We start from the raw sequence: 105,000 nt of genomic DNA, 5'->3' as shown, positions 1-105,000 counted from the left end.
GATGACCGCTAACCACGGCAAGAGTTTGAATTCTTTCAGCTCCAGAAACTCTTGATAAGAGTTTGAATTCTTGCAGCTCCAGAAACTCCTGATAAATTATTGCTTTGTACGATCTGGCATTGTCGTGTTGTTAGTCTGTAAAGTCTATGTGTCTGTTAAAGACTGGTACAACTATCGGTTACAATATCTCATGAAGATATCGCTCTGTCGTTAATAAAGATTAGATTTATTTTGCATTCCTCCAAGATCCCAGCAATGACCATAACACCTCCTGAACCATATCGATTGATTTGTCGGACACAGTTGTCACTGATTGAATATCTGCCCGTTTCGCCTGCGCAGCCATCACTTTATGACCCATTGAACCGACTCTCGTATGTGAACAAAACAGTCCTCCGTCGAGGAGCGTACCACTAATTCCGGGCCTCGCAAGGCCGGCAGATTTCAGTCGTCTTCGCATGGTTTCTGTCGAATCGTTATAATCTAGTGCAGACTGTCGTGTTGAATGCCTGTCTGTTTTGGCCGATTTCGAACTGAGTCAGTGTTTTTTCTGCTCTTTTGAGAGTTTGGCAAATTGTCGAAGAATGACAATTCAGAACAACTGACATGCCTTTTATTGACATACCTGCCATTTTCATGCCAATGGTTTGCGGTCGAATCTCAATTGAAATTTTTGTGCGATTCATTTTGTGGAGATTTGCTGTCTCACTCAATGTCAACAAAGATTGGGATTGAAAGGGTCTAATAAAAACATGTCGTCTCATCACCGTGGTTGTTATTTCGTCACAAAAGTACAGAAACCAATTGGCATTTCCAGAATATTTTTTTTTCTTCAAAGAAATAAAATGGTGGCCAAACCGATGTGACCTTAGCCACTGCTGTTAAAGTTTAACTTTTTTTTATTTATGTCATTAATTTAATTGGACGTCACCCCGACTTTTTATTTATTAATCAAGATACGTATAGTAATCCACAGATCAGAGGCTGACGTTTGTGAATCGTATTATTACTTGATCCAAATACCTAAGCGATTCGAAAGTTATTGCTATTTGAAGTCCTGTGCAATGCAAGACTTTTTGTGGTTCATTGTAAATGGCACATGGGGCAACAAAAAGACGAGAGACTGAGTGGGGGTTAAAGCCTTGGTTTAAAATCTTCCGGCCAGATTCAGGCCCCATTCTTTTCACTGAATATTTCTCAAATAATCTAATTTTTATATTTCTTGAATACAATAGACTATCTAGAATACTGATATTTCTGGGATACTCATACTCCCTCTAATCCCCATATAAAAGGAGTCACGGGAGCTAACTTCGCAAGGAATGTGGGTCAACATGACAACTTCCTGTTTCTCTCCATTTGATGCAAACCAACACACACCAAGCTGTGTGTAATGTGATGTGTGAAAGTAAAGTAAAAAGTGTGAAGAGGGCGAAAATACCGTTCGCTTGGAAACTCATGGTAAGAAGAACACTGTGAAACATTACTGTTGTGCTGAATCCATTGAGGAGGAACAGGAAAGTAGATTTCATTCTTTTTAGTGATGCATTTTGAAAAGAAAGGTATTACCAATTTACTCTTCAGATCTTGAATGACAAAGTGAGGCTGAACCGTTTTTATCGATGACCAAAGGATTCGCCACACACACAGCCACAGCCAAAGCAGTTGATAGAGGTTTAGTAAGAGGTTACAAATCTTTTTCTCGGTCAGCCCAGGGCTTGGGCCTGTTTGCCGATGGTTTACGTAAAAATCACATAAACACTTTAACAGCTTAATTTACCACTCCAGTGGTTGGAAATATTAATGATGTGTTGTTTATTTATAGGTTGATGAATGAATGTGAATGAATCTAGAGATGCAGATCTTTCAACTGACACTGACGACATTGCTGCTCCAACGGCTCAAATTCAAGCTTACCCCACTCTCAATGTGAATAAAACACTGAAGTTTACAAGGAGAAACAAGACACAAAATGGAAGACTATGACCCAGCCTGTCCTACTGAGTAAGTTATGTGTTGTTCACCACATCTCGTACCCAAATCCAAATCTGTTGTCTGTTGAGAATGGGTCCACGAATTAGTGAATACGAATCATGCCTGTTGTGTTATTATTCGCAATCGAGATGCCTACACAGTACAGAGCTGAAATATTCTTTCATATGAGTTTTATTTCAATAATATATATAATATAATAATAATAAAAAGGACATTCATAACAGAGAGAATCGCATATGAAGTGTAAGGGTTGATATGCATAGTGTTGTTATACAAGGAATAAGATGAGTTGATTCACAGGCGTCATTTATGATATGCTAGATAAATCCTGTTACTATTACTCTACCTGCTGACTCTCTCGATTTTTGCAGACAATCTCCTTGTTTTCATAATCATTTTCCTTAATTATCAGATAATTTCCCGATTTTTAATTGCATTTTATTATTCTAAACGATACTGCCATCATCATACTATATCATTATCAGCAAAAACAGCATTTGCTACATCATCATTATAACAACAGCACCACCACCGCCATCATTTATCAAATTTTCATTGATTTAAATCCTAGATTTGACAATATAAATTTTCCAGAATTTTTTCACTGAAAGGTCAAATCTGCTGATGAATTCTTCAGATATCACTATTTTTTTTAAAGGAGGGCGCTGCAGAGAATATATCTGACTTTTCTTCTTTTTTTTTTACTGGCGAGGGAGGGGGAGGGTCCAATCATATCGTTTTACCATTATAAAAAAGTAGAATGTGCTAATATAAATTCATTGGTCCTTTATCTCTGTTATCATTATGTTTTTTTAAAAAATCATTTTTCGGATGAATTCTTACAGATTATGTTTTAAATTTGAAAAAAAAAAAAAATCACAGGCTTTTTAATGTAGACTGATGGCTTAGAATAAGGACAGTTAAATCAATCTCCATCTTAATATTCTTAATTGCGCTTCCTGTGACAATCACAGGATAAGATTTATGGCTATAATTTATAAAATAATGTTTACTTGTATACTTGTATATAATGTCAACAAGTAGCACTACTAAATCTCAAACATACAACAACTGGTACAAATTACTAAACTAAAAGAGATATCACACATAAGAGAGATAGCTAGGTACAGTTTTTATCCTAGGTATAGTTATCAGTGATGGACGATATCTCTCCCCCCCCCCCCCCCCCCCCCCCCCCCCCTTAAAGTCTTAAAAAGCAGTAGACTTTCAAAATAGCATTGGATACATCGGTGACTATGCCAAAATGTTGTTGATGACGTTTGTTTTGGTTGTTTGGTGAATGCAGTTCAAAAACTCATTAAGAAAATAGTTCGTCCATAACCACTCTACTGAAAATCAGTTAATTGGAGAGGGCTAAATCATTAAGGTTTAAAAACTGAAATGTTTTTTTTTGTGTTGAAAGATTAACACTGATATGTCATTTTAAAGAGAAATGTATTTTGCACTTAGAGATATTACCATGGCAGAGAAACGTTAAAAACAGCCTGATATATATTGCCTATTAAAAATGACCATTAAAAATTCGGACTTTGCAATAATGGTGTTAAAATTAAAAGAAGCTTTCAATAAAATCTTTTTATTTTACAAATGAAATTGAAATCTAAAGACATTTTACATAAACAGAAAAATAGGCACCAACTTTTGATAACGTTTAACACACAGCATGCCTTGGGACTTAATATTAATAGTAAGGTTTTCAATACTTTGGGCAATAAACATGAAAAGCACCGATTTGGTTTGATGTTGTATTGTTTTTATGGTAATTCTTCCCAAATGTTTTTTTTTTTTTTTAATTTCAGTGTTTGTAGTATACTCGTTTTCTTTCAGCTGTCTTTTCATATGACTCCACTTATTTTCAGTGAGATTCATATATGTACTCACCGAAGGCCAATCAAGTAATATGGAATTTGCTCCATTTCAAGAAAGTGCCTTATGACAATCGCTCGGTGTGGGGGGAGCATTGTCTTCATACCTGCCAATCCTTCCGCTTTTGGCGGAATCATTCCAAATTTCACTCTTTTTTTACCACCATTGTCTCTAAAATTCAGATTTTCAAAAATGATGATAATGATAAGAATGAAAAAAAGAGGGGGGGGGGGGGGGGGGGTTAAAAAGGTGACTTTTGAAAAATGATAGCCAAGAGGGAGCTAGTGGGAAAATAAATTGTACTCCTTTCCCTCTCCCGATTCCATTACCTGACACATGTGATAATTATAGATTTACCAGCTGTACCAGAATACTCTCTGTATGTGTTTGGTGGCAAAGATATGGTAATTTTGATACAGAATTATCCATTAAGAAATTCCTATTTTTTTGTCTCATATTCATATCTTCTGGCATTCTGCTTCCATTTTTGGAATGTGAAGGATTGGCAGTTCTGTTGTCCTGCATGAATGTCGTGATTGGGTCATTGTTATTAATGAGTAGCAGGATGACATCAGCTTCCAGCACCTGGTCTTGCGGGTGGTTGGATGGGAGCATCACCCTTGAATCATATACCTATGATGTTCGCATGGGTGTACGATCCGATAGTGATGTCGTTTCTTCTTCTCTTTACTAGCCTATCCTGCTTCTTTGGTTTGTGATTGTATTTTTGACAGGGGATATTTTGTTTTCTGTAATTCTTCTGCCTGTTTGTTCTTGGTTATTTATAATTTAGCTTATGATATCTTTAGGTTATGATTTTGATTTACATTTGTACTATTTTTGTTAGATTGCTTGTTTTTTTGTTTCAGCGGTCTCTCATATAACCTCAATTGTGTTGGAAGAGACCTAAAGCAACAAACAAACAAAAAAAAACTAGCACCTGGTTGGTGTAATCATTAGCTCGCAATTGTCAATTTATCTTAACCAGGGATGTTTTTCTTCCTACTGTGCGGGTGGTCGGATGGGAGCATCACCCTTGAATCATATACCTATGATGTTTGCATGGGTGTACGATCCGATAGTGATGTCGTTTCTTCTTCTCTTTACTAGCCTATCCTGCTTCTTTGGTTTGTGATTGTATTTTTGACAGGGGATATTTTTTTTCTGTAAATCTTCTGCCTGTTTGTTCTTGGTTATTTATAATTTAGCTTATGATATCTTTAGGTTATGATTTTGATTTACATTTGTACTATTTTTGTTAGATTGCTTGTTTTTTTGTTTCAGCGGTCTCTCATATAACCTCATTTGTGTTGGAAGAGACCTAAAGCAACAAACAAACAAAAAATCTTCCTACTGTGACTGTTCCATACCATCTATTCTTTAAGGGCTAGATTCTGTCTTCCTGAAACTGAAACCATTCACTGATTGGTGGAAAACACTGTGACTGTGACCATCTGTCAACTGAGTCAATTTCAAAGGTGGCCTCAAATTGCTCGACCAATGTCCAATGGGTCCATTCTAATCTGTGTTTATGTCTGTAAGGAGAGGTTGATTGGCAGGGCTGTCAGCTTTTAAACCAGCTCGATTTAAACAAAAAAGGACAAATGGTTTGCTGACACCCTTTTCTTTAGCAGTTGGTTTGGCATTTTGAACTGACTTAGTTTTTAGTCATGACTTGTTACTGGAGGCTGTTCTGATTGAGGCAAATCTTTTGCACTATGGTTTTGAAGGGTTTTCAATTTTCTGGAATCTACGAAATATGTGATTTTCTAAATTTTCATTTGTTTACAGCTGAACATGGACGGAAGCCTGTTTTTCAGTTAATTATTTTTTCATGTTTATACGACGCAGAAGAATTCCTCTTTCAATATTGGTAATGATGATAATGATCCTATTTAAAAATGATTCAATAACCAAATTTATTAGAATTATTTTAGTTGGTTATTTAATGTTTTCACTAGTTTTCATTTTTAACTTTTGCATAAAATTTTGCATATCAGATCATATTTATGCTTTCACTGTGTGTTACATTAATGAAGCTTAATATATAATTAATTGATGGAAGGTTTTTAAAATGATAACTTATTTAACCAATAAGTGAAATACCTTTATTGAAACAATTAAAGGCGGTAATTTTGGTGATAAAATTAAGTTTCTTCTGTGCCGAAATCACCAAAGAAAATAGAGAAAAATCTACCCCATGTGGCAATAAACTTGGTTTGGTACCGGCTTTGGTTAAAGATACTGAAATATCAATATTCAAGTTTGTTTTTTTCTTTTAAATTAAGAACATAGAAGAGATAATCATAATTGGTTCATGGTACTGTGAAGAAAATCTGATCCTTTCTTTTTTTTTAGATTTCTTTATAGATTTTTTGTTCTGATAATGACGATAATTGTGGTGATGCTTAACAAACAATAGTTATAATGTTAAGCATGATGATGGTGAGATGATAATAATTGTTGCAGAAGTACATGTAATTTTTTTGTTTTTTTTTTTTTTGTATTTTGGTATTCAGTTGTCGATTGCAAACATTTTCAGTGGTTTTAAAGTTTGAGCTGAGTCTCCTCGTTTCGTTGTATTCTTTCTTCAACTTATAAAACAATTGTCTCTGAAATTTTAAAGTTTGAGATACTGGCAACTTTTCTACCTCCTCAATTTGGCCAAAGATTCAGCACCAATCATTAGTGCTTTATTTCAGCATTCTTTTTGGTGTTGATCAATAATAATGAATTAATAAGTTTCTGGATTTTTCAATTTGCTATTGTTTTGTAAACAAGGCGATCTGTAAATAATGACGTCACATAAGGTGGTGCCAAATGGTTCAGAAATATAAATAAGTTCATTGTTCGCTTATTTGAGACCTTATCCATGAGCTTTCAATTTTTTTTTAGATATAGGAATGACATGATTTTCTGAATTCTGATTTTTGAAGAATTCTTTTTGTTGGTTGTACGTTTATTAATCTTTGAGCAAATTTAATTCTTATGACACCATTAAACAGAAAATTCAAATAGCTGATATATTTAATTGGATACCTAGTGTTTAAGTGTGTTGATTGAATCATTTGTCCAAACCGTTTGTCAAATTACTTAATTGAATTATTTTGTCTTTTGGAGGTCTGACTACATGTTCTGTAGATCTGACTCAGAATAACAGTAGCAGTATTCAAAGAATGATACATGAACACTGAAAAAAAAAAGCATCCCTAAAAACAATCTGAGAAGCAAGCTTCAATGGCATATCAAATTTAGTCATGAATTGTGAAGGTTTTGGTCGTCATTGTTCTCATTGATTTAGATTCAGGCTAGACTATAAATGATTCATGACTGTTTTGTTTCAAAGCAAATATTTCTAAAGCTATGTTATACCTTCATTCTTTTATGTTTTAGACCTAAGCACAATTAGCCTTAAAAAGCATTTGGAACATTTTGTCTAGGGATACAGCTGTTGTACCAAAAGATTCAAGGTGGCAGCTCGAGGGCTAAAATTTTAATTGAATAAATATAACAATACCAATATAACTGTTTTGGTCACTAGACAAACTAATCACATTTTGAGATTGTTAAAAGGAGAAAGAGCAAGACTAAATCCTTATAATTCTACATGAGAAGGAGATAGGTCACATGAGTGCTTATCTTCCTGTGAGGGTGGGTAATGGGGAGATAAGATGATTCCAATACCTTGGTTTTGACCAAGTAATGCAATACTGTAACATTCAACTGTCCCGATTTAGCAATCTGGGGGAAAAGAAAAAGAAAGTCAGATGGTCGAGTTGGATATTTAATTGAAAGAATTGTGCCTTCAGATATCAAGTTTTAGCTGTTTCATACATACTTGCTGTTTATACACATTTATGTAACATTCCTTGAACATGATTAGTAACTGGTTATAGGCTGTGACATATATTGTAAGAATGATAACACGAAAATAACAAAATGTCTATAAGGCCCCTTTCACTGTATAAAATTGAAAATTGGTTCCATAATGCCTACTGGGGGAACAGTAGAAGCCCTTTTCAGTGCATTAAGCATGGTAAAATTCGTGGAAATGCACTGTGTAAATGTTAATTTTTATCCATTATTTGCTGTTTAATGTTGTAGTTGTGTTTACAGTCAAGATTGAATAATTCATCATCCATGCTTTTTTTTTTTTTTTTTTTCCAAATAGAGATGATTACATCATTCCGGATATAGACTTATCTCAGGTTCCTCTGCCACCACCCCCATCATCCCAGACCAATAAAAACAACCAATCAACATCGTCATCGCAACAATCAGAACCCACCTCACAGGCACAGGATGAGGAAAGCAGTCGGAGGGGAAAGAAAAAGAAGAAGAAAAAAAAGAAAGGACAAGATAGGAAAAGATCTTCCGCAGAGGATTATGATGAAGAACTAGAGGTTGGTTGATGGGTTTGGTTGTTTTCCTATAGCCAGTTTTATTGGGTTGTTGATTTTATTCAGTTTGTTCATTTTTATTTTTGTTTGTTGTATTTCTCTCTGTCTTAACATGTTCTTTTGTTCTTGTTGTTTTTTGTTTTGTTTTTTTCGGACAGGGGGGGGGGGGGGGTTTATTATTTTTTGTAGTTGTTCAATTGGCTTTTACTTAAATAATACAAAAGCAAAGTCCAGACTGCCCTGTTGAAATTATGTAACAATAGGAAATTGAATGAAAGCTTCAATGTACTAAATGAAAATAGATAATGTGAACGTTTCGGGTTTCCCCTTTCTCAATGTCTTCATTATCTGTTTTAATTTATTAAATGATAGCTTCCATTCAATTTTCTATTGTTTTTATTTCTTCGAACTTCATTCAGGCAGCAACATTTTCAATATTGAAATTATGTTAACCCCTGAAAGATTTATAAGACTCATAAAGGACACAGGATTTGTTTTAAATCAAAATTTTTCTCATTAATTATCATGTCATAATGAAGAACTAACCAGTTTCACGAAGAGACCAGTAACGTATTTTCTTAGTGAAAAATGTTGTGTTGATGATATGTTACTGTAAAATATTATCCCACATGTCAAAGGTTAAATTGTATGCTCTCTTGAGAGCCTTGCAAGCCGTATTAATTGTTAGATAGAAACAAATTTATGCAAATTGGCGATAAATTAATTGTATATATGAATCAGTCAGTCTTGAGGTGCTCGTGTTGCCTAGTACATGAACAAAAGTCACGAAAGAGAGGGATTTTTTTTTTTTATGATCACAATTACAATGTTACATCATTGGAAAGACAATGAGATTGTCTCGCAGAAGGCAATTTTATGTAAAATAACTAAAATTTTGTTACCTTCTCAGTTCCCAAACTTATGTTTTGCCCATATCTGACAATGTCTGTCATAACTGGTCTCCTTGTCCTTTAAGGGAGGTTTGGCTTTCATGGGATATGTCAAAATGATGTACTTTTTGGAGTATTTCCTACATAAAGGCAATGAATATAGAAATGTCTAGCGGGGCTAAATTTTAAGTTAAAGAATCGACTAAGATACCACAAGTGCCTTTAAGCAATGAGAAAAGACTGATGACGATTTGAATAATGAAAAACGACCTTGTTTTTGCTTGATCAATTTTTTTTTCTTACAATCGTTAAAGATGATGATGATAATAATAATATGAATAACAATAATAATAATCGAATGTGTCATCGATCAATTAGGTAGTATCTTTTTGATCAATCAAAACACAGGATTTATGACATACTCTCAAGCCTGTTCGGACGAACATAACTGGTGGTTTACAAACAATGGAATGCATTCAGTCACGTTTCTGCTTTGTTATTATTTTAGGTCCGTTGGTTATATGATTATTTCTCGCTAATTTTCTCATTCAGACTATAAAGATCTGAACAAGTGTGTATGAAACTGCACCAGTCAAAGCGAGAAAGAAAGAAAAAAACCCCAAAAATCAGTCTTCCTCGACAGGGGAATTTCTCAATTTCTGAAGTTCATTTAAGAGTTACACATAGTTTTGTATGTTGGTAAGATTGATCTGGCAGGTAGAACATGTGAGTGTTTTGTTTTAACGCATACAATCAGTACCGTAGTAATACATGTGTAGTTTGCTTATATTAGTAATCACTGCCATTGTTAACCAAATAATAATTCCGGTCTGCAGGAAACAGCTAAAGGGGCATAGTTATTTTCCCCTCCATTACAATGTTCTCCTCACCAAATATATATATATATATTATATCAGGCGATATTATATGTAGTGGAAGGGAACATAATCACGCCATTTTGGACAGTCGGAATGTTAACAAAGACAGCTTGTGCTAAACTAAGCAAACTACACAGTACTCACTAGATTTACACGCCTGTGATCAATCTACCATCACAGAAATGTATGTGTGACCTTTAACTTTTATAGAAGGCACGAAATTGACGCCACTCAGCTCTTTATTTTTAAAAAAAATTTTTAGACAGCTATTTTAATGATTAGTTCTCACTAAATTATATCAGACTATTGATGCTTTGTGTTTAGGTAAAATACTCACAACATCCGCTAACCGGATATACCATATCAACACACTAAACTGTATAACCTTGAACGTTGATGGTTGCTGTGCGCTTGGCTAAGAAACTCACAACATTGCCATCCGGAAATATAACGGACCAACACACAAAACTTTGTGTAACCTTGAACGTGTAAAGTCCAGTTAATAATCCAGTTTAGTGAGAATTACTCAGAAGCATGGATGGCAAAAAACAATAACAAAGGCCTGAGTGGCGTCAATTTCGTTCTATCTCTATAGATAGATTGAAGTTGACGTCACTAGGGTCTTTGTTATTGTTTTTTGTCCATCCACGTTTATGAATACTTCTCACTAAACTGTATGAACCAGACTATAAACGTTCATGGATACACACAGTTTTGTGTGTTGGTCCATTATACTTCCGGATGGCAGTGTTATGAGCTTCTTAGCCAAGCGCATACTATCTATAAATATTCATGGTTGCACATAGTTTTGTGTGTTGGTCCATCATACTTCCGGATGGCAATGTGGTGAGCTTCTAAGCTAAGCGCATACTATCTATTAATTGATAGAATTTAGTGAGAACTGATTAAATGGCAGTCTAAAAACAAAAACAAAGAGCTTAGTAACCTCAATGTTGTTTTTCTTTAAACGTCCATGGTTACACAAGAATTTTCTGTGTTGGTAAGTTCTATCCCGCTGACGGATGTTGTGGGAGTTTTATTTAAACGCATGGCTTCAATAGATGGAACGAAATCAAAGTCACTCAGCTCTTTGTAATTGTTTTTAGACAGCAATTTTAATTAGCAGTCATCACTAAAATGTTTCAATTAACGTTTAAGGTTATGCATATTTATTTTGTGTGTGTGTGTGTGTGTGTTGGTATCCGGCTGGAGGATGTGAGTATTTTAACTATGCGCATAACATCAATAGAATGATTAAGAAAGAAGAAAAAACAACAATCACCCAACTATCGTCTTCAAACAATAACAAAGAGCAGAGCGATTTCTACTTCATTCATTCTATTGTTTGTAAACAACCAAAATACAATGTTTAACCGAGCTTGTTTGAAATGTGTCACAAAGCCCATATTTTTGATTGGTCAAATATCTACTGGTTAATAAAGTTAAACATATATTTGTGTCTAGTTTACAATGGGCATGATCTATATTCCCTTTCCCTGTGCTCGAGGTCATTGGTCACATTGTAAAATGTGCTCAAAATGCCCTACATAGTGAAAAGTATTCATAGTTTTTTTTAAAAATATCTAACATCATTGGTCATTTTGTTCAGCTTGACACATGTGTATGTTTACAACTTTCATAAACAAAGCAGCGTGTTTACTTTTTGTTAAGAAATAACCAATCGTTGGACATCAACAATTCATGTGATTGATGGACGAAGACATGAATATAGATCGCTCCCATTGTTTAGTTTTACGACACAGGTGGCGTACATTCATTTGTGTTTTTTTTTCTCCTATTTATGTTATTACCATAAAACACACGTTCGTGTGTCAGTTTTAATAATTTGTTAAGTCATAATGTAAACAACGACAGTGATTGGTAAACATAGCGAACTACACATGTTTTACTATCGATCGCATGTGTCTTAGTAAAATACCCACTATTTTATTTACAGAAAACTATGTGTAGATTTAACCGTTTATAATATGGTCGAGAAAATCGTCCGATAACCCGATTTGGCGGTAAAAAAAAAAAAGTAACAATGATCACAGATAGGTCGATTTCATTCACGTTATTGTTTACAACTATGTCCGACCACGTGTTAAAGTGTGTCACAAATTCCATTTTTTGATTGGTCAAAGATCTACAGGTTAATTATCAATAAGCTCATTTTCACTCCCTCTCAGGTTTTATTTATTTGTTTATTGTTTCTTGGCTATTCTTTTGGGAGTCGGTTATGAAATAATCTTTTATATGTAGATTTGAATGTCCTCTTTTATTGATAGTATGCGTTTAAGTAGAATACTCACCATTTCTACCCACCAGATCAATCATATTTACACACAAGACTATAATATTATAAAACCTGAGTAGTTTTTATAGAAAGAACGAAATTGACGTCACTCAGCTCTTTATTATTGTTTTATTATTTATTAGACAGCCATTTTGTTGATTTGTTCTCACTTAAATATCTATCGGACTATAAAATGTTACACATAGCTTTGTGTGTTGGTACGTTATACCCGGTTGGTGAATGATGTGAGTATATTACCTAAACTATAGCATCAATGGTGAAAACTGGTCACCCAACGGACGGTCGAAAGTCAACAAGAGCGGAGTGACGTCATTTTCATTCGTTATAGTGTCGTTTTCTGTCCGAAGTGTCCCGGAATGTGCCGACTTGTTCTTGCAGGTCTTGATTTAGGGAATCACTAAGGTGCGGTGTCGATTGCAGTTGCAGTTTTTTCTTGGGGGGGGGGGGTAGTAGTAGTAGTAGTAGTAGTAGTAGTAGTTAGTGCATAATAGTAATAGTAGTAGTAGTTAGTGCATATTAGTAATAGTACTAGTAGTAGTAGTAGTAGTAGTAGTAGTAGTAGTAGTAGTAGTAGTAGTAGTAGTAGTAGTAGTAGTAGTAGTAGTAGTAGTAGTACATATATATAGTACGCTCTCACCTGCCAGGCGGAGTTGTCGTACCAATAAGGTCGCAGGTTCAAACCCCACCACCGCCGTGGAAAAAAAAAATTTTATTCTCTATTGTCTTCTGGCACTTTTCTACTCACTTCATATCTTGTTGTTACCAACATAAGTGCCTGCTCCACTCACTTTTCTGAATTAAAAATTCACCCCATACACCGGAGCATACTCAATGTCTCAATCGTTTCTATGTTATATGTTTGTGATGAGAATATTGGCTATTAAGCTTAACTGCTGGTCAAAATTACTTCGCGATGGTGGTGAACGAATCGGCGGTCTCAAGAAGTGGGTGAGAGAGGGATCTAGAAATGACTTTGGGTTTGAAACGAATATTTTTGTGTTCGTGGATAGCTCACACGGTAGAGCCACGCTCTCACCTGCCAGGCGGAGTTGTCGTACCAATAAGGTCGCAGGTTCAAACCCCACCACCGCCGTGAAAAAAAATTTTATTCTCTATTGTCTTCTGGCACTTTTCTACTCACTTCATATCTTGTTGTTACCAACATAAGTGCCTGCTCCACTCACTTTTCTGAATTAAAAATTCACCCCATACACCGGAGCATACTCAATGTCTCAATCGTTTCTATGTTATATGTTTGTGATGAGAATATTGGCTATTAAGCTTAACTGCTGGTCAAAATTACTTCGCGATGGTGGTGAACGAATCGGCGGTCTCAAGAAGTGGGTGAGAGAGGGATCTAGAAATGACTTTGGGTTTGAAACGAATATTTTTGTGTTCGTGGATAGCTCACACGGTAGAGCCACGCTCTCACCTGCCAGGCGGAGTTGTCGTACCAATAAGGTCGCAGGTTCAAACCCCACCACCGCCGTGGAAAAAAAAATTTTATTCTCTATTGTCTTCTGGCACTTTTCTACTCACTTCATATCTTGTTGTTACCAACATAAGTGCCTGCTCCACTCACTTTTCTGAATTAAAAATTCACCCCATACACCGGAGCATACTCAATGTCTCAATCGTTTCTATGTTATATGTTTGTGATGAGAATATTGGCTATTAAGCTTAACTGCTGGTCAAAATTACTTCGCGATGGTGGTGAACGAATCGGCGGTCTCAAGAAGTGGGTGAGAGAGGGATCTAGAAATGACTTTGGGTTTGAAACGAATATTTTTGTGTTCGTGGATAGCTCACACGGTAGAGCCACGCTCTCACCTGCCAGGCGGAGTTGTCGTACCAATAAGGTCGCAGGTTCAAACCCCACCACCGCCGTGAAAAAAATTTTTATTCTCTATTGTCTTCTACTCACTTCATATCTTGTTGTTACATATATATTAGTAATTGTAGTAGTAGTAGTAGTAGTAGTCGTAGTCGTAGTAGTAGTACATATATATTAGTAATTGTAGTAGTAGTAGCAGTAATGGTAGTTGTAATTGTTGTTGTTGTTGTGGCAGTATTATTATTATTATTATTATTATTATTATTATTATTATTATTATTATTATTATTATTATTATTATTATTATTATTAGTGGTAGTAGTAGTAGTAGTAGTAGTAGTAGTAGTAGTAGTAGTAGTAGTAGTAGTAGTAGTAGTAGTAATAGTAGTAGTAGCAGCAGCAGCAGCAATGATAAAAAAGGTGGAGGGAGAAGAAGATGAATATAATATTTTAAATAAAGTGTCATTTTCATTGTCTTGTCTAAATTCAAATCCTTTATTTTGCCTCAATGTTGTCATCAGAAACAATGAATGGACAACTTTCCACACATCATTTTGATGTTCATGTCTCAGGCCAAGTCAAGACATGCTTTTCCCACCCTTTCTTCACTCGGCGATCTCGTCCCCACCACGCACAGCGACGTAAGCGGCTGCTGCTCCTGTGCCGACTCGATTGTGTGCTGTATCGCCACTTTACATCAATACACACACACACACACACACACACACACACACACACACACACACACACACACACACAATACACGCGTTTTGCTGTGTTGGCGTTGCAGTCAGGCGCGGAGAGATACACTGCTCTTATTTGCCGCGTAACCGCTGTCTGTGCTTATCTAGCAATAGCTATTGATATCCTAGTAATATTATTTATTAATATTTGTTTTGATATTTTGTCAGTAGCAACACTTTACTTATTACTCTATACATTTGTCATCGAATATATATCAGTCTCCGGTGTTAAGTGAGAAAACTAAACTTTAATGTGAAAAGAGCATCCAAACAAAACCTTCCGCGAGTCTCTTTGGACCTCGTCTCGTCACGTTCGGAGAAATGATAAATCCTCACTTTCATAGTATTTTTTTTATTAAGCTTTAATTTATATTTAAACCACTTTGATATAATTATAAACGTTTGCCTATCGACGTCGTGGCACCGCTAAAAAAACTACCAACGTTTGGTTTGTCTGCTAATCAAATAGCACGTCATTGTGGCATACATGTGACTGTTATTGTTCCCTCTTTATTATGTCATTTAACGGGCAAATAAATTAATAATAATAATAATAATAATAATAATAATAATAATAATAATAATAATAATAATAATAATAATAATAATAATAATAATAATAATGATGCCGATAATCATTAAAATACCATGATATAATAATAATAATAATAATAATAATAATAATAATAATAATAATAATAATAATAAAAATAATAATAATGATGATAATAATGGTAAATGTTGTGCAAACTTCAGTATCTTCTTTTTTTTCTTTGAATCTTCATCATCAGATGGTAATCGGGGCATTTTTTGTAATAACTGTAATAATGATATTATTATTATTATTATTATTATTATTATTATTATTATTATTATTATTATTATTATTATTATTATTATTATTATTATTATTATTAACAATAATAATATTATTATTATGATTATCATTATTATTATTATTATTATTATTATTATTATTATTATATTATTATTATTATTATTATTATTATTATTATTATTACTGTTATTTCATTCAGTTATGGTCTAGACCCACGACTAATAAGGTCACCGAAGTTGACAACACAGAACAATACCTTTTACGATGGTTTTGATAATAATATAAAAGTGACAATTATATACAAATACGAAGCACTTCTAACCAACAGTTTAAACCGTAAAAAATGAATAAAAAAAATAAATCATTCATATTATGTAAAAAAAAAAAAATCAAGAAGGAGGTTTAAAAAGTGCCATGAACAGTAGCCATATGGTGTTGTAATTAAAGCTTTTATACTTGAAACCTAAACAAATGAACCAGGTTCGAACTTGGATGTCTCAATGCATTGTTCTTAGCATTGTTATCAGTATTCTCATATCAGGTTTTGTTAGTTTATTTGCTTATTTTAATCGTTTGGTCTGTTTTGTTACATTTAAAATTAAAAAAAACAACAACAAAAAACGTAATGCACAGTCTTTCTCACTGTTATCGGTATTCCCATTTCATTTATTTTCTCATATTGTTTTGTCCTTTTGAAATTTTTGTTTGTTTTGTCTTAAAAAATGCATAGTCCTCATCATTATTATTAGTATTGACATTCCGGTCATTTTTCATGTTCTTTTGGGGTTTTCTGTTTGTTTTGTTCCTTTTGTGTTTTTTTGTGGTTTTTTTCCTGGGTTTTTTTTTGTTTTTGTTTTTGTTTTTTTTTTTTCTCATTTTTGATTATAATGTTGCCCAAATGATACTGGACTTATAATTTAAGCACATCTCCCCCACCATAAAGATGCTAGTCTCATGGGTGGAAAATAAAACGAGGCTTGTTTGGTTTTACTTTATGTTCTGAAGAAAGTGTAGGACACATGGAATATGGCCTCGTCCATCATGTATTAACATAGGGTCTGATCCATCATGTAATTAACGTAGAGTCTGATCAATCAAGTACTTACCTAGGGTCGGGTCCACCGTGGACTTGATGTAGGGTCTGGTCCATCATGTATCATAGGTTCTGGTCCATCGTGTACTTACACAGGGTGTGGTCATGTTATAATCATAATGTCAACCCAAATTCTTTCTTTTTGTCCAGGATGGCAACAAGCAGGCATTTGATGATAATGGCGGTGCAGGTGGTGATACAGGTTACAGAGGAAAGGAAGTGGACAATATTCAAGGTGACAAGGAAGAACATGAAAAGCCTGATGCCAGTGGTTCGTTGTTTGTTTAATAGTTTTTTGTATTGTTTTGTTTTGTTTTTGAAATTTATTTTCTTGTTTATTTGTTTATTTGATAATTTATTCATTCATTTCATCATCATCAACATCATCATAATGTAATAATTAATTTATACAGCGCATAGAATCCACAAAGTGCTCAAAAGCACTACACATAGAAAGACGTTAGGTGACACAAAACGCAAATATTGTTACTACTCAAAAGGTCTGCATGAATAGGAATGTTTTCAAATGTTTCCTAAAATTACTGAGCTGGGGAGGTGTCTTTGTTTTCTTTATCTTATGTGTTCCATACTTTAGGGATCCCGATAGAGACATTTTTTTCAGCTAGAGATAGTTTACATGTGGGAACATAAATCAGTCTTTCATTTTGGATCAAAGTGGCCTAGTAGGTGCATGGAAGTCAAGGAGCCCTGAGAGATAGGATAGCGCTATATCAATTAGGCATTTGAACACCATTGTGGCAATTTTGAACTCCACTATCTCTTTGACAGAACTCCAATGTAGAGACCAAAGGATGGACCTGATGTGCTCTGTAGACTTAGAGAGGGGTTACTAATCTAACCACCCCATTTTTTGACTTTCTACATGTTATTACTTATACAACGTGGAGCATCTAGGAGCATAACATTACAGTAATCAAGTCAGCTCATCATAAGTGAATTAATTTTTAAAATTTAAGAATTAGTATCAATCAATTTTCTTATTTTGCTAAATAATGTTTCTCGGATGAAAATATGAAGATTGACAGGCTTTTGTGACATGTGTTTTGATGGAAATATCATAATCCAAATAATGACAGGCTTTTGTGCCATTTGTTTTCATGGAAATATCAGAATCCAAATAATGACAGGCTTTTGTGACATGTGTTTTCATGGAAATATCAGAATCCAAATAATGACAGGCTTTTGTGACATGTGTTTTCATGGAAATATCAGAATCCAAATAATGACAGGCTTTTGTGACATGTGTTTTCATGGAAATATCAGAATCCAAATAATGGTAGAAATATCAGAATCCAAATAATGACAGGCTTTTGTGACATGTGTTTTCATGGAAATTTCAGAATCCAAATAATGACAGGCTTTTGTGACATGTGTTTTCATGGAAATATCAGAATCCAAATAATGACAGGCTTTTGTGACATGTGTTTTCATGGAAATATCAGAATCCAAATAATGGTAGAAATATCAGAATCCAAATAATGACAGGCTTTTGTGACATGTGTTTTCATGGAAATTTCAGAATCCAAATAATGACAGGCTTTTGTGACATGTGTTTTCATGGAAATATCAGAATCCAAATAAACCCATAAATTAAGGATGGAACTAGTTTTACGGAAATTTATGCGAGCATCTTTAATGTCTAAAGATGTTACATATATTTTATGTCTATGATGATTTGTTCTTTTAGGAACATTAGGAATTCGGTATTAGAGTTTTAACCTATTAGACATCATCCAGGTTTTGATGTTTGTTCAGCATTCTTGGATGGTGGGTATTTATTGCTGGGGTGAATTCTGGGTTGTCTTTAGTGAGTGATACATAAAACTGGGTGTCATCAGTGCATAAATGATGAACGATGTTATTAAATCACTGAAAGGGGCCATGCAAATATATGTCATCTTGTATTTTCATCAATTACAGATCCTGTAAAAGTGTTGAAATTCTTAGTTGTTTTGAGTGTGCATATTTTGTACACTTTTAGTTGGATATTATAGCTAAATTTTCTTTTTTCTTGCAGATGACAAATTGGAAGCTGAAAGTCAAGAGATTGTCACTGCTAATTCAGACCAAGAACTTAGAATCACCCATCCCAAAGAAGAATCAAAGAAGGCAAAACCATCTGAAACTTCTTTAGCAAGTAAACAGCCCCAGCCTGCTGCACCTAAACTCCAATTCAAATTAAAAACAGACCCGGAGAGTGGTAAAGCAAAAGTCTCTTTTAATCTCGGCAAGTCTTTAAGAAGGGGTATCATTCCCCTGAAGACAGTGGAGAAGGAGGAAAAAGAAGAAAAAGAGGATAATGTTGAGGATGATGGTAACAGGGATAACGATAATGAAAATTCTATTGTAAAAACGGCTGGTGGTGAAGTGTTGGCCACCAGGTTCAAAGTAGCCAAAAAGTTTGAGATGTTTAGACCAGATATGTTAGTCACAAAACAGCCCCTAGTTGTTCAATTACCTACAACAACAGCAACAACTCTCTCTGCTGTAGAGAGTGTTGATGTTGCCATAGCTCCTGCCTCAAAGAGTAAGATTATCAACCCAGCTGCTGCTGCTGCCGTAGCTGCTGTTAATGCTGCCATTGCTGCTTCTGAATCTGCAGGTTCGATTACAGAAGACACTGAGGCAGACCCTGTCAAAAGAGAAGATGACACAGTTTCAGAGGAAAAGAAGGCAGATGGAAAAGAGGTATTGGATGACATTAAAGAACAGTCATGTGATAAGGTTGATAAAGACAGATGTGATGAAAAGGAAAAGATAGTGAAAGAAAAAGCTGATAACGAGGAAGATGAGAAAATGAAAGAAAGGAAGAAGAGAGATTCTGTGGAGAAAAGTAAAAGATCCACAAGAGCAAGCAGCAGAGACAGAACTGATAGCCGAAGTGGGAGGGATAGCAGGGAAGAAAAGTCGAGGAGGAGGGAAGAAAAAGAAGATGAAGACAGGAGAGATAAAGATAGACACAGCCGTTACTCTAAGAGGAGGGAAGATAGAGATTACTTGCCCTCCGACCGGCGGTCCAGAAATTTCAGGAGAAGCAGAAGCGGCAGCTGGGGAAGGGGTAAAAGTAGAAGTAAGTCTCCCGATCATAGGGATTACTCAAGGAGAGGTGAGAGAGGGACACGGAGAGACAGGAGTAGGAATTATGATAAGGATAGTGGGATTTATAATCGCAGGAGAGAGAGGGATAGAAGAGGACGGGAATCAGATATTCAAAGAGAGAGGAGTAAGTCAAAGGATAGAGATAGCACGGGAAAAGAAGCAAAGGAAAAGAGTGGAGATAAAACAAGAACTAAAGGGAGAAACAGGGAGAGGAGCAAATCGCAAGAAGAAAGAGAGGTCAGAAAAATGGATGAGAAGGATAGAAAAACAAGTAAGAAGATGGATGACAATGATAAAAATATAAGTAAATTGAGTGAAATGGATGAAGAAATTGTTAGAGAGAAGAATGAGATGGCAGATAGAGAGGTTGATAAAAAATCAAAGCTTGTTGATGAGGATTCGGAGAAAAGAAAAGAAGATACAGACGGTAGTGGAGATGGTAATGAAAGTGATTCAATGGAAAACAAAAGGAATAATAAGAAATCAGATGAAAATGATGAGTATGCTAATAATGATTCAAAGATGGACAAGGAGAAGAAGAAATCAGATGATAATGATGAGAATGATTTAGTGAACAGTGATTCAAAGAAGGAAAAAGGGAATAGAAAGAAATCACATGATAGCGATTATCCCCTCGATGTAGTGGATAAGTATGATGATAGTGATGAAAGAAAACATCATAATGAAGAAGTAAAAAGAGATATGAAACCGACTGTTTCAAAAGAAATGTCTGAAGACCATGAAGACAATAGAACGATATCAGAAAGGAAAGCGGATTCAGAAGGAAGACAGAGGAAAGGGAGGAAAGGTGATGATGACCCAGTAGAATCAGAGGTCAAAGAAAAAAATAAAGATGTCAGGGACAAAAAGGGCAAAATCAGAAGCCGTCTTCGTTCTAATTCTGAGGAGAGAGATAGGAAAGAAAAAGAAATCGTGGTGGATAGAAAGAATAGAGGAAAAGGATATTCTGATAAAGACAGCAGAGATAGATCTGCCTCACCTTCAGATGGAAATAAAGATTGGAAGAGGTCTAAAAGGGAAATTCAAGATGAAAACTTGACCTCATCCTCAAAACGTGAAAGAAGACCATCAGGAGATGAACCTAGGGATTTGGATGATAATGATAGATCACAAGGAAGAAGATGGCATCGTCAACGGTGGTCTGAGTCACCAGAAAGAATCAAGCAGGACTCTCGACAGTCAAAACCAGAAAAAGATAGAACTATAGATGACAAGAGAAGGAAAAATGAGAAACAAGATGTGGGAAATTCCTCTGTGTCACTTGGGCAAGTATTTTTAGACCTTTCAGCAATTCCTGAGAAAAGTAAATGGGAAATGGATGAGGATGAAGAGGAGAAGCCCTCTAATATTGTAGTTGAAGATATTGATGAAATCAGCGAAAGGGAAATGCCTCGCAGGTTTCCACCTCAAAGACCAATAATGAGCTCGAGAGATTTGGAAAGAGTTCAAGGATTTCAGCAAAGAACATCGTCTTCTGCGGGCAGATCAGGTCGGACAAGTCGATGGTCAGCAGCAGAGGCAGAACCGCGAGAATTTAGAGACAGGAGGTCAGTTATTGAAGAGGAAAGGAGAGCAAAGTATAAGAAAACAGAGAAAATTGATGATAAAAACAAAGACAAAGAAGACGGAAACAAAGACAAAGAAGACAGAAACAAAAGCAAAGATGACAGAAACAAAAGCAAAGATGACAAAAACAGAAACAAAGATGGAAACTCGGATGAAGATGCAAAGAATATAAGTGAGGAATCAGAAAACCTAGGAGATGATTCTGAAAAAGACAGGAAGAAGTCAAAAGAAAAATCCTCAAAGACTGAGTCAATGTTGTCTTTTCAAGATAGTGCTGCAAAACTTAAAGATGAAGATTTATCTCCAGAGTTGAGCAGACAGAATAAAAAAGCTTATGATAACCTAGACATAGAAAAGACAAAAGGATCCAATAGTTCAGAATCTGAACTTGAACATGTAGACAGTAAAGTGGAAAAATCCAGTCAGAGGAAGGTCAGTGAGCACATAAAAAGTGAAAAGGTTCCAGGGAGGAGCAGTCAAGAGGATAAGAAATCGAAATCCCCCATAAGAATGAAGACGAAAAAGAAAAAGAAAACAAAGAAAAAGTTGAAATCTAGAGTTGATACATCAGATAGTTCATCAGGGGAAGGAGAGGTTGAAACTGATTCACCCAAGGATGTCAAAGACAAACAGGTAACAGAATCTTTACTGCATGGAAAGGATAAAGAGACAACTGATTCAATACCTGTCTATGAACTGGAACGTCAGTCAAGAGATTGTTTTGAACATACTGAATCAGCGGTATCTGAAAAGAGTAGATACAAAAAGATGCATTTAAAATCTGACCAAAAGGATGAGATTGAGAACACTAACTTAAAAGATCCCATTGAGCGAGCTGATTCAAGAACATCTCAGAGAGGGAAGGAGATAAGTAGACGATCACATTCAATTGACAGAGAAAGTGTTTCCTCCAGAGATCCTACAGAAAGATCTGAGTCTAGATCATCTCAGAGAAGTAGAGATAGCAGACGACGATCGAGGTCTCATGACAGAGGAAGCAATTCTTCAAGAGACCTACTTGATCGGCCAGACTCTAGAGCATCTCAGAGAAGTTTAGATAAAAGAAACCGTTCTAGATCTCCGAAAAGAAAAGGTCTCAAGCAATCCAGGTCATACCAGCATGGTCCAAGTTATGCTCTGAGGCGTTCCTGGTCACGAGAGAGACGAGAAGGGTCCAATAGTCGTAGTAGAAGATCTAGTTCCAGATCTCCTTCCAGAAAAGATCGAAGTCGAAGGAAACGGTCAAGATCAGGATCTAATTCTTCAAGCAGCAAAGATATTAAAACAAGATCTGTTGATGATAAAAAATCGAAGTATTCCATTCATGATAAGAAAAGTAAATCTATGAGGCCTTCTAAATCACCATCACCTGGACCCTCTAGATCACAGTCATCTGGGCCGTCTAGATCGCAGTCACCTGGGCCCTCTAGATCACAGTCACCTGAAAATGTGAAGAAACATAAGAAAAAGAAGAAAAAGAAAGAAAAAGAGAAGGGCAAAGAAAGCAAGGAAATTGAGCCGTCAAAACGTGAAAAACGTTATGACGATTTTCCTAACACTGCAATGGTAGAGTTGGACGCTATTCCTGTCCCAGAAGATATTCCAATGCCATCAGACTCAGTTGATACTAGCTCAAGTAAAACTCGAAGTAAGGACAAGGAAGAAGTCACAGGAAAAGATGATTTAGAGGCAGTGGAGATGGATATATCTGATGACAGCAATGATCAAGAGGAAGAAGAAAAGTTATTCCAGAAAAAGGAGAATCTCTCAAAAGAAACTGTAAGAAGTATTTCAGCAGGATCATCAATGGATTTGCAAGCAAATCAAGGCCAAAAGTCAAAGAAGGAGGATAAGAATGTCTGTCAACAAATTAAATTCTCCATTGGAATATCAGGATCGAGTAAGAAGTTGTTGAAGCCTCTACAGTCCTCTAATTTACTGAATGACGGTGATGAAAGCGATAGTGACAAAAAAGTTAGAAGGAGACGGCTTCTTGATGGGTGTAGTGACAGCGATGACGAAGATGTACGAATTAAATCCCGTAAACATAAAGCACAAGATAATATCACAATAGCTCTTAAAGCTTCAAAAGTCAGTACAGATCTCACGACGTTGACTCGAGAGTCAGGTGATGACATGGAGGAAAATGCTACTTTAAATGAACATAAATTGGAAACAAATGATGATAGAAACTTGACCAGTGGAGAGAGCAGAGAGACCAAAATTGAGCTGAAAAGCGATGATGAAGGCAATTCTGCCAGTGAGAATAAGGATATGAAAGCTGATGTTGAGACCAAACCAAAACCTGTTGAACGTCTAAAATTTAAATACATTCCACTTTGGGAGATGGAAGGGGAGAAGCGACCAAGCCCTAAATATGAAGAAACCCCTGTTAATGCTTCACTTGGTCTTGGTATTGATTACGACAGCAACAGTTCTGATACTGAAGTTGAAAAGGGAAGTAATCCATCCCCCTCCAAGAAATCTCCGGATAAAAGATTGAAAAAGGAAAAGGAAGAATGCATAAATGAAAACCCCCACCTTGAAAAAATTGATGAAACTAATCTCAGTGAAAAAATAGGCTTGACACAAAAGCATAAGGAAACAGAAGATTGTCCAGGTTTTGTTTCAAGGTCAAAAGACTTGTCATCTGAAAAGGCAACAGACAGAGAAGATAAACCATTTTCAATAACTGCTAAAGTAACAGATATGTCTGAGGTGTATTCACCATCACACCCATCTATGGAAGATGAGGATGATATGGGTGAAACTGTTACCACTGCCACAACCACTGCCATCAATTCAGGTCAAAGTTCTGAATCAAAGTCCTCTGATAAAAATGTTTCATCAAGCACTCTTCCTTCTGCCGTCCCTGTCAGTACACCTCTGCTCCAGCATGGAGAAGGACCGTCCTTACTCTCACATATCCCATTGCCTACTATGTTGCAACCTGTTGGACAGCAAGTCTCAGTGCAAACACTACCAACGCCTAACAATTCAGCTTCCCAGATCTCAACAACAAAGTCATACTCCAGCAAGTTCCGTATTTCCAGATTCGACCAAGGGCCCTCTCCAATCCAACAATTACCTCCACCTACCCAAATTTTACCGGTGGCTCCACCACTGCAAACAACAGCAAAGCTACCACTAACGCCGCAACCAGTACCTGTACCACCACAACCAACACAAGCAGTGTCACCTCTACCCACACTAGCATCTGATGTGTTAAGTACTCCACTTCTATTACCACTGCACCAACAGTTGCAACAGCAGCATATCTCTCACACATCAGCCACTGCTGATGGTGATGAAGTGACACCTTCAGAGACTCTAGTAACACCTTTACAGGTATTTTCTACCCCTTTGGTAACATCTACGGCAACATCATCATCACCCCCACCTCAAATATCCGTGGTATCCAAATCTGACTCTAAAACAGTATCTCCTCGTGTTGATGTAACTGAATCAGTTACTGCAAAACAACCCCTATCCTCCTCAATCTTAAGACAGTCCAGAGAAGATGTTTCCTCCAAAGATGGTGACCTTTGTATTTCAACAACAAGCATGGATCATCAAAGTTCTTTTGAAAACTCACCCAAAAACCAAACAGATAAGTCTTCTGTATCAAGACCTGTCATTTCCTCTCAGACCAAGACGAGTATGGAGGATAAAATAGCTTCAGTGTCATTAATTAAACCTCCTGTCATTTTTTCATCACAAGACATTGCCTCTGATATTTTACTATCGCTTCAAGACTTATCTAGCATTCCTTTACCAGGAGAAGTGATAAAGCCATCAACATCCTTATCGTCACCATCTGTTTCATCATCATCATCAATATCATCATCATCATCACAATCAAAGAAAGGAATACCTGCTAAGATAGATAAAGGTACAAGTGATGCTGATACTACTGTGCATTTGGAAAGTGTAAAGAGTAAACCTAATGTTTCTAAAACATCCCTTAATCAGCCTCCTTCTCAAATAACACAACCTGGAGTGGATCATTCATTGGAAACATTAGTTCAGGAACCACTTCCGTCTAGTGCACTTTCCACATCTTTATCAACACCAACAAATCCTTCAAATGAAATAGATCAAAGTCGCAGTTCATCTTTACTACCACAATCGGCATCATCAACAGCATTATTGTCTTCATCACCAGCCATTCCAGATGCCACTGCCTGTCAAACAATGACATCTATAAGTACTCTTCAGTCTTCGACCTCCATTTTAGAATCTATATCATCTTCTTCATCATCAACGTCATTATCATCCTCGTCGTCGTCGTCTGGAGAAAAGAAAAAACGATTTTTACAGTCTCCACTTGCAATTGGTCTTTTACCAAAGATACAAGCTCAGTCACCTTTATCCATAGGACCTCTGCCAAAATTAGCTCCTGTATCCTCCAAAGAGCAGCAGCAATCATCAATTATATTCTCCAAATCTCTAGTTGACAAAATGAAAACAAAAAACGTGAGTTCTGGTAGTAGTTTAAGTGCAGCTGCTCCAACTCAAATTGCTTCATCAAGCACCTCTTCATCTAGAATTCATATGGTTCTGAAGAATAAGATATCCACTGTGTCAAAGACTATAGTGCCAGGGTTTGAAGATGACGGAAGTGACAGTGAAGGGGAGATGAAAGCTCCTGACAAGACTGAGTTTCAGCCTCCAACAGTTGATAGTAGTGAAAGTGATAGCACACTACCCACTTTAAGTGATAGCACACTACCCACTTCTACATCTGTGAGTGCTATTTGTAGTATTCCCTCCCTAGGTCAATTGCCAGTGAGATCAAGTACTGAAATCAACTTACCAGGGGTGTTAGCAGATTGTGAGAATATGGCAAAAGCAACAGTGGAAACTTTTCCCGTCAAAGTTATTACAAGTACTCGTGTTGGAGGGGAGATGCCGAGAGAGAATTTGAGAGATTTTGATGCTGTTAATGCCAAGAGTCAAAGGGATGAAGATGATTCGGAGAGAGTTAGCATAAGCAGTAGAAGCACTGTTAAAGAAAGAAGGAAAAGAGATGAAGAGGGGAAGGAGAGCAGTAAGAAAGATAAAACAGATGGGGAAAAGAGGAGATTGAGTCGCGCTGATGAAAGGGGTCCAGGTAGTGGTGGCAGTGGTAACCAGAGGAAGATTGCACAAACTGAGGAATTGGATTTTGATTTGAGTAAAGTTAAAAAGGAGAAGGAAGATGATTATGAAGATAGAAGTAAAAGCAAAAAGAAGATAGGAGATGGAAAAAATGATAAACGAAAGACCCCACTAGATTCTGACAAGGAGAGGGATAAACACGAGTCCAAACGAAGCAGAGATGGACAGTTTGGTGATCATCGAAAACGTAGGGCTAAGGATGATCATGATCACGATGATGGTAGTTTGGATAAAAAGCATGGAAACAGAAACAAGGATAGGAGTAGGAGCAGAAGCTATGAACGAGAACGCTCTAGAGATTGGGATTCTCGAGCTAGAGATAAGAAGAGAAGCAGAGAAAGAAGCTGGGAACATAATGAAGGTAGCCGTAAGGGAAGCAGTAGCAATAGGTCTAGTAAACGCAGTCGTCGTAGTAGAGAAAGAAGTAGAAGCAGGAGTCCAAATAGTCGAAGACGTGACAGTCGATATGAAAGAAAAAGAAGTTGGGAGAGAGATTATGATGATAGTGCAAATAGTGGAAGAGGAAATCGAAACAGAGATCGTAGTAGAAGCAGGGATAGAGATTATGACAGGAAATCAAGCAGAGGTGGAGACTTTGACAGAAAGCGAAGCAGGAGCAGAGAGCGTGATAGGAGGAGTTTTAGTAGTGGTTCTGACCAAGACAGGGGAAGGAGCAGGAGTCTAGAAAAAAGTTTGCAAAAGAGAAAGCCAAAGAGATCAGCAAAAGAGGATTTCTTGGAGGAGGTAAGCAAAATCGATGCTGCCTATTCTTCTCAGGCTAAAGGAAGCCTGTCTTCTTCTATTCCTTCTGCTGAAGGATTAAACCAAGGAGGAAGTTACTATCCCAATTCTGCCGGAGATTTGAGTGGTAGTGTCAGTGGAATGTACACTGATGGTCATGGTATGGCCTACATGGACCAACAGCAACAATCTGTCCCAGTTAGTGTGCCAAATTATACTGGAATGGCAGGCTATGAAGGTCAAGTTCACATACCGGATGTTGCAAATATTCCAGGAGGCCAGCACTACAACCCTTATGACAATCAATGGCAACAGCAACAGTCACAATCTCATGAACAATATACTATCCCAGCTCAACACTATCCGCCTGGTATTCCTGTTGTTAATGAACATGGTATGCTGCAACATCAACAAGAAGCTGCTTATCCACCCCATTATCAACACCAACAAGAGCATCACCATCATCATCATCAGCAGCAGCATCATCCACCTCAACCTCATTTACCCCCTCAGCAACAGTTTGCACAGCAAGTTCCAAACCAATTTCCTCCTCCTGTTCCTAATCCCCAGCAACCTCTTCAACAACATTACCTCTCTCAACCTCATCATCCACCTCAATCAGTACTACCACCAGCGCAGCAAAACCCTCATGACATTTCACATACAGATCCATCCTTGCCATTGCAAAACTATCCAGGTATGCATCTACCCCCTCAACCCGTTGGGCCACCTCAAGAAATGACAGAATTTCAAACTCATCAACTTCCAATATCAAATGATTTTCACCCGCAGCATCAAGGACCACAACCACCTCATCATCATAATCCTAACACTTTGGTACCTCTGTCACAAGGGAATCAAAATGACTACAACTTCTCATCATCATCCAAGGAAATAACTTCATCAGGAGCAAGCAATCCTCCGCCAGTAATTCAACCATCTCAAACAGCAGCCACGTCAGCATCTTCATTGCCATCATCTTTGGTAGACAATTCTAAACCGACAAACAAAAGTCAAACATTACCAGATTCACGCACAGTCGGTAGAACTGAGGGTAAACCTAGAAGATCTCGATTCTCCGCTCCTCATGACCATCATCATTCTAACTCCACAACCATTTATGATGATGCGGGTAGTAACAGTTCAAACATAAACCCAATGCAAGAATTGCTCAGTAAACAGACACCCTCAACACAACAGTTGGTGGCTATGCTGTCAGCAGTCGAATCAAATGATAAGAAAGACGAGACGGGAAGCAACGAGGGATACGTAAAGAAAACTCTGCCTGAACCAGAAGATGCTGCAGCCATGGAGTCGATGGTTTCCTCCTCTGGGGTTGAGGATACACAGGTAGACAATTCAGAAGAAAACAGCTCTGGCACTGAATCCTCCACCATGAGACCTTTGAAGGTAAGAGGCACTATTTATTGTGATGTTTATGTTTCTTGTTTTGTTTTAGGTTTTCAAAATATATATTGTGGATGGGTGTTTTTAATTTGTGCGGCTATGTGGTCTAATGGTATGACACTTGCCTTTGGATCGGAAGGTCCTGGGTTCAAGTTGAGTCCTTGGAGAAGGCTCTTTACTCACATTCTCTCACTGTACTCAGGTGTAAGATGAGTACCTGGCCTTAAAAAGCGTTGTCTCTGTCCAAAAACATTGTAATACCGCCTAACAGGCGTCATGCCCCGTCCTACATGTTAAATGTTGCTGTTGGCCAGGGATCCTGTGTAAATCGCTTTGAGCACGTTTAGTGGATATTGCTCCATATAAAAGCTCAATTTTTTAACAACAAATTTCAATCAAAGTTTTTCTTCCTTTTTGGTGTTGCTGGTAAGAATAATGCTCTCTGGGTTAAAGAGCGAGTTGACCTCAGGGCCATTAGATGGTTTGTGACTCGAACCCAGCACCATCCATATAGTGAGTGAAGACCATACAGTTTTGCCAATATGTCCCTTCTGAAATAGAAATAGAAATAATGGTTAAATTAAATTAAATTGAAGCCCTCTTTCTTGCCAAAACAATATATCAGCCTGAAGAGTATGAAACACTCAGTGTACATATGTATGTGCTTAACCCTCTCCTTACCACCTACAGCAAAATCGTCACATTTGTTACGACACAATATACATTTGTTCTTATTCACATCACAATGATCTTTGTTTGATTAATAAGAACATAAAGTTGTTTTGTAGAGAGATTGTTTGAGTTTAAAAAAATCAAATTTTCTGTAGGTAAACCTGCCATTTTGGGAAAATATACTGAAAATGGTCGGTAAGGAGAGAGTTAATGGACATTTAAAGTGAGTGAGATGAGGAGAAAGCCCTCTTGGCAATGAACTGCTACCCTTGTTTTCATGTCTTTTGAAGTTTTCATTGCCAGTTAAATATAACAATTAATTTTAAAGAACTGAACTTTTTTATTTTCCTCTGTTTTTTTAACCTCAGGAATGAGAGACTTCCAATGTTTGTCGTCACTTTGCCAGTTTATTTTTATCTTCTTTTTATATATTTTACATACACAATAAACATAGGCATAGGGATATTGACCTTAAAACTGAATTTCATGTTATAATTAAATCAGTCTTCTGTCTTTTGTGAGAGTTTTTTTTTTGGTATGACACTTGCCCTCGGATTAGTATGCCCCAGGTTTGAGTCCTGCTGAGCCGTGCCAAGTTGAGTACTTGGAAAAGGCTCAGTTCTCACATTTTCTCATCGTACTTGGGTGTAAAATGAGTAGCTGGCAGTTACCAGTTAACAGCATTGTCTCTTGTTGTCTGTTGAAAAAGTCCCATATTTAAGTGTTGCTGCTGGCTAAGGACCCATTATAAAGTGCTTTGAGCACTTTTAGTGGATATTGTGCTCTACAAATTCTCCAATTAAAAAAAAAAAAATTAAAATGTTTACCTCAACTCAATCAAGTGATCAATTTTTTTTTTTTCAGCAATTGATGTTTATATTTAGAGAAACTTTTAACTCTTCATCGAGAATAAATCATATCTGATGATCCTGGTGAAATTTTAAGGAAGATTCAGAAGGAAAAATTATATTGAAATCTCAAAGTGTCTTAAAAATTAATATTGATTCTATGGTTTAGGTAAAATACTCTCAACATCTGCCAGCTGAGTGCTCTTGAATTGTTTTTAAACGTGGATTTGGGTCAAATATTTGCTGAGATGTCAACATATTATTTGAAACGCATTTTTAACATTCCGATTCGTGGAGATTTCAGATATTTTGAATGAAGTATACTCAATGTGTCATTGGGGCGTGGTTAAGGACTTTATTTGACTGAAACTATGCTTGATTGACAGTAACCTTCATTATTATTATAACAATTGTTTTTACATACATGTGCATTATCATATTCATAATACTAATACACATAACAAACACCCACCGCAGTGCCTTTGAAATAAAAATAATTTTTAAAAGATTAGGAGCGTACAAAGAAGGAACGAAATTGACATCACTCGGCTCTTTGTTATTGCTTTTAGACAGCCGTTTTGGTGATTAGTTCTCACTAAATTATATCAATCGGACTATAGACGTTCAAGATTGCACATTGTTTTCTTTGTTGGAACGTTGTATCCGGCTGTCGGGTGTTGCGAGTATTTTAACTTAACGCATAACATCAATCAGGCAATAACAACAAACCGCATGATGGAAAAGAACTTAACCCCCACCCCCTCCCCACTACACACACCACCACCACCACCACCACTAAGAAATACATTGATCATTGTACTTGCCACATACAGTGACATCGACTCAAGTAATAGAATTAGAAGAATGAAGATGCGGCCACTCAACTCTTTGTTATTATTGTTTCAATAGATAGTATGCAGATGACGTCACTCAGGCCTTTGTTATTGTTTTTGCCATCCGCGTTTGTGAGTTGTTCTCACTAAACTGTATTAACCAGACTATAAAAGTTCATGGTTACACAGAGTTTGTGTGTTGGTCCGTTATACTTCCGGATGGCAATGTTGTGAACTCCTTGGCCAAGCGCATTCTATCTATACCGCCATTTGGGTGATAAGTTCTCACTGAATTCTCTCAGACTATTATACAGTGGAGAGTGTTGGCACTTGATGTGCTGGGCAAAATTGGTGGATATTTTACTTAACTGGATGCCATCAATACAAACAAAAAAAACACGCAATTCCTACACATCCAACCGGTGTCAGCTCCCCTCTGCCCTCTCAATAATGATTATAGATAGAACGAAGTTGACGTCACTCGGGTCTGTTGTTGTCTCACCAGACTTAAAACGTTCAAGGTTATCTATTATATTTTTTAATGTTGGTTCGTTATATTTCCGGAAGGCAATGTTGTGACTTTCTTAAGCGCAAAGCATCTTTTGTATAGATAGTATACAGATGACGTCACTCAGGCCTTTGTTATTGTTCTTGCCATCCGCGTTTGTGAGTTGTTCTCACTAAACTGTATTAACCAGACTATAAAAGTTCATGGTTACACAGAGTTTGTGTGGTTGTCCGTTATACTTCCGGATGGCAATGTTGTGAACTCCTTGGCCAAGCGCATTCTATCTATAGATAGAACGAAGTTAACGTCACTCAGGTCTTTGTTATTGTTTTTTTTTGCCAGCCATTTTTTGTGAGTAATTCTCACTAAACTGTATTAACCTGACTATAAACGTTTAAGGCTACACATGGTTTTGTGTGTTGGTCCGTAAAATTTCCGAATGGCAATGTTATAAGTTTCTTTTCCAAGCGCACACTATCTTTTGATAGTATGCGCTTGGCTAAGAAGCTCACAACATTGCCATCCGGAAGTTTTACGGACCAACACACAAAACTGTGTATATCCATGAACTTTTATAGTCCGGTTAATACAGTTCAGTGAACATTACTCATAAACGCGGATGGCAAAAAAACAATAACAAAGACCTGAGTGACGTCATCTTCGAACTATCTATAGATAGTATGCGCTTGTCAAAGAAGCTCACAACATTGCTTTCCGGAAGTATAACGGACCAACACACAAAACAGTGTGTAACCATGAACGTTTCTAGTCTGGTTAATACAGTTTAGTGAGAATTACTCATAAACGCGGATGGTAAAAATCAATAACAAAGACCCGAGTGACGTCAACTTCTTTCTATCTGTTGGCCCCGACCAACACACAACATCCTCAGCAATCAACTACTTTACAAAGTATAAACAAACCTACACATTTCTCACCAAATCAAATTGACACACCCTGTTAGTCTGAGAACCATACAAAGGAAATGGTTTCATTCCAAGATGAAAAAGATCGTACAAATAAAAACCCTTAATAAAATGATTTTATAATATTGCAACCAGTCTTTAGCAATCCTAAGAATAATAGAGCGGCACTATTGGACCATACTGCAGTATCCGAATAAAATCCACACATTTTAAAACTAAATAATCCAGAAGCAAATTTTAATGCATTTGGAGAAATTTTAGTCTTTTTACTGATTGCAGGATTACATCATATGTGGATCATGGCCATTTGCTGAACACAAAAATTGTGAAATATTCTTCCTGAATACCAAAATAATGTGTTCCAAAAAGACAAGAATAAAAATATATGAGGAGTATTTATGATAGCCATACCTGACCATCTCTAGTCAAACATAGCTGACATCATCAATCCATTTATTTTTCTGAATTGATCTTTGTAGAAATTCACACAAATAACAAATACATGTTAGTTGGATCATATTGACAACGACACTTAACACCAATTGAAAACATCACACTTTATAACATACTGAGAAAAATTTTGGAAAAACAGAGACACGCACATCATTATTGCATTGAAAGCTACTTCAATCTTCCACTCATAAATTGTCATAATTATAGCCTTACTCCATGTAACCTTTTTGCCATTATTATAATTTTTAATTATTTTTTTTTTGACCGAGACAATACCTCCTGTTTCCAGTCAGGTAATAACATTTAACATGCAAGTAAAGAACTTTTTTTCCAAGGACTCACCTTTGCAGCACCCACTGTGGGACTAGAATACCAAACCTACGATTTGTAAGCCAAATGTCATACACATACTACCACAAGACCACAATATGTTATATGAAATGGAAGTGTTATTATTCCTTGTCTCAAACTTCATTCCAAAATTCGTTTTGAAAATTTACAGAATGGTAAATGGAGTACAATTGGGCTGGATTTTAACCACTCCCTCCCCCCCCCCCCCCCCCCCCCTACCTCTCAAGTCTCCAAAAAGTCTCTTTACCATTTCTGTCTAACAGGTGAAATCCAGGTGGAGGAGGAACAGTGAAGCAGAAGCTGTAGCCGATACATCATTGCCTCAATCCATTGAACCAGCTCCCAAATCAGGAACTGATTCGTTACTTTCTACCTCGGATGACAATGTACAGCCTCGGTCAAAGAAACCATTGAAACCAGAGAAGAATGAGGTGAGAGTGTGTAGGACTTTTTTTTTTAATTCATTGATATTATGTACATTAACTCACTCAATCCTAGAGATTTTTGCTACTTTTCAAAATTGGAAAAAAATGTATTATAAATGAGCAAGTACATAGATAGCTTTATTCAACTATCATTAACATGCAAAAACTAAAAACATCAGCTTTGATACTACGCCTATAATTTGTCTCAGAAAAATGTAAAATAGGCAAGGGGTAAAAGTAACCCGGGTAAACTACGGATATAGTCAGTGTTAGGGTTGAGTGAGTTAATATGTTATACAATGTTAAAAGAAGATGATCTGACCAGCAAACTATGTCTCCATTTCATATAGCACAAGTCCCATATCAGGTCGATTTTGGAATCAGCAATTTAAAAAATATCTCTCTGCCTATATCAAAGAGTCGTGTGGGCTGATGATGCATGTGAAATGCCCAAACAAGTAATTCGCAATGGCCAGAGTTTTCAATTGTTGTAACCCATCATTTTTCAAGAACAGACATGGCAAGGATGGGATTCATCCAACAATGCAATTAAATTTTATAAAACTACGACTACGAATAAGCAGATCAGATTTATTAAATGTGGCAGATTTTTACAAATATTTGAGCATTGTGAATGGAAAAATGCAATCATAAATGTTATTTTTGTTCTTGTTATTGTTATTATTATTATTATTATTATTATTATTATTATTATTATTATTATTATTATTATTATTATTATTATTATTATTATTATTAGTACTCTTATTATTATTACTATTATTATTATTATTATTATTATTATTATTATTATTATTATTATTATTATTATTATTATTATTATTATTATTATTATTATTATTATTATTATTATTATTACTATTATTATTATTGTACAATCTTTCTGTTTTAATACAGAATGTTGATGACAAAACCAAACAGACCAAAGAAAAAAGAGCAGGGAAACATGAAGAGAAAATGGATAGCGTGGAGAGCGACACAATTCCTGAAGGAAAAGAAGAGGATCTAGAAAGTGTGGTTAAAAGGACGGATTTTCCCAAGTTCGAGATCATTACAGAAAATATACATCTCACAGAGAGGTAAAATAGAAATGGTGTTGATAATCGATAGAATTACTAAACAGGCTCCACAGCAGATTATTCTTTAATGGAGCGTGAATCATCTTTGTCTATTAATGTAATTTTATGTTATCTTTCCTTACTCACCCCACACCCCCCCCCCCCCCCCCCCCCCCCCCCCCCTTTACCCCGTATACACACAAATCTAACTTATTCATCCTGCAATTCCAAATAATCATATTAATGGTATCTGCAGAACATTGAAAATCTGGTATAAGATGGATGCAAGACCAGAAATAAAAAGAAAACAGGAATAGAGATTTTTTTGTCAAAATCTTAAAAATGAGATTATCATGTTATAATAACATAATTTAATCTGGAAACTACGACTACGAGCAATGTCCTGATTATGAAATTGGATAGAGATTAGTTCAGAATAGAATATAGTTCCATAGAGTGCATTAATGATTATCCATATAAATTGTGGCTTATTTGTCATGTTCAAGTTAGGATATTTTGATTCATTGTTGATTCAATTACAGTTTTATTTGTTAACGTAAAATATTTTTATCATTTCAAGAATGCCAGCTAATATCTTTCAAATGATCTGTAATTTATTTTAAAATACATTAGAATATTTTCACATCCTGCAAAAAACCCTTTTGATCATAGTTTGTTGGGGTCTTTTTTTTTTAAAATTTTGCAGTCACACGATCTTAGCTCCACTAGTCTAAATTTTATTATTTTAAAGTTTGATAAAGTTTCACATCCTGCAAAAAAAAAAAAACCTTTTGATTATAGTTTGTTGGGGTTTTTTTTTTGGGGGGGAGGGGGGGGGGGGGGGGGGGGGGGGGGGGGGGTTTGCAGTCACTTGATCTTAGCTCCATTAGTATAAATTTTATTATTTTTAAGTTTGATAAAGTTGGTATACTAACATATTCCTAGTCCCAATTTAAAACCATATCATTTTGTATCTTAGTTTGAAACAAAAAAAAAAAGAAGAAAAAAGGAATTGATGAGGGAAGGCTATGCTAAATAAAAAAAATAATCCAAAACATTAAACTTATTTCCATAACTGTTCCTGGCACTGATATGACCTAATGTGTTGCAAGTGCCGTAAAACCTATAAAAACAAACTTATTTATACTGGTGCTTGCCATCTTAAAAATGTTGGATATTTTGTTTTTGATGTTTTTCAGGAAAAGATCAAAGAGCATGAAGAGAATGACATGTGACTGTACGACCTCCAGAGAAGATAGAGCCAATGATATTCCTGCCTGCGGCTCAGATTGTCTAAACCGTATGTTGATGATAGAGTGGTAAGTGGAAACTTAAGAAATTTATATTTAGGGTTTGGTTTAGAGTTTGTTTTAGAAATTAAACAGAGGAAGTGTAGTTTTTCGAAAACATAAAAGGTCTATGCAGCCGAAATTAAAATCAGATTCTGAAGTCTTTAACACACAGTAACAGTTGCTTGCTACCAGGCCTAATAGAAACTCACATACATCATCACTTTGAGGTTCACAGAAATAAAAAAGAAAAATTATTTTAGTACAGAAATCAATGCCTGTGAACTAAATATGAAAAATCATTTTCCAACATGTACTCCAATTACTCAGGAATATATTTTTTAAATATAGTTATAGATGTATGCGCTTGACTAAGAAGCTCATAACATTGCCATCCGGAAGTATAACGGACCAACACACAAATCTCTGTGTAACCAAAAACTTTTATAGCCTGGATAATACAGTTAAGTGAAAATTAGTCATAAACGTGGATGGCAAAAAATAATAACAAAGACCTGAGTGACGTCAACTTCGAACTATCTATACTGATTTGATCAGTTGTTTGCATTTGAGGCAGTGGCTGTGCATACTTGGGGTAGGTTGCTTTTCGACCACCCAGATCCTAACAATTTTTAATCTGTTTAGAAACTTTAATAAACCCCATAAAATGATAAAATACCAACTGAAAAAGTTAATTGAATTTATCTAGTTTACTTTTTTATATCATACATTTGTGTTTTGAAAAGATAGAATATGAAATGAACTGGACAGAAAGTGTGTGTTGCATAAAAGGACAATTTTTAGATATCAATATACAAGGGCTAGGCTAGTTTGCAGAAGCTAATATTAATGTCTGTATTTGTTGAGCTAATGACAGAAATTGATTTATTACAACTGATTTAGATATCTAATTCATTATCAATATTCACAATTTACTATTTTTCATGAGGGACATCAGTTAGGAAAATTCCTTTAAAAACTATTTTTAGTTGACTGACTGCGATGTGCATAGATTTTGGGCTGTCCAGATTTTGGGTGGCGACCCTATTTTTTTTTGCTTATTTCATAATGATTTATGATTACCGTCTCTCTCTTCTTCTCTTTCAGTGGCTCTAGATGTCCATGTGGGGACCATTGTACAAACAAGAGGTTTCAGAGGGTTAGTAACCCATCAACCCTGATATATTTTTCACTCTAGGATCTTTTTTGTTTTGTTCTTTTAAACATATATGGAGGCCCTTTTTGTTTGAATTTTTGAGTTATCGACTTTTAAAAATTGTTTTTGATTTAATGCCAGTCAATTGCATACTATTACTTTGGCAATATTGTGTATTGTGTCGCTGTTAATACATCTAACTTTCCTTTCAAATAATAATAATGAAATCTTTTATAGAGCTGTCACTCCAAAACTATACATTTCCTAAGGGTTTAATATCTTCAGGTGAACAGAACTCACAATAATTAGATTAATAAACCACCATGGGTTCTTGTAATTATGAGTCGAGTCACTTATCAAGGGACTGAAATATACAGCAAATACATCCTCTCAGAATTTCAACGTCACATCATCATATCTAATTCTCGACCTCTCTGTTCTCTTTCCACCAGAAACAATATTCCAAGACTATACCCCTGAAAACCCCAGAAAAGGGCTGGGGTCTACAGGCTATGGAGGACATGCTAGACAGGTATATTTATTTTTCTCAGTCTTTCATACAGCATTATAAGTATCAGAGCTGTCTTTACTTTGACATATTCCTCTTTATTCTTCGTACAGCATAGGGTCTCCTTATCTCACTCAATCCTAGAGATTGGAAAAAAAATGTATTAAAAATGAGCATGTGCATAGATAGTTTTATTTAACTACCATTAACGTGTAAAAATTAAGAACATTAGCTTTGATACTACGCCTATAATTTGTCTCAGAAAAATGTAATAATAAATAGGTATGGGGTAAAAGTAACCCTGGGGTATACTACGGATATAGTCGGTGTTAGGTTGAGTGAGTTAATTGTTTACCATCCTCTTTGCTGCCTCCAAGTTGAAGTTTACTGGTCTAAGGTCCCAAAACGGTGAACACATCAGTGCACGTCAGTCACAAGTTAACATTCCAAGAGAATGTGTTCCATGGACTGCATTGGGTATCCGCACCCACACTGTCTGTCCGTCGAAAGTCGCCACTTTAACATGTTCTGCCCCGACTTCCCCACTTTAATTCTTGCCCGGTTGAGTATCACCCACTCTGTTTTGGATAGTTTTGTTCCACATGGGAGGTTTTCCACTCCTATCACAACCACCATCATTATATCATCACCATCACTGCATCCGCTACTACAACCACCACCACCTGATCATCATTACTACCAACACTACTACAACTACAACCACTACTACTACTAATACTAATAAAACCACCACCATAACATTATCATCATTACCACTATACTACGACAACCACTAACATGTCATCGTCATTGTCATCAATACCATTCATCAGCCATTTTCAGTGTATTACCATTCATTACGTTTGTAAGGGAGCAAATATATAGTTGAGTTGATTGAAAATGAAGGTTGTGTTTTAAGTGCTTAAAATATTTTGGGAGATTTTATTTTTCAACTGCAAAATGTCTTTTTAATAATTTTCTATCCTAGCACTTTCAACGCCTCACTTTCTAAATTATCCTTAATTGTCAAATACAACTGGAAGTGTTTGTATTTAGACCTGTAAATTTTCAGTCAATTAACTGAAATCAGTCAATTCGTGAAATTAAAATATTTTTAAAAAGGAAAGAAATAATTTAATAAAGAAAGAATCCATGAATTGCAGTCAGATGACCGTAAACTTAATTAGAAAGTTCCACGGCGCTACGCATAGCTCATGGGCCGTGTATATTAACGTTGGATATATTGCCAAGGCTAAGCAACGCTTTTTAGAATATGCATGTCTGAACACATCCCAGTGTAATTTCACTTAGCCTTCGTGAAATTATTTTTTTCACTTTCCAAACCTGTCGTGATCCCAATGGTAGCCAATTTTAACTGAGCTGCTGAGCGATAAATTTCACTGTTTCGTCTAAGCCAAAATTGACTACATTTACCTGGAGGACAGTAAAAGTATCTAGACACCTTCAAATTGAAAGTTAAATGATTGCTACAAGCACATCTCGATTGTCTCATATTGTAAACAAACTGGTTGACCGTTTCTAGTTTCTTCACTGATTGGGTACCTAATTATTAAGGAACAATGGTAAGTGAACTAATGAATTCCCTCGCAAATTAGTTTTCTGCCATTGTTTTGCTCAAGCGAGCTTGCTGTTTACTATTCATTTCGATTCTATGGATTTTTCCGCTACGAATTACGAAGAGTTTCAGTCAATTTTTATGGAGCTCATTTACAGGTCTATGTATTCAAGAGTAAATCTATCCTCTTGACATTTATAGGTTATGTATGGTGTATGCCAAAGTAGTTAACATGCCGTTCCATTTTTACAGCGGTACATTTGTGATGGAATATGTCGGAGAGTTGTTGGGCTATGACGAGTTTGTGCGTCGTACCAGACAGTACTCCAAGGCGGGAATGATTCATCATTACTTTATGGCACTCAACGCTGACGAGGTGGTGGATGCCACACTCAAAGGGAGCATTTCTCGATTCATCAACCACAGTTGTGATCCTAACTGTGAAACTCAGAAGGTCTGTATGAATTGCCAAAGAAATTTCTTCTTTACCTTCTTCTCCTCTACCACTTCCACCCTATCCTATTCCTTCGTTTCCTCCTTTTCCTCCTCCTCATTTTCCCCTTTCTCTTTCATCTCTTTCTGGGGCAACCTTATTCTCTCTGTAATTGCCCTATAGATAGAACGAAGATGACGTCACTCAGGCCTTTGTTATTGTTTTTTGCCATCCGCGTTTATGAGTAATTCTCACTAAACTGTATCAACCAGACTATAAACGTTCATGGTTACACATAGTTTTTTGTGTTGGTCCATTATACTTCCAGATGGCAATGTTATGAACTTCTTAGCCAAGGGCATACTATCTATACTGAGATAAAAATAAGTTTATCTGGACTTCATTCTTGTTTGAATTTGATTATTTGTTCTTCTCCGTCTTTGAAATAAGGATAAAACTATTCATGTCCAGTGTAGTAGTGAATTATAGGAAAAAACTTTTAGGTATAATTTCCTATCAAGATGGACTGAGTGCTTTTGTACACAATGGGCAATAGGAAAATACCAGGTTAGGGTCACAGCATGTCTTTGTGGTAATGCCACTGTTTTCATGGATTTTTTTATGAGAGATTGACATTTTTTTTCTTTATTAGATGCCTTATGTTTATGTGCTTATCTTTATAATATATGTATTAGATATGTCTTGTTTATGTATTAGATATGTCTTGTTTATGTATTAGATATGTCTTGTTTATAAAAAAAACAAAAATATCCACTAAATGTGCTCAAAGCGCTTTACAAGAGGTCCCTGGCCAACAGCAAGATTTAACATTTAGGACGGGACATGACACATGTTAGGCGACGTTACAATTTTTTCGGACAGAGACAATGCTGTTGATGGCCAGGTACTCATTTTACACCTGATTACGGTGAGAGAATGTGAGTAAAGAGCCTTCTCCAAGGACTCAAATATGCGCCGAGCGAGGCTCGAACCCAGGACCTTCCGATCCGAAAGCAAGTGTCATACCACAAGACCACATAGCTGCATGTGTATGATACAAATGTATTTTCATTTTCGGCAAAGATCTGGGTGACCCTATGATTTTTGTCTCAGGCTAGGTACATTTCCGCTATCGTCTACCTCCTATTCTCCCTTTTATCAAAATCTCTTTGTCTTATTTTACTTGACGCTCAAATTACCAATATGTGTTTCAAGTGTCATTAAACCTCTAAAAGCAAAAACAATCAAATCTCATTTTTCCTCTTACTCTTTCCTATAAAATTCTAGTGTCTGCTTTTCCAATTGAAGGTTTGCTCGTTACTAAGCATTAACCAATCAGAATATTTCCTGCCGTTTGCCCTGTTCATCCCTTGACTATTTACTTCCGGTATGAAAATGCCTGAGACACCCTCATTACATGTCAAATAATTATTGAGTATTTCTCACAATATTTTGACACACTGTTAAAGGAATTGCATCGCAAATCTGACGATACGATTCATTTTTTCAATCATCTGTGTTAAAATTGCGAGTAATGCTCGGGATCTGTGGGCTATTTATTCCAGGACAATAAGCAAGCACTTATGGTGGCTATGGGTCTTCTGTTCACAGTCAGTGTTTGATTTCAGGGCCAAAATATACTATATTTTAAATTTTCGAGTCAAAAATAAAACTGTGTTTATTTGACAAGTTTTAATAAATTATATGATAAATGACGTAATTTTCAAAAGTGAATGTAATGCACTGTATGTTGATCAAAGAACCGAAAGCTCATTCTCATAGATAATAGTTGAAAAGGCATCCTTGTCAATAGCTTGACAGGCAACAAGACGTCACAGAGGAATCATCAATTCCTGCCTACAGCAAACTTTATTATGATGAATTTAAAGGTATTTTATAAATAACGTTTATTATATTTTTTGTCAACAGTGGACGGTCAATGGAGAGCTTCGGGTTGGCTTTTTCACACGAAAGCCTATTACAAAGGGAGAAGAATTGACTTTTGACTACCAGTTTGAACATTATGGGTAGGTTTGTTGTTAAATATTATCTTTAAACGATATTCTAAGCAAATAAAAAGGTTGTAAATCATCGATATCCTATGACCTTTTTCTTGTCCATCCATTTGGTGCCAATATGGCACACATTGTCTCATTAATGTCACAAATCTTTCATTATTTCAATTTTTGAAACTTGTTATTTTAAAAAAAAAAATTTTTCATTTTAATTTCTTATTTTGATTTAATGAAGCATGAGGCAATGGAAGAAATGCATTATATAAATGTAAATTTTAAAATCTATATATTTATTTCCAGCTAATATTAAATCCAAAAATGCATTACAAATAACCACTATCAACACGGTTTCTCACCCTTATTCAGATTTTATTATTATTTACATGTTGTTTTTTTGTGTTTTAGTTTGGGTTTGTCTTTATTTGTTATGTTTTTTTATAAAGGGGGAAGGGTGTGCAAATTTGATCGGATTTTTTTTTTCTTGCGATGCTGATTTTTAAAAATTCAAAATTGGAGGGAAAAAGTTGTTGAAACATTTAATTATTCTATTCAGAAATATATAGCTGATATATATATATATATATATATATATATATATATATATATATATATATATATATATATATATATATATATATATATATATATATATATATATATATATATAGCTGACCAAGTTAAAGAGGACACTCCATTTTTAAAGTGATAATATTTATAATAAAGGCCGGAAATCTTACACTTGGGATTGATACAGATTTATTTACTTGAGATTAAGATTTTATGGATAAAATATACATGAAAATTCTGTGTTTGATGCTTACGGCATTACAAGACATCACTCTGTTATATTGAGTTCCCTTTCCGAATGTGCATCAATAATGTTACTGAGTTCATCTGATACAGTGAGTGTAATTAAGTAGACAAACAAAGACTTAACATTCTCTGTACCGTTCACAGTTTTGAAGTGTTTATAAGAGTATTCTTTTCTGTCGTTCTACACAACCCCCAAATACAAAAAGGAACATAAGAGAATAAAAAGAGTATGCTGTTTTTATAGGAGCAAAGCTTTGAAATATTGTAATGACGTTTTTTAAAATCTTTTTTTTTTTTTTTAGGGAAGCTCAAAAGTGTTATTGTGGTGCAGAGAAATGTCGTGGCTACATCGGACTGGTGAAGTCTACCTCAAGCAAGCAAGCAACAGTCACAACCAGCAAGAAGAAGGACAGAAAGAAGAAAGCCAATTTTCAAGATGAGCTGGTACTCTTTGTGGATTTTCTGTTTTTTTAATTTTTTTCAATTTCATGCTTTGTTGATAAATCATTGAGGAAATTATTCTTGTAGAATAAGGACAGAAGTGTAAATTGTTTGTTGTCCAAATTGTCTTCTGTGGACAAGGTATTTGTGATTCTGAGATGCCTCAGTTCCAGTTGAAAGAAATATTTTTTTCACATTTTGGAATAGTTAGACACCAAGAATCTGTTTCATTGCCCTTTTTTAAAAACCCCAGAAAGCAGTTGTTTTAAAAAAATTTGTGACTTACTGTGACAATCTGGTATTAGGTCGAAATGTGTTAGAAAAAAAAAAAAAACACTCTCGAGTTCACCATGATTGAAAATCAAATTTGTTTGGTTTTCCATTTATATGAACTTGAGAGATTAAAGTCAAATGATCGGATTTAGAAAAAAGTTTTGGAAGGAAACCCGACTCTCCTCAATGTTCGACTCAAAAAGTTTCTGAGTTTTTAAATTTCAATTTTAAGCATTTGGTTCACTGGGCCATAATACCATTTTGAAATGGCTGCATTTCCTACATTTGAATGGAAATTTTTGTTGTTTTTGTTGTTATTAATATTGAAGAAACCCCCCCCCCCCCCCCCCTTGCGGAAAAACAAGAAAAAAGATAGAATTGATCATAATCGTAGTTGCCTTATATGTCTATTTCTATCTATTTTCCCTTTCAGTTGGAAGAAGACATCTCTCACTTGTCCCAATTGGATGGCATGCGTAACAAGACCCACGTGTTGGATCTGTGCAGGGTTATGGTTAGGGCAGAGAAAGTCTTGCATAGAGTAGCCATACTCAAAATACTACAGGTATGATGGATTAATTTAACTGTGGACTGCCCAGTAAATGTTTCAGTGCATGACATAATCATCAGATGGTGAAAATTTTGGATTCATATTTTTTTTAGCATTTTCTGAAAGAGAAAGTATGAAATTTGAGAAAAGTTGTTGGATACCTTTCCCAATCATCTGACCATAACTCCATGAAAAATCACCCGAATTACTTCAAATAATGATCAAAATGCTCTGGTGAGCATTTTCTGAAAGAATAATGCTCACCAGAGCATTTTGATCATTATTTGAAGTAATTCGGTTGATTTTTCATGGAGTTATGGTCAGATGATTGGCAAAGGTATCCAACAACTTTTCTCAAATTTCATACTTTTTCAAATTGACTTGCTGTAAAAAGTATTTAGAAGTGAAATTAAGCTTTTGATGTTTCCTGAAGATGTACAAAAAGGGTTGATTTAATCATTTTTGACAAGAACACATTTTGGATAAAAATTGACCTTCTAACTAAACTTGGCAATATCTTAGTTCAAACCTTTTCACCATCCAACTGATTATGTTATTCACTGCAACATATATATATATTTTTTTCTTTCACCCTTGATTTCCTACTAAATCCCTGCTATTGATTGTCCTTTCAGAGCCAAAGTTTTCATAGAGCTGGAATTTACACATAAGAAATCCATCTACCAAATATTAAAAATATTATCCACTGCACCTGAAATCAGTCCCTTAGTTTGTGTGTGAAGCAAGTGCTCTTCCAACTTAGCTATCTGGACCCTTAATCCCTGCTTATTTAATCACTTTTTTTTTCCATTGCAGATGAGCTTAAATCTTTCAAAAAAAAACATTTTTAAAATTTAAAAAACAAGGAAAGGAAAGCAAAACTATGAAAAACAAAATGAAGTACAGTCTTTAATGTCGTAAAATAATATGGTGTTTCTTTCGACACTACCTCCATTGGGCAGGAAAAGTCATCCCAACCAAGCAAACATCCCAATATTACCATTTTACTTAGGATTTATCTTAACTGATTCATAAATGTTTTCAACAACATTGTAGACTTGCCTAAATCATCATCATCATCATCATCATCATTATTATTATTATTATTATTATTATTATTATTATTATTATTATTATTATTATTATTATTATTATTATTATTATTATTATTATTATTATCATTATCATTATCATCATCTTCATCATTATTATTATCATTATCATCGCCATCATTGTTATTATTATTATTATTATTATTATTATTATTATTATTATTATTATTATTATTATTATTATTATTATTATTATTATTATTATTGTTATTATCGTCATCGTCATCATCACCATTTTTATTATTATTACTGTTATTATATTTTATTATTATTATTATTATTATTATTATTATTATTATTATTATTATTATTATTATTATTATTATTATTATTATTATTATCATTATCATTATTATTATTATTATTATTATTATTATTATTATTATTATTATTATTATTATTATTATCATTATCATTATTATTATCTTATTCATTTGACAGTCAACTAAGGAACCAGCCTGTTTACGACTGTTCTTAGACTACCATGGTCTGTCCCTCTTCTGGAGTTGGATGACGGACATCAACACTGCTGATTACTCAGATGACACAGAGGAGTTTAAACTTCTGGTAATTTTGGGGTGATGTGATAGTGAGAGGGTGGGGCACGGGGGGAAAATGTATATATTGATGCTATGCATTAAAGTAAAATACCATTTGCATTGTGTCTGCCAGATCAACCGGACCAATGTATAAAATTGTAAATTTTATTAAAGATTTTTTATGTAAGAACCAATCACCCAAGTGGTGGTCCAAAAACAAATAATAAAGAGCGGAATAAAAAATAGAGCATTTATATAGCGCAATATCCACTAACGTGCTCAAAGCGCTTTACAAAGGGTCCCTGGCCAAGAGCAACACTTAAAATGTAGGACGGGACACGCCTGTCAGGCGATATTACAATTTTTTCGGACAGAGACAACGCTGTTAATGGCCAGGTGCTAATTTTGCACCAGAGTACGCTGAGAGAAAGTGAGTAAAGAGCCTTTTCCAAGGGCTCAACTATGCACCGGCGAGGCTTGAACCCAGGACCTTCTGGTATGAAAACGAGTGTCATACCACTAGACCACATAGCCGCACGAAAAGAGCGGAATAATTATGAAATGCTTGATTTAGAATTTTTGTTTAAAACCTTCTTTAAAATTAAATCTTTTTTATTTTTTGTTGGGGAGTGGGGGGAGGGGGGGGGGGGGGGGGGGGGGTTGTGTATAGAATTAGAGTTTGATGATAAGTTTGTATAGTGTTTAGTGTGGTATTGATCTATTTCTCCTACATATGCAATGCTTTTATTACACAACTGGCTTTTTTTCCTTGACAGATGTTGTCTGTATTAAAAGCTCTGCCCATCACTAACAAGACAGTCTTGAAAGAGAGCAAGATACTACCTGTTGTGGAGAGATGGGCAGTCGCTGCTGTGGCTGCTGCTAGAAAACCACCTCCTCCACCACCCACATCCTCAATCGCCTCAACCTCATCTACCTCTTCATTGTCTTCAACTAAAACTTCATCAGAATCGGACAATCTATTCTTAACATCCTCATCATCATCTGACATAGCTTCATCTTCATCATCATCATCATCATCAACAACAGCAGCAGCAAGTGGGACTGAAAATGTCACCACATCCGATAACAGCAACGAAGCCGAGTCTCTAGCCCAGGATGTTTCCGCTCCTCCGACATCAACAACACCACCTCCCTGCACTTCCACATCTCCTCCTCCTTCGTCCTCTTCCTCCTCCTCCCCACCTACAACTCCTCTTCCTCTTCCTGCAAGCAATATTGTCCCAGTGTCCATCTTGTCATCAACGGACAAGTCCAAGGAGGGCAAGAAGAAGAGGAGAGTAACGTTTGCAGAAGAGCACATGGAAGCCTCGTTCTCACCAGAGCCAGAGGACACCGAGGGGATTTCCTCATCTACGGTATATGAAGAATGTTATGGAGAGGCAGCTCCACTGAAAGGTAATCCAATCCGAATGATGTAAATATTTCCCTTTGTGGCTCAATGCATTTTAAAATTAATAAAGGAATATATAAGTAAATAGATAAAATTACTTCAGTTTAGAATAAAAGATTTTAGAAGTCTTAAATAGAAAACAAAATAGAGTCATTTTGATGTTAAACATAAGCTAGAAACTTACTAATACCAAACAGGCCATATAAAATACTTGGGGGTTGAATAAATATATCTTCTTTTCTTTATTTATTTGCCTTTTTTTGGGGGGGGGGGGGGGGGGGGGGGGGGGGTTTGGTTTGTTTTTTTTTTTCCCCAAAAAGAATTATCTAATGATTTTTTTCATAAATGTGTCTTAACAGATCACAACTTGCTGGCAGAAGAAACTGAGGATGGTCTGAATGGCAACACTAGTGTAGCTGGTAAGCAAACAGGTTTATCCTTTATTCATTGAAATGGATAAAACTCAGAATTGGTATTCTTTGCTCATCATTCTGATGCTTCAGTCTCATCAATTCCTTTGTGGGATTCCTTGGGCCTGTATCTGGGTGAGACTTTTAGATTGTCTCAGACTAGGCCCACAAACAAAGTCTTTTCTTTTTAAATTTTTTTTTAAAATTAAAATTTTTAAAATTATTTTTTTTTTTATTGAATTATATATATTATTTTTTTCTCTTTAGATATGCAACATTGTGGTAACCATCTCTTTACCAACCTCTGACGTCACTGCAAATTGTGTTTTGGTTATCTCTCTTTAGTTTCGAGAACTGGGAAGTGGTCTTGAGTTTCACAAAACCTAAACTGGTCAAGACCGCCCGACACTACACTCGAGCAAGTGTTGTGTTAGTGTTTCATTGGGTGTAGACATAAGCATTTTGATGTATGATTGCGCATATATTCAAATTTTTAAATCATTTCTCTATAAACTTTTTTTTTTGCCCCAGGTGAAGCAGACTCCACAAGCCAGAAAGATTCTTCACAAGATGATAGTGCAGGTGTAAGCAGTGACACTGACACCTCTGATGTAGAGTATTTGACCAAGGATCCACTCACCTCTCTGGCATCAGAGCTCTTGTGTTCATGGAGTGGATTGAAGGTAAAGTCTACAAATGGCTGAGGATTTAGCATGTTGGAATGTTGTTTCAGAATCTCAATATTGATTGTGGTACACTGCCGAGTATTTCATGTGGATAAAAGTGGTACCAAAAAAAAATGTCTTAACTCACTCAATCCTAGAGATTTTTGCTGCTTTTCAAAATTGAAAAAAAATGTATTAAAAATGAGCATGTGCATAGCCAGTTTTATTCAACTATCATTAACACGTAAAAACAAAAAATATTAGCTTTGATACTACGCATATAATTTGTCTCATAAAAATGTAATAAATAGGCATGGGGTAAAAGTAACTCTGGGTATACTACGGATATAGTCAGTGTTAGGGTTGAGTGAGTTAATGAAATTTTTTAAAACAATCCAACGAACATTAATTAGGATACATACTCAAATCTCGTCTTGAGGAATGGTCAAAGTAAGCGTGTTTAGAAAATGAAATTTTGTTTTCTATAGATGATAGTAGTCTGGCTGGGTGACCTCCCGTAGTGGGCAGGGAGCCACTTACTGTAGTCTTCTTTCCCCTATATCTGTTTTTCGACATAGTTTCTCTCTTTGTCTTGAGATAAGATTACTTGGTTTTGTCCTGGCCCTGACTGGATACCCTAGCTGGAAGGGAAACAATCAAATGTATAGTTGTGGGAGATGATATTTTTTGTCTTGTAAATCATCTCTCCGTTATGCACTGTAATACATTTAGTTTACATATTATGTATGATTTGTCAACATTTGAGTGTGTTCCTCTTAGCGGGAACTTGTGCTTGGGTCTAGATGAGACTTTTAGGCGATCTCAAACTAAGTACTTTCACAGTGTGCTCTTGGAATCTGCATCTGTTTCCTATTTGATCCAATTCCCCTATGTCTTACCTTTTATTGGGTGCTTTAACTGTAATTCTGGAAATTTTTACTATCCCATTTTCTTCCTTTTTACTGGCGCTGATATGATCTTAATGTGTTGCAAGCGCTGTAAAACCCTTAAGAACAAACAAAGAAACATTGTAGTCTGGACGAAATGATAAAATTTAATGTTATACATATCTATTCTCAAAGCCACAGTTGTGAATGTTTCTGTTTGTACCTCATAGTTTTGTACATTTTAGTGAAGTTTCAATGCAGAAATATATAAGCATTTATATTATGATTTTTGTTCTCAGAATCGCTTATTGCATTTCAATAATTGTCTTTCACTTTTGCAGGAAGTCTTCAAAATACCCAAGAAGGAGAGAGTGGAAGAAAGGAAGAGAACGGAGAGAGAATTAGGTGAGTGTGTGAACAAATTGTAGTAAAGTACAGAATTACATGGAATTGGGATTGGCTATGTGAAATTATTCAATTTTTAATGTTTTATTTCAAGCATTGTATATGTGTATTGGAAAATCATTTACAAAAGTTCTTTATGGTATTTCAATGTTTTCTGTTTAACTTTTTCTCATTCTCTATTTTTACAATTTTTGCAAGGTCTAATAGTAGTAAGGAATCCCAATAGATCAGTTGGTCGTCACTAGCAAAGGGACTGATTCGAGATTTTGCCCCCCCCCCCCCCCCCCCCCCCCCCCCTTGTCCTCCCAGTTGTGATTAGGTAGGTGGGTCTTTTTTAACAGGCAGAAAGTACTACTATTGAGATGTGGTAATATATCCAGCTTAAACCATTTGCTGTATGATATCTAAAGTCACTTGAGCCATTTTTCTCTCTTGAAATAAAGAAATATATTCTATATCTTAATTTTTTTGCAGATGTTTTATCAAAGAAAGAGTCAACTGTTCGAGGTAAGAGGTTTTTTGTTTTATTTTATGATTTTGTTCAGTTAACAATTGGCTTTTTAAAAAAAAAATGAGACAAGACGATTAATGAGAGATGAAAAAGATCTCAAAAAGTGAATTTTGAGTTAAGATTATAAGGTAAAATAAAATCTTGATTTTGTGCAATTTGAGAAACCATATTTAGTCCCGTCAATAAAACATATAGTCTAATAATAGTATCAACCATAGGTATCACAATATAGACATTGAATAAAAGCAGTAAAGAAAACTAAATCATTAGAAAGACATTTTTCCCAGTACTGTTTGCACTTTTAAATCTTAACTCACTCAACCCTAACACCGACTATATCCGTAGTTTAACTGGGTTGTTTTTTCCCCATGCCTATTTATTACATTTTTATGAGGCAAATTATAGGCGTAGTATCAAAGCTTATGTTTTTAATTTTTACATGTTGATGGTAGTTGAATAAAAATAAATATGTACATGCTCATTTTTAATGCATTAGTTTTTTCCAATTTTGAAAAGTAGCCAAAATCTCTAGGGTTGAGTGAGTTAATAATGTTCCTCCTGACCAGTAATGATTCATTATTTTGTGTTTGTTTCTATATCTTAAAGATCCATATGCCAAGTGGAAGAAAAAGAATGTGAGATCAAGTCGGAAGAGATCTCTGGATGAAGATGACAGGTTTGACAATATTTATATAAGTTTATAATATGAACTCGATGATAGTAAGGGAATATTTTAATGTTCAAACGCCAGGGTAGTTTCTGGAATATTTTTGTTATATAGTATGTTAAAAGCTACCTCAGATTCAATTATAGATATTTTTTAGAAGCACCTTTATCATTAGATAAAAAAAAGAATCTTTTCATATATATACTTTATTGACTTAAATTTTATGATCCCAAATGTGGGGCATTTGTCCTCCTTTCATCACCAGCCAATGCTTTTAAATATATACAACAATCCAGCTCTTGCATTTATATAAGTTGATATCTTGTATTAACGTCAAAATTAGGGGGGGAGGGGGGGGGGGGGGCGGTGGGGGGAGGAATAAGGGAAAATGATACATTTAAAGTAATAAAAATAATAATATAATTAAAATTTGATTTATTTTTTTTTAATAGCCTAGAATGCTCAAAAATCTGATCTATTTTATTAATATGTGATTATTGTGTTCAATTTTTTTCATTTTTATTTTCGGGTAAACCAGAAAAACTAGTGCCCCAAAAATGTCTAAGGAGGAGAGGGAAGAGAGAAGACAGAGATTTGAGGCACAGGTAAAGGCTGAAGATCAGCTGGCAGCCCAGGCAGCGGCTGAAGAAATGCAGCGGCAACAGGAGGAATTCATGCTGCACCAACAGCGATTGATGGAGGACCCTCAGTACTTCTATTATCACCAACAACAGCAAGAACAACAGCAGAAAGCAGGCAATAGCGGTGAAGGAGGAGAAATACCTCCTCAGCAAGTCCTAGACCCAGTAACTGGCCTGCCAATGGTTGACCCCGTCACTGGTCAGCCCATTTTACAACAGTCACAACAACAACCACAGCCTTTCATCGATCCAATCACTGGACAGCCTTTGACCCCTCAGCTCGACCCTGTCACTGGTCAACCTGTTCTGGATCCTGTCACTGGTCAACCAGTTTTCCACGTTCACGAGCATCACTATCACCACCATTCTCATCCTGATCCGTCATCTTCTGGTGTGCCTGTCGTTGATCCAAACACGGGCCAACCAGTTATAGACCCAAACACTGGTCAGCCTTTAATAGAACACGAACACCCTCCAATTGATCCTAACACAGGCCAGCCCGTGGTGGATCCAAACACCTATCAACATCTAATAGACCCAAACACTGGCCAACCCGTTATAGACCCTAAAACAGGGCAGCCTGTGATCGACCCAAATACAGGCCAGCCCATTATTGACCCTAATACGGGACAGCCAGTAGCCCATCACTTAGCATTCCACACTCACCCCACAGACCCCCACCACCATCATCACCACCATCACCCTCACCATCATCACCATTCAACAGCCAACAGCAACACTCAACAAATTGATCCTGTGACGGGCCAGCCCATTGTAGCCGCTCCATCTCCACATCATCATCATCATCATCATCCCTCACAGGAACATCACCATCAGTTGGACCCCCTTACTGGTCAGCCTATGGTCATTCCTGCCACCTCCCAGCCACCCTCATCATCCACATCTGGATTTATACAATCACAGGTTAGCTTGTGTACCTTGTCATAATCTACAATTGAGGTCTCTAATCATGTTTTTTTATTTTAACCATGAATCCCTGAAGTGACAGAGAACTTCAGTGAAGCTCATATTACACAGTTGTCTTGGTGAAAGCCTGGTTTGCAGGTAGAGCTCACTTCGTGACCTTTTAATCTATGTATTTTTTATTAGTAGTATGTACAGTGTTTTAACAAGTTTAAAATGTATTACCCTACAAACTGTGGAGTGATCCTCGACAATAGTTGAGTCCTAGGAAAAGGCTCTTTACTCACATTCTCTCACCGTACTCAAGTGTAAAATGAGTACCCAGCCATTAACAGCATTGTCTCTGTCCGAAACAATTGTAATATTGCCTAACAGGCGTCATGTCTCATCCTACATGTTAAGTGTTGCTGGTGGTCAGGGACCCCTTTGAGCACGTTTAGTGGATATTGCGCTATATAAAAGTTCAATTTATGATTTATATCTGCTAGGGCATAGTGATCAACCCTGGGAATCAATCTGTATAAGAATATGAAAAAAAAAAACAAAAAAAAAATGTAGGAAATAATTTGGGAACCAGATTTCAGTTCTGAGAATTTGTTGAATACATAATAATGGACTTTACAGCGTTATTTGAAAATAACTTTTGATGTCCACCAGACATCGTAATTCTCTGTCCTCCTAGCTACTTTGAAGACAGAGCATTTCCTTTCAGTTTTTCGCGAGTGATTTTATTGAATGATATAATATATATGATCGCATGTGCATCTATGTATAAGCGCCTCCAAGCATTTTTGGTGGAAAGGGGCGCTATAGAAATTACACATTGTTATTTTTCTTCTTCTTCTTATTTTTCTTCTTCTTCTTCTTTTTCTTCTTCTTTTTCTTCTTCTTCTTCTTCTTCTTCTTCTTCTTCTTCTTCTTCTTCTTCTTCTTCTTCTTCTTCTTCTTCTTCTTCTTCTTCTTCTTCTTCTTCTTCTTCTTCTTCTTCTTCTTCTTCTTCTTCTTCTTCTTATAATAATAATAATAATAATAATAATAATAATAATAATAATAATAATAATAATAATAATAATAATAATAATAATAATAATAATAATAATAATATATTTTATTCATCCAAAAAATCGAAATTCATTTACAGACGTGGCATGCATAAAAAATGTATAAACACAAAGTTGAGAATCTATGGCGATAATGTATCAATATATATATGCAAATGTAATAATAATATGTATTATTATTATACGAGGGCTCTTTCATAATTAACCGAAAAACAAAATTCTTGCACATGTTCATACCTTGACTCGTCCTTCATTTCTCTAAGTAACAGCCAAGTCTGTCGACACACTTCTGCCAACGCCGCACCATGGAATAGATACCCTCTCGGAAGAAATTTCCGTCCAGGTTTTGTAGCCATTTCCTCACATGGTCAACAAGCTCTTCATCGACATCAAAGCGCTTTCCTGCCAGCTCACGTTTCAGTGGCCCAAAGAGGTGATAATCAGATGGTGCGAGGTCTGGACTGTGTGGTGGGTGTGGCAAAATCTCCCATCCATATTTCTCTAGCCAACCTTGCGTCACTCGTGCTGTGTGGGGTGTAGCGTTGTCGTGTTGCAAAATGACCCCGTTAGTCAACTGCCTTGGGCGCTTTCTGCGAATGGTCTCCCTAAGCTTGTCAAGAGTTTGGCAGTACCTTGCAGCATTGATTGTTTCTCCAGGTTGTAAGGTTTCGAACAGAATAACACCACGACTGTCCCAGAAAACAGTTCCCATTATTTTCTTTGCTGACCGCATGACTTTGAATTTCTTCGCGACAGGTGAGGATGGATGTTTCCATGTCATCGAATCTTGCTTTGTTTCTGGGGTGCAATGGTGTAACCAAGTCTCATCACCGGTGACTATGCTGTCAAGAAAAGTCACATCGTACCCTAGAAAGTCTCCGCCGGCGTTGGCAGTATGCCCGTGAACCCTGCGTGAGCTCTTGCTTCTTCTCAAAAGTTCCTTGCAGATGTCCAATCTTTGTTCTTTATGATTGTCTGTCAATTGCTTAGGAACCCATCTTGCGCTGACTTTTCTGTAGCCAAGTTCATCAAATACAATTCTATGGGCAGAAGTTTCCGAAATTTCAAGACTGCTTGCGATTTCATGAAGTTTCAACCTCCTGTCTTGACGAATAAGATCATCAACTCGCTTCACATTGTCTTCCGACGTCGCAGTTATCGAACGCCCTCTCCCTTCCCTGTCTGTCAAGTCGGAATGGCCGGCTTCAAACAAATTACACCAGTGATAGACTTGTGTACGGCTTATAGCATGCTCACCATATACACTCTGAAGTTCTTTATGAATTTCGGTAGGATTCAGACTTTTGGCGTTCAAAAAACGTATGACAGCTCTGATTTCCTCCTTTGACTAAGTTTCAAGGTGGGCCGCCATCTTTAAAATCGTCTAGAAATTCATTGTGCAAAATGATGCACTTCATAATTTCTGGGAATATCCGTAAGGAAATAAGGAATATCATGTCGTTTACAGAATTAAAAAATCTCCACTGGTTGCTGAGCAATGGGCATGTTTCGGTTATTTCTGAAAGAGCCCTCGTACAACATTTTAACAAATTATCTTTATCCTAATCTTGCTCTTTCTTTCTTCCTCCCTCCCAGGTATTTGGTGACCCTACATCCACATCAATGCTTCCTCCTGGAGGGATTGAGTCAGAAGAGGAGATTCCTCCACCGCCATCTCCTCCTTCTGTCCCCGTCACCAAACTCCCTCCCAACTGGAAAACTGCCAAGGATGCCGAAGGAAGAGTCTATTATTACCACGCTTTTACTAGGTATGTCAAGAAGAAATATTAAATAGCTGTGGGTAAAGATCATAGCAGATAGTTAGTTTTTTGGGGTTTTTTTTAATATATCAAATATTTTTGTTATGACTTTTTTCTCTCTTTGGATTAATTTTTGATATATCAAATATTTTCGTTTGACTTTTTTTTTCTCTTTGAAAATTTTTGCTAAATCTTTCAAAAGTTTAGGCTGATGCTTATCATACTTATGATTTTTGAGCAACAATTTTTTCAAAAATTCATATATAAATATATATATAGAATCGTGTTTGATACAAATATGGTACGAAAAGTGCTCGACATGTAGTAATGCCAACAAAACAACTCAGTCCTGACGATGGCAAATTAAGCCTGAAACATCAATGTAGACTGTCTCAAACATTGTGGTAAATATTTTAAAAAATAATAAATATATATATTATATATATATATACATATATATACGTATATAAATATATATACCTATATCTCACGAATATATATATATACTCTCTCTCTCTCTCTCTCTCTCATTTCTTTCTTTCTCACTCTCGATCCCACATACACCCCTCAACATCAATTATCATGAAACAATGATGTAGAAGTTGACAAAAATTACATTTTAAGGGTATTATGATTTTTATTTTTTTTTAATATAAAAGATAAGCACTATTATTTCATGGTCTTTGTTTAAATAACTCGCTACCTACCTATTTATCTATCTATCCATCCATCCATTTATCTATATTTATCACTCTCATCTAGTATTTTTTCTTAGTATATTATATCCTATCCCATCTTTACTTTCCAGACAAACTCAATGGGAGATGCCATCTTGGGATGACAATGTCAACGATTCCGATAATGAAATGGATTTGGACCCCCTGCCCTCTGAGGATGTTAAGGTAAAAAAGCTTTATTTATGCCATAAATAAATACTACACCCTTCTGCTATGCAGTCACCTAGGCATTCCATACATACCTGCCAAATCTTACGAATTTTAGACAAATTTCATGGCCAGTTACTAAATTTTGTGGAAAATTACGAATTTTCAGTTCTCAGTATTACTTAAAATAATGATGATAATAATAAGAATTACTACTACTTCTACTACTACTAATACTAATTTCCTTGTCATATTACTAAAAATTGACATAAAAATTACTAAATTTGAAGTTTTCAATTTGGCAGGTCTGAGGAATATACATAGATAATCCGTCAAACAAATGCTGATGTCAACAGATATCACTAATGTTGGCTAAAGTGAGCAAATTCGGAGTTAATAATCTTGACCAAGGGAAGAAATAAAAAAGATAGTGCCTGAAGTGGATCTCAAACCCAGGACCTTCCGAGTCAATGCCATAACAATTCATGTGTCATAAGATTGTGGAGGCTATTTTTTTAATGTTTTAAAATTACATATAACAGTTCTTATCATAAATTGATTGATCAGAATAGCATCACTCTGTCTGCCTAAAATGTTGAGTTTTGCTGTCCCTGCATTATAAAATCAACAAGCTTTTATGCTTTTTAAAAATTTTATTTTCTCTCTTTCTTTCTCTCTTCATAGAGAAAAGTGGTAGTCATTAGTACATTAAAATAAAAATAAAAAACAGCATTGTTCATTGTGTTATTCTATTTTTGTCATCAACTTCAGCAATCCAAGAGGAAAACTACAACAGCAGCTGCAGACACATCGAGTGAGTTGGCCAAAAAGTACAAGGAGCAATTCCGATGTAAAATGTCCAGCTTCATCGTGCTATGCCTCAACCCATTCCGAAAATCTGACTGCAAGATTGGCCGCATAGCCAGCACAGAGGATTTCAAATACCTGGCCAGGAAGGTAAATAAATACGTAGTAGAGGAGTCTCGAAAGTTATTCAGAAGCAACAGTTCTTTTTGGGGTTTTTTTTTTTTTTTTTTTTCTACTGGATTTGATTAAAAAATTGAGCTTTTATATAGCGCAATATCCACTAAACAATCGAACTGTGAATCACAGATGGCAAAAAAATTATTGAATTGAGCAAATCTTTCAGGCAATCTGGCTTCACTGGTACTGGTCTGTCTTTCAGTTTCAGGCAAATTAACCCCTGTAAACTTTCTCTTGGATTTTTGGTAATTGTTGACAGGTCCGAGTCTTGTGTTTGTAATTTTGCATTTGTACCAGCAATAGCCGAATCCTGCTTAAAACCTTGGTAATGTTCAATTTATATTTATTTATTTATTTTATTATATTTTATTTCTTTATTTATTTGGTTATATTTTATTGTTTATTATTCGATTATATTATATTTAAATATTTATTTATTTGGTTATATTGTATTTTTTATTTAATCGATTATATTCTATTTATTTATTTATTCAAAACTGATTTTAAAACTCGCGGGTGGGTGAATGGGAGCATCACCCTTGAATCATATACCTATGGGTGTACGATCCGATAGTGATGTCATTTCTTCTTCTCTTTACTTGCCTATCCTGCTTCTTTGGTTTGTGATTGTATTTTTGACAGGGGATATTTTTTTTTCTGTAAATCTTCTGCCTGTTTGTTCTTGGTTATTTATAATTTAGCTTATGATATCTTTAGGTTATGATTTTGATTTACATTTGTACTATTTTTGTTAGATTGCTTGTTTTTTTTGTTTCAGCGGTCTCTCATATAACCTCAATTGTGTTGGAAGAGACCTAAAGCAACAAACAAACAAAAAAAAAAAAAAATTTTAAAACTCCAATGAATCTAAAATAGAAATTCTATATAATCTCCATTGGTTTACAGTTAGTGAAAGGATTGTTTTTAAAACGTGTAATATTGTTCATAAATGCATAAATAATCAAGCTCCAGTGTACCTCGTGGATTTATGTCATAATTATAATCAAACACGGCAACTAAGGTCGACTGAAGACGCTCTCTTAATCGTCCCAAGAACCAGATTATCCCTTAACTCACTCAATCCTAGAGATTTTTGCTACTTTGCAAAATTGGAAAAAATGTATTTAAAAAAGAGCATGTACATTGATAGTTTTATTCAACTACCATTAACTTGTAAAAACTAAAAACATTAGCTTCGATACTACGCCTATAATTTGTCTCAGAAAAATGTAATAAATAGACATGGGGTAAAAGTAACCCCGAGTATACTACAGATACAGTCGGTGTTAGGGTTGAGTGAGTTAATAATAAGTCTTTTTTTTGTAAGTGGCCCATCTTCTTGAATGCACTCTCTCCAGATGTAAAACTAGTTAGGTATAGTCAGTCTTTCAAAAAAACACCTTAAGACAGAACTTCTTTCCAGAGCTTACAAATATTTTCGCTCACAGAATATGCCTTAAATCTAATTTTAATTTAAAGTTTATTTTATTCCAGTTTTGAACTTAAGTTCAGACTGACAATTTCCACTGTATAACTGAACTTTTTTTTCTTGTTTTTGTTTTGTTGTTGTTGTTGTTGTAATTAATCAAGTCAAATGTCTTTCTTTAGACTTAAGTTACTAATGTTAGTGAGTAATATTGGTGTAAGTATGTGTGTGTGTGTTCGTGTATGAGTGTAAATTTATCTGTGTGTGAGTTTGTGTGCATGTGTAGGTGTTTGTTTCTTCATATGTATTCTCAAAATTGTCAAAGAAGGAATGTTTCTGGGTGGGGTTCCTGACCTCCCATAGTGGGCAGGGAGGTACTCACTGTGTCTTCTATCCCCCTATATCTGTTTTCCAACTTGCTTTCTGTCTTTGTCTTGGAATGAGATAATTTGGTTTTGTCCTGGCCCTGGTCGGATTTCCTGGCTGGGAGGGAAACAGTCAAATGTATAGTTAGTTTTGGGAGATATTTTTTTCCTTGTAAATCATCTCTCTGTTATGAACTGTATTATGATTTATTTACGTATTATATATAGTTTATAAACATTTGAGTGTATTCCTCTTAGTGGGGTGATCTCAAACTAAGTACTTTGATAGTGTGCTCTTGGAAGCTACACCTGTTTCCTATTTGAAGCAATTCCCCTTTGTCTTACCTTTTTCCTGGGTGCTTTAATTGTAATTCTAGAAATTTTTACTATCCCATTTTCTTCCTTTTTACTGGCGCTGATATGACCTTAATGTGTTGCAAGTGCTGTAAAACCCTTAAAAACAAACAAAACAAGGAATGTTTGAATGACAATTAATATAGTAAAGCGCGCTGAGCACTTATGTGGAACTTATGATTATTATTATTATTTGATGATATTTTATTTATTTATTTATTTTTTGATGATATTTTATTTATTTATTTATTTTTTTTTTTGATGATATTTTATTTATTTATTTATTTTATGATATTTTATTTGGTTATATTTTACTGTTATGTATTTGATGATATTTTTTAAATTTATTTATTTGATCATATTTATTATTTATTTATTTATTGGATTATATTTTATTTATTTACTTATTTGAATATATTTTATTTATTCATTCATCCGTCCATCCATATATAGAATTTTTGATCATTCCTCATTCTAACCCCCCCCCCCCAGTTGACCCACCACGTGATGTCCAAGGAGTTGAAGCATTGTAGACATGTGGAAGACTTGGAGGTCAATGAGAATGTCAAGGCCAAGGCCAAGGATTACGTCAGGAAATACATGAGTAAATTTGGCAGCCTCTATCGCAGGACCGGATCCCCACAAGCTGCTGACTAAGATTAAAAGCTGGGTTAAATGGGAAGTCGATTCAATACTTTTGCCAGTTGCGAGTTGTGAGAAATGAATTTAAAAAGTCAAGTTGGTATCATCTGTCACTGGATAGCCAAACGCCTCTAATGTTGTGATTAGTTAATCTGATCAAAAACGGCATGCTGTTCAGTAAGACGTGCAAGGTTCTTTTTAAGTACCTATAGCATCTCAGTGATAGCCAAAACGCCTCTAATTTTGTGATTAGTTAATCTGATCAAAAACGGCATGCTGTTCAGTAAGACGTGCAAGGTTCTTTTTAAGTACCTATAGCATCTCAGTGATAGCCAAAACGCCTCTTATGTTGTGATTAGTTAATCTGATCAAAAACGGCATGCTGTTCAGTAAGACGTGCAAGGTTCTTTTTAAGTACCTATAGCATCTCAGTGATAGCCAAAACGCCTCTAATTTTGTGATTAGTTAATCTGATCAAAAACGGCATGCTGTTCAGTAAGACTTGCAAGGTTCTTTTTAAGTACCTATAGCATCTCAGTGATAGCCAAAACGCCTCTAATTTTGTGATTAGTTAATCTGATCAAAAACGGCATGCTGTTCAGTAAGACGTGCAAGGTTCTTTTTAAGTACCTATAGCATCTCAGTGATAGCCAAAACGCCTCTAATTTTGTGATTAGTTAATCTGATCAAAAACGGCATGCTGTTCAGTAAGACGTGCAAGGTTCTTTTTAAGTACCTATAGCATCTCAGTTCAGTGACTCAGTACCTACTAGAAGTTTGAAATGTTACACGTCGAGTTATTTTCATGACAGGAAAACATGATTTATCAAGTTATAATTGTCGTTGTTATCGGAACAAATCAAGTAAGCAAGTGGTCTTAATATAAACGCATTGTCATGTTTATCGCAATATTGACATTCTGTTGGAAGGTGTTAAAGATGATGCTGAATTTAGGCCATGTGTGATGCTTGAGACAATAATAAATTGCGCTTTGTTCATGTCTCAGAGATGCAATGATGAAAATAGCATGGTTTGGTATGTCATTTTAAAATCATACGCTATTTTCTAATCAATAAAGGATTATTCCGTCTTCGAACGTATGAAGGGCACTGTAGAGGTTTTTCATTTTTCTAATTAAAAATCTAATCTGTGGATGACAATAGGCTTCAACAGTCGTGATGTCACTTCCCTCATAATGACGCATGGTAACTTAGTAACTGGTTCTAAACTATCGGAACAATGGCGGATGCCATTATGAAATACTTCTCCGACGAACATAAAAGTGTATCCAGAGGAGAAAAACATTATAAATCTGATCATGTTTTGACTTTTATACATTCTGATCTCATGGCATGTGAAAAAGTTCTAGCTAGCATTAAGAATAAAAAGTACCAATTTTCTTTGTTTAGAACCAAGCTGCTGGTTGCTGGGCAGACGTGACATCATACTATTGAATCCTATTTATTTATTCCTACAGTGTTATATCCAGTTTTCTATTCATTTAGAGTAGATTGGAAAAAAAATGCCCCTTTGGAATCAGAGCCTCACCTGCCCATGAGATAATAATAAACAATATTTCAACTGCGTCACTGATGTGGTTTGTGTTGTGAGATAAAAAAATAAAAAAATTATGATGAAGTTGAGATACTATTCAAACAACATTTTTGTCATGTAATTTATGAGTGAATGAAGAGCTAGGAAGGAAATGTTTAGTGTTATTTATTTTGAATCTATTGAAAGTTTGTGTCAACGCATCATTCACTACATCAAACATAATGAAATGCAGTTTGCATCACTTGAGTCAATACTTTACATAGATTCATTTTCTCCATCTCTCTCTATCATTGTTGCAACAGTGCAAACCGGGCTTTATAAAAATTTGCTTATTTTATTTTTGGGTGAAAAAAAAAAAAAGAGTGATTGTACCGGGTTTGTGTTAGCACTTTGCATATGTGTAACAATGCTAGGTATGGCCTCCAAAACAATATCAATTTTTGAGATCTAGAGTTTAAATTAGATTCTGCAGTTCTAAATAGACAATTTCTTGATATTAGTTCAAAGTACTTTCTGCCAGATCAAACAGACCCAGTAATTCAGTCATTGCTGGATGGACAAAGGAGCCAGGGTTGGATAGATTTCTTAACTGAACCCATGAGAGATATCCGTCTTTTTGCTTGTCTAGGTATGCATCTGTTTAATATCAGCCTTCATTTTGAAGATTTTTACTTATGTTACAATCAGAGTAAAACATTTGGACACGTGAATACAAAAGTTAGTAAGTCGATTAATCTATATTAGAAAAAGGAGATGGAAAGGTACTTGTCAATGATATCCACTGGTTGGAAAACATGTTCACCATGTTGATGCCGTGAAGTGCGAGAGGAGGTGTGTATGAAGATTTTAAAGTTTGGATCTGATGTGATATCTTCAGGAAGTTTGTTTCAGTCTAGACTAGAATGAAAATTTCCTTTAGTTTGCGCTGCGTGAGAGTGGAATGAAAGTATTTTCATAACTCGTTCCAGTGAAACGTGTTCTGAAGACTTGGAGATTGCTACGCGTGAGTTTAGTGCTATCAATCTAATTTCACGTGGTGTATTTATTGTACTATATACAAGCTCTTTAAAAAAAACCCCAAAAAAAAAACAGTTTTGGTCAACTGTCTTGTGTTTACATGATTGGGTTCTCAAAAGTCAATGGAGTAGTGATATTATTATGAAGATTCACTCACATGAAGCGCTGTTAGATTTTTGAGAGTTGGATAATAGCAAAGGGAGAAAACAATAAGACACTATCTCAGATTGTTTTGACTCAGCAGGTTTTTACTACGTATTTCATAAAAAGACTGTGGCCAATATTTTTATAATTTGTTTATTATATTGTTTTATCACCAGATTTTATTCTATTTTTATATAACTAAAACACTAGGCATGGCATGTCTTTAAACAAAAAAAAAAACCCTCAAAAAAATAAACCAATTTGACAAAACATAATAATATTGTAAAATTCTTCTTTTTCTTTGAACGTAAAATGTGGATTGGATAAACTGTGATAAAGATATCCGTATTTATATCCTCATTTTAATTGATTGTCCAAATAGTAAACATCAATTGTCAGACAGATAATATGAAAGTCTTTTTTCATGTCAGTCACTGTCAAAAATGTTACAGGCCCCTAGAAAAAAAATAAAATTCTACTGATGGTTCTCAATATGATGCTGGAGATTGATTTGGTAACTTTAAAACAAAACAGGATGGTCTGCAAATTGTAGTTGTAAAATAAAATCCTTTCTTTTATTTATTTTTTTCAATACGGTTTACAAAGAAAGGTGTTACTGGTAAAATTAATTCTGTCTCCAAAGTTTTAGCTTAAGATTAACGATTTTAGTAATTCAGTGGCTACAACTTGGCCATGAGAATGTTTTATTCCAGTTTTGATAATGATATTAAAGTTACAGTGAGAATGTAAAGATAAAATTACCTGGAAAAGCGAGCATTTTTCCTATTGTACTTATCGTATCTGGAATACCTGTATAATTCTGTTTTCATTGTAAATTCTATTATTTTTCTTTTTGACTCCCTTCTAAATTATGCACTCAGCACATTTTAATTTTGTGTGTAGTTAAATTAATTTTCTTGACTGTTTCTATGTTCCTGCTCGATTTTGTCACTTTGTTGATGAATTTTAAATATTTGTTCCATTCATTGAGATGTATAAGTTATTTGAATATATCGCTGTTTTTTTGTGACAGGATCTTTACTTAAGGCAGGATGTACATTATGTAATGTTTGTTTTCATTATCAATTGTTTGGTTGTTGTTTTTTTCCAAACATTAAGAATTAATTTTGACCAATTATTTCCTTTAAAAAAAAAGGAAAACTCTAGAGAGTTTTACCAAATTTCAAGTTAATTTTTGTTCAGATGTTTTGTTTTTTTTTCCTTCAATTCTAAGATTCCAAGAATGCATGAAATGATATAAAAAGGTTTTAAACTTGTTCCTTATATTTTGTTAGTGCTTTTTAAAAGTGAAAAAGTGGAAGTCATTTGTTGATTACATGTAGTGTGTAAATAAAAATAAATTTTTAAAAGATGCAAATCAATCATGATTGAAAGAAGTTGTGTTCCTTTTATCTTATTGGTTTATTTATTTATCTATTTATTTTTTTTTGTTTTGTTTTTTTTTGCATTATATTTTTGGACCCTGGAGAAAAAAAAATGTTTGTCTTCCAGTCAATTTACATTTCTTAAAGATTACAGTAGAGGCTAACTACTGATTGTTCATGATAAAGATTTATGACAATGGGTTTTTTTTATATTTTTTAAAAAGAGTTTTACGGCGCTTGCAACACATTTAGGTCATATCTGCGCCAGTAAAAAGGGAGAATATGGGATAGTAAAAAGTTCTAGAATTACAATTTAAGCACCCAAGAAAAGGAAGACAAAGGGAATGGTACAAATAGGGAATTGGTGTAGATTCCATGAGCACACCAACAATGTTGAGGTCACCTAAATGATCATCCAGACACGAGCACATGTCCCCACTAAGAGGAATACACTCAAATGCTTACATTATAAATTCTAAACAACAAATATAATAATAATACATAACAGAGAGATGATTTACAAGGAAAAAAAATATCATCTCCCAAAATAATAACTACAGGATTACCCGGCTCTCCGTGCGGCGGCCCATGATGCTGTATAATGAGAGATGGAATTAGTCAATTATAACGTGTACTCTTTAACTTTGAGTTTGGCAACGTGGACAATAGAATTCTTTTACCCGACTCATTTGATAATCTGTTAAATTCATGCACCGTCCATGAGACCACTCAGACTCAAAGTTCTGGGTGGGGATCCTGACCTCCCATAGTGGGCAGGGAGGTACATGCTGTGTCTTCTATTCCCCCAACCCGTTTTCCAATTGTTTCCTGTCATTGTCTTGGAATGAGATTACTTGGTTTTGTCCTGTCCCTGGCCGGAGTCCTGGCTCGGAGGGAAACAGTCAAATGCATAGTTATTGTTTTGGGAGATGATATTTTTTTTCCTTGTAAATCATCTCTCTATTATATATTATTATATTTGTTATTTTGAATTTATAATGTAAGCATTTTAGTGTATTCCTCTTTGTTGGATTTTGTACTTGTGTCCGGGTGAGACTTATAGGTGATCTCAAACTAAGTACATTGGTGATATGCTCTTGGAATCTACATCTGATCCCTATTTGTTCCCAGTTCCCCTTTGTCTTACTTTCTCTTGGGTGCTTTAATTGTAATTCTAGAACTTTTTACTATCCCATTTTCTTCCTTTTTACTGGCCCGGATATAACCTAAATGTGTTGCAAGCGCCGTAAAACTCTTAAAAACAAAAACAAACAAACTCAAAGTTTTGTCGTTGCCGTTGACTTGGTAAAACCTTTGACTCTAAGGCACAGTGCTCAGCTGACGTGCCATTAGGCCTGTGAAGTAAAATCTCCTGAACATGGCCGTTATTGGCATATGTAGTTGTATCCATCCATACTTTTGAAGGCCTTTGTTTCTTCAAGTCTGTATAAAGAGGTTTCATGAATAAAATAGTTGACGATGTCAAAATAACTGGTGGAAGGCCATCTTTTTGGACTGTTTATCCACTCGAGTGAAGTGTCTCCAGACGGATCGGGAAAAGACGATCCGTCACATAATTTTAGTTTATTCTGGTAAATGTTTCTATCCTGAGGTGAAAGAGAATTCATGTAATCCATTGTTTCTGGAAAAAAAAGTTGTAAAAAGTGAAAAGGTGTCGTTGTCGTCATCGTTAAAGTCACTATCACTATCGGGGTTCTGGCATGTGGCAGTTACAATAGTTTTCAATTTTTTTGCTTTGTTCTTTTTGGCCCCCGTTGCTCTTCCAGTTTGAATACACTCAAATGTTTACAAATCATATATAATACATAAACAAAACATAATACAGTGCATAACAGAGAGATGATTTACAAGGAAAAAAATATTCTCTCCCAAAACTAACTATACATTTGACTGTTTCCCTCCCACTCCCAGCCAGGGCCAGGACAAAACCAAGTAATCTCATTCCAAGACAAAGACAGAAAGCATGTTGAAAAACAGACATAGGGAGATAGAAGACACAGTATGTACCTCCCTGCCCACTATGGGAGCCAGGAACCCCACCCAGCTGGTTTGATAAAAACATTCTCGACTTGCAAATGCCGTTTAAAAAGATGACTCATTGCTCTATGCTATTATTATCGGCTATGTGGTCTTGTGGTATGACACTCGCTTTCAGATCGGAAGGTCCTGGGTTCAAGCCATAATGGAGTCCTTGGACAACGCTCTTTACTCACATTTTCTTACCGTACTCAGGTGTAAAATGAGTACCTAGCAGTTAACAGCGTTGTCTCTGTCGGAAAAAAATGTATAATCGCCTAACAGGCATCATGTTCCGTTCTACATATTACGTGTTGCTGTTGGTCAGGGACCCTTTGTAAAGTGATGATGATGATGTGGTGGTTGGAGGGGGTATATCCTTGGAACAATGTGACCTCACCGGAATTTGACGGAAGTTGCCAGTAACCCCGGATTTTTTCCCCGGTGAAACTGATTTCCCCTTTATACTACCACTGATTTCCTCACCCCCTCCCCCAACACACACGCACACATACAAACACATATTACACACATTCCTTACCCTTCAATGACTCACTTTGAACATATTAATATTATGAGATGATAATGGCCAATAACAAAAACAAATTGGATTTCAAATAAATAAATAGAATTCTATTCACATTATTCCTATATACATCATTCATTACAAAACATCACTGAAAATTGACAGTTCGGCACTTGGTCTGAAGATAAATGTTCCTTATTTTGAGTTGTAATTAGTAAACATAAGACATGATTCATAATCATAATAGAATTTTTGTTAAACAAAGTAAGTTACTGTAGATTGTAAAACCTCGTAACACATTTGTTTAACTGTAGATTGAAAAACCTCGTAACACATTTGTTTAAAACCTTGGCAAAACTAGGGGTAACACATTTGACATACTATTACTATGGGCAAAGAGCGTGTAGGTAACGATTGTTATGTTACCAAGAGCTCTCACTTCCCGCTTTTGGTGAAGCCACGCATCTTCCGTCTTCTACTCGTATTTTCTTCATTGTATCAGTAAGCCTCGCGCGCTTGATACACGCGGAGCACACCCACCTCGCTGTCTCGCCTGGCACGCGACAATAGCATTGCGGTTAAGAGAAGTGAGAGCTCTTGGTAACTACGTTACCCTACACACTCTTTGCTATGGGTAGATTTGGAGGTTCTGATACTCTTGGTAGCTTCACAAGCAAAGGGATCGGGTGCTGATGAGATTTATTTTTCTTTTAATCTTAACAACGCCACTACCACATTGTCTCATTCATCTGTAGTGTTTCATTCATCCTGTTTTGTTGATAAAGGAGAAACCCGAAACGTCTATTTTATATGTTTTCATATATTAAATTGAAGCTTATATTCAATTTCACATTGTTCTTTATTTCTTCGAGCTTCGAGCAGCAACATTGACATTATCCATCAGTAGACAAACATTATGTTGCTGTTGGCTTGGGTGGTCAATGCTACAGCCGTAGCATAATGAAGATGTTGTTGGTAAACTTTCTTATACTGCTTCAAAGTAAGCCATGATTAAAGGTAGAATCAAAAAAATTCTTAGCAAAGAAACCTGCACGAGACATGATTACTGAAATAAATGAATATGAAAATGGGAAAGCTTATCATAGCAACGATTATGACCCAACATCCGTTTTCGTTCTTTAAGGGTAGAAAAATGTGTTTAAATATTCTTTTCTATTTTTGGTGTGCATTTCCTATAATGTAATTCACTTATTTCTAACACTATAACCCCCTCCCATGTATACAACAAATATTATGACGTCTCCTCCCTCTCTTCTCTATCAATTTGAGCACAATGACTAAAACAAATGTTCGGTAGTAGTAGCCTTAGTGACATAGGAGGGGACGGTGGGAAGTGGGACAGATCAATGTTTTGTTTATATTTGGACCAAAATATCAGGAAAACAAAAAAGCCGGCCCTGACGGAACTAAGGGGTTCCAAAAAGGGCAAAGAGATAAATCTGAAGAACCGAGGGGTTCCAAAAATGGCAAAGAGATAAATATAATATATGAAGGAACTAATGGTTTCCAAAAAAAAAAAAAAAATAACATAATATGACGGAACTGGGGGGTTCCAAAACGGGCACAGAGATAAATCTGAAGGAACTGAGATGTTTGTTTGTTTTTAGGTGTTTAACGGCGCTTTCGACACTAAGGAACTGAGAGGTTCCAAAAATGGCAAAGAGATAAAATTGAAGGAACTGAGAGGTTCCAAAAACGGCAAAGAGATAAATATGAAGGAACCGAGGGATTCCAAAAATGGCAAAGAGATAAATATAAAGGAACTGAGGGGTACCAAAAAAAATGGCACATATATAATATATGAAGGAACTAAAGGTTTTCCCAAAAAAAAATTTAAAAAATAACACATATATATGACGGAACTGGGGGGTTCCAAAAAGGGCACATTTATGTGTAGGAACTAAGGGGTTCCAAAAAATGGCAGGATACCATACTTGAAATACGTGATGTGTTTTCGTCCTTGGGCCTTTGTTCCGAAATTGTTACAGATAATGGTCCTACATTCACTAGTGCAGAATTTGGAAAATTCCTTGGCTGCAACGGCATAAAGCACATCACCGTTTCTCCGTATCATCCTTCGAGCAATGGGTTAGCTGAACGTTATGTTCGTTATGGATAGAACTGTTTATGGACCTTTAAAGTGTTATTTTAATTCAGCATACGATTCATGGTTGTTGCAACATCCAGCCAAGCCAATCACCATTTATGAAATGGGAAAACTTATGGGCGATGCATGGATTCAAGTTGCACCTCCAGCGAACATTATTTCTGGTTTTCTGGCAAGTCTACTTTTAACAGAAATGTTTTGGAAAACTGATTTTATTGGGCAGATAAAATTGTGTGTGTACTTGTGTGTTCCCACTGTAGGCTCTTATGTTATAAAAAGTCTATTATTATTTCCAGCTGTGCATCGATAATTAATTTTTTTTGTTACTTTTATCCCCTTTCCCTTCTCACATACCAAAAGATGGGACCTGGCCGGATACCTACCTGAGTGTAGCTGAAGAGAATGAAATTGAGGAGTGCCTGAAGCTCACGGCACGCTGGGGGTTTGGTTTCTCCCAGACTGAAGTACTCCACCTAGTCGGCGAATATGCTCAGTCAAAGCCAGACAATCCTTTCAAATCATCATTACCTAGTCATGAATGGCTATATGGTTTCTTCAAGCGCCACCCAAATCTCACTCGCCGCCTCCCCGAACAGCTGAAATCAGCACGGGCAAAAATATCTGCTAATGAAAGCATTGTCAAAGAATGGTTTGAACTAGTGGAACAAACACTCAAAGAACATAATATCCAAGACTGTCCCCATCGCATTTACAACGTTGATGAGACTGGAATGCCATTAGACCCCAAGAGAATCAGGGTTATTTGTGAAAAAAATATTTCTCATCTCTTCAGGGTCATTGGCGGATCCGGCAGAGATTCCATTACGGTGAATGGATGCGCATCAGCAGATGGCAAGATGCTTCCGCCATACGTAATATATGCTGCTATGAATCTGCGATCTTCGTGGATGGAGAATGGGCAGCAGGAATGTCGCTACACAGTGAGTGACAAGGGATGGATGGACTCGACTTGCTTTCTTGACTGGTTTGAGAAATTGTTCGTCCCTTCCATTCCAAAGGAAAGGCCCGTGGTTCTTATTTTTGACGGCCATAAGTCACATATAAGTGTTCCTCTGATTCAATCGGCAGTGAAGAACAATATTATTTTGCTCAAGCTGCCGCCAAACAGCACCCATTCGCTTCAACCTCTGGACGTGGGCGTCTATGGTCCCCTCAAGACGGCATGGGAAAAAATATTGATTTCATTCGCCAGACAAAACCTCGGCGCAGCTCTGACAAAGGAGCTCTTCCCATCCCTCCTCAATAAACTCTGGACCTCAGGCTGCTTATCGGAAGCCAACATAAAATCTGGATTTGCTAGGTGTGGGATTTTCCCATTAAACCCTAACGCAGTACCTCGCTCACTTTATGAGTCGTCAGAAATTTTTGACAGACCTACGCCTACTGACACCTCTAAAGTACCGGTTGGGGTATCACAAAGCAACATCACTGGGCCTTCATCTTCAGAAACAACTGGACCATCATCTTCTGCATCTACACCTGAATCATCAAGGCCAGTAACACCATCATCATCTTCATCAAGCATTAAGGACTATTTCCTTTAAAAAATCTCACCTATGCTGCAAGCTAAAAGAGAGCAAAGCACACGGAAAAAAAACTGTTCGCCGACAGTATGGAGAGAGCCTAACAAGTTTGGAATATATAAAAAGACTGACAGAGGAGGAGGAGGAAAAAAGCACAAAGGGGAAAGGGAAAGGAAAAGGAAAAAGAACTGTAAAGGCAAAAGCGAAAGCTGCAAAAAAAAAAAAAAAACTTGTCGACGACTCTGACTCTGATGTGGATTTTGGTGACGATGACTGGGTGCCACAGCCTTGCAATGACACTGACAGTGACCGTGACAATGATTCTAACTCACAAACTGATAGAAATGTGTTTGAAACTTTTCTGTAGATCATCCTTGTTTGTAATTTGTGAATTCTTTTATCAATTTTTCTACAAATTTGTGGGTGGGTGGAATTGCCCCAAATAAAGTGTTGTCAGTAATATTTGTAAATCCTGTGTTTCTTCAAAATATGATGTCATCTTTGCAAAATTGTATATGTATCATGGTTCTTACAATCTAAGCATAGTATGGTAGAAAATTCAATCAATTATCACAATTGGTTGACCCATGAGAGAAATTTACATAAAGTAGTAGGTGGAATTACCCCAGACCACCCTATATTATATATGACGGAACTGGGGGGTTCCAAAAAGGGCACAGAGATAAATCTGAAGGAACTGAGATGTTTGTTTGTTTTTAGGTGTTTAACGGCGCTTTCGACACTAAGGAACTGAGAGGTTCCAAAAACGACAAAGAGATAAATATGAAGGAACCGAGAGATTCCAAAAATGGCAAAGAGATAAATATAAAGGAACTGAGGGGTACCAAAAAAAAATGGCACATATATAATATATGAAGGAACTAAATGTTTTCAAAAAAAAAATTAAAAAATAACACATATATATGACGGAACTGGGGGGTTCCAAAAAGGGCACATTTATGTGTAGGAACTAAGGGGTTCCAAAAAATGGCAGGATACCATACTTGAAATACGTGATGTGTTTTCGTCCTTGGGCCTTTGTTCTGAAATTGTTACAGATAATGGTCCTACATTCACCAGTGCAGAAGTTGGAAAATTCCTTGGCTGCAACGGCATAAAGCACATCACCGTTTCTCCGTATCATCCTTTGAGCAATGGGTTAGCTGAACGTTATGTTCGTTATGGATAGAACTGTTTATGGACCTTTAAAGTGTTATTTTAATTCAGCATGCGATTCATGGTTGTTGCAACATCCAGCCAAGCCAATCACCATTTATGAAATGGGAAAACTTATGGGCGATGCATGGATTCAAGTTGCACCTCCAGCGAACATTATTTCTGGTTTTCTGGCAAGTGGCATCTGGCCATTGAAGCATGTTTTCACTAATGACATGTGCTCTGGTTACTGATTGACCTCTTGTAGACTCAAGATTCCCTCATTCTAAAGCAACCAGCGCCTGTCCAATACTTGAAAACTCGACTTGCACCATTGACCAGCCACCCCTGTCTCATTCTAAAGCAACCAGCGCCTATCCAATACTTGAAAACTCGACTTGCACCATTGACCAGCCACCCCTGCCTCATTCTAAAGCAACCAGCGCCTGTCCAATACTTGAAAACTCGACTTGCACCATTGACCCGCCACCCCTGCCTCATTCTAAAGCAACCAGCGCCTGTCCAATACTCGAAAACTCGACTTGCACCATTGACCAGCCACCCCTGTCTCATTCTGAGCAAACGGATCGAATCAACCATAAAAATCCCAGAGGGCTTGGTGCAAGGACTGTATTATCTCTATTTTAATTTGGTTTCATATCATTGTCTTCAGTTATGATAAGTTGTGGTTGTGGGGAAGGGCAAACCACTCGACTCTCTCGAGTTCATATGCATGGAAAATCGAACAAATTTGTTCAATTTTCAATGAGGGTGAACTCGAGAGAGTTAAGAAGTTTGAAAGTGTGAAGGTATTCTCTCCAAAAGAATACTATGATGAGATTTTTGAAAAATTTGCCCAAGTCTTCAAAGTTTGAGAAGATGTGGAAGTCCGAGACCTAAAAAAAAGCTGCAGAGGATTCATTCAAAAAACCCTACCAATCAAGATTCAAGAGAATAAAAGGCTTTTCATTTCAAGAGGAAGTAACAATAACAAGAAACATTGTCCGGTAGCTGGTGAGACGTTTTACAGAAACAGGATAAATGAAGCAGTCATAATTACAAAGAAGACCAAATTGTGCAACTCTCGTGGAGAGATCGTTCAGGGAGGTATCCCCCTCAATGTCAAAGACATGCAAAAGTTAAAAGAAGGGGACTGTGGAGAGGACTAGAAAACAAACTACACAAATTAAATACTTGGTTTCCACTCAAAACAGTGTCTTTAAATAGCAACACCATCAGCAGCTTAGAATGATTACAATTATGCCTTTGAGTCAACTTGTGAAGATTGCAGTTGCCTTGAATTGGAACGTCAGGCACCCCGACTGTTTAAATTGTCAATTTTTATAATTAAAGTTCTTGTTTACTGCTGCATATCGAGCCATTTTTAGGTATTTTATTGAGTGGAAAATCAATTACTGCTATGTCGAATGTACACCATAAGCTAAGTGATACATTACATTGAAAATCAAAATCTGCTAGTTTGAACTTAATCATCCAATTACAGAAAAAAATTGTAAAGGGTCATTCACTATGAGTGCTGCTAACAACCTTTTATTTGATCAAAAATGTGAAGAATAAAACGTGCATAAAACATATAAGTGTGATTTAATAGAAATTCACATTTATCTTAAAACTAATCATCAGTTACATAGCAGCGTTTGGTTTTCAAGTCCTCAAATATTGACCAATGTAATTCAATATAGTTTGTGTATGTAAAGTTATCATTCCACAAAGAATGAAAACATAACCAATTACTAATTACTTGCCTTTATTGCAAATTTCGAATTTTACAGAATGAGTTAACACATAGACACTTTTGTAATAGTATTATGAAAACATAGTTCACCATAAAAATGGAAACAAAAAAGTTCACCTGCAATTATTGCGAAAAAACTTTGACATCTTGTAATAAGAATTGTCACTTAAGACAAATACATGAAAATATATCGTCAACTATTTTATCCATGAAACCTGTCTTTACAGCCTTGAAGAAACAAAGGCCTTCAAAAGGATGGATGGATACAACTATGCCATTAACGGCCATGTTCAGGAGATTTTACTTCACAGGCCTTTTAATGGCACGTCAGGTGAGTACTGTGACTTACAGTCAAAGCTTTTACAGAGTCAAAATTCTATGATGTCTACATTATACTCGAGGTGGAAACTGCAAAGTATGGATGGATACAACTATGCCATTAAAGGCCATGTTTAGGAGATTTTACTTCACAGGCCTAATGGCACGTCAGCTGAACACTGTGCCTTAAAGTCAAAGGTTTTACCAAGTCAACGGCAATGAGTGGTCTCATGGACGGTGCATGAATTTAACTGATTCATCAAATGAGTCGGGTAAAAGAATTCTATTGTCCACGTTATAATTGACTAATTCCATCTCTCATTATGCAGCATCATGGGCCGCCGCACGGAAAGCTGGGTAATCCAGCTGATGGCCGAGTTCCAGGCTTTTAGAGATCCAAAGGGGCCACAGAGAGACAAAGGAAGGGGATGTGGCAAGGACTGGGGGAAAGGAAGAGGAAGAGGAAGGCAAGATTCCCCACAGAGCAGATCCTCATACTCCCGCCGTCGGGACTCCAGGTCGAGATAGGCCCTACCATTACCGGCCAGAGCCTCATCAAGGTCTGAAACAAGTGGGGCCCATGAAAGGAGGCTGGAAAGACCCCCCTATCAACCTCGATCCGCTAATACCAGAGCTGCACGTTCGGGAGCACAGGTCACGAGGGGTGATACCCTGTCTGACAGTCATTCAGATAGTAGTGGATGGGCTGCCTGGAGGGAGCATATGAAACTCCTCCAGAATGAGAACACGACCCTGAAAGATTCCCTGGCCTGTCTCCAGAAAGACCTGGAGAAAACTAAAGCTGAGCTCGCCCGCTTGAAATCGGAAGTGGGCTGTCTCTAATTAAACAAGCCCATGGACGATCTGCTCATGGATATGTCCGACCAGGAAGGTAAGTGTGTTGGACTAGTCGATGCCCACTTCTTCCATTTGGACAGATAGCATATAGCTAAGGGAAAGATGAATCATCTGGACATGTTGCACCCAACCCATCAGTAGACCTACCGAAATAATAGTCTACTGCGATCCCTTCAGATAGTGAGCTCAGAGCACTGACATGCAAATTCCCTAATTTTGGGACAGCTGTAGGTATCCACCCATCCCACGCTACCCTAAACGTGCAAGCGTTGTTAGCAGCCAGGGATAAGATTAAAAACCTAAACCAATTGGACATAATTCATAGGTAATGAGAAATTGGTTTTCATTGGACAAAACGGGGCACTAGAAAAGAGCAAGAATTTTTAGTGGAGAGCCTTATTGTTGGTGCAAACCCCCAGAAATCAATTATCTTGCATGTCAGGGGGAAAGAGTCTGATATATTTGGGAACAAGGTATATATGCACTGTTTGGAATTTCTTTCTCAGAGACTATCTGGGGAACAATTCATTCAGTTACACTGTTTCTCAGATAGCAGTACCACCCTACACAGATGGCTAAATATTTTTCCCAACACTGTCTTTAGCAACTCTGGTTTAGTCAGAAACTTTGGGCTGGAACAAATAAATGCAGTACAGGAAACACCGAGCAACAGGCTCCTGCTTGAAACAGACTCCCCTTACCTGCCATTTCATCCCCGTATTAGACGTAACCATCCACATTACTTAGGGAAATCTGCCAGAGTCATTGCAGAATTAAGAGGCAGTAGTCTTGATGATATTTTGAAAGCCAACTCCAGCAATGTTAGACAAGCTTTTAAAATTAAAATATGTTTTTTTAAAATGTTGTCCTTTGTATTTGCTGTGATGACCAGTACATGGAATATTAACTCATGATTTATTGTTTTACAGGCGCCTAAAGGACACCCCCTTCCATGTACATAACATTTATATACTTACTTTACTTAATCCTCTTCGGGCCTTGAGGCACATAGGGCATCCACCAGACATCTCCATTTTTTGCGATCGGCTGCTTTTGCGGTGGCTGTATTCCAGGACAGGCCTGCTTCCCTTAATTCTTTCTCCATGGTCCTTCGCCAGGTTTCTTTGGGTCTTCCCCGCTTTCTCTTCCCATCTGCTGTCCAGTACAAGGCTGTCTTGGGAAGTGACCCTTTTTCCATTCTGGCCACATGACCCAGCCAAAGCCATCTTCTTCTTTTTATTTGGCTATCAATGCTAGTGCAGTCAGCTTTCTTTAATAGATCCACTGTTCTTATTTTTGTAGGCCAAAATAAATTAAAAATTCTTTTTTAAACACTTGTTCTGAAAGGCTTCTAGTTTCTGTATTAAGGAAGATGTCATTTTCCAGCTTTCACTTCCATAAAGCAGTACACTTAAAACATTGCTCTTGTATATTTTCAGCTTTGTCTTTCTCATTATTTGCTTTGATTTCCAAAAGTTTTTCAGCATGCCGAAAGCCTGGTTTGCCTTTTGAATTCTGTGCTTGATATCGTGTTCTGCATTTCAGTCGTCTGTTATTTTGGATCCGAGGTAGGAGAACTCTGTTACCTCTTCAATTATATGTTCATCTATCCTAATTTGTTTTGCTGTGATGACCAGTACATGGAATATTAACCCATGATTTATTGTTTTATAGGCGCCTAAAGGACACCCCCTTCCATGTACATAACATTTATATATATATATATATATATAAAACCCAGGAGGAGGAGAGTATCCCCTCTGGATTTATATTTATTTCAAGTTTTTCAAGACCCCAGGAAGGGAGATTTATTGTTTGTTTGTTATTCCCCCTGTTTTTAATAATAATAATAATAATAATAATAATAATAATAATAATAATAATAATAATAATAATAATAATAGATCTTTATTGTCCATAAATATGGCAATTTGTCATTTAGTTACACTTGTTATAATGTTAAACGATAACTAAGATTGAACAGATATTTCACTCCTACTTATTTTCTCTCTCTCTCCCTCTCTCTCTCTATGGCTCAAGTAGAGCAACGCCTCATAAGGTAAGAAGTTTCTTTTTTCCATTATAGGATATCCAAACTGGAGACTGAGGTTTGTTTTAGAAGGGGAGGGGAGGGGGGGGGGAATGTAGGGAATGATATGCCTTTTTGTGTTGTGTGATTGTGTTTACTATCTCAATCGAGGTTGTTGTGAGCTTTTCTCAGTTGTCATGGTGTTCCGTTTTTGTGAATTGTGACGTCATGTCTTTTATCAGCACATATAAGCGACAGTCGCCGTTTACTCCCTCTCTTTTGCATATATTGGAATTCTATTAGAAGTATCATTTCGTTTACGATATATCCATCCTCGACTACAATGATGTACAGAATCTAGCTCGAAGTAGCTTTTTACCAGATCTAACAGACTCGACTACCAATCTACTGCTGAGTGGACAGGGAAAACGGAAAAAAAAAAAATCTCAACTTCACCCTGGATCAATCTTGGTTCATTTGTGTATGAAGCGAGAGCCCTACCAACTGAGCTATCATTACCTCCAATTGTGTAGATGCCTGCTTCTAAATCTTTCAAGTGGTTCAAAATATTTCAATAAATAGAACTACTAAACATGATTTCTTGGTCAAGAAGGATTTTTTGACATCCTGTTTTCCAGCTGTCTCTTATACTTGTACAGTATCTCTCTCGAGTCCTCGTCAGCCTTGGGCAAGTCTTTGACAAACTCAGCAAATTTTGTCACAGGGTGCTATGAAAATAATAATAATGATAATAACAATGATGATGATAATAATAATAATAATAATAATAATAATAATAATAATAATAATAATAATAATAATAATAATAATAATAATAATAATGATAATAATATTGATGACGATAATGATAATAATAATAAAAATAATAATGACAATAATAATAACATTAACATTAATACTTGTTTGATACCGTTTGGATAAGATGCTATTCTATCACAAAGTACTTTCCATCAGATCTAATTAATAGACCCAGGTACCCAATCCCTGCTAGAAAGTCAGAGTGGGGTCAGAAAAAAATAAATCTGGACCGTACCCTGGATCATAACTGATTTTGAAGTGAGTGCTTTACCAGGGACATAGTACTCCCATTTATTGCTGGGTGAATGGAATGGATGTAAGGGAAACAACTTCTATATCAATGGATCAAATTCAATAAAGGAAGGAGTGGCACCACCACTTTTCTACCTACATTGAACAGGATAAGAGGCAGTAACTTTTTACAAATGTCATGAAATACAATATGAGATGCACCATTTAAAAAATCAAAATAAAAGTTGCCCTCCAGAGAGAGCCTTCATAACACACTGGAAAACCTGTCCACAGTGTATTTCAAGATAATCTTCCTGAAAATAATGTCAAGTCGATTCAATAAATGAGTGAATCGAGTAAATTCACTTCATACATTTACTGCATATCAGAAAAATGTAAAAAATAAAAATTAAAAAAAAAAGAAGAAAAGGCAGAAATCATTTATAAAAAAATGAAAACCAATGTTAACCGTTCACGCATATCAGAAAAAATGAAAAAAAAAAGAAAAAAAAAAAAAAAGAAGAAAAGACATAAATCATTTATTTAAAAAAATGAAAACCAATGTTAACCGTTCACGCCTACCATTTTAATGAGATGAGCCTGTATTGCCTCCTCCATGTTCTCCCTCCTGACAGAAGCACACATTTGAGACACATACTGATCTCTGGCAATAGTCTCATCCTCAGTGATATTTTTTCTGTAATGAAGGAAAAGAGATAAATACTCCAAAAAAAACGTGATAAATAATATGAAATTGAATGTAAGCTTCAATTTAATTACAAAAACAGATCAAATGAACGTTTCGGGTTTCCCCTTTACCAACGGTTTTGTTTATTCATCTTAACAACGCCACTACCACATTATCTCATTCATCTGTAGTTTCATTCATCCTGTTTTGTTGATAACGGGGCAACCCGAAACGTTCATTTGATCTGTTTTTGCAATTAAATGGAAGCTTACATTCAATTTCATATTATTTATTTCTTCTAGCTTCGAGCAGCAACATTTACATTACTCAATAAAATGTGGGCAATTGCAGTTGTGACGTGAAAATTCAAAATCAACCAAGAAGTGGCCTTCAATTGATCCTCCACAGAGTATGGTTGTTTTAATCTAACCAGACATCATATCTAACAGTTTCATCAAGAGGTAGTAACTCTACTGCGATTTTGGCTTTGTTTTGTTTGTTTTTAAGGGTTTTATGGTGCTTGCAACACATTTAGGTTATATCAATGCCAGGAAAAAGGAAGAAAATTTAGACAGTAAAAGCATTATACATTTAAAAGGACTTGAAGGAAAAGTAAGACAGAGGGGAAATGGTTCAAATAGGGAACAGATGTAGATTCCAAGAACACACTATCAGTGTACTTAGTTTGAGATCACCTAAAAGTCTCACCCAGACACCAGCACAAGATCCCGCTAAGAGGAACACACTCAACTGTTTACAAATCATGTGTTAAAAATAGAAAATAACAGTACATACAGAGAGATGACTGACAAGGAAAAAAATATCATCTCCCAAAACAATAACTATGCATTTGACTGTTTCCCTCCCAGCCAGGGCCAGGACAAAACCAAGTAATCTCAGTCCAAGACAAAGACAGAATGCATGTTGGAAAACAGATATAGGGGGATAGAAGACACAGTATGTACCTCCCTGCCCACTATGGGAGGTCAGGAACCCCACCCAGGATTTTGGCTTTATTGAACCTTCAGTCGATTGTAGTTTATGCTATACTCTTTTAGTCAAAATGATTAGTCTTATCACGAGCTTTGAAAAAAACAAAACAACCAAAAGTAAAAAAACAGATGCTTTTATATAGTGAAATATTAATTGATATGATCAAAGACTTTACAAATGGTCTCTAGCCAACAGCATCACTAAATATGTAAGAGAAGAGCATTCTCAATATTATGTCTCTCTCTTTTCACAGAGACAATGGTGTGACTGTGAGCAGACAGGCACTTATTTTATACCTGAGTACAGTGAGTAAATGTGTAAAACGCCTTTTTCAAGGCTTCGACTCGAACCTGGGACCTGCAGGCAACAACGAGCCAGGTGTCATATCATCACTGGACCTCAAAGCCATATCAGACGATTTAAAAGGAATTCAAACTCAATGTTAAAGTTCAATGATGTTACAAATAATTAAATTCGAATTTATAAAGCATTTCCATACCAATTCAAGTTTCAAGATGAAAATCTATGATTATAACAATTATTTTATAAAAATACAATAGATTTTATTTTCTCCCCCAAAAGATAAAATGTAAATAATTAATTCTCAATCTACTTTTTTGTGCAACTATATGGTCTTGTGGTATGACACTCGCTTTCGGATCGGAAAGTCCTGGGTTATAGCCTTGCTCAGCACATAGTCCTTGGAGAAGGCTCTTTACTCACATTCCCTCACCGTACTCAGGTGTAAAATGAGTGCCTGGCCATAACAGCGTTGTCTCTGTCCGAAAAAAAATTGTAATTTCGCTTAACAGACGTCATGTCCTAAATGTTAAATTTTGCTGTTGGACAGGGACCCCTTGTCTGTCCTGTCAGAAATTCGCGATTGCAACTTAGACGCGAATTTGCGTTTTTTGCAACTTTTGCCGCTTTTTGCAACCGTGGTGCAACTCTTGCGGAAAACCCACTTTAAAAAGGCTATTTTTCTCCAAATCTCGTAAAAATATTGTGAACCGGTGCGGAAAACTTAATCCTATTTTCAAACTTGCTTGGGGGCCAAAAAGTACCCAGGGGATGTTTTTTATTCATAAAAAAGTCAATTTTTGACACAGGGACCTGAAATTTGGTGACTTTTCCTAAAATGATAAGGGCCATGACAATGCCAAATTTCATGCTTATCACGTGCATAATTTACTCACACTGAGCATGCTCATCTGGAATTTGAGATTTTCCGATTTGGGGTCCAAATGGTTCAAAGAGAAAAATACTAAAAAGTACGATTTCCTCATTTTGGGTCCATTTGGCCCCATGACTTTATGGAGAAAAATACTAAAGATTTCAACAGAGGAATGCTATTTCTTTCATTTCATTCAACAATTTTCTATAATAATAATAATAATAATAATAATAATAATAATAATAATAATAATAATATTAATAATAATAATAATATCAATAATAATAATAATAATAATAATAATAATAATAATAATAATAATTATTATTATTATGATGATAATAATAATAATAAATAATAATAATAAACATAATACTAATAGATAATTTTTATTATCATTATTGTTATTATCATTATAATTTTTTTCCTTATTAGTTTAAATAAACTTTTCACGCTCGTAGTAAACAAATAATAATGAACTGTGTTGAGTGTGGTCTTTGTGTATGGTAGTAGTCAATTCTGTCTTCAGTGTGATCATCATGTTGCCTGTTATTGTCCTGTTATGCGAATACATTTATTTTTATCTATCCCCTTTGCAGTTTTTGATTTAGTGCAACTTTTGCCATTTTTTGCAACTTTTGGTGCAACTTCCTTGATTTTCTGGTGCAACTTTGCACTTTTCAGTGCAACTTTTTGACAGGACAGACGTGCAAAGCACTTTGAGCACGTTTCGTGGATAAAGCACTGTATAAAAGCTCAATATTTTTTTTACTTTCAACCATTGTTGATGACCACATCACAGATCAGGAAAACAAGTCATTGTCTACTTACAATTTTGATATTTGTGATGAAAAAGTTATTGATCAGCACACCAACCTCTAACTTCCAACTGTAATTCAGATTTGTGTTTTTGCGCTGTGAATTGTTTTTTGTTTTGATTGGTTGTTTGTTTGATTTTTCTTATTCTTCTTTTCTAAAGCAAATACTTCCAACCATCATTTTGTATCACATGTGTAAAATGTGTTGTCTGTTCGTTATGTAAGTAATTAAATGGCTGTGGTCTTTTGTTTTGTTACTTAAATTTCTTTTTTTAAAAATTGTACTTATTTATTTTATGAATGCAAAGCACCAAGATCCTGTTGTAATCGTGGTATACTATACAAATGTTATTTATTTGTTAATATTATTATTATTATTTTAAAGAGGTACGATTCCATATGACCCCTTTTGTTTTCTCTAATAGGAGTAAACGAGCCAAGCTAAAAATTGCATTAATGACTATTTGTGATGTAATCGTGTAATTGGCTTCAACAATTTTAATTGTAGGTCAAGGCAATCATCTATTTATCGAAAAATTAATGACCTCTGACCTTCACCTTATAAAATGATTTTTCCGTATTCTGCACCAATCGGAAGTTGTATTGAATTTATGACTTCTGACCTTCACCTTTTAAAATAAATTTTCATGCTCAGCACAGAATGAACTTGTATGGAGTTGGGTCACCATAACTTTATACATCACTTAAATAATAAAAACAAAGGGGGATAATACGCAACAATGTCACTTAAAATTTTTTTTTAGTTAAAACTAAAATCTACTTCTAATCTCGACTTTCTTGAAAATTATATTTACTTTTCTCAAACTTTCATATATACTGACTTAAACGATGATTTTATAGGAAATTGTATATTTGGAGTGCTTTAATACATTTTTTGACCATTATTGAATATTTTTTAAAGGAAACTGTACAAATGGAGTGTTTTTGACCAATTATTGAATATTTGGTAATTTCGGAGATGGGCCTTCACAAGCCAGCCCATCCCTCGGCCTGAAAATCCAATAAAAGTAAAAAAAAGTATATTTTAAAAAGAGACAAAGTTCAAAGATTGTAAAAACTAGAATAAAATGACTCACACAAAATTGTTACTTCTTGATATGTCCTTGTCCAAATCATGAGATTTCTGTCAATCATTTAAGAAGGAAAAATAAAATGATGATAGAATAACCACAGTAACATTCCAGCCAGACTAATTAAAGAGAGAGAGAGAGAGAGAGAGAGAGAGAGAGAGAGAGAGAGAGAGAGAGAGAGAGAGAGAGAGAGAGAGGGAGAGAGAGAGAGAGAGGGAGAGAGAGAGAGAGAGAGAGAGAGGAACAGAGAGAATGAGAGAGAGAGGAACAGAGAGAATGAGAGAGAGAGTGTGTGAAAGAGATTGAGGGAGAGAGAGAGTGAAAGAGATTGAGAGATTTATATTCAGGCCTTTTCCATGGCAATCTGAAGATTGTCTAGCCTAAACTTTTCACAATATATCAAACTCTAATGTGGAGAGAGAGAGGACAGAGAGACGAGGAGAAGAGTAGATAGATGAGAGAGGCTAAGAGAAGAGAAGAGAGTGGGGGGGGGGAGATGAGAATAGAGGAGGAGAGAGAGAGAGAGAGAGAGAGAGAGAGAGGAAGAGAGAGAGAGAGAGAGAAGAGAGTAGAGAAAGCGGGAGATGAAGAGAGAGGAAGAGAGAGTGGGGAGGGAGAGGATGGAGAGAAGAGAGAAGGAAGGGGGGGGGGGGAGGAGGAAGAGAGAGAGGAAGAGAAGAGAGAAGAGAGAGAGGAGAGTGAGAGAAGCAGAGAGAGATGGGGGGGAGGAGGAAGAGAGAGGAGGAAAGAGAGAGAGAGAGAGAGAGAGAGAGAGAGAGAGGAAGAGAGTGAGAGAGAAAGCAGGGGGAGGATGAGAGAGAGAGGAAGAGAGAGAGTGGGGGCGGGGGGGGGGGATGGGAGAGAAGAGAGAAGGGAAAGGGGAGAGAGAGAGAGAGAGAGAGAGAGAGAGAGAGAGAGAGAGAGAGAGAGGAGGAGAGAAGAGAGGAGTAGAAGATAGAGAGAAGGGAGAGATGAGACCATATGGAATGGAAGATGCAGAGTAGATAGACGAGATGCTGAATTAAAAGGAAAAGTGAGAGAGAAAGCAGGGGAGTCAATCTGAGAGAGGCATAAGAGATGGGCTGGATGGTAGAGAGTAGTATGAGGAAAGGGGAGAGAGAGAGAGAGAGAGAGAGAGAGAGAGAGAGAGAGAGAGAGAGAGAGAATGAGGGGTAGAAGAAAGAAGGGAGAGATTCTGACCTTTTCCATGGCAATGTGAAGATTGTCCAGCCTTAACCTCTCAACCAATGCTGAATTTAAACCGTAATACTCCAATCGCTGGTTCTTCAATCTAGCCACCTCTTTATACAATGGGTGCATGGTAATGGTATTGCTCTCTTGAGTCACGGTGGACAAGTTTTCTGAAATTGTACCAAAAAAAAACAAGTATGATATACGTGTCAGTGCATGACATAATCAGTCGCAAAGTGAAAATTTTGGATTTGCATTATTTTGCATTTTCTAAAAGAATATGCTCACTAGAGCATTTTAATCTTAATTCGAAGTAAATCGGGTGATTTTTCATGAAGTTACAGGTTGAATGGCTGTAAAAAATATTTAGAAGTGAAATTAAGCTTTGATATTTCATGAAGATGTACAAAAACGTTGATTTAATCATTTAAGACAAGAACTCATTTTGGATAAAAATTGATCTTCTAACTGAACTTGGCAATATCTCAGTTCAAACATTTTCACCACCCGACTGATTATGCTATTCATTGTTTGAACACAACACTTCCTTTCGTCTATTTGGGTGCATTTTCAGTGATTCAATTCGTTAATACTGACTACCCTTTGAAATTAAAAGATGTGGTCGGATGTTCTTAAAAGCACTAGACATGCCAATAAAAAAACATTCTTTTGTATGTTTTAAGTATTTGTGGACGACGAAAGAGCCTGACCAAAAACATTAACAGTTTTTTAAAAAAAAATAAATAAAAGTACCAAAAAAAAGGAGCAATTAAATTAAACAGATTCTTCAATACTGACCTGATTTCTTTTTACATTTCTCTATCATCTTTTGACAAAATCGCTTCTCTTCTTTACTTGGAGGAGCTGAAATTTAAAAAAAAAAAAAAGAACAATTCTGAAATTAGAATATATTTTCAGATTTTGCTAGTTGTAAGCCACAGTGCAGCACTGCGAAACCGAGCAATTGGTGCCAAATATTTTGCTGCTTTATAAAACAGGGCAGAATCCCACTGAACCATCCCCCCCCCCCCCCCCCCCCCCCCCCCCCCCACCAACCGATAAATTGCTATAAGCTCTAAGACAAAGCATCAATAAAGAAAGTTTTTAAAAATTCACCATTTCAATGTCAAGAGCCATCACCAATACTAAATTATAAAGTGGGGTGTTTTAAAATTCAACTTTAAGAGACTTTGCCAATCGAGGGAAATGTTTGACACAGTGAAATCAACGGAAAATTTCAGGAAAAAAACAAACTCCTAGAATTCTGCGGAAGATTATCATCACTGGATATAGAACCAGAGTTAGACTGTACATCACACATACCTCTTAAGAGATATTGAGAGTCTTGAAGAACTGAACCAGATGTATCTGAATCAACTGCCAGGCTTCTTGGACTCTGTAGTTCCTTTAGTCGCAAACGGCGAAGAGCAAAGGTCACAAACTCTAGACGAGCAGCCTCTGTTTCTTCTTCGTCAAGACTCTCACTTGCCTCTGTTTCGTCACCCTATGAATCAAATGATTCGACTTTTTAAAATAATACTGACTTGCCAACCACCAACTACTCTCATTTGATTTTATTTTGTCATAATATTTAATTTAGAATACAGAATTTTTTGTCATAACTTCCAGAAACATCTAAAGAGATCATCAAAATCATGTCTTATAAATATCCATAATAGATGAAAGAAAAAATGCAGAAATTTTAAAATAAAATAATGAAAAGAGGGCAGGACAATGTCAAATAATCCTAAAATGTTATAAAAAGATAATGCTAAAAAAAATTAGAATGCATTTTGTGAGGAAGGAGGGAGAGCCTGTGGGTAGAGAAAGAAATGGTGAGCTGAGAGGAAAAAGAGATGATAAATAGTCTGCATATAGACACATCTACGAAATCATAAGCAATACCCTTACCTCAAAGTCAAGGGAATAAGGTCTGGTCACAAATTCACTTTGTTCTAGCTCTTCAATGCTGAAATATGAAGAAATAGAAACTTGGCATAAAAGGTGAAATAAGATTGAACAATTATTGAATAGCGACGCACAGTTACACCTATGTGATGAATTCTTTTGATATTTATTTGTTTCATGACAACATTTCACTCATTTATGTATTAAACGTTGTATGATTGTTCGTATTAATGAATGGTATGTACTTCAAACGTTTAGATTTCTGCTTCAAATCCTCGGAAAAATCGTTCGTATCAATGTTTTGGTCTCGAGGAAATTGAAATGGCGGCGGCTATGTTTACTTCCGACACAAAATTGCACCGCTAATTTCATCTTATTTCGCGATTTGTTGATTGAAGACCTATCCTTCGCTTAATATTATATAAAGCGTCGTATGATGATTTAGAATTACAGAGAAGCATCAAAAATAATAAACCATCCTCTTGATGGAGTCGAAAGAATTCATGGAAAAGCAATAGAAAGGAAGCATTCTGAATTACAAACAATAAAAAACATATTTTATACCATGAATTTAGTCATTTACCATCTGGGAGAAGATTTTGTCAGATTAAATGTAGAACTAACAAGTATAAATCAACGTTGGCTCCATCAGCAATAAAAATTTTGAATATTTCATATGGTACAGCAAAACCAAGGATAGATACGTTGACTGATTGACTGATTAATTTATTTAATGTTAGATTAAGTGACCAATTGATAATGATGATAATATTTGGTGTTGAATTGCCGAAAATGTAACGAATTGAAAATGAAATGAATATGTTTATGTTGTGTATATCGCACGCATGAAAGAAAGAGAGGAAGAGAGAGAGAGAGAGAGAGAGACGGAGAGAGAGAGAGAGAGAGAGAGAGAGAGAGAGAGAGAGAGAGAGAGAGAGAGAGAGAGAGAGAGAGAGAGAGAGAGAGATTTTTGTTTGTTTGTTGCTTTAGGTCTCTTCCAACACAATTGAGGTTATATGAGAGACCGCTGAAACAAAAAAAAAAAACAAGCAATCTAACAAAAATAGTACAAATGTAAATCAAAATCATAACCTAAAGATATCATAAAAATTATAAATAACCAAGAACAAACAGGCAGAAGATTTACAGAAAAAATAATATCCCCTGTCAAAAATACAATCACAAACCAAAGAAGCAGGATAGGCTAGTAAAGAGAAGAAGAAACGACATCACTATCGGATCGTACACCCATGCGAACATCATAGGTATATGGTTCAAGGGTGATGCTCCCATCCAACCACCCGCTGAGAGAGAGAGAGAGAGAGAGAGAGAGAGAGAGAGAGAGAGAGAGAGAGAGAGAGAGAAAGAGAGAGAGAGAGAGAGATAGAGAGAGAGAGAGAGAGAGAGAATAAGTAGGAGTGAAATATCTGTTCAATGTTATAGTTATCATATAACGTTATAACAAGTGTAACTAAATGACAAATTGCCATATTTATGGACAATAAAAATCTATTATTATTATTATTATTATTATTATTATTATTATTAAAGAATCATATTCATATAATTAAAATTGAGACAAAACAACGTTTTGGTCCTTGGCCTTCTTCAGGAGAGGGACGAAAATTTTCAAAAATCTATGAGGAAAAATCACTTTTGAATAATATAAGCAACAGATAGAGATGTAAAGTTGAAGTCTATACAATTAGTTATGTATAAAGATCATCAGCAACTCTTTTAATGAAAGAAATATACAGCAAAAGTTCTTTCTTTTCACCAAAAAGCTTTTAACTGTACAGCTCCAAGCCCGTGGAATTCTCTTAATCATTATCATAAAAAAATCATAAAAGTAAGAAAGAATAGAAAACGGGGTAAATAAACAAAAGATTCATCATGATATTGATACTTTTATTGACGCAATGAACCCTTGATTCGGCTATGAATTCACTGCATTGTATTTTTATTTTTTTTTCAAAATTGATAATTTATTTTGTAAAGTACCCAGAGCTTGTGTTTTACATGAGAATGAGCGCTGTATAAATGTGTATTATTACTATTATTATTACTGAACAAATGACTTCTCAGAATAATAAGTGAGTGATAAAAAAGATTTGCACTTATTCTTATGCTTTTCCATTTAGTTTTGTATTATGAAAACTGAAAATACAAGTATGTACCAATGCCTACTTGGGTATCAGGATGCAAAAGACATGCTACAAAGACGACCAATAAAAAATGGTCTTCAACAACAAAGCCAAATGTTTCATGTTTCACACTCAACAATTAATTAAAGACACCAGACAGAAACTAAGAAACTAATTCCAAAATTTTCTTTTCTTCCAAACTGTTTGTCTCTAGCTGATTTTTGGATTTACCCATTTTGTGCACCCTTTCACAGCCTGTACTGTTAGCTCACACTGACTGAAGGCAGAAAATGCAGTTCTATCACTAGGATCAAAACTTTCATAATCTTTAAAACGTTACAAAATTACAAAATTAAACGCCTCACTCTTTGACTATTTCTGTGACATCTTTCCAGCTTTTGTATGTGGTCGTGCCACTTTGAGTAGTGAACACATCTGAGGACACAAAGCTGTCAGTATAGGAGTAAAGCTGCTCTGTGTCCGTGTCATGTGATACATCCTCGTCATTAGAATCCAACTCTACAAACGTGCTGGATCCATATGTGGGAATGCTGGAAGCTTCTGTTGAAGAGAATAAGGGAATCAAACCACTTTTCAACAACAAGATATGAAGTGAGTAGAAAAGTGCCAGAAGACAATAGAGAATAAAAATTTTTCGCGGCGGTGGTGGGGTTTGAACCTGCGACCTTATTGGTACGACAACTCCGCCTGGCAGGTGAGAGCGTGGCTCTACCGTCTGAGCTATCCACGAACACAAAAATATTCGTATCAAACCCAAGTCTTAATTTGTCATCCTCATGCTGCCTCAATCAGGTTTCAGCCATTTTGTGACGGAAATGCAAATATAACCTCAGTGCTGAAAGAGTTAAGAACACAGTATGTGCTATTTGGGTGACATTGCATATACAGTGTTTTTAAATGAATCTATACCCACCACCACACAAGAAATGTAGCTGGTGGAGTTCTTGATTTTAGGGTCATTGCTATCTATAATATAGCATGAAGGTAAGAGAGAAATGCCACCAAAAAAAAATATCTGAGAATAAAAACAGCATTGTGCCTGGTAGTCCAACGGTGGACCCAAATTGCTACCGTACCTCCACCAGGCTGAAGTAGAGAAGTGTTGAGTGAATGCACCAGCAATGAGCTATCTGCCAACCCCCCAAAGATAGTGTTATCAAACTCAGTGATGATTCACTAAGCAATAATGATGCTGTGTTCCTTTGAATTATAGTGTAAGCCGCTTTTAATTGGAACAACATCATCAAGCAATCTACCATTCCAATTAAGCTGTGTCCCAGTTAAGTGATTCTGTGAATGGCCTCCCATATAGCAATCTATCAGGCATACACACACGTTTATTGCAGTAGCTATATATCTGGCCCCCCAGGAAAACGCGACAGATGCGGCAGCATAATTCACCTTTTACCGCATAATTATGCAAAATATGGTTTTTAGCGTGAATTTATGACCATTGTATGAAGAAAAATGAAACCGAAAAAGTCCGACGATGTTCCCAAATACGTGACAGTGACTTCCCCTTAACTTTAAAGGGAGGCTATTCCAATTCCAAGTGTACGATTTGATTTGTCTTCTCGAGATCTAACCAAAACCAAGTGATCACTGCCTTTCTCTCGCTAACCGGCTAAACATTGCTATGATAGATATGCAGTGAAACACTGGTGATCCGAAATGGAAGGGACCATTGACTATGTTTTTTTTGGGTTTTTTTATTTTTGGGGGGGGGGGGGGGGGGGGGGGGGGGGGCAGGTTGGGGTGTTTAATAGCAAAACATAGATGCTAAATTTCTTCTTGGGTTAACCAATTTTGGTTTAACAGTCTTTCACTGTACATTGTTTAAGTCAGGAGATCCTACAAATACATTTGTATGTAGTATTGGTACCGCCAATACACACCTGAATGGGGTGAGGTTCTAGTGGAGTGCCACATTTTTGGCAGTCCATTTCTGATGAAGTGCCCGCTTTGGCTGCTTGTGCCAAATGGTACATATATACACCACGATCAACAGCGCTGATGCTGAGCGCAGCTTTTCTGTTTACAATCTGATATTGTCAGACACGCGCAGGAGTCTTAGCACAACGTCTCTGCAACATCTAGCTTTTCTGTGCTACAACAAAAAATTAAGTTTTGAATTTGCGGTGTAGTTCTTTAATTTTGAATTGGTTAAATGTAAATAAATCAATGAAAAATTTAGACAGCGATTTATTACTTTTTTCTTGTTTTGCATAATTTGTAATTTCCCTTGCATAATTTGCCTCCCCCCCCCCCCCCCCCCCCCCCCATAATTTGGGATATTTTTTTGCATAATTCCGGGGGCCATATATATAAAATTATTATCAGAGCATCCCTTCATTTAATTGTCTAAAGTTTTGTGTCTCATTTTCACACAATTTAACATTACATGTGTGCATGCAGTCAAGATAGCAGTAGCAGATGTAAGAGAATGAGTTACAACTTTAGGGGTTTTTTCATCTGATTTTAAAATTTAATTTCTATTTTAACTGGATGATATAACATACTGGGTGTAGTTTCTGTATCATGGATGAATGTATCATCACTATAAAGATGCTCGGATGGCAACCAAGTTATTCCATCCTCACTCGCCTCAGATGCTAACTGGTCACTTGTAAGCGATGATCCGTCTTCTTCAACTATGGACTCTTCATCAGCAAAATGAACACTCTGTTTAATAAAAAAAAAACAACGATTGCCATAATAACCTAACAATAATAATGACGAGGATTATGATAAAGATGATAATAACAACAACAATAATAACAATAATAATAATAATAATAATAATAATAATAATAATAATAATAATAATAATAATACATTGTGGTATTCAGAGTCAGTTCTAGATAACTGCTTACACAGCTATTCAGAGTTGACTCTCAATTAAAGTACTTAGTTATTCAGAGTCAAGTATCAAGTTCAGTTCTTGCGAGATGAGCAATTTTCATTTTGATACTAAACATAACAGTTACAGGCTTGTTACTTTAGCAATTTTAGGCCCAAATTATTAAAACTTTGCAATTTTTCAGCATCATCGCACTAGACTAAAAATATTTATTACGGAACTTTGGTTTTTTAAATATATGTTGATTCAGATTATTTCAGTATAGCTAAAAGAATAACTGAAGATAGATGATTAAAATATGCGTAGTGTGTTAATATTAAGTAGTCTGATTATTTTTCTATTGTAAAAAATAATAATTAATTTTTACAGAGACAGATATAAACCTAAATAAATCATTTAATATAAATATAATGCCTTACTGTTTACTTTTAGATCTAAGATAAACGGTTCCAAAGCTAAATGTTTTTACTTCTTAAAATTTACTATTGAGCTCAAAATGGCATTTTAAACCAGTAGACTGATATTGATAAGGAATCGTAATATGAATCAGTCCTGTTACTATGAAAAATCAGCCAAGAATAAGAGCTCGTCCCATGCGCATTGGAATTTGAGTCCGACTATGACTAGCCATGGGAGACTATTCAGACTCGAGTCCGAATAGACGCAGCCATACCCTACTGGTTCCTTCGTTTTGTTTTTCATTTTCTCAAGTTAGATTTGTTTACCTTCTCTGTTTTTGATTTATGTTTAACATGAGTTAACGATTCCGAAATCGACGAATGCTCGTTGTCACTATCAACATCAACAAATGAAAGCGTCCTTCTTGGTTCGTTGGAATAAGACTTGCGCAAACTGGATGATAATCCTGATCCATCCATCATTTTTTTAGGGACTCTCACAAAATCCAAAGATAAATATACAATAGTACATAATGTTATGTATTTAAGTGCCCTAAGTTTCAAATAAATCGAAGAGATATATAGTGAGAGATTTCAAATTCAGGAAGACATGTCTTCTCACGAATCACACGAATGATCAATGAACTTGGGGAGTTGAATTTCTACTTTCACTTTCGTTTTCAATTTTAGAGAAGCTTAGGATAGATAGTTCGAAGATGACGTCACTCAGGTCTTTGTTATTGTTTTTTGCCATCCGCGTTTATGAGTAATGCTCACTGAACTGTATTAACCCGACTATAAACGTTCATGGATACACACAGTTTTGTGTGTTGTTCCGTTATACTTCTGGATGGTGGCGAACGAATCGGCGATCTCAAGAAGTGGGTGAGAGAGGGATCTAGAAATGACTTTGGGTTTGAAACGAATATTTTTGTGTTCGTGGATAGCTCACACGGTAGAGCCACGCTCTCACCTGCCAGGCGGAGTTGTCGTACCAATAAGGTCGCAGGTTCAAACCCCACCACCGCCGCGAAAAATTTTTTTATTCTCTATTGTCTTCTGGCACTTTTCTACTCACTTCATATCTTGTTACTTCCGGATGGCAATGTTATGAGCTTCTTAGCCAAGCGCATACTATCTATACATTAGATTAGATTCTTCTCTGGTATGGATATACAGGTTTTTAACGATATTACTGCAGAAGATTTCACTGCAAAGATATATCCAAAGGTCGTCTTCAAATTCACGTCCTCTTTCCTTATGTGGTCACCGTCTCGTGTGTTCTTCTTCTTCTTCATCATCATCATCATCTTTAATATTATTATTTTTTTTTATTAATTATTACTGTTATTGTTGTTGTTATTATGTATTCTTATCCTTATCTTTATTTTTATTTATTATCATTTATTAGATATTATTATTATTGTTATTATCATTATAATTAACATTAATAATAATGATAGTAATGATAATAATAATAATGATGTGCCCTTGCAATATATATATATTAATAATGATAATAATAATAATAATAATAATAATAATAATAATAATAATAATAATAATAATAATAATAATAATAATAACAATATTTATAAAATAATCTTATATTTATGTTATTATATATATTCTAATTATAACAGGAAGCCCGTGATAATCCGAGGACTAGACTTAGGATCATGTTGTACCACTTGGAATCCAGCATATCTGTCTCAGAAAGTAGGAGACAGGGATGTCAAAGTTCACATTTCATCATCCTGTCAAATGGACTTCATAAATAAAAACTTTATATACAGGTATGTAGATTTTTGCTCTCATGAGAACATACTCTCGGTCTGGCAGGATTTTTTTTTTCTTCAGTCAAACATGGCTAATCCACCAATTTCAAGGACGTGGCAGAGATAGAACAATTTCTTGCCAAAATACGAGTAAAACTGAGCACACCCTCATTAAAGTCAGCGATGAAAAACACTGGAGAAGAATTTAAAATGTGGGATTGAGCACACCCTCATTAAAGTCAGCGATGAAATACACTGAAGAATAATTTAAAATGTGGGATTGAGCACACCCTCATTAAAGTCAGCGATGAAATACAATGAAGAAGAATTTAAAATGTGGGATTGAGCACACCCTCATTAAAGTCAGCGATGAAATACACTGGAGAAGAATTTAAAATGTGGGATTGATGCTCTGAGATAAAGAAGACATCTGCTGACAAAAATAACTGTCAAACCTTGCCCTGTTCAAACTCACATTCATATGGAACAGACATTACAATATCAAACTCAACACTTGACTAAACATGCACAATGCTCATGTAAAATCTATCCTTTATAATTCTGGAACATGGGCACTTACCAAGGAAGATTTGGTTGTTTGCAGATTGCTGTCTATTAAACCGACAAATAAAATCAGAGAAAGACGGATTAAAATAAAAATGTTACTGTTTATAAGAAAGAAAATGACCCTTGCATGTCCCAGGGTTAAATCAAGGAATAAACAAATCGAGAGTATAGCATTAAATCTAGATAATAGGTTACTCTATAGTAGTCCAAACATACTGATACTGTCATTTTTGGGTCATGACAACGGTGGACATTAGGCTGTGCCATTTTAGATCTTTGAAAAGTTGGCCGCTTTGCATCATAAACAACACTCCCCCCCCCCCCCCCCCCCTACTCCCTCACCCCCTCTCTCTCTCTCTCTCTCTCTCTCTCTCTCTCTCTCTCTCTCTCTCTCTCTCTCTCTCTCTCTCTCTCTCTCACTATAATAGTTATATATTATTTAAGATTTCAGTATGACCCGTAATGTTTTCTTACTCATCATTAGTTTAACGATTCATTGATGATGTTATTAAATAAATCGTTTTGTATTATTTGTATCAAAAGCATTTAGATACTAGTAATTCATGCCTTTAACCATGTCATGTTATATTAAAACACATTTTTGAATTATCAGCTAAGTATAAGTGAAATATTTTTCATTGGTATTTTCAGGTCTCTCCCCTTTGATGAATTTGTACGGAGAGCCTCAGAACTAGATCACAAAGAATTATTATTATTATTATTATTATTATTATTATTATTATTATTATTATTATTATTATTATTATTATTATTATTATTATTATTATTATTATTATTATTATTATTGTTATTATAAATTATTATTATTATAAATTATTATTATTATTATTATTATTATTATTATTATTATTATTATTATTATTATTATTATTATTATTATTATTATTATTATTATTATTATTATTATTATCATTATTATTTTTTTTTTTCAAAAGTTATGCCCAATTTTGTTTGTTTTTTTTATTTCCCTCGTACTTTGCAATAATATCCACACGTTTTGTTCATAGAATGAATATTATACAATGCTTTCATCTCTTTCTATTTGTTAACTCTCTCCTTACCAGCCATTTTCAGGATTTTCCCCAAAACTTCACACCAAACTAACACAAAAATAGATTTTTTATTACTCAAACATAATAGCAGTAAAGTTCTTGTGATACATAATCACTTTTGCAAAGCATGCTGTTCATTTTCTTTAAATTTTATGATGTACAAAAGAAATTTGAATAAGGAAAATATTGTTTGTATCGTAACGAATGTGACGATTTTCATATAGCTGGTAAGGAAAGGGTTAAACGAATTATTTTTATCGTGCCCGATAACACAACGAGTTTGGCAGTCCCTCCCAAATTTCGACAGTTTTTGCACAAGCAATTCCAATATTATAATTCAGATAAAAGGATTCTATGTTTGGCACAAATGCTTTGTTAACTCACTCAATCCTAGAGATTTTTGGTACTTTTCAAAATTTGAAGAAAAAAAATGTATTAAAAATAAGCATGTGCATAATTATTTTTATTCAACTACCATTAACAAATCATTATCTTTGATACTACGCTTATTAAAAATTTGTCTCAGAAAAATGCAATAAATAGGCATGGGGTCAAAGTAACCCGGGTAAACTACGGATATAGTCGGTGTTAGGGTTGAGTGAGTTAATGCGATGGAATTGCCGCATCATTAAATATGTAGGAAACAATAATATGAGTAACTAAACACTCTCGATTAAAAAGATTGCTTTTAAAGGAACCCATACTAGTGTAAAAGGAAACTTTTTGAAAAGTCGATAATTTAGGAGTTGGTGGTCCCGTCAGATTATATCAAAATTACAATATTATATTTTGTTGTTTGTTTGTTTGTTTGTTTGCATCATCACCTACACCTATATAAGGCGGCGGTCCACTTTAATTTTGTGGGCAGGGTCGCTAAGTCAGTTATCAGTGACTGTATTTAAACAAATTGACCAAACCATATCATATGGAAAGTGGTTCAAAACGTTGATTTTTTTCCCCCACCAGAGGTCTTGGTTTCACTTTTGTCTATGGTTTCGCTATGGCCAGAGGTCAAATCGTTTTTTTTTTTTTTTTTGTTTTTTTTTTTGGGGGGGGGGGGGGGGGTTGTTTTGTTTTTTGTTTTTGTGTTTGTTTGTTTTTGTATTTTGTTGTTGTTGTTTTTTTTAATCTGACCAACAGCTAGGATGTAACATGTAGATCGTGACATAACGCTTGTTGGAAATATTACAACATTTTTTTCCGACATAGAAAACGCTGTTAAAGGCCAGGTACTCATTTCACACGTGAGTACAGTGAGAGAATGTGAGTAAAAAGCCTTTTCCAAAGACTCCATTATAATGTGTCGAGCGAGGCTGGTTCGAACCCTGGACCTTCCGATCTGAAAGCGAGAGACATAACACTAAACCACATAGCCGCACGAAGGATGTGTTTTCTGGCTAAATTTTTAAATATCTTATGTTTTTCCAGAGTACGACAGTTAAATGGATAGGTAAAAGTTATGCGTCGTATCAAAAAAAAAGAAATTATGCCTTTTCCGCCACAACATCATAAGATATCGTCGCCTAGGCATTCCACGAAGGAATATAGATAACTCATCAAACAAGATGTCTGATGTCAAGAGGAATCACCCATGTTGTCCAAGTGAGCAAATTGGGGGTTATTAATCTTGCTCAAAGAAAAAAAAACGAAAGTGCCTGAAGCGGGGTTCGAACCTGGGTCCTTCTGGGTCACAGTGCAATGCCTTAACCACGCGGCCACTGCGTCGTATAGATAAGCATAAATAGAAGTTCATAAGTTTGTTCCATATAACGTTAAATTCACGTTTTGAATCAACAACACTTCGATATGTGGTCCCGGTAGCCCAGCTCTTGGTAGAGAGCAGCACTCCCTTCACAAGCAAATGGACCAAGCAAGGTCAATCCAGGGGGAAGGTAGAGAGCAGCACTCCCTTCACAAGCAAATGGACCAAGCAAGATCAATCCAGGGGGAAGGTAGAGAGCAGCACTCCCTTCACAAGCAAATGGACCAAGCAAGATCAATCCAGGGGGAAGGTAGAGAGCAGCACTCCCTTCACAAGCAAATGGACCAAGCAAGATCAATCCAGGGGGAAGGTAGAGAGCAGCATTCCCTTCACAAGCAAATGGACCAAGCAAGATCAATCCAGGGGGAAGGTAGAGAGCAGCACTCCCTTCACAAGCAAATGGGCCAAGCAAGATCAATCCAGGGGGAAGGTAAAGAGCAGCATTCCCTTCACAAGCAAATGGACCAAGCAAGATCAATCCAGGGGGAAGGTAGAGAGCAGCACTCCCTTCACAAGCAAATGGACCAAGCAAGATCAATCCAGGGAGAAGGTAGAGAGCAGCACTCCCTTCACAAGCAAATGGACCGAGCAAGATCAATCCAGGGGAAGGTAGAGAGCAACAGCTCCCTTCACAATCAAATGGGCCAAGCAAGATCAATCCAGGGGGAAGGTAAAGAGCATCATTCCCTTCACAAGCAAATGGACCAAGCAAGATCAATCCAGGGGGAAGTCGAGATTTTTTTCTGATCCCCCTGCTTATCCAGTAATGAATGGGTAGCTGGGTCTGTTAGATTTGGCGGAAAGTACTTTGCGATATACCAGCGTGCTATCCTGTCCAAATGATAGCAAGCAATTGCTACTGTCCATTTCACACTATAGAAATTGGGATAAACTCCGTCTCCATGGGTCTAACAGTTCTGAAGAACTACACTCGAATATAATTCCTGAGAGATGCGGCGAGTCACACATTTTGATTTAAAAGGAATCCAGCGTCGCCAATAAAGGGTTAAAAACAATCGGTACTAAACGATCTGGGTGGACATCAAATAAAATGTTAACATATGGAAGCATTACACTCGAAAAATAAACTTTGAATAAAATCGACTGCAGATGGGGTTACATTTAATGATCATTGCTTTTCTATCAGCTCGAGTCATTGACTGCACTTAAACAAAAGCATAAGGAGTAAAAATAACTTAATATGTGATATAATAATAATAATAATAATAATAATAATAATAATAATAATAATAATAATAATAATAATAATATTAATAATAATAATAATAATAATAATAATAATAATAATAATAATAATAATGATAATAATAATGATAATTGTAGTAGTAGTAATAATAATAATAATAATATTAATAATAATAATAATAATAATAATAATAATAATAATAATAATAATAATAATAATACTACTACCACTACTACTACTACTACTACTACTACTACTACTACTACTACTACTACTACTACTACTACTAATAATAATAATAATAATAATAATAATAATAATATTAATAATAATAATACTACCACTACTACTACTACTACTACTACTACTACTACTACTACTACTACTACTACTACTACTACTACTACTACTACTACTACTACTACTACTAATAATAATAATAATAATGATAATAATAATAATAATAATAATAATAATAATAATAATAATAATAATAATAATAATAATAATAAATAATAATAATAATAATAATAATAACAATAATAATAATAATAATATATGGATTTTATATCGCGCATTTTCATCACTGTGTGATGCTCAATGCAGGTTACAAATAAATATACAAAATTAACATACATAAAACGTATATGTAATATCGTATCAATTTTATGGAAATGTCGCAAATCAAGTTCCTGAAATCAATTTAACTTTCTTACTTCTTTTGAAATGAAATGTAATGGTGACTGAACAAGTCATTAATATTGTATCAGTCTAAATTAATGACCCAACACTCTAAAATTTGATTATTCGTACATGTTCTACTTTTTGTTATTGTTAATTGGGTTTTCTATTGATGGCGGATCTTAATTGATTGAGCAACGTGGCTATATACCTGACATTAAGCAAAGTACTTGGCAAATATTGTTTTCTGTCAGATTGTGAAGTTGTAATAAATATGAAATTGTTTTGTTTCGTACTCTCGCCGACTTTATCAGCATCAATCCTCTTGTTTGTAAATTGCGAAAATTTGAATATTTCACATTTTGCCCACGATCCTAAGTCGTCATTATGTGACGTAACAGATAGAATAGAAAAAAGCTGTTCACAAGAAGTAGGCAAATCGCGTGGTATCGTTGAATGTGCGGGGTATTGTTGGTTGAATACTTCATGCAATGGAGCAAGTCTGGACGATAATGGTAAATGTTTCCTTCACAACCATTGTCCTGAGATTACCGGGTGTTCAGTAGAGAACACAAATCACCATTTCTGGAAAAAGCTGTGTGTGCATGGAATATGGTCTGTCACAACTCAATCATGCCAATGTGATGATGGATTTTATGACCAGAATTGTAATCAAATATATTTTTCCAGTTGCTCTGATCTTATCACAGCAGGTTACAGCACTGGAAAATATCAAGTTTTTCTTGATCCAAATCAAGATGGTCTGAACCCATTGTCTGTCTTGTGTTGGGTTGACGATAACATTGAGAATTATTATGGCTCTGTTATTTTGATGAGCAATGTTGGCGAGGAAAATCTGAATCTAACATGGCATGAATATGTACATGGGTTTAATTATAACAACAAACATAATTTTGCTGGGCTGGAAATCTGGCACAAACTTTCTAATGCCGGGTGCAACGAGTTAAGAATCACATTTGATCTAAACAGAAAACCAACCGCACGGATTGCTCGAACATATTATGGTTTGAGAATTTCAGGTAATGACACAAAATATGCGTTTACTTTTGAGAGCACTAACAATGCAACAACTCGTAATTTTGTAGACATTGGTTATTTTGGTGACTGTTTTGGTCCAATACAAAATGTATCATTTTCGACTTGGGACAATGACAATGATGGGAATTCTAGTGAAAACTGTGCAAAGAGAGCTGGGTAAGGCTGGTGGTATTCAGGATGTGACAACCCGTGTAATATGCTTGGCTACGGGTTACAGTTCTTGGGTGAGAAGCCAAAGCATCAGGTGTATTCTTTGGTTGGACTCGACATGAAGAATGTACCTTCAGAGAAGGGCCACTTTGCTATGCATCTTCGCTGTGACTAGAATATGGAAACATAAACAGAACAAAAAAAAAAAAAAAAAAAAAAAAACCCGATTCGTTAAGCTATCTATTACTTATTAGTTTCTTATATATGTATCTATGTAATGTGTTGTATTTATTATCCTCCTACTGACAAACATTATCTTTGACCCCCCCCCCCCCCCCCCCACCCAAACCTCCCTACCTGAGGATTTTAACCAATGTTATCTACTTTAAGAGTAAGTCCTAATGCACATAAACCAGTTCTTGTGCTTTTGTAAATTGTCGCCTATATAGAGATATTGCCCCATTAAATGTCATCACAGGTAAAAATATCAAAAACTCATGACATTTTCAACCATTGAGAATATTTCAATACGGCATATCTATATTTTTCTGTTCAGACAAGATTAATGACTAAATCATTTGCATTTTTATTTTAAAGGCTGAGTTTAATAGAATTATAAGGCACAACTTATGAAATAATTTTCTCAAAACATATAAAAACTACACTGTTTCTGCAAAAAGATTCGCCACGGAACAAATCTTTGCTTAGGATGTCATTTTTTTCACTATACTGAGTTGAAAAATACATTTTTCCAAACATTAAAATGACTTAATTTGAAAAAAAAAATTCAAGCGTCATATACAAAAAGTTGTTGCCATTGAAAGTCATCAAGTGCATTTATTGTCTTTCTAATCCCCACCCCCCCCCCCACCCCCCTCCTCCTTTGGTTTTCGTTAAAAAAAAATGTAATACAAACCATGTTTTTCTACTTGTTGAACTCACTTAAATGGATGGCCCACAAGATGTGGGAGCTTTAAACGGTGTTACTTTTTTTACGAACCCGAAGAAACCTGACAAAGTTATGAGCATCTGGTAAATGAAGAACCCCAGTTGCAGTAGATTTTACTTTAATTTTTTTTTCGATATAAATCATTGTTTTTCAAAGACATTATTTTCAAATTAAACTATATAGATACAGGTACGTATTTCATCAAAATCAAATAAAATAAATTAAAAGCTAGGTAATTTTTTTTCTTTTTATTGTATTAAGTCATATATGAATATACATATATAAATATATATTTGAAACAGATACACAGCTTTCAAATACTGCAAACATTTTGTTTATAAAATTTAATGTTTTGTATCGAAAAAGCTTTTAAACTGTTACTTTTAAAGGTACTTTAACATTTAGACATGACGCCTGTAAGGCGATATTATATTTTTTCGGACAGAGACAACGCTGTTAACGGCCAGGTACTCATTTTACACATGAGTACGGTGAGAGAATATGAGTAGAGAGCCTTTTACAAGGACTCAACTATGCGAGGCTCGAACCCAGGACCTTCCGATCGGAAAGCGAGTGTCATACCACAAGACCACATAACCGCTAATGATATAACGTTAGCATATATTTGATATTTTAGTGCCAGGTGAATTTACGGTGTTTCCCTGATTTAAATTTCACATAATTATGATTTATATTAAAAGTTACAATTGGTTTATACCCGCCTATATATTTACAAATCTGATAACCCAAATTGTTATGGGCTCATTGTTAGTTTGGAAATAATAGGTCTCGAACCAACGCAAAATACACTCCATTACAACAATATTAAACCAAGCCGCCAATTGCCTTCTTGTGACAGAATTGTAAATGTATATACTTTAGTTTACCTGCGCAAATGTTTCCATTATTTAGTATGTTGAATGTCGTAAAATTGAATGTTCAGGTAACTTTCCTTCGACTCCAAACACACTATAAAAGTAGTAAAAATGTTTTTGGCTCTTCTAACTTTCCTTCGACTCCCAACACACTATAAAAGCGGTAAAAATGTTCTTGGCTCTTCTAACTTTCCTTCGACTCCAAACACACTATAAAAGTGGTAAAATGTTCTTGGCTCTTGTAACTTTCCTTCGACTCCCAACACACTATAAAAGTGATAAAAATGTTATTGTCTCTTGTAACTTTCCTTCGACCCCAAACACACTATAAAAGTGGTAAAAAGGTTCTTGGCTCTTGTAACTTTCCTTCGACTCCAAACACACTATAAAAGTGATAAAAATGTTATTGTCTCTTGTAACTTTCCTTCGACCCCAAACACACTATAAAAGTGGTAAAAAGGTTCTTGGCTCTTGTAACTTTCCTTCGACTCCAAACACACTATAAAAGTGGTAAAATGTTTTTGGCTCTTGTAACTTTCCTTTGACTTTAAACACACCATAAAAGTGGTAGCCATGTAAAATTGTGGCACACCACACGTACCAAGAACTCAAAAACAAACTTATGACTCAAATTTACGAGGTCCAGTACAGCCACTGTAGTTGATAGGAACGTGTGTGGAATAACCGAAGGTGACATTTACCTTATTTATTACCAACAACCCCTATGCGAATTCCCATCATCATTATCATCATCAACATCATCATCATCATCATCATCATCATCATCATCATCATCATCATCATCATCATTATCATCATCATCATCATCATCATCATCATCATCATCATCATCATCATCATTATTATTATTATTATTATTATTATTATTATTATTATTATTATTATTATTATTATTATTACTATATTATTATTATTATTAATATTATTAATATTATTAATATTATTATTATTATTATTATTATTATTATTATTATTATTATTATTATTATTATTATTATTATTATTATTATTTTATTTATTTATTTATTTATTTATTTTAAAAAAAATGAAACCAAATTCATCAGATCTTTTCTCTGCAAGATGCTACAGAAGTAACAACGTAATATTCTGTCAGTGAGGTGTAGGTACTAAGCATAATAAACCTAAGTATAATCACTAGGACGGAGTGGAGTTAAAATAATTTGTGAATTAACCGGAATTCTAAAACTGTATTATGTGTGGTGTATTATATTTATTAATTCATGTATTGCAATTTCATTATTCTTTATATATATATATATATATATATATATATATATATATATATATATATATATATATATATATATATATGTATATATATATGTATATATATATATATATATATATATATATATATATATATATATATAATCATTATTAGTTTTAGTATTTTTATTTGTATCAGAATGGATATTGATGATTCTATGATTCATGTAACGTTTGCAAGTATGACTAATTATAGTTAGTACTTTTCCTTAATATAATATTCCTAATGTGTTACCCGAATACAATAATAACACGCGCGATCTCATTTATAACAGCGCAACCCTTACCGGCATGGTCCTGGTTGTATATGTTTAAAGTTTTGTACATTTGCATTTATTATATATGTATACATTGTCGCCATAGATTCTCAACTTTGTGTTTATACATTTTCATGCATGCCACGTCTGTAAACGATTTTCCATTTTTTAAATGAATAAAGTATATCTTATTATTCTTATTATTATTATTATTATTATTATTATTATTATTATTATTATTATTATTATTATTATTATTATTATTATTATTATTATTATTATTATTATTATTATTATTATTATTATTATTATTATGAGTTTCTATAACAGTGTGTCCAACTATTTAATATGGATATAATGTTATAAGACATAATTACAATCAAAGCCAATCATCGATGTCTCTAGAGCGAATTTAAATAAATTGTAATTTGTTCCATCAGAACACTACTCTGGAATTTCTGAATCTGAATCCGAATGTACTCGAAGTCGACTCAATTCTGAATATTTCTTTTTGAGGGCGAATAGAGTTGTTGAGTGTGACAGCCATTGTTGGTGTTTAAGCTGATGAATTTTTATATTTTTCGTTTGAATGTTTCTAAATCAATTGTGTTCACACATGATTCGAGAAGAGCGTTCCCGCCTTCAATAGGGAATGAGATTAGCGGAAGAGTAGCGTCCCTTGATTGGACGTCACCCATAGTCTGTGACGTCACAGGCGGAAAAGTTATTAGAGAGAGAACGTCATGTTGGTTGTGCGCATGCGTCTCTCGTCCTCGCTACTCTTCCGCTAATCTCATTCCCTATAGTGCGGGGTGCAAATACAGGACATTCTAATTAAGTCACCCGATGCCGTATTGATGGTCACTGGCGATTTTAACCAATGTAACGATTTTACTCTCCCGGGACTTCATCAATACGTGGACTGCGAGACAAGGGACAAAAAAACATTAGATTTATTCCTGTGTAATATTAAAAATAGCTATAAATGTTTACCCCGTGCCCCATTAGGTTTATCTGACCACTGCATGCTCTTGCTACTCCCCACCTACCGCCCTGTTTTTAAACGTGTAAAACCAGTAAAGAAAAGTGTACAGATCTGGAATGGAAGTGTGTGTGAAGATTTGCGTGGTTGTTTTGAATGCACTGACTGGAATGTTTTTATCGAATCATGTGATAGTGTGGATGAGCTGAATGACTGCTTGAGTGAGTATTTAAAATTCTGTGAACAGCTAGTGTCTTGTAAAAAAGAAATAAAATATTATCCTAACAACAAGCCTTGGATAACAAAAGATCTAAAACTTTTATTGAACCAAAAGAAAACTCTCTATACTAGTGGAAACAAAAAAGATCTGAAAACAAAACAAAAAGAGATAAAGAGGGTAATATCTAGTTGTAGAGACAAGTACAAAAATAAAATTGAAAAATGCTTTTCTTCTGAGGATATACGGGACACGTGGCGGGGGCTTAAAACTGCTGTTAACTATAATCCAAAGCCCACGATTATATCAAAAGATATCGAAATATAAACTTTAAATAAATTTTATTCACGTTTCGACACAGCAAACAAATTTGATATTGAAAATGAAAAACATAAATTAGACAGGGCTTTGGAAGATGAAATGACTATTGAGGTCAGTGAAGAGGAAACGAGATTCGTATTTTCGAAACTAAACGAGAGGAAGGCTGCTGGGCCGGATGGATTGAAAGGAAAACTATTAAAGAATGTGCCCACCAGCTTTCCCCCATTAATACACATATTTTTAACTGGTCCTCCAATGCGTTTCGATCCCTGAAATTTGGAAAACTTCAAAAATTATTCCTGTTCCAAAAAAAGAAATACTTGAAACTATGAACGATCTCAGACCTGTTGCACTGACTTCAATAGTCATGAAATCTTTAGAAAAACTTGTTCTTGTTAAAATTAGGAATCAGTTTATGCCATTGAGTGATAGTCATCAATTTGCTTACAAACCAGGACGTGGCGTAGAGGATGCCATTTTGCTTTACAAACAACATCTACAGGCATCTAGATCACGCTAGGAGCTATTGCAGATTGCTTTTTGCAGATTTTTCTTCAGCGTTCAATACAATGCAACCTCAGTTGGTTGTTCAAAAATTGACTAGTCTGAATTTAAACAAGTATATAATTGCTTGGGTGCTCGAATTTCTTACGGAGAGAGCACAATATGTTCAATTAGGACAAAACAAATATTCCTGTATAACTACAAATACTGGGGCTCCTCAAGGTTGTGTATTGTCCCCTGTATTATTCACAATATACACGAATGACTGTAGAAGTCAAAACCTGAGTGTACCTTTAATAAAGTTTGCAGATGACACCGCTCTTCAAGGCCTCATAACAAATGGCAACGAAGTGGCTTATAGGCAAGAAATTGATAGATTTGTGTCTTGGTGTGATGCCCACCACCTAGAGCTTAACATAAGCAAGACAAAGGAGCTAGTGATTGACTTTAGGAGAGTGAAGGAACCGATAGAACCGTTAAAATTAAAGGACCAATTCGTCCAGCGAGTTCCTCACTACAAATACCTTGGTGTAACGATTGATGACAGGCTCAAGTGGGATGAACACTTGAAAATAATTAGGCATAAGATGTGCAGACGTACATATTTTTTTATCAAAACTCTCTCAGTTTAGAATAGATAAAACCCTCTGCACATTATTTTATAGAGCAGTAATCGAAAGTGTTTTGTCATTTTGTATAACAGCTTGGGGAGGCAATTGCTTAGCAGTGGAAAGGAACAAAATAAATTCAAATATTAAAAAATCCATTAAACGCTATATAAATGATGTTGACGATGTAGATCTTTTATACGAGAAATTTTGTATAAATAAAAT

At 35.5% G+C, this 105,000-nt stretch overlaps 3 protein-coding genes across 4 annotated transcripts; 2 read left to right on the top strand and 1 right to left on the bottom strand.

Moving 5' to 3' along the window:
• Nucleotides 1-1,373: 1,373 nt before the first annotated feature.
• LOC144958572 (uncharacterized) lies at nt 1,374-63,793 on the top strand. 2 transcript variants are annotated; one of them, XM_078890641.1, is made up of 26 exons: nt 1,374-1,461; nt 1,826-2,004; nt 8,054-8,285; nt 17,026-17,146; nt 18,914-28,893; nt 33,745-33,912; nt 34,825-35,006; nt 36,185-36,304; nt 37,382-37,433; nt 37,883-37,962; nt 39,767-39,968; nt 41,877-41,974; nt 43,078-43,219; nt 43,923-44,054; nt 45,593-45,718; nt 46,467-47,109; nt 47,464-47,523; nt 48,046-48,197; nt 49,408-49,471; nt 49,946-49,978; nt 50,589-50,658; nt 51,188-52,214; nt 54,872-55,044; nt 55,844-55,937; nt 56,691-56,876; nt 59,541-63,793. In XM_078890641.1, exons 2-26 carry the CDS (start codon nt 1,973-1,975, stop codon nt 59,703-59,705), a joined length of 14,334 nt encoding a protein of 4,777 aa, XP_078746767.1. In that variant the 5' UTR covers nt 1,374-1,461; nt 1,826-1,972; the 3' UTR covers nt 59,706-63,793. The 2 variants fall into 2 exon arrangements, with proteins under 2 accessions (XP_078746767.1, XP_078746768.1); XM_078890642.1 differs by having other exon boundaries at nt 1,398-1,521.
• A 2,651-nt stretch (nt 63,794-66,444) lies between these two features.
• On the top strand, nt 66,445-71,343 carry LOC144958571 (uncharacterized). The gene has a single exon (XM_078890640.1). The coding sequence runs from the start codon at nt 69,213-69,215 to the stop codon at nt 70,044-70,046; it is 834 nt and encodes a 277-aa protein (XP_078746766.1). The 5' UTR covers nt 66,445-69,212; the 3' UTR covers nt 70,047-71,343.
• A 4,662-nt stretch (nt 71,344-76,005) lies between these two features.
• LOC144958570 (uncharacterized) lies at nt 76,006-91,119 on the bottom strand. Its single transcript, XM_078890639.1, has 10 exons — nt 90,805-91,119; nt 89,739-89,901; nt 87,564-87,759; nt 85,058-85,115; nt 84,470-84,650; nt 83,945-84,010; nt 83,156-83,316; nt 81,962-82,008; nt 77,774-77,888; nt 76,006-76,869 (listed from the first exon to the last, which is right to left on the bottom strand). The coding sequence occupies exons 1-10, from the start codon at nt 90,958-90,960 to the stop codon at nt 76,747-76,749; spliced, it is 1,266 nt and encodes a 421-aa protein (XP_078746765.1). The 5' UTR covers nt 90,961-91,119; the 3' UTR covers nt 76,006-76,746.
• Between the last annotated feature and the right edge of the window lie 13,881 nt (nt 91,120-105,000).

This window comes from Berghia stephanieae, chromosome 13 (genome assembly GCF_034508935.2).
Source record: "Berghia stephanieae isolate SIO BIC M18660-M18661 chromosome 13, UCSD_Bste_1.3, whole genome shotgun sequence".
Classification (NCBI taxonomy): Eukaryota; Metazoa; Mollusca; class Gastropoda; order Nudibranchia; family Aeolidiidae; genus Berghia; species Berghia stephanieae.
The sequence above is the reverse complement of the archived record's forward strand: the minus strand, read 5'-3'. Positions and strand labels throughout refer to the sequence as shown.

Bases quoted from the DNA above. Each gene is read 5' to 3' on its own strand.
- LOC144958572 (XM_078890641.1), top strand. From the start codon at position 1,973: ATGGAAGACTATGACCCAGCCTGTCCTACTGA. The intron at 28,894-33,744 runs GTAAGAGGCACT...TCTGTCTAACAG, and splicing joins CCACCATGAGACCTTTGAAG to GTGAAATCCAGGTGGAGGAG. The intron at 56,877-59,540 runs GTAAATAAATAC...CCCCCCCCCCAG, and splicing joins TCAAATACCTGGCCAGGAAG to TTGACCCACCACGTGATGTC.
- LOC144958571 (XM_078890640.1), top strand. From the start codon at position 69,213: ATGCCATTAGACCCCAAGAGAATCAGGGTTATTTGTGAAAAAAATATT.
- LOC144958570 (XM_078890639.1), bottom strand. From the start codon at position 90,960: ATGATGGATGGATCAGGATTATCATCCAGTTTGCGCAAGTCTTATTCC. The intron at 85,116-87,563 runs GTGAGGCGTTTA...TTCATATTTCAG, and splicing joins GTCACAGAAATAGTCAAAGA to CATTGAAGAGCTAGAACAAA. The intron at 83,317-83,944 runs GTCAGTATTGAA...GTACAATTTCAG, and splicing joins GAAATGTAAAAAGAAATCAG to AAAACTTGTCCACCGTGACT.